Source organism: Poecilia mexicana, unplaced genomic scaffold, assembly GCF_051168715.1.
Source record: "Poecilia mexicana isolate PSO_F unplaced genomic scaffold, ASM5116871v1 scaffold_16, whole genome shotgun sequence".
NCBI lineage: Eukaryota > Metazoa > Chordata > Actinopteri > Cyprinodontiformes > Poeciliidae > Poecilia > Poecilia mexicana.
The window spans coordinates 30,877,968-30,999,863 of NW_028263385.1; the positions used below are offsets into that span (position 1 = coordinate 30,877,968).

General features: G+C 39.5%; 3 protein-coding genes and 1 long non-coding RNA gene across 6 annotated transcripts; all 4 read left to right on the plus strand.

Moving 5' to 3' along the window:
- Positions 1-18,102: 18,102 nt before the first annotated feature.
- Positions 18,103-30,810, plus strand: LOC106908980 (dysbindin-A-like). 2 transcript variants are annotated; one of them, XM_014975267.2, is made up of 10 exons: positions 18,103-18,256; positions 19,091-19,144; positions 21,175-21,225; positions 21,429-21,489; positions 22,650-22,782; positions 23,263-23,395; positions 26,331-26,353; positions 29,246-29,392; positions 29,573-29,701; positions 29,848-30,810. In XM_014975267.2, exons 1-10 carry the CDS (start codon positions 18,201-18,203, stop codon positions 30,075-30,077), a joined length of 1,017 nt encoding a protein of 338 aa, XP_014830753.2. In that variant the 5' UTR covers positions 18,103-18,200; the 3' UTR covers positions 30,078-30,810. The 2 variants fall into 2 exon arrangements, with proteins under 2 accessions (XP_014830753.2, XP_087869828.1); XM_088013702.1 differs by lacking the exon at positions 18,103-18,256 and adding an exon at positions 18,562-18,581.
- A 5,728-nt stretch (positions 30,811-36,538) lies between these two features.
- On the plus strand, positions 36,539-37,685 carry LOC148155193 (uncharacterized). Its single transcript, XR_015765683.1, has 2 exons — positions 36,539-36,916; positions 37,154-37,685. It is a non-coding gene; the product is annotated as an uncharacterized LOC148155193 (long non-coding RNA).
- Positions 37,686-39,669: 1,984 nt separating this feature from the next.
- On the plus strand, positions 39,670-104,834 carry LOC106913261 (aldehyde dehydrogenase, mitochondrial-like). 2 transcript variants are annotated; one of them, XM_088013806.1, is made up of 13 exons: positions 39,672-39,859; positions 69,591-69,695; positions 70,211-70,351; positions 71,086-71,165; positions 72,656-72,767; positions 73,987-74,115; positions 74,521-74,634; positions 87,564-87,666; positions 87,845-88,029; positions 94,587-94,751; positions 100,542-100,699; positions 102,468-102,582; positions 104,689-104,834. In XM_088013806.1, exons 1-13 carry the CDS (start codon positions 39,746-39,748, stop codon positions 104,719-104,721), a joined length of 1,554 nt encoding a protein of 517 aa, XP_087869932.1. In that variant the 5' UTR covers positions 39,672-39,745; the 3' UTR covers positions 104,722-104,834. The 2 variants fall into 2 exon arrangements, with proteins under 2 accessions (XP_087869933.1, XP_087869932.1); XM_088013807.1 differs by lacking the exon at positions 100,542-100,699 and having other exon boundaries at positions 39,670-39,859.
- Positions 104,835-108,578: 3,744 nt separating this feature from the next.
- Positions 108,579-119,133, plus strand: LOC106910992 (uncharacterized). Its single transcript, XM_088013805.1, has 8 exons — positions 108,579-109,166; positions 112,436-112,548; positions 112,879-112,982; positions 113,513-113,687; positions 113,760-113,868; positions 114,221-114,306; positions 117,347-117,417; positions 117,528-119,133. Exons 1-8 carry the CDS (start codon positions 108,714-108,716, stop codon positions 118,727-118,729), a joined length of 2,313 nt encoding a protein of 770 aa, XP_087869931.1. The 5' UTR covers positions 108,579-108,713; the 3' UTR covers positions 118,730-119,133.
- Positions 119,134-121,896: the final 2,763 nt, after the last annotated feature.

The window sequence follows — 121,896 nt, forward strand, 5'->3', positions numbered from 1 at the left end:
GAGTATCTTTGTTTACATTTTTGGTTGGTGGTATGCCTTGTGATTTTTTCAATTAAAACTGTACCTTGGCTCAAAATAGGTTGAAAAACACTTGTCTTAGAGACTCCCTGTCTCTAAGAACAAGGGGGGGAATCAACTTTTTGGGGGGCAAAATGAATGTACATAGCTGAACATAGACAACAACATCAGTAGCCTACAGGCTACTTGTTAAGCTTAAGGCGATGTATTGATATTAGCTAGTCATCTTTTAGCTAACATTACCTGCATCCAGCAGCTTCACTCAACTCAGTCGATTAGTTTGGGGGAAAAACTGTGAAAAGTTCTTTGTGTTTTGCTGGTTTGCTGCCGTGATTCTAACACACCTGTAGCTCCGCACAGCAGCAGCAGGTCTCCTTCACACCTGTAAACCCAGCGTCGTAGCGCTCATGTTGCGTTTAAAGGTGGCTCGGGAAAACAGGTTACCACATGTTAACAGATTAAACAGTTTTAGCTGCTGATAAAAGTGACAGAGGACACAGATATGGGAGGTGTGGAAGCCTCTACTGTATCAAATTGACATAGGAATAACAGAGAGTTGGCCATTCTAAGGTAAAAACCCAGCGCATACAGTGTTCATTTTTTGTTTTTGTTTTGCTTTTTTCTTTTTCATCCAGACGGCTTCCCGCGACCCCCCTGCAATGTCAAGACGCCCCCCCTATGGGACGCGCCCCACAGTTTGGGAACCTCTGGGTTAACCTGAGGTATCTCTGTAGTTATATTGCCATAGGCTAACACTGCTGGAGAACAAACTGACCGCTTTTTTCATTTTATTTTTCTACTACACTCCAGTTTGCATTATTTGCTGTTATTTCAATTGTTAACTTTTTTTTTCTGTTATTTTTCTCTCCATAGAAGCTACATCTGGTCTGGCATTCTGATTGGCTGTGATTTCTGGAGGAAACCAATTGCTAAGGTAATGCTGTCATCAAATTATTGCTCAGCTTCTCTTACTAATGTTTATGTTCATGAACATGAAAAATTAATCTAAACCAGTTCATCTGTTTCTTCCATGCTCAGTATAGGGAGTTACTGTAAAACAGGGGTCACCAACTCCAGTCCTCCAGGGCTACCATCCTGTAACTTTTAGATTCACCTCTGCTCCAAAATGTCTGAATTCCCTCACCAGCATTCATTCCTCTCTGCAATAGGCTGGAAACGAGCAGCTTGTTTGATCCAGGTGTGTTTGAGCAGAGACGCATCTAAAAGTTACAGGATGGTGGCCCTGGAGGACTGGAGTTGGTGACTTCTGCTATAAAATAATGCAAAGCGAGCAATTATCTGGGAAGAGGAGTGGAACCATCCATCCATGTCTATATGCAGCATTTACTGGGCGAGAAGTGGGCTACATCCTAGACAGGTCACTAGTCCATAAGTGTTGGAACTAATTTTTTTTAATGTTCTTTGTTTTCAGCAAGAAAATGTAACATTTTAAAAACACAAATTAATCGTAGAATTAAATATGTATGTTATGGTGTCATTTATACAGTTATTGAATCATTTAAATGTGTTTTATGGTAATAACTCATGATCAACATTTGACTAAGTAAAGCATGTGGACTGAAAATTATGGATAAGAAAGGCAGCAACATTAACATGCAAGCTTATATAAAAGAATCAAAGTTAATATAGTGTATGTATGGTAAATGTTATCTTAAAAGTATTTTTTATTGATTTATTGTCCTGCTAATTAAATCATAGAGCCTGAAAGATCATTTAGAATACTTGGTCAACATGTTGCAGGTTTTCTGTCAGATAAAAACCTAGAAAAGATGACAAACTGGCTCTTAAATAATTAGTACTGCTGCGTTCTGAAACGGCATATAAGTCAAGTTTATAGTGAAGGTCAGGTCAGGTCATTTTATTTATTATATAGCACATTTTCAGCAACAAGGCAATTCAAAGTGTTTGACTGTTCATGTAAATACATGTTACATGTATTTTCATTATTTGCCCTGGGCCTCTTTATGTGTGTGTGCAGTCTGTCTCTGTGTCTCATGAAAGTTCATCTCAGCAGATCAGTGCTCCATAATAATGTGGTTAAAAAAAATCTTATTTCAATTTAATCATAAAGTTCTCTTTTAAACAGTTTATAAATAATTCTATTTATGTTTTTATTGATCTCTGCCATGGACTGGCAACCTGTACAGGTGACCCTGCCTCTGGTCTGTTGACCTCTGGAGTTAGGCAGCAGCAGCCCTTCTGACCCCAATGGGATAGGTAGGTAGGTAGGTAGGTAGGTAGGTAGGTGGGTGAGTGAGTGAGTGAGTGAGTGAGTGAGTGAGTGAGTGAGTGAGTGAGTGAGTGAGTGAGTGAGTGAGTGAGTGAGTGAGTGAGTGAGTGAGTGAGTGAGAGAGAGAGAGATAGATAGATAGATAGATAGATAGATAGATAGATAGATAGATAGATAGATAGATAGATAGATAGATAGATAGATAGATAGATAGATAGATAGATAGATAGATAGATAGATAGATGGATTTTATTGATCTGATACTCCTCACAATATATTTTACATTTTTCCTTGTTGTCATTGCTGAATAGATCATTTAATTTAGTTGATAAATTGGTTTTTATATAAAGATCTGTTTCCTCATTACTTTCTCAATTTATTGGCTGTTTTTCTGTTTCAGTTAAAGTTTAGAGTAAAAAGCATCAGCTCTGATTTCCCTGTGTTATTTAAGCTCACTTCCTCTTATTGATTGTTCTGGAAAACAAATAGACCTTACACTCACTGACCTGCAGTGAACTTCTGGCTCACGGTCAACAAATATCTATCTTCCTTGTGGAAATTCTGAAGACTGACACCGAGTTTCTACTGACCATGTATTTTCTCTGTTTTGATTTATTCAAAATCTGGACATTTTATTAATGAATAAAGCTGAATTAGTTTAAAGCAGTTGTTTTTAGGTGTTGCTGGCATCACTTTGACATGTTTTTGGGAAAATGATTCAGCCAGACTAGAATAGAAACCGTGTGCACCTTGACAAGGTGACCTTGACTATTTGCTGGACTGGAGAACAGGATGTGGCTGATGTATTTGGGGCACTGATGAAGGACTGAACATCCCTGGGTGTATTTCACATCAGGCTAGGCACCAGAAACAGACTCAAAAACATTTCTACAAGGTCTGGCTTTTTTCTTTTTTTTTTTTTTTTTACATGAAGGGTCAGTGATGAGGAAGCAGGAGACTTGAAGAACTGATCAAATGGCCAACTAATGATCATGTTCTACAAAGAATGGTGAAACAGGACAGTGTTACAAATGTGTCTGGAGCATAATGTGGGGATCTTCTAAAATCTGCATCTATACATATCAAGAGAGGCAAAGAAACTATTTTTAGGTGAATGGTCAGCACGAGTGTGTTGGGTCGTGTGCAGAAGTTGGTGTGTATTAATGTATGCTTGCTCAAAAGTGTATGCAAAAGCAGGAGAGATCAGATATCCAACGACGGTACAGTGCCAGTTAGAATTAATGTCTGTGTGTATCAGTGAGTGTCTGCAGGAAAAGACTGTGTGGTAGCCAGCATGGGGAGCAGATGTGTTTATTCGCATGCCACTTCATCCCAAAACACTCTCCTGGGGGACGAAGAGAAATAATTAATCTTTCTCAGACGACAAGCTGAGGTGTTTTTTTTTTAGTGCTTGATTATTTTTAGCTGTCCTTGGACATAGAGCTACATGGTACATTTGCATTTTCCCCCCAGGGCAGCATATCTAATGCTGTTTTCTAGAGCATGTGGAAAATGCCCCCTTCTCACAAGAAGTGGTATTAGCTATTGAAGGAAATGCTGATTTAAGTGCAGGGACAGCTTCAAATATAACTAAAGATGATAGATCTTGAAGAATCTACTAGAAAATATTTTCAGAGCAAAATGAAAGAAGTCTTTGGACACAAAGGTGAGGTTAAATCTTTGATGAGAGTCATGAGCACAAAATGACTTTATACAAAGAAGGTTAATAGCAACTGGTAAAAAAAAAAGGTGTGCCATAATGTTCATTAAATACACTCATCAGCCACTTTATTAGGTACACCTCGCTAGTACCGGGTTGGACCCCCTTTCCCCTTCAGACCAGGAAAATATCCCCCACATCACTGCACCACCACCAGCCTGAACCATTGATACAGGATGGAGGCAGGATGGATCCATGCTTTCATGTTGTTGATGCCAAATTCTGACCCTACCATCTGAATGTCACAGCAGAAATCGAGACTCATCAGACCAGGCAACATTGTGATCAAACCATCACAACTGTCTGGATGAACATTCATCTGCCTGCTTATCAGGCAATAGAGCTCCTCCTGAGCTATTTTAGTATTAGCTTTTGGTAGAATATAGACAGCAATGATCAGAATGGAGCAGAACTCTCTTACCAGCTTGAAGGATCTGCAATTAATGACCAGATATTCCAGCTCAGGTAAATTCTATCAGTTTCAATGGCTGTGCACTAGGATTTATGCACATAGAGGACCAGATCTCCACCTTTACTCTTATCTGAGGCTGCAGTTCTCTGCCCAGAACAAATTGAGCTCCTGAAACTCCTCCGCAGCATTAAGGATGTTGTTATCCAACCATCCCTAGTGAAAAAAGTACCCTAGTAAAAAAAAGTATATTTTAGTATACTAAATTCTTACATACTTTAACATACTTTGATTGATGTACTTAAACTGTACTATTTTGGAACAACATTTTTTGTGCTTAGTATATTTTAATAGTATTTAAATAGTATTAAGTTACAATTTTTGGTAACTTTATTTGAAGGGGGTTGAATAAGACTGTCATGACACTGTCATAAACATGACATAACACCTGTCATGAACATCAATAAGCCTCCATGAATATTTATGACTGTTGTCATAAAGCATCATTTGGTAAATTATGACACTTTTAATACAAAGTTGACATTATTCAAAATGTCTTTGTTATGACAACTTGACATTAACCAGGAAATAATTACTGTTTAAACTTTACCTTTAATAACATAAAGTTACTTAATGTTTAAAGTGCAATCAATAATACTTTTATAACAAATTTATATCAGTTATGATTTCTTGGTTAATGTCAAGTTGTCATAACAAAGGCTTATGAAGGCTTATTCATGTTCATGACAGGTGTTATGTCATGTTTATGACAGTGTCATGACAGTCTTATTCAACCCCCTTCAAATAAAGTGTTACCCAATTTTTAGTATACTTTAATGTACTTTTTTGGAACAACTTCAAGTTGTACTTAGTATACTTTTTATGTAGTATTCAAGAGCTTGATTAGGATATTGTGAGTGTACTAATTCTGTCATAGAATATTAAAAATATACTTTTACTTTAAATATTAATATATTAGTAATGTATTTAAATTACACTTAATTTTTATTTTTGATTTACTGCTATTGCTAATAAAGTACAACTTTAGTTACGCATAAGTCTTTATTCCTATTTTGTACATTACATGCATCACCTACACTAAAGTACTTTCATTGTTTTATGCTACAATTATATGGAAAGATTAATTACACAATATGTTCAAGGTAATTCAAATATTTTGTTTAATTACAAACATTTTAAAATTGTCCAATTTTACTCACAACTTTGAGCCTTACATAAATTATCAGTTTACATGTCAAAAGTGAACACAATGAACATGAAAATTTAAGTGTGACAAAAAAGAAAAACACGAAAGTTATTACTTTAAAGAACAAAAATTATAATGACATTGTGCTTTCAATATATTACCATTTTGGTAACACTTTATTTGATGGGGTGTGCATAAGACCGAAATACCACAGTCATAAACATAAAACCTTTCATCCAACTTTTAAAGCAAATACTCATTAAAATTGTCATTATTTACTGAATTAACTATGAACTATGAAGCTGTTTTAAGTGTGGACTTAAGGAGACAAACTACTTTAAAATCTTTCCATCCATGATCTGAACAGGCTGATCCTTGCAGGGTGGTGAGGGGGGCTGGTGGTGTCCATCTCTAGCAGTCATCAGATGAGAGGCAGGGTTCACCATGGACAGGTCACCAGTCCATCACAGGGCCCTGAAAGCCAACAATGAATAAAATGTATGAAAGAGAAATGTTAGATTAACAAGGGGAAAAATTCTTTAAATCAAATCATCTTTATTAAGCCCTTGGTGTTGGTAACACACCAGTTTTTTTCTTGAAAATGTAGCGAGCTTCTTACTAAAAATATATATATATAAATAAAAATACTTACATCAGGAAGATGATGTGGAGGTTCATCCTCAGAGCTGGATGGTGATCTGGTGGAGTCGGAGCCTCTTCTGAGACAGAAAAGTCTTTAGGTTTCCAAACACCTGATTTCTCTGCTTCCTCTTTCATCTTCTTTGCTTAGACTGCAAAAATATCTTGAAGATAAAAACTGTCATGACGGAAGGCAACTTCTTGACCCACATGCAAAAAACCAGAGAACCAATAATCAGTAAAGATGTTTAATATAAAGCACAACAACAGTACAGATCAACTGTGTTCCTGGGGGAGCGGCAACTGGAGCGGGCTGGAAGAGAGAATGAGCAATGACTTTAAGGACTGTGAGATCTTTCAGTTCTCAACGAGCGGCAACGGTCTTACTAAGTCAGGCGGCAGGTAAGCGGGGGTGGATGCTGGGATTTCCCGGGGTGTTTTCGGGTGTGGGGTTCTGCTGCGGAACCAGCTGGTGTCTTGGAAAGATCCAGCGGACGGCGGTGGAGGGCGGACAGATACGGACCTCAGCTCACCGGGGCAGACCGAGCCAACGAGGGGTCAGTACGCCAGGTACAGCCAGGAGCTCAAAAGCCTCAAGTGGTCGGACCACGACGTCACAAGGAAGTTATCTGAAAAACGAAGAAACACAACTGGAGTCACTGGGAGGTTCACAAGGAGTCAACAAACGCTATGATGATGGCATGGATGTGTTGGCTGACTCCACTCTTAAGCCTCTGCGGAGATGAGAAAATCTCCGACAGGTGTGAGGATCCCAGCGTCGCCGGTCACGCCCACCAGAGATCATCCACCAGGCGGCCCCTGGTGGAAGGAGCGAGAAGCAGCAGCAAAACAACCCGAGCACCCAGGATCACCACAGAAACATTGATGAACAAGTTATAACAACAACCTTACAATCTCAAAGTCTCTCTGTCTTATGGAGCTTAATCAAAACCAGGTTAAGATTATGAATAAAAGTATAAGTCGCAATAAACAGCCTTCATGCAGTTATAACATGAAGCTGAATGATTGCAATAGTAATAATCACACAAGTCACAATAAAATTTATAAAATAATTATTTATGAAACCAACGTAAGTTATATATCTTTACTGCACTGTTTATAATTAAACGAAGATAATTAATAAGCAAACTTACCACCAGCTAGCAACACGTTAGCAGCCTTTTCCTTTTGTGACACACATTTAATTTCCATCGGTTGTTGTCCCGTTGTGTTGTCGTCTAACTCGGACTAGGACGTCACCAGCTTGAATTTACCAAAATTACTATTATCAAGGCCCTCTCTACTTTTAACCCTTGTGTTTACAAATGGGGTCCAACCCACCCCGCACACGGAAAACTTGTATCATTTGCCACAGTCCTCCACGTTTGCTTCAGTCCTCGCAGGCACAAGGGTTAAGGCGATATTATGAGAGTAAAAAGTAGCGAATTTTGAAGTCTGTTATTGGCTTTCAAGGTTTTCTTTCTTTTATGGCGTTTTTAAAATAAAAAAAAAATGAAAGTGTGCAATACCGCCACCATCTGGTCAGGAGTATGAACTGCAGCTAATGCCGTTGATTATAGATCTTACATCATACATCTGAAAATTATGGAAGCCCATTTCCGCCACTCTGTTAAAAAAAGATAAAATAAATCATCTCATTATTTTGAGATACTATCTCATTATAATGAGCTGCAGTCCATTTGTACCATATTTTTTCGACGGGTTGTTTTTGATCCAAAAAGGAATTTCTAGTGTCTTTTATGAGTAATCAAAGGCAACAGAAGCCTACGCTAACAGGCCAGCGTTTCAAACCTCGAAAAAAGAATTCTCAGTTATTGATGCCTGGCGCTTTCTTAACCCTACTCGTAAAGAATATACATTTTTCTCCCCAGTTCACCATACATACACTCGTATTGATTACATTCTTTTGGACAGCCGACTGATACCACATATCCGGTCTTGTTCTCACAATGCCATTGTAATTTCAGATCATGCTCCTGTGACATTGGACCTGGTGATGGGAGGTGGCTCTCCTTCTGTTGTTCCTTGGCGCTTGAACACACGTCTGTTGTCTGACGATAAGTTTGTGGCCTTTGTTACTTCAAAAATAGACTTCTTCATTGCCACAAATGATACTCCAGGTACATCACCCTCTCTCTTGTGGGAGACTTTTAAGGCTTTTATACGAGGACAGATTATATCCTACAGTAGTTTCGAAACTAAACAGAGAAAGGCAAAGTTGTCAGAACTTACAACTCGAATTCTGCAGTTGGACGAACTATACGCAGCTTCCCCCTCACCCGAGGCATACAATGTTAGGTTGTCTTTACAGGCAGAGTTTGACCGATTGGCATCAGTACAAGTGGAGGAGATGCTTTTGAAGTCGCAGCATGCCCAATATGAATATGGTGACAAGGCCAGTAAACTACTTTCTCACCAACTTCGTAACGCGTCAGCAACACATTTTATCCCACAGATCCAAACTCACAATGGCATTTCTTCGGATCCACAAATAATTAATAACCAGTTCCAAGAATTTTATTCGTCATTATACGTGTCTGAATGTCCATTTGATATTTTGTCTCTGGACTCTTTCTGTGATAACCTTGTTTTTCCTGTACTAGACCGAACTTATAGTCTTAAAATGGAAGAGCCCTTGGCTGTAGAAGAAGTTCTACGTGCTCTTAATAATATGCAAAATTCAAAATGCCCAGGACAGGATGGATTTCCTGTCGAATTTTATAAAAAGTTCAGTCTTAAATTGGCTCCCCTCCTACTGAACATGTTTAGGCACTCATTTGAAACTGGAACTCTCCCTACATCCTTGTTACAGGCTTCTATTTCTTTGATCCTGAAGAAGGATAAAGATCCTTTATCTTGTGGCTCCTATCGCCCAATTTCTCTCTTAAATGTAGACTATAAAATTCTCGCCAAACTTTTAGCCCTCCGTTTAGAAACTGTCTTGCCATCGTTGATCAGTCCTGACCAGACTGGATTTATTAAGGGGAGATATGCCTTCTCCAATGTTAAACGGTTATTTAATGTGCTCTATAACCCCACAGATTCTTGTGAAGCTGAATTTGTGATTAGTCTGGATGCGGAGAAGGCGTTTGACAGAGTGGAGTGGGGTTACCTTTTTTATGTACTTCATCGTTTTGGATTTGGTAATAAGTTTGTTTCATGGATAAAGCTCTTGTACACTTCCCCACTTGCCTCTGTCAAAACAAATTCCATCTACTCTAAATACTTTCCTCTCTTCAGAGGCACTAGACAGGGGTGCCCCATGTCCCCACTACTTTTTGCAATAGCTATAGAGCCATTGGCCATCTCACTTAGATCCAATACACATTTAAGTGGGGTCACAAGATCAGGCATCGAACAGCGGCTCTCCTTGTACGCCGACGACTTGCTTCTCTATATTTCTAAACCAGCCTCTTCAGTCCCTGTTGTACTTTCAACTCTTGATCAATTTAGCCGCATCTCTGGCTATAAACTTAACCTTGGCAAAAGTGAAATTTTTCCATTAAACTCGGTGGCTCGAAAATATTCACTTGCTTCTCTTCCATTTAGAGTTGCCCTTGATGGTTTTACATATTTAGGGGTTAAGGTCAAATGTAAATTTTGCGACCTTTTTAAATTTAACTTTGAGCCGTTGGTGGACAAGGTCAAACAAGACGTAGATAGATGGTCTTTGCTTCATTTATCCGTTGCTGGGAGAATTAATACGATTAAAATGAATGTGCTTCCCAAGTTTTCTTTTCTCTTTCAGTGTGTCCCTGTCTTTATCCCCGTTTCTTTTTTTAGCAAACTGGACCAAATCATCACTGGATTTATCTGGGATCATAAACCTTCTAGAATTCGTAAATCATATCTTAAGAGACCAAAAAGTGTGGGTGGAATGGCATGGCCGGACTTTATGTTTTATTATTGGGCATCCAATATTAGAATTCTTATTTATTGGCTAAAGGCAAATGATTTGGACGGTGCCCCGGCTTGGTTGGATTTGGAAGCCTCATCCTGTATACGATCGTCTTTGTCTGCTTTAGTTTATGCTCCCAAATTGCTATCAGGAGCTGAAATTCCGAACAACAAAATGGTGAGAGTGACTCTGAAAATTTGGTTTCAGTTCCGCCGCTATTTTAAATTAAACTTTTTTTCTTTACAATCTCCTATCTTCAAGAACCCTTTATTCCGGCCCTCTATGATCGATAGTGCTTTCTCCGTTTGGTTCTCTCATGGTATCAAAAGCTTTAGTGACCTCTATGAGGAGGGTACATTCGTCTCCTTTGATCAGCTTTCTGCAAAATTCGACCTCCCAAAGAGCCACTTTTTTCGTTACCTACAGGTCCGAAGTTATGTCAAGGCAAAAACTTCTCTCTTTCCCTTTAAACCTCCTGTTAATGATTTGGATAATCTTCTGTCACCTCCCCCACCGAAAAAGGGTCCTATTTCATGTTTATATGAGAGATTGTGCTGTTTTCGTGAGTCCCCAATTCTCTCAATCAAAGCGGCATGGGAGGAGGACCTTGGCTTTCTGTTTCCAGATGACTTGTGGGACAGAATTCTTTACCGTGTACATGGTTCGTCACTGTGTGCCAGACATGGACTACTTCAGTGTAAGGTCTTGCATCGTACTTACTGGACTAAGGCCAGGCTTTCAAAAATATACCCAGACGTTAGTCCGGAATGCGATCGTTGCCATCAAACACCGGCCTCACTGATCCATATGTTTTGGTCATGCCCATCACTAAAGCATTATTGGACAAACATTTTTGCAGCCTTGTCTGAAGTAGCTCATATGTCCATCCAGCCTGATCCACTAACTGCATTGTTTGGTGTACTTTCTGAGACGGTTTCTTTGTCAAGACTTGAGGCTGATCTGGTTTCATTTCTCACTTTGTTGGCGAGGCGTAGAATATTGCTGTGCTGGAAATCAGCTTTGCCTCCCTCATTTGAAATCTGGATTAAAGATGCTTTACACTTTAGTAAACTTGATAAGATTAAATTTACCCTACGAGGTTCCACAACCAAATTTTTAAAGATTTGGCAGCCGTTTTTTGATTTTGTTCAGACATTACCGTCCCGTATGGTGCCCAACTAAATTTTTGCTTTTGCCTGACCCTTTTTTATTTACATTATCATATTATTTATCAAATTATTTATTTTGTCATTAATACCCATTGATGTACCTTTTTCTTAAATCCTTCCCCCCCCCTTTTTTTTTTTTTTTTTTCCTTTCTTTCACTATTAAGACCTAGATTTATATCATTGTACTTTGCACACAAGACTAATGTATTTTTTATTTCTTCTTCTAACGTATCTACTTTCTGTTTTTTCTTGTTTTCTTTTCTTAGTCCTCTGGATTTTATTTGAGAAGGCTTATTCATGTGTTCTGTACGACTTTTGTTCGGTTCTGTTATGGAAAAAAAAAAGTCTTCATATCTTGTTCATATACTTTTGTACATTTTGTATTTTGTTGTTAAAACCTAATAAAAAAAAAAAAAAAAAAAAAAAAAAAAAATGAAAGTGTGCAATACCGCCACCATCTGGTCAGGAGTATGAACTGCAGCTAATGCCGTTGATTATAGATCTTACATCATACATCTGAAAATTATGGAAGCCCATTTCCGCCACTCTGTTAAAAAAAAGATAAAATAAATTATCTCATTATTTTGAGATAAATAATGAGATTATAATACTATCTCATTATAATGAGCTGCAGTCCATTTGTACCATATTTTTTCGACGGGTTGTTTTTGATCCAAAAAGGAATTTCTAGTGTCTTTTATGAGTAATCAAAGGCAACAGAAGCCTACGCTAACAGGCCAGCGTTTCAAACCTCGAAAAAGGTTTGAAACGCTATAATGAGATACTATCTCATTATAATGAGATAGTCTATATCGGCTCAGGACGTTTGGAGACTGTGGAGGTTGAACCCCCTTTCAAAGTGGTTCAGTCCACCTGTACCGGTTTGACTTTATTGTCGGTCACGCCTTCCGCCTGCACACACTAACATAGCTGTGTACAACGGTAAGAAATGTGGTTTTGTTAATTTAAGCTAAGTCTGTAATATAAGCTAACATAGTATAAAGTAATCAATTTGGCATACTGACAACGGTAGCTCATCTTGAAGATAGCTTAAGAAGATGCATTCATATCTTTGAAGCTAACGTTTTCTCTTTCTTTACTTCGTCAGTCCACAACTGACGGTTGCTTACCGCAGCCTCGGGTCGGAAGGGTCCTAAGTTTCGAAGAAGAAGAAAAGATAGCGAATAGTGTAACGCACGGATCGATGAATGTGTTTTGAATATTCAGAAAAAAAGAAGTATAGGAAATGTACAACCACCGCATTTCTCAACACCACTTTTGTTCGAGTGTGCAACACAATAAAGAGAGAGCGACCGTTAACAGGTGTGCTCTGTGAAGCTAGCTAGCTGCTCGATCTGGCGAATTCACAGGGTGAAAAAGGGTGGGACATCTGGATGGAGGTCGTCAGAAGCCAGGCTAGTCTTTCTCGCGCCCAGCTTAAACAGAATGCCCTCTATATTCTCATCTGTAGTAATACTCACGAGTTTAGAGGCTTCTCGGACCCGTTAGATGGAGAGCTGGAGAGCACATCTCCCTCCTCTCAGAAGGGGAAGTAGGGAGAGAGAGAGAAGGGGGAAGGAGGGTGTTGCACAACAACAATATGTAAAATGTTTTTTTCTTTGTTTAAGTTGCGTGCAGCAGTTTTACGCAGACGTTCGGTGTGACAGTCTGTGAAATGTAGCACTAAGCGGCAGTCCAACAGCTGGAGCAGAACCAGCGTCCTACTAGTTCGTTGAGTTAAATAATTTTTGGGGTTATTTGTTTAGCTTTCTCACCGTGATGCTATTCCGGGTGAGTATTGGTAGCTGTGCGCTGCTTTACCTGCTTTACCTGCTTTACCTGCTATCTTTTTTGCCAGCATTGAGCCTCGATGTAGCCAAACTCCGTCAAATGTTTGTTTTTTAAACGTCATATTAGATTCGTTGTGTTGATGCATTTTGACGTGCTTCACTCCCGAGGTATTTCTTCGGCGGAACACGCAAACTTTCCTATTCACTCTCTTATATTTCCTCGCCACATCGCTTAGGATTTGTTGCTGCGCGCCTGCGCAGTGTGAAGGAAAGAGGAGATAGCTGTACATGCAGGCTGCGAAGTGAGATCGGCAACAAGAGACCGTGATCCGCGATCACCGATCATACACTTTTTCACGGAAATCGGCCGATTAACTTTTAGCCAAACTAACTTTTAGCCACATAAGAGAGTATTTTTTTCACATAACAGCTGAATATGTAATTATGTCTCTAATTAGTCAAATGTCAGATTGTTAAATTAAATATTAGTACATTTTAATGTGCATGTGTTGTTTTTTTTGCCATTTATGACAATGTTCACAGAGCAAGCTGCATTTGTCGCCTAAGGGGGGAAAATCGCTTTTCAAATGTAAAGTTATTGAAAAGATTTTTATTTCACTCTACTGAGCATGTGTGATTACATAAATTTTTGCTCTGTATTCAACAAGTTATAACAAACTCCAGACATTTGAACAATTTAATATCTCCAGCGATGACTTTGGAAAGCAAAACTACCTTTACTGCACATTTAAAATCCATTGTTTTGTTGTTGTTTAGTTTTGTAGTACTTTTGAGCAGAATGAATCCCTAGACAGTGACCAGTTCCGCCATTTTAGATGTCAAAGTTACGACACAGGGGCATACTGTCCCAATTCTCAAATTTTTGCATGCTTGTAACCTGTGCACTTTGAGTCAACACTTCATAGAGGGACTTAGGGTGCATTTTGAGTATTAGGACTAGACTGTAGAAAGACTTCTCGTCTGTCCAGCCATGTTGATTCACAGCAGGGCATGGTGCTGCGGGCTGGGCAGTGAAACAGATGGACGCCTCCGTCCACATCTCTGTTTCTTAATCCTCCTGTTATGTTATGGGTCAAATTGACCCGTTTTAAAGTTTAAAGAAATTTTAAAAATAGTTGAAAGTATTTTTTCTGCATGAAACTTTTTCTATTTGTCTTAATGGGTACACTCTACATGTAAATTAAAAACGGTTCATGTTACGCATTTGCTCCCCCCTTCTCCCCTGTGTCTACATATCACATAGATACTGTTTGTATCAATTTGGAAGGGTAAAAAGGGTTAAAAAAAATCCAATTCTATTTGTTTCTTTGCAACTATGAGACATATTTCAACGTGTGCATACATGCGCACGCGCACACACAGGTGCACACGCACACACACAAGCCCACTTTCTCACTATTCTCTTTACTTCACTAGAAAACTGCGAGAAAGCAGGTGTTCATACAGCTTTTGACAGGAAGCTTTTCTGTTCCTGTGGGCAAACTCCACCCTCACTGAGTGGACACTGAGCAGAAGTTATATAAATACTGTACCTCAGAAACTAACCTAACACCTAACTAGCGGAGGTCCCTGCTCCCATGGAACATTCCTCACAGGAGGAACTGTTGTCTTCTCCACTTAAAAATCTCAAGGTTTAGGAGAGTGTTTTCATTATAAACATAAAGAAGGCTCATAAGCAGTTTTGGAAACCACTGGGCCTGTCTTCACTCCAAATGAGTGTGGGACATTTGGGAGCATTACTGGAGTGGAATGACCCTGGCAAAGGAAGTGGGGTGAAACATTATTTTACCTGATATTTCATCTTTGGTAACTTGATTTTATACAATAACAAGAACCAAACGATTTCCAAATACACTGGTATTTTATATTAACAGTAATAATTATGTTAAATTAGTAATTCTAAAACTATGATTAAACTATTTTCAGTCAGAGCATGCTATTATAACTGATGTGTAATTTCTTATAAAATTTGTAAGAAAAATGTCTTACAAATTAAATGTCAGTGGTTTTAAATATTCTATGTTGTATTCAGTTTTACACCGTCCCAGATGTTAGTTTTGGAAGACTTTTGATCTTCCGTGAACCGAGCAAACTTCTCTCCTGCTCATCCAAGTGATGCTGCCTTCCTGCAGATGCTAATTTTATGACCTCCTGTCCTCTGATAACAACAGGAGCCTCAGTCAGAGCTCCCTTTTGATCTCTATTTTCCTTCCCGTAAGTTGAATACTTACCCATCAATAGTTTTAGTTTTAAATCATTAACACAAACCTGTTCTAAATTAAGAAATTTGTTCAAAATGGCCATGGTCAATATACCTTTTTCACATGCCGTGAGATTAACTATATTAAACACTAAAAATATTCATTTTCCTCAACACTTTCTGGTAACTTTAGTTAATATCCAAGGATTACGTGGTTTTATTTGCTGTAATGACACATGTTCAGTTTACCACAAAGTCGTGGTGTAATAACTGGTGAGTAGTTCGTAGATGCTGCATCTCGCTCCCAAACCACTGCGACACCAAAACGATACTTCTGAGCCTATGTATTTTTTAAAAGTTAAACTAAAATATGTCATGGCATTTTATGTCATGTACTCTCTCTCTCTCTCTTATTATTATTAAATTCTAAATAATTTAAGAAACTAAACCCCAAGCAAAGAAATGTAAATATAAATATATATATTTTGTCTGTCTGCAAATCTATTTTATTGATTTAATCAGTAAGTTCAAATAACAACCACTACAACATGTTCTTGCTTTTGTACAGTGTGTGTTGTTGTGGACAGCGTGGAGCAGCTGGATTTTCACAGCCTTTTCTGATCACACAAGAGGTCGTAGGCCACACTTCTCGTGTTTCTCCCGTTCTCTATTGAATGACCTCTGTTCTCCACAGATGGCTTAATTTTCAGTGTTTCCTTTTCTACTGCTAAAGACAAGGTCATTATGGAATGATACAGTTCTTTATTACCAACAAATGTTTTCTTATCTTTTCTGTGAATTTAAAGAGGTTTCTCAAGATGAGTCCATTTTAAAAGTAAAACCACTGTATATGCATATATTTGTGTAATTACACTAATAAAATGACTGGTAAAAGAAATGCTAATTATTTGGTGACAGAATTTATTTGTAACATTGAAATAGCTCAAGTGTAGTCTTAGTAAAATCATTTGACAAAAAACATAGTGCTGAATGGCATTATGAATGACTACATTATGATTAGTTTTTCAGGTAAAATTATTATATTTTGTAGTATGACTTTTCATTATATTGGAAACATATGATGATGGTCTTGTGTATCTTCTCTTCCAGAATGGATGACCTGAGTGATTTCCTGAGACAAAGGAATATTCCTGAGGAAACTATGGAGACCATGCTGAGAGAGAAGGTACTAGCTGAAAAAAAAATCAGTATTTCAAAAACTACACATGCTTTTTAGAGCATGTGTCTAGCAATGTTATCTAATTTAATTCAAATCATTTGCATGCAATTCTAATTCCATTTTTGTTCCATTTTTAAACAAATTATATGTTATTGTCCTTATTTAGATTGATACCAACGTCATGTAGCTCATGACAGATGAAGACTTATTTGCCATCATATGGAGACCACATAGCCCTGTTAGGATACTGTAAAAAAAAAAAAAAAAGTCCCCCCAAACAGTCCCAAATCAAAGCTGTTTGAGCACCTGAAATCCAAGCTGGGTAAAAGAAGAACTGCTCATGAAGAAAGAGTAATCTGAAACAACTGTAAAGAAGAACGCTCTGAAGTCTAAGAGAAAAATAGAAATATGCTGGTTTGTGCAGAACAGCTGTGGGTTTGTTTAAAGGTAGGTCATCAAAACTCAACAAAGCTTCTTAGCACTACTCTTCTAAAAATATGTACTATCAATGATTTGGAATCTATTAAAGATTTTTGCTGCAAAAAGCTGTGTTGTTAATACTTATCGTTAGCATTAAGTACAAAATGTTTGTATTTAATGCAAACATTTTGCTCTTTCCCTGGTAATTTTTTTTGTTATGAAATATGCAGCATTTAATGTCAATTACTTTATTATTGTTGCCAAAGAAATGTCTTATCGTAAGGAGTAGAGATATTCTACCAGACATGCAGAAGTTCTGCATTTTCAGATCTGTTAACTTTCAGGGGAGCAGTCAAAAATTCTCTCTGGAGAGCCATGATGCCAAACAATAAAATGTAGTTGGCTTTTGTTTTGTCATAATTAATTGTTAGCTGACACAATAAATGATAAGAGGTAAAGTGAAAATGACTGTAGGAAATGTTTAGAAGTTCACAGGCAGAACAAACAAAAATAGGAACTGTTTATTGTAACTTTTTATGAGACAGAACTGTGTTGACTGTTGTATTTGTTACATTGCATTCATATTCATCAAATCATTTTCTGATTTTTTTTTCTTTTTTACACATTGGATTTCTTTTGTGGAAGGTTATAAAAAGGGTCTTTTTGTTTTACTGGACACAACTTGGTATATTCCTTTATCTTAAGTGGACTATGCAACAAGGAGAGTTTTTTAAAAGTTGCAGTATATAACTTTAATAAAAAATATGTTTTCTCTATATTTGTTAAAGCTGTCACCATGTTATGAGACAGATAATCTCTGAAAATATCAATCTCCTCCACCTCCTTCCTGAGTTGCTAATACTAGTTAAAGAAATGCAACATTTAATTTTTACTGCTAAAACAAGTTTTAAAAATGGAATATGATTAATATTGTATTTGATAGGGCCCCACATTTGTTCTATTTCTATAAACAAAAAAAATGTGGGGGCCTCTTGTTATGTAATCTTTATTTTTGTTTCATTTTGTTCATTTAACTAATTGCACTCAAAGCTTTTTACCTATAAATACATGAACGACAGTGATCCCAGAGAAGTACACAAGGCAGCAGCAGAGCTTGTTTTAGCATTGTTCCACTAGATGGCAGAAGCGTCCCTCCCTGGTTTGTAGGTTACAGAGCAGCTAAACGGAAAAGAAGAAGGTTCATAGCTTGGTGGAGCTTCCTCACAGGAACAAATCTGACCCTAAAATTCGGTAGAAATGTTTGAAAATTTTAGAGAAAGACTTCAGATGGTCCAACAGGACTTCTCAACCAGGTTTGTCGCTTTTTTTTTTAATCATGGACCACAACATGATGTTTTGGATATCCTAGATAATGTAGAAACAGCTGCAGTTATACTCTAGTAGTTTAAGTAGCAGATGTGCTAATATCCTGTGCTTGTGGTGCACTGTCAGCATTAAACTGATAGTTGGATTTCTTTTTGGTGACCTAATCTGCTAGACACCCGTGTTTTGATCGCAGTCTGTAGTTATTGGTCTCAGCTGACGGTCATGTGACGCGTATGAGCATGAAATGACGTCATCACCAACCCTGTATGAGTATAACATGGAGTCTAGCGGCTGAAACCCTGGTGCATTATGGTACATTTTTACTTTAATTCCGTCTCTCCAAATAACCTTGCTACCGAAGTCCCGGGGTTTATTCCCATGCGATTTAACAAAGCTGAGTCTTAATTTGTCATACTATTTTTAGAGATTGGGGAGTTTCTTTTATATCACAAACATTTTAGATTGTAACCGAAGGCTGGAGCTGTGTGGCATCAGGACATTTTGCATTTAGAAAGTTTACAGGGGACCGTTTGTTGCTGAAAACTGTTGTCAGTTGTTTTCTTTTACCTGCTCAGCAGTACATTAAATATGTAATATTTTAGTGAAACAAAGTAGAAAGCACAGTTTAACGTTGGTTTGTAAGAGGGTATTTCAGAGTGTAACTTTTAGGCTCGATTGTTGTTTTGTTGTTGTTGACTGGTCTAGAAAATGTTTTTAAAATTTTCTCAGTATCAAAAACCCTCCCTGAATTTATCCAAGTCCTACTTTTGCAGAATACTACATGACCCTGTACTGCTGTTCTGCATCTCACTCTGTTTCAGTTTCAAGACCCTGGGAGACATGTCAAAAGAGACCAAAATCAAGAGGAAATCCAGGTGACATGTAATCTGTGGGTTTGTGTTTGTGTGAATGCCACAAACACACTGTATTATATATACATAATATTACTGGTCCAGTTTTGTGATCTTCACAAATTGTCCCCTCAACTTGTATTAATGAAAATATTTAATAATAAAATCTTTTTTGCAGTTGCACAATCTCACACAGAATAAAACAGAACAATCCTCTCGTTAGTTTCAGTTCATCTGTTGGGAAAAATAATTGCATATTAAGAAGTTATATTACTTTACTGATGGGAGTCAGAGGGCACCGGTGGCGCCGGTTCATGGCAGCCTCGCTTCTGTCAGACTGCACTAGGGCAGTAGGTAGCCACCATCACTATGGGAGTGTGTGTGTGAATGACTGTAGTGTGAAGCACGTTTGGGTCCTCTGGACTTGATAAGGCACTATACAAGTATAAAGCCATTTTACTTAAAGTGGACATATCATGCTTTATTTTAACATGTAAATCATTCACTTATGGTCTGTAAAGTAGAACTGCAATGCTTTGGTCTAAATTCCTTGATACTGTTGCCCCTGTTCTGAAGTGTGTTTTGGAGCAACTTGTTTTGTTGCATTTTTCTTTTTCATGTGAATGAGACATTTCATGCCCCGACCCCTCCAGGTCTCAGAGCATTCCTCTACATCCCACTCAGCCATATTTGTAGGTTGATGGCAGTGATTTGATTATCTACTGGCAGAGAAACTATTTATTCTAAAGCTTATTAAAGATGTTAAGAACAGAAGACTAACCCATCCAACCTTACATGTTGGAACCGGAGTCTGACTCAGAACAGGAGAATGAAGAACCACACATTCAAATAAAAGCATCTCAATGGTGTCACTCTCTCCATCCATACTAACTACCTGCATTATGGAGTGTAGTTTAGCTCAACTGCAATCAAATATCATTTGATAGTTATACTGATATCAAATATCTTTTAAAATATTAATGCTACTACAAAATAAATGAAGTAAACAAAGCTTCACATAATCAAGGACTTCACTAATGCAAGCGTCAAGAACGTTACTGAATGGACTTGGGTTCTGTGTTCCCCAAGACAAAAACGGTAAAAACAAAACCAAATAATTATATCCAGAACATGCAGTACAGTATCAAACCAATGGCTAGGATGTAATTATCAACACACAAAATTAATGTCTAAAATAATCTTGTCATTTTACCGATATTTGGAGCTTTGCCGTTTCCCTCATTTCCATAGAGGAGGAACGGACCCGGAATCAGACAAAGACATAAAATCACTCTTGATACTGGCAGAGGTTGCTGAAGCACTCATCCTTAAATGCTCCAAAAACTGACTTTCCCCACAGACGTGGAGACATTCTTGAGAAAAATATAACTTAAGCCGACATTTCAAACAGGAACTTGTTGGACGATGTATGGAATCTTGTGCATTAATACAAGCTAAAACTGAACATTTTGACTTGACTACTTGTAACTTCAGCATGACTGACCTTGGACTACAAAATTGCCGTGAAGAAAAAAGTTGGCACAAAACTGATTAGTCATGACCTTGTTTAGCAGTTCCACAGCAAATGCAATGACATCATACACAAGAAAAACGTTATAGCAAATATAGAAAAATTAACAGACTGAAAAATGTAACCCAAAGAAAATATAAAGATATCTATACAGCACTGGGAGAGAATAAATTTAAATTTTTTGCACTCAGACATTCAAAGTACACAAAAATGCATTTTAGGACTAAAAAGTAGATCTTGTGTCATAATTGTTGGTTAAAACTAAATATTCCCTAGAATACATAAATGTAACTGGAGAATTTGTCACTTACCTCTGAATTTGTGTAAGTATACCAATGTCTCCAGAAACTTTTTAAGTAGTGATTCATAACTACAAACTTCCATGAGGCATGACTATGATTTGCAACACCATTTCTACCAGCCTACCTTGTGTGTTGAAGTGTGTGTTGGATGCAGCACCTAGTAGCTCCCTAGTGAGAAGTCACTAAACTTCTCACTAAAACATTGTCAATCTTTCTTTCAGGTTGGAAGAAGGTTTTCCATTTTTAGGTGCTGGACTTGACATTTTGAACAGGTCAGTAGAGATTCTATGCTTCTGTAATTCCCTGGTTGTCCCTCTCTGACATGCACAATGTGTTCACTGGGCTGTTTATTTTTGCGCTGATCTGATTGTCTGGGTGAAAGCGTTCTGACCCATTGAGACCTTGATTTGGTTGGTCTCTGTAAAGCAGACCCAGAATGTTTGGATGGAAAGAAACGGTTCTTATCTTTCTTTAGGTTTGAGAAGAGTTGGTTTCTGCTCCATAAAAGAACCAAAGCCTGTACCCAGATAGCGGAGGTACGGACTGTTTTTTGTTTTGTTTTTTTCAGGTGTGTCCTTGCTTGTCCTTGAGGGCTGATTAACAGGTGTTTGCTGAACTGCCATTAGCTGAATCAGGAGTATTAAAACAGGGAACCTTCTATATCAGTGCTCCTCAACCCTGGTCCTCACCCCCCCTGTCCTGCATGTTTTAGGTGTTTCCCTTCTGCTACACACCTGAATTGTATCTCTGGGTGATTAACAGGCGTCTGCAGTGCTTGATGGTCATGCAATCATTTGAATCAGCTGTTCTGGAGTAGAGGCACATCTAAAACATGCAGAGCAGCACGCCTTGAGAAACACTGATTTAATCAATAGGCTTTCAAATTCAGAGTTTTAGTTTCAAAAGTCTGTAGGAAGTGTGACACTTTAATTAAATCTTTCTCTGATATTACCCCTGACACAAACCTCAGACATCTGTTTGATGAGAATATAAGTCATCAAACGAATGTTATGAATGGTGATGAGCATTTCTCTGTTGCCTGAGCTGTAGTTGTGGTAAAATCTGATGTTTGGACTGGCCATGTTAATAATGCCATCCAGGACGGCAGGCACAGCACTCTCTGTGATATCCCACACCTATGGAGAACTTTGTAGAATTATGTTGTTCCTCAAACTGGTTCTAGAGAGTTAACCATTTGTTTTAACCCATTCAAACACCCGTCTGCTAATTTGCCTTGTAGGAGCCGATTGCCAGGAGCCCCAGAGTGTTTAACACCTGTAATTGGACAGGGATGGATTGGTTAAGGTGGCTCTGACCCAGTTTAACACATAGATCCAAGAGCAATGATCGGCTTATAAGCCAGTCATCATGGGCCAGAAGATTTTGGTGATTTCTGAAACTGGTTCCCCCCCAATCCTCCCATTTACAACATCTTTCATCAACCCCAATGCATTCATCACGCAGCATTTCACACAGGCATCACAACGGTATTTAGATGTTTACAGAAATTACATTGAGTGCTTCACATCTTGATATAATTTATTCGTTAGTCTGTTGTAAAAAAAATGAATAAATAAAACTGGTACGTCTAACTTTTACCTTTTCGCAGAAAGTGGCGTTTGCATATTTCAGGCCCTGTTTTGCATTTATGATTAGAAATGAAACCTCTGATCTTTAATCCTTCTTTATTTTTTAGTCTGTGGATGGTGACATAGTGATGCTGTCGGCACACTGGGAGAGGAGAAAAGCTGCTCTGACACACCTACAGGAACAACTGCAAAGCCTACCAGATTTCATCACCGAACTTGATGCCATCACTGCTAACATAGGTGTGTATGTGTTCCAGAATTGCTCTATTAATCATTCACTCTTGTATCCATTATAATGGATTTATCTGAAATGAATTTTGTGGTGCTTTGGTACAATAACAAAGCGTTCATTCATTCATTAACTTTTAAGATACCACACCAATTACGCCTAAACTGAGGAACTGTTGTTGCCTGTCGAGTACACACTTCCTCTAAGGGCAATGACCTCGTACTGCTGCACTGAAGGTTCACTGAACAGAATGAACTGTTGCCTGCTGAAGACGAAATACAATCTGTCTTCTGAATCTATTAAAACTATTTACATAATTTGGATTGTATATGACACAATATGAGTTATGTCTCATGAGAAGTACCTTCAGGAAATGTTTTGAATTTAGACTATTTGATTAAAATTAAGTCATTTTCTAAAACATATGAGAATATAACAGGTGTGTATATTCCATAAATGTGTTTTATTGTTTTATTTTGAATGTGTTTTAGCTCAACTAGAAGGTGAATTTGCAGAGATGGAGAGCAGACTGCTGCATCTGGAAACTCTGTGTTGTCAGTGTGAGCAACAGACTGTAAAAAACCATCATATGAGTCAACTTGAAGATTATAAAAAGAAGAAAAGGTAGGGGATTTGATTTTTTCTATTGTTAGTCATTTTCTTTTATCAGAAAAAAAAGAAAGATTATCAGGAAAATCACATACACTACATTACCATGGTATTCATCCATGTTAACAGACGGATGTACCCGAGTGCCATCCTGTTCTTCAGCCCCAAAGCTTATGACATCTGTTGATGCTTTGTAAATTCGACAGCTTTACCTCTTCTGGGAAGGCTTTGTTCAAGGTTTAAGTGTGTTTATGGGATTTTTCAAATAAATTTCCAGAAGTACACTTGTGAGGCCAGACACTGATGGTGGATGATAGTCTCCACTCTGATCTAATTCATTCTACAGGTTTTCTGTGGAGGTCAGAACTCTTTAGGGACCTTTGTGTAAGGCAAGGCAAAGCAATTTTATTTATATAGCACCTTTCAGTCAAAGACAATTCAAAGTGCTTTTACAGAGAAACAATACCAATCAGACAAGAAACACAAAAAAAAAAAAAAAAAATTCAAGAATAGGCAACTTCAAATAGAAATGTTTTTAACCTTGTTTTAAATAAACTCAAAGTTGGGGCAGACTTGCAGTGAGCCGGAAGCTTATTCCAGAGGGCTGGAGCATAAAAACTAAAAGCTGCTTCCCCGTATTTTGTTCTGACTCTCGGAATGACTAATAGGTTTGACTCAGTTGATCTTAAAGGTCTGGGAGGTATGTAGGGCTGAAGAAGATCCGTAATATAATCTGGGGTTTTGTTGTGTAGAGTGCAACGATCTCAGAACTGGACTGATATGTTGATCTCTTTTTGTTTTAGTCAGGACTCTTGCAGCTGCATTCTGAAGAAGCTGCAGCTGTTTTATTGCTTTTTTTGATAATCCAGTAAAAATGGCATTACAGTAATCGAGCCTGCTAAAGACAAAGGCATGAATTAGTTTTTCAGAATCTTGTAGGGACATCAGTCGTCTAATTTTGGAAATATTTTTTAAATGATCATATGCAGTTTTTATGATAGATTTGATGTGGCTGTCAAAGTTTAAATCTGGATCCATCATCACTCCCAAATTTTTGGCTTTATCAGAACATTTTAAGCCAATCGATTGAAGGTGGGTGATCATTTGTAATCTATGCTCTTTTGGTCCAAACACTAGCACTTCAGTTTTGTTTATATTTAATTGGAGGAAATTTTGGCACATCCAGACATTAATCTGCTCGATGCATTTAGTAAGTATATGTACCTGACTGTAGTCCCCTGGCGATAGACTAATATATAACTGTGTTTCATCTGCATAATTATGGTAATCTATATTATTTTGTTGTATAATTTGAAGTAGTGGAATCATGTAAATATTAAAGAGAAGTGGCCCCAAGATGGAACCTTGGGGAACTCCACAAATAATGTCAATAAGCTTAGATTTAAAATTGCCTATGGGCACATGAAAAGTTCTGTTGGACAGGTAAGATTTAAGCCAACTGAGCGCTGTGCCTGAAATGCCATTTTGTCATTTTAGTCATTTTGAAACAGGAGAAGTTAAATTTGTCCAAAATGTCTCTGTATGCTGATGCTTTAAGAATTCCTGACAGTAGAACCACGGAGCTGAAGGACAGACACACACCCTCAGTGTGTCTGAATTCAGGGGCTGCATCCTGTATTCGTGGCCTTTGAAGGACTCACCCTACGTACACCAGATCCTTCGAAGGCAGCAAATATATGGGGGCATTTTTCTGCCATAATCCAAGAGCTCACATTTTCAGTCTGAAAGCAGGATTTCATGTCTTTTGTTCTCAAAACTTTTAATACTTTTGCTCACATTTTCATTTTGAAAACAGGACTTCATGTCTTCTTCTCAAAACTTGTAATGCTTGTACTCAAAACTTCTTCACGCGGTCACACATAGGCTGCATTCAAACTGCAGCCTGAAATGACCCAATTCCGATTTTTTTTTTTTTTTTGACGTAATGCGACCTGTTTCTGATCTTTTTATGACAGTCTGAACAACACAGGTTGGATTCTTTTCGAATATGACCCAGGCCACTTGGGTATCTGATACATATCCGATTCAAATGTGACCTAACGTCCAGGTCGCATTCATCCGACCTGAGTGACCGAGTATCAGTGACCTGAACGTCACTGATGCTCAACAAATCTCACTATACTCCGTCCTCATGCACGCAAGTGGGAAGAAAAACAACAACCATGATGGATTATGTTGTTAATATGCTGCTCCGGTCAGACAACAACTTCAAATGTGTCAGCTATGCTCCACCGTTGGCGTCCATTGATATAAAGTTGTGTTTATTTGCCACAGTGTGTTTTGTATACCAAGTATTTGTGTTTTGTCCTGTTTCAGTTTCACACTTTTTTGCATTAAACCCTCTTCAAATACAACACCAGCCATTTTTGAAGGAAGTGATGCAACACACAGTTTAGCTGACGGTGAACATCAAAAAAGGATGTTGGTTCTCATTGGGTGGAAGAGTTCATTTATTTTCAGGTCTCCTGCATTTAAAACCTTTAAGGACAAAAAAAACCTCCTGAAAAATCCAGTTGACGTCTGCAGACCACCAGCAAAGCCAAGACCTTTATGCTAATATGTTAATAGCTTCATGTAAGATTTGAAATTCCTCTTGCATTTGTAACATTTTGTTTTACTGTCCTCACAGTTAGTTTGTGACTACGTTTCTATATTTCTTCTTTTTCTGCTCAGTTTATCAAATGAAACTATTTGGTTTAGCCTTCTTTCATAAAATGATATTCACATTTGGTCCTTTGTTAAAGGACATTAATATAGATAAACTGTGACTTAGTTTGGGTTATCAAAATATAATAAGGAGGGACATACTGATGAATAATAAGGAAATGGTTTGGTTATGTACAGAGCATTTCTTTCTGCATAAAAAGCAAATGAAAGAAAAAGACTGATATTACTTGAGTTTTAATAGAACCTGTCTGTTTTGGTGCAGGAAGGAGGCGGATTTACTGGAAGGTAAGCAGCAGTGTCTCTGACACATCTGTTCTCTCTTTTTGTGTAAAAATTAAAACCTGAAATGAAAATGAGTTGGCATTGTAAAGAAAACATTCCCCCAAAAAACACTGTATTAAGAGGTTTTTTTTGGGGCCTGCCCATAGCAATGCATAGGAAAGAGCAGTGACTGACTTGCAAAGCAAGTCAGTCACTGCCTCCATGCATTGCATGGCAGGCACCTATTGTTCTTCACCCAATGGAATGTCTCTTTATTATAACATCTTCTTCCATTACCGTTAATGCGGCTCGTACCGCTGCGTGCCCACCCACAAAAGTGGTATCAAAATGTGGGGCTCGATCCCGGCATTGGAGCTATTACTTTTATTGGGGATCAGAGTTACGACAGCGACGTAAAAAGCGAAAAACGAGCAAAATTTTCAACTGCCAAAATGCAGAGTCTAACTGACACCAACTGCCGCTTTTTTAGAGTGAGAAATGGAGTGGATTTTTGACCCAAAATTATTTTGAAATCGCTCTCATGAAAGTCGGTCATGAAATTGATACGTATGCCTCCTCCCATAAAATGTTTTCAAAATTTCCCTAGGGCTTACGGTTTTCAGTTCAGGTGCTTCAGAGCAAAGTGATGGGACAGGACTAACTGACGCTCCACCCCAGTGTTTTACACTACGGAAATACGGTGTCAGTGCACACCGTATTTCTCTCATCACTGCAATTACTGTGAATGAGCTACAGATATGAATCGGGGAAGGACCGGAGATGACAAATAGCCCTCTCATATGCTTCAAACGGTTTTTGGATCGGCCTTACGGATCCTGAACGGGAAGCAGTTGTTCGGACTTCTTTTTTCATCAAAACTGACTGGATGTCTCATAAAGATAGAAGTCCTTCTACACCTTTCTGTCTCACACACACAGCAGTTGGCTGAGGATTAATCACTATAGCAACAGAATACAGAGACAGGCAGAGCTGCTGGTTATATGAGACCTCTCGTATGGTTTGGATTACAAAGACTGTAGTTCTAAAACATGGCGGAACACTTTAATACAGAGGACTGAGCAGAAGGTCAGAACATGGTGGAACACTCAATTCTTACAGAGGAGGCTCAGCTGGCATTCAGAACTACTTGCTGTTTTGGGCATTATACAGGTGGATTAACCAAACCACTGTTACACATTGGATTAGTGTGGCCATTTAAAACGAAGCTTACCGAAAGTTTCAAAATAAAAGCCTGCATATTGTTCTCACGTCAGTGCACCGCCTATGGCGGTGCAATAATATTAAGCTTTTTTAATGTTCTTTTTTCTCAGGATCATTCATTAACTAACATTCATTAACATTAGCACAAACATTAGCATTTCCTGGGTGTCTCATAAAGATAGAAATCATTCTCCACCTTTCTGTCTCACACACAGGGCAGTTGGGTGAGGATTAATCGCTATAGCAACAGAATACAGACAAAGGCAGAGCTGCTGGTTTGGACTACAAACCAGCAGCCATAACTGTACTTCTATCTATGGCCAAGACTCAGTTAAAACAGAGGCCTGAGCAGCATGTCAGAACTACAACATGTTACTGTAGAGGAGGACTTGGCTGGTATTCTGAACTACTTGTGCTTTGAGCATTATATAACTGATTTAACCCAATCACTATTACACATGGAATTAGTGTTGCCATTTCAAATGTAGCCTACGGAAAATTTCAAAATAAAAGCCTCATTAATCCCCTACGCCTAGGGGAAGTGAACCGCCGCAGGCGGTGCAATTACATTAAGTTTAATTATCTTTTTCCCTTGAGTTAGTGCACCACCTATGGAGGTGCAAAAATATGACCCTTTCATAGTATTTCATCTCAAGCTATGGCACTGGCTTCCGCAAGCCAGTGCATTAGCATTAGCATTTCACCTAAAATAAGCTTTTAGCCAATTTTTTTTTACTTATTAGCCATGTTTAGTATACTGAATGGAGTAAGTGAGTGACAGACAACATGCTAGTGATACCCCACATGCTACTGATACCATTCATGCTATTAGCATTTTGGCTAAATTTACCTTATCCAACATACTGAATGGTACAGGTAAAGTTTAGTCCACATGCTTCTGACTCTCCACAGGTTATTGACTACATTGCAACTTTCTTTAGCATTAATGCTAATTTTTAGCATCAGAACGCTGGGTCCAAATCGACGGGCAAACTTTGGCAAAACTTTTGGCAAATTTGACGGTTAAATTTCTTCAGGAATTTTCTAGTTTATTATTATTATTGCTGACAATATAAACATATGATGTAGGTAATTATGTATTTTCAGCTCAATTTATTATTAATCATATAATTTATTATTAATACATTATTATTAATTGATTATGACCTCCAGGCTTACATCATGTTTTCAACACAATTGGCTAAGGTGAATTCAGGGCAAATAATCAGGTTAAAGGTTGTTTCAATGGCGAGAATAACAAATTCTCAACGTTGGCAACCATAGAAGCATTCTTCTGGGGGGGGTGGTGTGTGTGTGTGTGGGTGAGGGAGGTTATTAAAAAAGTTTTCAAGTGATATTGAAAGGGGGTTTGCATAATGGTGAACAAGCAACAAAGTAAACAATCCTAAACTGGATGGCTCCCTCATAATGATCTCTCACTTCACTATATCAACTTGAGCTTTGATTCATCAGTAACTGACAGAAACACATGGACACACTCTGTGTGGCCTTCAACAGACTGTTGATCTGCCTTTGTTTGAAGCATCAGTCTGCTATCTCAGTTAGACTGACCTTTATAAAGGTGAAGTACATTATGAAGACAACGGGTCTAAAAGTCAGGTTTTATGGCGGCATGGAGTGGTTTCAGTTTCCTTGAAAAAGCTTGCGTATTTAATAATTGTTTTTCTTTTGTAGCTGAATTGAAGTGTGAGCATGCTCAGAGAGTGGCAGAAATGGAGCTGGTTATGCAGCAGAAACTGCGAGAGCGACAGAAGGTTTACGAGGAAGCCTTCAACCAAGACGTAGAGAAGTATCTGTCCACTGGATGCCTACAGGGCAAAGGTGACTTCTTTTTCTTTAAACATATATTTTAAGCACCACTGAGGACAGGATCAATCTGAATGATCAGATAAACATAAACTGTACCAGGTTTCATCTTGCTACCTAAATAAAATTGAATGGACAGTTGAAATGAGTTTTGGTGCACCAGAATTCGAACTGTATGCTGATGTGTGTTGGCAGAGTCTGCAGGGGTCGATGTGGCTGTTCTGGATCAGATGACATTTATTAACTTATCAGACCTGGAGGCCCTGGATGATTTTCTTAATTCCACTGGTGAAGATTCCAGTTGTGGATCCTCTCTGACCTCAGGTTTGTTTAAATTTGAGAATTTAAAGGAATTCCTGTCTCTATATTCAGTCCTCTACAACATCAGATGTAATTGGCTAGAGTTAGCGCTGAGACACAGCAAAAACTATGAATGATACAAGTTAACCATTCTTACCTTCTTTCAATAGGTCCAGATCTTAATTCTTCCTCTTTGGAGTCCTTGAATCAAGTTCCTCCCATAAACAGCAGTCAGTCAGACCGGGCTGCAGAGTGGCAGCAGGAGGAGCCACTGGTTCAGTCAGATGAGGAGGATGTCCAAGCAGACATGTCCCTGGCTGCTGTGCAGGATGTTGGCACGGTGTGGGACTCTGATGAGAGCGATGGAGCAGATCCACTAATGGAAAAACCTCAGAATTAAAGAACTGCAGTTCAGTAATCAGTAAAAGAACTTTGTTCCTGTAAACCCAGGCATTCAACTCCAGTCTTCAACAGCTACAGCCCCTCATTTTTCTGTGTCCCTGCTCTAACACAGCTGATTCAGATAACGGGGTTAGCTCCTGTGGGAATGAGTGATCAGATGACTGTTAAAGAAAAGGAAAGATTAAAACTTGTATAATAATATTCTACTAATTTGAGAACAGACAGACTTGAAAGATGCTACAGCTTTTAAAGAAATGCTATGGAGGGGACCTTCACAGTGATTCACCTCATTGTGTACAAAGTTAGACTTTGAGTTGGTGTTTTTTTAAATGAGTTTTGTTCCAGTCAGAGCTAAGCAGAGTCTGCCAGACCAGCCCTCTGCAGCTTCACCAAGATGGAGGGAATTTTGGGTTCAACTGCGATCTGTGAATCAACTATTAGCTCTAATAATTTCACAGAACCTCACATTAAAAAATCCTTTAACAAGATTTGTTTTGCTAACAGTATGGTATGGCAGCATGTTGCTTCTCTTGATTCCTAATTAGACATTCCTCTATGTAAACAGGCATCTGAAGTAAAGCTGTCTTGGTGTTAAATATTTGTAATAAATTAACTTGAACCACAAAGGCATTTGGGATTTAACTTGTTTTCGAAATCAATCTTTAAAAGGCTCTGCTTTGAGTTGCGTTTAAACTTCACTTGTCCAATAAAACTGATTTTCCAAACTCAAATTGTGTTGACTGCTACTGACACTTTATGGATAGATAGAAATTTGCTGGAAAGGTGGAGCTATGTTCTGTAGTTATATTCTGTGTGGAAAATCTTGTGTATGATCTGTGTGAAAAGACATACAGCTGAGTGACAATGAAACCAGTCCAGTCATTATGCATCAATATAAACATGGGATCAACAGATGTTTCAGACATCTTGTTCTGACTTATAGTTGCTTTCCATTAAATACGGGTAAGGACTGCAATGAGAAGTTGGAGCAGTCCATGAAAACACCAGACTGGACATATAACACTTGACTGGGATAATCTCTAATTATCCAAAGCATTTTTAAATCTGACTTCCCTTTTCTATTCATAACGACATGCATTCGTTTTTGTTATTATTCTTGTCCAGCAGGTTACTTTTGTATCATATTCCATCACTTAATTTCCTTAAAAACTGTTAATGGGACCATTTAAGATATGTAACACCACCAGTGGATATGTTTTAAATGTGCAACTTTATTTTCTCTGTGGCAATCGGTGATTAAAATCCATAATAAAATTAGAATACATTTCTGAAAACGACACCCAAGACTTCCACATGCATATATACATCATTGATTCTTGAGAAGAGGGACAAAACCGGTCCTATGAATAAAGCACAAAATTTGAATAAAATATACACAAAATATAAATTTTTCAAATATCTGAGTAAACAATGTATGTTTTCCTGGTGTTTGCTGAATATTTTTGATTTTAAACTTTGTAGTAGGTGGATGGTGTCTGTAAATCAATCAATCAATCAAATTTTTTTTGTATAGCACATTTCAGCAGCAAGGCATTTCAAAGTGCTTTACATAATTAAAATAAAAACAGCATGTGACATTGAATAAACAGTAAGAAAGAGATTAAAACAAAACATCATTAAAAAGTAAACTGAGAAAGAGAAATAAAAAGCTGTAGAACTTTAGATGAGACGCCGTCAACTGGGACTCCAACCCTTTGGACTTTAGTCAAAACGGCGTTTGACAAGGACTCTAACCTCTAGATATAGATCTTTTAAAATTCACTTACGTTTCTGTTGTTATAATGTATATCATTAATGTAAACAGTGAGAAAGAGAAATAAAAAGAAGTTAATAACTAGATGAAAAGTAAAGATAAAAAACATTAAAAACATCGAAGACATCAAAACCCACACTCTAACCCTAATTTAGCCATAAGCAACTCTAAACAGGTTTTAAGTTTAGATTTAAAGGCACTCAGTGTTTCAGCTGTTTTACAGTTTTCTGGAAGTTTGTTCCAAATCTGTGGTGCATAGAAACTGAATGCTGCTTCTCCTCGTTTGGTTCTGGTTCTGGATGCAGAGCAGAACCAGAACCAGAAGATCTGAGGGGTCTAGACGGTTGGTACAGCAATAACAGATCTTTAAGGTATTGTGGTGCTAAACCGTTCAGTGATTTATAAACTAACAACAGTATTTTAAAGTCTATCCTCTGAGCTACAGGGAGCCAGTGTAGGGACTTTAAAACTGGTGTTATGTGCTCTATCATCCTGGTTTTAGTGAGAACACCAGCAGCAGCATCTGGATCAGCTGCAGCTGTTTGTTTGATTGATTTATTAGTCAGACCTGTGAAGACGCTGTTGCAGTAATCAATGCGGCTAAAGATAAACGCATGGATGAGTTTCTCTAGATCTCGCTGAGACATCAGTCCTCTAATCCTGGAGATGTTCTTCAGGTGATAGAAGGCCGACTTTGTGACTGTCTTAATGTGGCTCTGAAGGTTCAGGTCAGAGTCCATCACTACTCCCAGGTTTCGGGCTGATCGCTGGTTTTCAGTTGTAATAACTGAAGCTGAGCATTGATTCTAGTTCGCTCCTCTTTAGGTCCAAAGATAATAACTTCAGTTTTGTTTCTGTTCAGCTGGAGAAAGTTTTGGCACATCCACACATTTATCTGTTCTAAGCATCTATTCAGTGACTGGATGGGTTCAGAGTCACCTGGTGACGTCTTAGGATTGAACCTTGGGGTACCCCACATGTGACCTTTGACCTCTCTGATGAGAAGTTTCCGATTGAAACAAAGAAATCCCTGTTCTTTATGTAAGATTCAAACCAGTTGAGCACTGGACCGGAGAGTCCGACCCTCCAGTCGATTCAGTAAAATTTCATGGTCAACAGTGTCAAAAGCTGCACTGAGGTCCAACAGAACCAGCACTGTGGTTCTCCCACAGTCTGTATTTATATGGATATCATTGAACACTTTGACTAGGCCAGTCTCCGTGCTGTGGTGAGACCGGAAACCAGACTGGAAGGAGTCAAAGCGGTTGGTTATTGTTAGGAAGTTAGTTAATTGTTTAAAAACTGCTTTTTCAATAACTTTGCTGATGAATGGGAGGTCAGAGGTCAGAGGTCGGCCTGTAATTCTGCAGTAGTGATTTGTCCAGATTGTTCTTTTTTATCAGTGGTTTGATAACTGCTGTTTTCAAAGCCTGGGGGAAAACACCTGAAGAGAGCGATGAGTTACTATTTGGATCAGATCATTAGCAACGACAGGCAGGACTTTCTTAAAGAAATGTGTGGGTAGGACATCCAGACAGCAGGAACTGGAGCTTAATTGACTTATAATTTCTTCTAGGGTTTTATAATGAAGTAGTTGAAATTGGGTCATTTTTCCTGCATTTGTTTTGTTTGGGCATAGCATTGGTACTGGGTTTGGAGTGGATGTGCAGATTAATCCTCTGATCTTTTGAATTTTCTCTGAAAAGAAACTGGAAAACTTGTTGCAGGCGGCATTAGATTGAAGTTCAGGTGGAAATGTCATTGGAGGATTTGTGAGCCTGTCAACAGTAGCAAATAGAGCTCGAGCGTTGTTAATGTGTTGGTTTATGACATCTGCAAAGAAAGCCTCTCTTGCATGTTTTAGTGTTGAGTGATAGTTACGTAGTCTTTCTTTGTAGATGTCATAATAAACGTGCAGTTGAGTTTTACTCCATTTCCGTTCGGCCCTACGACAGAGTTGTCTTGCAGATTGAACTGCTTGTGCATTTCTCCATGGAGATTTCTTCCTACCAGTCACAACTTTCACTTTAATGGGGGCAATAAAATCAATGATATCTGAAAGTTTGCACTGAAAATCATCTACCAACTTATCTACGTTATTATAGCTTAAGGACGAGGAAGAAGAGTAGATTTGATTAAATGTTTCTGCTGTGTTTTCTGTGAAAGTTTTGTGATAGTAGCTGTTTGTCCAAGAGGGTTAATGGATAAAGAACATTCAAAGATAACAGCAAAGTGATCCGACAGGCGACATCAGTTACAGAATTGGAAATACTCACACCCTCACTGATAACCAGGTCCAGTGTGTGTCCTTGAGTGTGTGTTGCTTGTTTGACATGTTGTGTTAAACCAAAACTCTCTAATATATTAAACAGCTTTTTTGACCCTCGGTCTTCAGGTTGTCAACATGAATGTTGAAATCACCGACAATTATTAAACAATCGTAATCAATGCATATGAGAGATAGAAGCTCATTCAAGTCTGTAAAGAAATTTTCCTCATATGTTGGGGTTTTGTATAAAGTTAGTGTCAAAGTTCGTTTGTGGCCTTTTACCTCGATTCCAACATACTCAAAAGACATAAAATTACCCAAAAAGATTTTACTACAGTTTATGGTATTCTTAAATATTGAAGCCACGCCTCCTCCTTTTTTATGTTTTCTATTCTCACTTAAAATATTGTATGTAGGAGGCTCTGATCCAATTAGTACGATTGGTTCATTATTGTCATTCAGCCATGTTTCTGTCAGAAATAAAACCTCAATATTATGCTCGGTGATGAAATCATTAATTAATAGAGCTTTAGCACAGAGAGATCTGGTATTTAAAAGAGCCAGTTTAAGTGACGTGGGGGCTGAAAGTTCTTCAGTCTGAGGTTTGAATTAAGACCGCTGCTTTTTGTATTTCTATTTTTTGTAACTTTTCTTGTAGTGATCTGGACAGGTAATGTCCTGTTTTGCGGTGCCGGGGGGCCAGACACATTCCGGAGGAAGACGGGTGTAAAGATAATATCTGGACCCCGGTCTCAGACCTCAGAGACGCAAAGTGCTGGATCCTCAGGGAGGTCAGAGGCAGGTGGCTTAGATGAAGTGAGGTCTGCTATGTTAGCGCCAAGGAGAGTCGTGCCGAGGCGAACCTGTTGATCCATTCCATCCTGCTGGGAGGAGGAGGAGTCCGTCCGTCCTCCTCTCTGACCTGGATCCTCCACCAGCATCTTCAGGCGGTTCAGGTGCAGCCCGACTCTCTTTAGCGATGGACTTCCTGGGAAACTCTGATCTTGTGAGTGTAGGAGCAGAGAGGGAGGGGGGGGAGGAGGGGAACCAGTCATTCTGTCCCCAGCACTTTGTTTTGGTACACTTTGCTTCTGATAAGTGAAGGGCTCCATCCTAGTCAGACATCCTTGAGCCTGTTCTTCTGAAGCGACGGTCACATTGTTGTTCTTGTTGACAAAATGAAAAATGTTTGCAGTGAGCAGCCTTATTCCATGTTTGTTAAGATTGCGTCCTCCTCTTCCAAAGAGGTGAAGGCGCTGCCAGTAGATCCTGAGGTTATCGATGAAGGTCACTGAGCTGGTAGAGCAGGTTTTAATCAGCCATTTGTTTATCATGCCCAGCCTGGAGTGTTTTTCGTCTCCCCATTGAGGCGATGGAATTGGACCACTGAGAAATAACTTCATTTTTAATTTTCCCATAGTGTCCAGAAGAATATTAAAGTCCTTTTTCAGAATCTCCTATTTTTGCTTAGCCAGATCGTTGGCTCCAACATGCACAACTAAAGTCTCCATGTTTGGCTGATCAGCAGTTAGAGAGAGCACTTTGCGAGTCAAATCAGATACAGTGTCACCAAGAAAAGAAACCACTCTCGTTTTCTTGGGATTGCAAACATGACTGATTCCATTTACTGTCTCATCTCCAACAAGAAGCACTCTTTGCATACCTTTCGTTTTCCTGGTGGTCATTTTGTCCTTCGGAGCTTTGTGGGGTGGATGTGTTGGTTTAGCCTCATTGTTGATGTTTGAAGGTGGGTTTTCACTCAGAGGCTCAGGCTGGAGTGCAGAAAATCTGTTTTTCAGTGGGAGTCTGAATGTTTTGAGGCTTGGGCTGATCACGTTGTCCTTGGGAGCGGGGTCGGTGGAGCCGTTTTGGTTCCAGCTGCTTGTTTGCTATTCTTTGGCGGAGGAGGTGTTGAAGTTGAAGGTGGGTTTCGGCTCAGAGCCGGCCACGCTGTTTCGTCCAGGTGAGGGTTTCTCCCTGTTAGTCGTCTCATGGGATCTGCAGTGAGACTTTTGTTTCGGCTTGGTGCCCTGAACGTTCCAGGGTGAGCTGCTTGGTGCGGGGTGTACGACCTCTCCGCTGGTTTGAGGAAGAGTTGTTTCATTTCCACAGGTAGCCATTGTTAAATATCATATTTTATTTGGTTAAGAAGCCAATTGCACTGTGAACAAATTACTTCTTATAAATGTTCGTACCCTACAGGGACCCTGTAGCTCCTTCCTGAGCTCAGAGGTCTAAACTCATGGAAAAAGAGGATGGATGCTACCTACTAAAATATTCATTGTCATCTTAGTTAAGATAGAGCTTTTTGTGAGTTCACTGCATTTTTGCCTGTCATTGAAACAATTCTTAAAAGTTTGTCTTTTGGTCTGCAGCTCATGTGACTATCAGCCAGAGTGTAAGCAAGCTCTATAGAGCTTTGGAGCGTGACGTCACTGCTCTAGTCGGAGGGGTATCAGCGCCATCTTAGGGGTCCATAGACAACAGTCTCGCAGTATAAAAAAAAACAGTCTCGCAGATTTTTTCAATCCAAGTTACTTAAAATAATTTAGCTATGGTACGAACTTGCTACGTTATTGTCTGTAATGTCCGATCACACGACTGAAACGGTAAAAGGATATAAGACGGACTTTGGTTTCACTATTATCCTGCTTGGAAACAACGTGAGGAGGCTAAGCTATCGGTGCTAACGAAAAGAAGACGAATGTCCTGGTATCAGCGGTGACACGTCTTGATATCACGTTCTCCAAAATCCCCAGATACCTACAAGTTTCCTCCAGACATTTCCTTTCTGGTGAGTGTCTAAATTTGCTTTGTTGGTTTTGTGTCACAATGTTGTTCTATGATTTTGTCCGAGTGTTCTTACGTTCAGTTTCTGTTGTTTAGCTCGGGCTAATATTGTTTATGTAGCATAGTCCGAGTTTTGTCAGTGGACATCGAGGTTATTACATTATTGTGAAGTAAACTATTTTACTAGTGTTATCAAATTTACAGCTTTAATAGCGATGTGTTCTGATATGTCCTCTTAAAGGCAAACCGACGTATGAAATGGATGAGCTCAATCCTGACTGGGGTCCAGTGCAGAATGTGGGTCACTGAGGTAAACGCCACAACATCGGACCGACATGCGCGTCAATTAAAGAGGCGATACAGCAAAACCATCAACAGGTTACTGAGACTGATTTCATTATTTACCCCAGAAGAGGTAAATAATGAAAACACAGTAGCAGAGGCAACAGAAGAGGAGCAAGTTGGAGAGGCTGAGGAGGAAGGAACCCCAGCAGAGGAGCTCAGCAAGGCTGCAGACTCTGAAGAGGAACAGGAACCATTTGTGTTGAAATACAGTTGGAAGTGGCTGTTCTCTCATTTAATAATTTAATGTATTAAACATTCATGAATCGTTTGATTCAAGCACTTCAAGTTGCATGTAAACGTGAAGAAAAGAATCACATTTTAAGTAACAATTTGATATTTAAATATTCAGGTAATAAACATACATGTAATGAGATTATATTTTTAAATAAATATTTTATGTGATTAAAGTAAACAATTATATAATCAGACATCTGTCAAGACACTGGGTTTTTGGGTTTGTTTTGCTTTTCATTTTATTAACTTTGTGTTTCAATTCACTTAAGTGGTTCATGGTATTTAGTGTAGTTAGAATAATATTATTGCTTTTCCTTGTTTGTCTGAGTCCATGTCAAGCCTTCTTTAATGACTATTCTATTTTATCCTTCTAGTTATTTCTTATTTCAGCCTCCCTGCAGGGTTTCTAGTAATGTTTATTTCTTAATTTGATCACCATAGGTTCAGTTATTGTTCCATGTCTGAGTCTGTATCTTTCTGTGTCATTCTAGTTGGGTTATTTCTTTGTTTAGATCTTCTAGTTTCTCTTGCTCTGTTCCTTAGTTCTTATTGTTAGATCAGCCTTGTTTCTACATCCACATAAAGTAAGTCCACTGCCTGCTGCATTTGTGTCCACCGCCACATCATGACACAAACCAGATGAAAGAGCCCATCTTTAAACATTTAATGTGTAATTAAACAATAAAGGTGACAAATTTTATGAAATAGACCACACTTTGATAAATATTTGTTGTATTTAACATATTTCAGGTAAGTGAACATGTAATGACATAGATCCTGGCCTAGAATTTTATGCAATTGAACATTACGGGTAACAAGTGATGATCATCTGAGGTAATACATTTTATGAATTTTCTTTTTTTTTAAATATAATTCTGGTTAAAAAAGGGGTCAAAATGGAATAAAAATATGCCTAATCTATAGTTTAATAGAATAATTGTACACAGATTTTGAGTTAATAGGTTACATGGCCTACAAGCTAAGAAAAATAAAAAATTTTGACTGCAGAAATAGCTAAAAAATATATAAAAGGTGTTCAAATGTAATAAAGGTGAGTGTGCCTCATCTATACAATCTAGTAGAACAATTTCAAGCAGATTGAGTTAATGGGACACAATTTGGAAGCTACTGAAGAAAACATTTAATATTAAAATTATTGAATATGACTTAAAATTTTAATAGAAGATGGTGTGCCTCGTGTAATAGCATGAATGTCCACTTTTTGGTATCAGTTGGTCACAAGACAAAGCATTTATGCACAGGAGTGTTCGGAAATTGACAGCAGCAATGTGAAACTCCGAGCGCTTGTGGAGAGACTTAAGAACAGCTGGCCGAAATTAGCGTTCATAAATCGGATCAACCTTGAGCTGAACGTCTCTTACTCCGTGGAGCTCGGTTTATCCAGTATCCAACTTGAAAACAACTTTACTGCGGTTGGTAACACAATGAAAACACCGGTGTTCTGAATAGTTTGTTTTGGTCTGTGGACCCCAGACATGGCGCCGAGCGACGAAAACGTCATATCCTGTGACGTCAACTCCAAAGCTCTATTGGGCTAACCCCAAGACCACTAAATCTTCTTAAGAGATAGATACTTTGTGAGCATTTCTTAAAAATATAGTTTTTTCAGTAAAGTTGAGCTGACTGTCCAGGAATGACCCTTGATATTTAAAATTTGCCAGTTTAAACAGGTTGGCCATCGAGTGAAACTGGCTCCACTTTGAGGTTTGGTTTAGATTATTTAATTAGAAAATGAAGAAAGTATGGTGTTTTATTAGAACATTTTGCTTTTACGGTGCAAGTAATGCCGGAATTAATCATTAACAATAAAGATTTTGCGGTATTCTAATTTAGTTACGTATGTTAGTTGCGTTACCACCCCACGTCACTAGAGGCAGGAGACCCCCAAAAATGCAAGTAAGGAACTGATTTAGAAGTACTGAGAAAGCTACAAAATGTATTAAGAACTATGAGTTGTGCAGAAATAATATAGGAGAAGTTCAAACGTATGCTGAGAGTGGAACTCCTTCCAAAAGATCAATATGTCACAGATTTCAAAAGAAAATAAAACGGGAGACCACCGCAGATGATATAGGAAATAGCGCCCCCTTCATTTCCGGAACGCACTCTTCCCATTTCCAAATATGGTTTGGGTCTGTCGTGCAGCCCGTCCCCGCCCCTTTCTGTTTGCTGCAACCATGTACTTAGTCTGATCCGCATTCTCCGTGGGTTGATCCGTGCAGGAAGACTCATCATGCTCCGTACCGTGCTTTCCCGGGGTATTACTAGCCTGATCCGACCTTCAGTCTGCTACTATGGGACCGCTGTTCCGGTTCCGAGCGCTCAGCCTGAGGTCCATTTCAACAAGGTAACGTTAGCAGCTGCTGGACAGGAAACAAACTACAAACTGCAAAAATACTGCGTGGCTCCAAATTGGACTGAACCACAGTCTGGATAGTTGGTGCAGTAAGGAGTTAATGTTGCGGCAGCGAACTGCAATGTTTCTGATTTGAGTTAAGCAAATATTTCTGGAGAAACATGTTGAGGGTAGACGAGAGGTCAGAAGTTCAAATTCCAACCCGGTTGTTTGTGGAAACGCCCACTGCAGGTAAAGTTAGGTAGAGGAGTAGCGGTGCGCAGGAACTGCTCCCAGTTTTCAGGTTTACCCGCTCAGGTTAGAGCCACGATTATTCTTTCTTGTAAAGTAAAATTATTGACTGTGTGTCAGGATTGGCAAGAAGAAACAAATGTGGTTCCAATTATGAACAGCAGTAGTCGCAGTGGGAAAATTTTAGCTTGACCTATTTTTATTGTTTTAACAAAAAGTCTAATCCAGCCTGCAGAGTCACATTATGTTCGATTTTAATCCTTATTGTGGTGTAGATTTATTGAATTTATAAACAAAGTTTAATCTGAATTTACTTGTGCTTGTTTCTTTAATGATTCCTTGTTTTCAAAATAAAATCTCCGTCTGGTTAAAACCAAGGCCAGGTAACAGAACAGGTGTTCTAAGTGCTACCATCAAAACGCATATCGATGCTACGACACATACTGCTTACTCAGGAGATTTCTTGTCCATACATCCTACCTGTGGAAGTTTTTATTTTATTTTTTATTTTTATTGAAAATACAAGAACAACAATGACGAGCTCAAACAACATGTCAATAACAAGCATTACAAAACCTAAATATCACAACTTTTGGTTACAGAGACTAGAACAAAGTGCTAAAATTAGTGGAAAAACATAAAAAAAAGTTAAATAAAATTAATAAGAGACATGTTAGGGGGCTACTAACTGAAAATCTTCCATTAACTCATACAATTTTATTGTGTTTAAATTCTGCATCTTTCTCTGACATCTTTTAAAAAAGGAAAGTTCATTTTTGAGAGCAGTGATTGAGAGCATAGCGACATTTACCGTGTTTTTGTGTTAAAAGATGTTAAGTAGACAAGAAAAGTAAAAATACTACTGGGTAATTTACATGTTACGGGAAAACATCACCAGTGAAACAATGTTTAAACCCACAACTAGTCTTAAAAACAAGAAATCAAAAAACACAATTAAAATGAATATCAATTATTTGCACTTCTGTTTAATCCAAATTAAGTCAGCAGCTCCATCAGGCCCCCCAAGGGCTTCAGGGGCCCCATAAATGGTATTTTATCACAGACCACAGATGCATAAATGTAACATTTGTTTATTGAGATTATCAATGCTGCTAAATTTGATTTAATGGTTTCAGCATACATAAATTAAAAGATTTTAAATTTTTTTAACATTTATATGTAAGATTTTAAGGAGCTGGGAAGTTTACTTTGTAAGAGTTTAAAGAACAATATTCATAGTTAGATTGTTTTGTTGCCATAGCAACAATCTGATGCTGTGAGTTTAATCTTTAAGTTTGAGTTCTATTTGTTCACAAATACAAATTAGTAAACGGCAATTGTAACTGATTGCTTTTTAGGTTGGCCAATTAAACTACTCCTCCTCTCCCAGATATCACTAAATCTAACAGAAGCTGTAAGAGATGCTGATGTTTTTATCAGGAAGAGGGGCCCCTAAGTCAAATTCTGCTCAAGGCCTCAAACAGCCTTGAGTTAAACCCTTGAGCCCTGCATGAGTTAAACCTGCTGCACTACGCAGAGATGCGCAACAAAAGGGAGATTTAATTCAATGCTACTAATGTGGCTTTAGTAGCTCTTTCATTTCGTGTCTGTTGAGTTTTTAACAAGGGGACACAGAAACTATTTTCATTGGTCCAGTTTATGGGACAAGTTTCTCAGATCTCCGCACACATTAACTCTGACTAAATGGACAAAGCATTTGATATGGTTTGATGCTTCGTAACCGGAAAAAATAATACTAAAAAAAATAAAATAAAATATAAAACCATTGTGACTGCAAGGTGAGCGCGAAAGCTCCTCACCGGGCTGAACCTGCATGATGAGGTTGGCGTTGGGTTAACCACTAAAGCTCCGCCCAACCGGAAACCCCTACATAAACTTCATCAGCGCAGACAGAGCAGGGCGCTGGGCAGCGTGTTGAGATGGAAAAGTCACACAAAATTTTTTGTCTACAAATATAAATCATTCTTGCCTCTCGCTCAATGCACCTCTGAAAGAGACTACAAGTTATTCCTGCGGTTCACATAGAGATACCCAACCAGAACTAATGCAGCGGGGTTTTAAACTCCTACCTTGATCAAAACCTCTAGAAAGAAACATAATTCTTCATAGGGGGTTGTTGTAAATATCCATACAGGTCAGCCTGTGTCTAGTTTGAGTGAAAGGAGCCGCGCGCGATCCACGCTGAGGTAAACTTAATCCAGCAGCTGCAGCAGATCGAGGCAACCCGGAGAGGCGCCAGCAGTGTGATTGGTCCGACTTTAAATGCATAAACTATAAACCTATCTTTCAAACATTTGAATTCAAACATAATTCAAACATTTTTTCTTTGATGGATAAGAAAAAATCTATCAAATGTTCGGTTTATCTGAACATTCAGTTCAGATAAACCGAACTGAATGTTTTGTAAAGAAATAAAATCCACATTTATTGCTTTAGAAGACAGAAAGTTACGAAATTGATCCCATAAGTTTGATACTTCTTTACATTCTTAAAACAAATGTTTAGTTGTTTCCAACTGAGTTGTACAAAAACCACAATTCTCTACATTAAAATTAAACTTCTCTATTAAGAATTAATTTGAAGAATATATTTATTTATTATTTTAAAATGTAATTCTTTATATTTAGGAGAAATTGGGAATATCAAATAATTATTCCTAATCTTGACCATCATAGATTTGTTAAATTTTTGTAAGAGAACTGTGCTTTTTGTTCTTCCTGAGTAAATATTTATTGAATACTGATTCAAAAACCTGTTGCTGCATTTATTATCTCTAAGGTCCACAGTTTGAATCTTATGGAGTCTTGGAATGGTGAAATTAGATAAATTGTTTTTAACTGACAGAATGAGGACATCAGGGATTCCTACCTGTGGAAGTTTCTCTTTTATTTAGTCAAAAATGGCAGTAACCTTTATTTTATTTTATACCTGACTTTCATTAAGCTGCTGTATTACTTCATATTTTAAATTTACATGACAGGCAGCTTGTAAACATTTCTACATGGCTTTAGATTGCAGTGTCGTTACTACTGTAAACAAGTAATTGCTTGGAGTCAACCACTTTAATCAGGACAAAATAGGTCGTTTGTGGACTATGTTGTCCCTATACGTCAAGATGTTATGTATATGTTTAATTACACTTTTTTGTTAAACCGCGCTAAATGGAACATGTTGGTAGAGAGGTTCTGGTGCATCGACATCCTCTACCGACTTACCAGGTAGGATTTTATGATGAAGGGTCTTTAGTGCATCAATATGTGTTACTTCTGTATTTCACGAAACATAGGAAATTCAAATACAGGTAATTGGTTCTACAAAATGTGCTATCTAAGTATTTTATTAAAGTTGGGTATTCTCATGAAAGGATTAAGTGCACCAACAAATGCTACCGCTATGTTTTCTAAAGGTAGATGAAGGGATTTGATGCAACAGAAAGTGCTACTCTGTACAAGTGGGATATGCCAATTTACCGATTTAAGGTTTTAGTACATGTACAATACTGCTATATTTTATAAAGATAAGATATTCTAATAACAGTATTAGTGCATACATCTGCGATAGCTTTTCATTTTAAAGGATATTCTGATGAAGGATGTGATACTGTTGTGGTTTCGTCATGTTTATAACTTGTTAATTTAAGCATAACTCCTAAGTTACCTGATGATGATAGTTAACATTAACACAACCTGATATAGTTTTCGGTTTGTAAACATGACTGTAGCACTTTTAGACGCATAGCACCGTAAGATAGCCATAGCTACCTAGCCGCACTATGGCAGGAAAAGCTGACGATGTAGCACAAATGGTCAGAACAGATCGCACTTCCACTCTTGTTCCGCCCCTGTGTTCTTCTAATGCGCGTTCATGTTGAAGGGTTTGAGTGCGTAGTGTGTCCCAGGTTCTCCACATCCACCCTTTGCTCCGCCCATTTTGGGTACCATTTCTGCCCTTGTGCAAAGTCTGCATTTCTACAGCCTTGAGCGAAGTGTATTACCCACAATTCATTACTTTTGGGTTAAAAGGTGGAATTATGGCAATGTTTTGTTTTTTCCATCTTTATAGAAAATTAAAAGAAAATAGCATGACAAGGTCCACATTAGTAATGAAAAAAAAAGGTTTCAGACTAACTGAGCAGAAAAAAGAAGAAATAAAAAAGAATAGTCACAAACTGTGGGAAGTAAAACAAAATGTCACAAATGCAAGACAAATTTCAGATCTTAAATTAAGATATTAACATATTGACATAAAGATTGGGCTTTGTGATGTTGCAACATTGAAGCGCTCTCTTTAAAATAAAAAATTTTCACTTTAAAAATGGAGTTGATTTTTAGAAAGCAGTATCTGTGAATAAAACTTGACCAGAGGATTAAGTTAGTATCATAATTTAACTCTTCATCCCGTTAGAAGACCAGATTTTATTATATTAAAATTTAAATATAGAATAGATTTCTTGTGTAATATCCACTTTTGAAAATCTTTCTAAAAACATTAATGAAGTTCAAATTGAAAATAGGTGCATTGTCTTAAAATCTCAGTCACAAAACCCACAGGAATTATTTATTTTGAATTTCTTTTGCAGAAAGTCATTATAGGGAAATTTTTTAAACATAATTATGAAATTAACATTTTTTGTGGGGGTGGAATAAAAAGCTATCGTTTTCTTCAGAGATATGATTTTTAAACAGTTGTTTTCTTCTCACACTAGAGGAGAAGAAAACTGATGTCAGAGTTTTTGATGAATTTCTTGTTACATTTTTGGTCTATAAAGTCGCATTCATAGTTTCTTTTAAAAAGGACATTTCAGTTCCATTATTGTCTTTATTTTTCATATTAGCATCAGGACTTTATATGTATATAAAGGTCCTTCTCAAAAAATTAGCATATTTTGATAAAATTCATTATTTTCCATAATATAATGATAAAAATTAAATTGTCATATATTTTAGATTCATTGCACACCAACTGAAATATTTCAGGTCTTTTATTGTTTTAATTTTGATGATTTTGGCAAACAGCTCATGAAAACCCAAAATCCCTGTCTCAAAAAATTAGAATATTATGAAAAGGTTCTCTGAACGAGCAATAAAAATAATCATCTGAATCAACAAAGTAACTCTAAACACCTGAAAAAGATTCCTGAGGCCTTTAAAAACTCCCAGCCTGGTTCGTTACTCAAAACCGCAATCATGGGTCAGATTGCTGACCTGACTGCTGTCCAGAAGGCCATCACTGACATCCTCAAGCAAGAGGGTGAGAAACAGAAAGAAATTTCTGAACGAATCGGCTGTTTGCAGAGTGTTATATCAAGGCACCTCAGTGGGAAGTCAGTAGGAAGGAAAAAGTGTGGCAGAAAACGCTGCACAACGAGAAGAGGTGACCGGACCCTGAGGAAGATTGTGGAGAAGGGCCGATTCCAGACCTTGGGGGAAGCAGTGGACTGAGTCTGGAGTAGAAACATCCAGAGCCACTGTGCACAGGCGTGTGCAGGAAATGGGCTACAGGTGCCGCATTCCCCAGGTCAAAGGTCAAGCCACTTTTGAACCAGAAACAGCGGCAGAAGCGCCTGACCTGGGCTACAGAGAAGCAGCACTTTGGACCACTGTTGTTCAGTGGTCCAAAGTACTTTTTTCAGATGAAAGCAAACTTTGCATGTCATTCAGAAATCAAAGTGCCAGACTCTGGAGGAAGACTGGGGAGAAGGAAATGCCAAAATGCCAGAAGTCCAGTGTCAAGTACCCACAGTCAGTGATGGTCTGGGTGCCATGTCAGCTGCTGGTGTTGGTCCACTGGGTTTTATCAAGGGCAGGATCAATGCAGCAGCTATCAGAAGATTTTGGAGCACTTTATGCTTCCATCTGCTGAAAAGCTTTATGGAGATGAAGATTTAATTTTTCAGCACAACCTGGCACCTGCTCACAGTGCCAAACCACTGGTATTACTGACCATGGTGTTATTGTGCTCAGTTGGCCTGCCAACTCTCCTGACCTGAACCCCATAGAGAATCTGAGGGATATTGTGAAGAGAAAGTTGAGAGATGCAAGACCCAACACTCTGGATGAGCTTAAAGCCGCTATCGAAGCATCCTGGGCCTCCATAACACCTCAGCAGAGCCACAGGCTGATTGCCTCCATGCCACGCCGCATTGAAGCAGTCATTTCTGCAAAAGGATTCCCGACCAAGTATTGAGTGCATAACTGAACATAATTATTTGAAGGTTGACATTTTTGGTATTAAAACACTTTTCTTATATTGGTTGGATGAAATATGCTAATTTTTTGAGATAGGAATTTTGGGTTTTCATGAGCTATATGCCAAAATCATCAGTATTAAAACAACAAAAGACCTGAAATATTTCAGTTGGTGTGTAATGAATCTAAAATATATGACAGTTTAATTTCTATCTTTACATTATGGAAAATAATGAACTTTATCACAATATCCTAATTTTTTGAGAAGGACCTGTATATGTGTGTGTATGTTGTTGCATGAACACTGCTCCGATCAGGTTTGTTGCTTCCAATATCGATCCCCATGAGGCCGATCTTTGCCGATCACCTGGACTGGCTGTTAATTTTTTCCTTTAGGTATAATACTCCTATGTGATCTGGCAATAAATTCACCTAATGTAGACAAAATTACAAAATATTTGCAGGCACAGTACAGCAGCTACTTAATCAAAAGGACAACTGAAAAACCCACAATCAGTAAAATAATAACAGTAAGGTTGTGTTGAGAACGAGAGTCTCAATCGATGAATCATAATTTGTATTGACACACGGAGCATAAAATCAGCCAAGAAAAGCATTCAGACTTTACTTATTTTATTAACTTTCAGCGCTGAAAGGAGACGCTTTACCATTACATCCGAGAAGAGTTTCTAAAAAAGTCTGTGCAGCGTCTGAGGAGAAAGAGGAGGGTAGCTGATTATATGAACTGAAGACACTCCCTGAAATCACACCATGTCTCTGTGGCCTGATAAGTTTCTGTTTCTCGTGAGAAATGGACCTTGGTGTCTAACAGAATCAAAAATGTAACTCTTTACTATGGGCCCTTTGTCTAACAGCGTGTGACTCTTTCTCGGCCTTGGTAAAGCATCTCAACACATGATAGTAATCATAATGATTTAACTAATTTACTAATCTCAACACCCCCTGTTAGGCTCTAAAAGAGCCCAAAAAGGAGAAAACAAACCCTAGAGTAGACACTGTCCCTTCCGGAAAACATCCCCCGAGGCTTTTACAAATGTTGACATACATTTGATCATTTCAGTCATTGATGTTGTCTTTCATTCATGTCATTTCATCTCATTTCATTTCATTTCAATTTTGGGGGTAAAAACGGACAGGGCACCCCTATGCCTCTTAGGCGGTGGATCGAAACCACAATGTCCCTCTTACAGTCTAATGAAGAACACGTAAAGAAATAAAATTGTTAAAGGATGTTAGAGTGTTAAATTTGGAGGAACATAAGCCAACCCTCCATGGCATGACTGTTTTGTGTTTTGTTTTTTTGTAGAAGAAAATATTTTTTCAGTTTTGTCAGAGCTTCATCATCTGTAATTACACATTAATCATAAAGTCGGACCATTACATTTTCTGGAACCAAATATTATTATTACCTTTATGTTGCTTGTTATTTATTTATTATTTCTTTTTGTTACCTCAGGTCAACGTCATGCCATAGAAGGGCGATGAACTATTAAAGAACAAAGTCTGAAAATTTTTTTTAAAAAGAATAAATGTGAAATTTTATGAAAATATAAAATGGGTGAAGTGTTAGGAGGATATAATTTTCATCTTTAAAGTAAAAAAGTATTAAACTTATATTCACCAAGTTGTTAGAGTTAAATTGAATAGAATGTTAGGATGATATTTCAAACTTAATAAAATGCAAAAATGAATAAAGTGTTAGGTTAATATTTAAAATGAATAGAATGTAAAAGGTAGATATTACTTAAAACTTAAAAAAGTAAAATTAGAAATGTTAAGGTACTATCCTTTAAAGTCAATGAAGTGACAATGAGTAATGAGTAAAACAATGTGTTAGTTTCAATAAACCCAACTTGTTGAAAATTTCAATGTAATATTTAAAAGTTAATGAACTACAGAAAGGATGCAATGTTAAACAAAATGAAATGGTAAGAAAAGCTTAGAAGTTTCTGAGTATTGAAAGGCACAGAACAATGAACACATTCATAAAACATCAAATCAATAAAGTAAATCAGGATTAAAGGCAGTACACTCAAAATATACTGGCATGATTAAACTAGGATTAAAAGTAAGTAAAAATGTTTTCTGATTAAACTTTAATCATTGTAATGAAATCAAATCACTGCAGTCTCTCTATAACGAGACCTTTCAACGTCAAATCAGTTTCTGCGTGTGTCCAGATGTAGAGCCGGCGCAGCTCGATAGGAAACCCCGACAGTGCCTGGAAGGCTTCAGTGTGGCGTTTCGGCTTTAACTCGGTCCACCAATTGTGGAAGGCGCCCACAGTCTCACACCCCGGCACACCCAGAAAGGATTGGACTTCATTCTGCAACAGAAAAAACACAACAAAAGGCGAAATCAATGGATTATATAAAGAACATTAAAGTGAATGAAAAAATCTTGTTTTGTCACTAGATACTAGTACTGCCCTTATACTATAGAAAGCTGGAGTTCACGGTCATCTTTAGGTTCTGGGAAAACATCTGATAGGCAGGTGGGGTTCTATTGGTACCGCTGCCCTTCTCTATGTTGGAAGTGATGCACTGGACAGCCGAGGACCTCAGGCAGGGAACAGCAGCATCCACAGGTGATGAGGAGAGCAAGGAAGGTTCTTTAAGATTCTGCATCATCTGATTAGTAAATATAATGTTCTTTTTTTTTATTTAAAGGCTGCTCCTTGAAGCTGAAGATCAAGTTTTTTTTTGTTTTTTTTTCTTTTTCTCATACTAAGCCAATAGAGCATCAATATATCAGTAACATCTGTTATTTCAGTTCTCCTCTCAATAATAGCTAAAGAAATGCTTAAAGTCAGTAACACCTTGTACATTTCAACCTTCAAAAATAACTTTGCTTGTTTTAAGTGTTGGCATATTCATAGGATCAGACAAAATCAGAAACCAAACAAAAAAATCATGTAAAAGATCAGATTATGAAATAAATGTGCAAAACTGCCCACAGTCATGTTTTATCAAAGAAATATCATTTGAAATGTATATAAGATTATCCCTAATAGAAACGTTACCAGAAATCTTAAACCATACATAAATGTTTTGCTTTTGTTATTTTAATTAACTTCAGTCAAATAGTCCTCATTTAACAAGAAGTAACCCGCTACACTAAAGGCTTGTAAAGTATCAATAGTGTGAAAAGTTTATGATACGTGTTAAATTAAGATCCCTTGTACTCTATTGCATTCGTGTAATAAGAGACAACCTTATTTTGTCTCAGACCAAAAACTGTAAATTATGATTATGAAAAATGTTTAGGCATTATTACCTTGGATCAACAATTACACATAGAACTAGATTCTTTTTTATTCTGTCAATCCTTTTGACCTGCTTTAATCAGTTCCATAATTGCTCATTTGTAAATCCCAATTTAGACCAATTTTTATGTGAATCCTCATATTTTCTTCCCATTTTAAACCCTCAAAGAATGATTAGCCTGTTTTTTATACAAGAATAAAGTTAACCCTGTCACTCCATATTTAACTGACTTATTTTATTCTCATCATGGTTTTTAAATCCCATAAGTTCAACAATTTTAACCTTTGAACAATTTGTTCTCTTGAAACCCTTCTATAGAATGTTTACTTAACTGAATTACCCTCTTTTGTAGCGTTGATCATATTTATCAATGTTTTTGGCAGTTTTGGGGAGAAATTTGATACAACTAGATTTATTAAATGATATAATGTTCAGGTTAGACCTTTCTGCATGACTTGGTTAAACAAATAATTTTGAATTATAGCAAGAGAGAAGCAGCAATCAAACAATTTAAAATCTTGACATCATTGTTAATTTTCATGTATTCAATTCAGAATATTCAGTATTACTTGAGAAACTCATTCAAATAGTTAAAACATTTGTGAATTTTGATTTAACCTGTTTTATATTTTGCTGAGGCCCAAAACTGAAAAATTTCTCAATATATTAGATTAACTCAGAATTTGCTTGAATAGAGTGATTCCATGCATCGCATGAGAAACTGTCCATCTGTGTGAAAATTTCCACAGCGTAGGGAGGTGCCATCAGGAAATGCAACAGTTAGTCCATCAGCGGAACACAACACTGTAGCTCCCATTTTTATCAGTAAGTCTCTTCCTAATAGATTAACTGGAGTTGTGGGAGAATTCACGAAGGAGTGTTTCATGTGCTGATTACCCAATGTGAAGGACAAAGGCGTAGTGAATGGCAGACTCTGTTCAGTCCCTGAGAACCCTGTTAAAGATACTGTTCGTGATGCCAGACAAAGAGGGGGGCAGAGTTCAGTGTGGAATGTGTGGCGCCGGTGTCGACCAGGAAGTCTGTGTTCCTCCCCTCCACCGTGGCTAACTCAGAATTTGCTTGAATAGAGTAATTCCATGCATCTCCCCCTGTTTCTGTATCAGACACTGTTTAGTGTTTCGGTACAGAAACTCCTAAGAAACCTACGCAAATCATTTAGCCCAAATTTGCTTTCATTGCTAACTGGAACAGTTGGACGTAATTTAACCAGGGTGTTTACACCTCAGTGAAAGAATTTAATAGTTGATTGAAAATATGTGCAGTAAACCCATAATTTGGTTGAGCAATTTTCCAAAGATTAGATTTTCCTAAGATTTGAAATGGATTCCAAATAAATTTAAGTCATAACTTGAAATAATAGTCTTTATATTTGTAGCCACTGTAATTTGAACCAACTAGAACTTAGACTATCCTTTTTTGTATTTGAAGTGTGGTCGGATGTGCTTTTGTAAATCAGGAAATTAACAATTTTACCAACTTTTATCCTGTTTCAATCGTTGTCCTGCTGGAGGAGAGAAACATCTTAGCCCGATGTTGGACAATCAGAGTTATAATCATTCAGGCAAACAAAATATTTCTGTAAACTGCAGAGAGTTCTAACACCCTGCTGCACCGTTAACTTATTCTGGGGGTCAAGTAGCAGAGGTCAGAGTGCAAAGGCAGTAGATAATGAATTTGCTGTAAATAAACTTAAGGTGAGAAAAAGAGGCATCACAAAATTCAAAAATTCTAGAAAAATCATTAAGAGCTACAAAGTTTCGTTGGCAGCCATTTTGTCTCCAACCTGTAGACTGAGGGAAATCCCAGGACCAACCATGGCAACAGACAGGACCGCCTCCGAGTCTCAGTCTGACTTTACATGTGATGTTCCATTTGCCCCATCAGAATCTGTCCAGGGCAGCATTCAGTCCCGCTGTGCAGAAAAATCTGGACCAAGTATGTGGCCCCCCTTGTGTGGGAGAGACGGAGAGATACAGCAGATGAATCATTGTTTTCAAACCTCCGTCTCACGTCGGGCAGAAGCTGTTGGTCTTCTGCCATAGGAGACCCTCAGAAATGACGCCTGGGTCTCATCCTTTAGCCAGGTGTTTCCTCAGAGATCACAGTCAGACATCCAATGCGAGATCCTGTAGGCTGCAATCCGCCTTCAGGTGACAACAGGAAAATTCAATCCAACCTCACTGACCTCTGTAGAAGGTGTAAGAATCGTCCAGTAGGTCTTTGCTCTCAGACAGCAGTTCAGCAGAAGATGGTGCAATTCATGTGTAGAAAGTGCAAATGTCCAAGTCAGCGTGGCTAAGAACAGCGGAGGCCCCTACAAAAACCCGGCCCCTACAGTCCGTCAGACCACAGGAAGCAGAACTGCTAGAGTAAAACACAAAGTAAATTAAGAAAATAAAAGTGTATGCCACCTTTTGCTCACATAATTATAAATTAAATGTCTTTTCTTTAGCTTGTGATGTAGATGAAGAGTTGGCTCTTTATTTTGTTTCCTTTTTTTTTGTTTCAGCCAGGCTCAGGGTCACTGGAGCTGCTCAGATAAGATCCACTGCCTCGGTCTCTGAGCTCCAAAGAGAGAGAGAAATAGAAATGCGTTAAGATGATTCACCCTCAGATGTTTCAGAATTAACCGATTATGGAATCAACTCCTCTCAAAATTAAACTCTCAAAGATCATTAAAAATGTAAACCAAATTTAGTATTTCAGCTACATACACTTTTCAGAAATTGGTTATTCAAATGCATATTTAAAATAATTAATTCAATAGTGTCCAGTTTTACACAAAAGCATCCTTGTGATAATGCCACGCTTAATGAAAATGTTACCATTATCCTGATATCTTTCAAAACAGCTGAGTGTTGTATTTATGTATTGTTAAAAAATTGTTCACATTTTATCTGAATTTTTCCCCGTGTCCCCTCAGGGGCTCCGTAAAAGTTTATAGTACTTTTAACCAAAGTTTTCTTACTGACAACAATTACATCCAACTGTAACTTTATAAAATTAAAATTAGAGGTGATGCAGGAAATTCATGAATATTTAAATAAACATGGCATAGATATTGATTGAAGCTATTCAGTTTTACATTACCAATTTTAATTTAGTAAGATCTTCTCTATGACTCTGTATTTCAGTCATGCAGGAAGGTACAGTATAAGAGCTCATTAAATAATGTCAAATGAATACATTCATAATTAACCATATCTATAAACCGACTAGGAATTAGAGTCTATTTCTTCTCTGCCCCCTGTTGATATAATTTAAAAATTTGAAAGCAATTTTGCATGTTACTATTCTCCAAAACTAAAATATTCCAGGGTGTCACAAGTTTTCCAAATCTTCTGTCTAAAATTCTAAATGTTCTAAATGTAAAGATTTATCAGAAATTTTTTATGTTTATAATTTATGTTTATAATTTATCATTTCCCCCTTTTGTTTTCTTATGTAAATAGAAAACAAACAAAATATTGTTCAGATTCTCTTTTTTTTTTTACATATGTCTAAAATGTCCAACTGAAACTGAACTGCAAAGGCCAAAAGTTTCATTATTTTAAAGAGTTCAGATCAGAATTTGGATTGCTTTCCTAGAAAGCAGTGTCAATGTTCTGTGTGAACCGACAAAAGACAAATTGATCAATTTAGGCAGAGGAGCAAAAGATGTAGACAAAAATTATGCAGTACTGTAAGATGTCTTTGCGTTTCAAATCAAATGTTTTGTTGGACTTGGATTCGTGTATTAATTCAATTAAAATTTAAGGCACACAGATGTTGTGAGCCATTTGTTGTCCAATCAGTTTGTTTTTACATAATCAATTATCATATCCACTTTAAAAGTTTCATCATGTCCAATTTGTGCCTTTCTACCAAGACACGCATGTGTTTCGAAATCAACAGTTAGTTCAGTTAGTAAATTAGTTAGTTGTTAGAAAAAATAAAAACAATAATATTAATAAAAATGAAAAGAAAAAGAAAAATGTCAAACTAAATGAAGCAGTCTTGTAATAAATGCTATCTGGTTTTAAATCTAAGCTGAAATGTGATTATTCCTTTTCCAACATATCATTTCCCATTTTGAAGTAAGGTAACCGAATTATCTGGATTTAGAATCATACATTGTCTTTGAGACAAGAATGTTTTGTAATGAACCTTAATTGAATCTGGAGCTGTTTCATAATCACCTTTTAATTCATACAAATATTCATATTTATTTACCAATTCTGTTCCCTCTTTAGACATTTTAAGGTGACCAAGTTTCACATAAAAAGAAATCCTGTTTTTGATAAGATAATAAAGAGAGACAAATTTTGATTAATCCATGATAAAGTTCAACTCTGCTATAAACCTCATTTTTAAAGTTTCATTAAGTTCAAATTTAAACCCATCAACAGCTAAGCAAAAATTTCTAGAATTTCAACACATTAGATGTCACTTTATTTTGTTTACAATTTTACCTGTTATGTAATTTCGTTCATCCTTCATACAGTTAATTTTACCACATGTGAATTTTAGTGATTTGTGCAGGATTAGTTTAGTTTCAATAAGTTTTCCCTTTGTGTCATTTATTGCTTCCAGCCAATATTTCCCCAAAGGCTGTCTAACAGGTCGCCTCCTTTCTTCTGCACCAGGTATTCTACCCCCTTTTCTTGTTTTTCTCTTTCCCCCTTATTTTGATATTCATCACCCTCTGTCAAATAAGTTATTAATGCTTCTATTTGCTCACCGAGCGCAATCCATGGCCCGATGCCCCACTTTGGATCATATTTTTCCTTTTCAAGTTCACCCTCCATTTGTTTAGGTTCAAAATTTAGGTTCAAAAAAATCACCTCTTCTCTCTTTTCTCCTTTTTTTTTTTTTTTTTTTTTTTAGTTTTGCTCGCACGGCGGCGAGGAAATCAAACACAGTAGAAAATCAAACCCAGCAAACAAAATCAAAAACCTCTCACAGATTATAATTTCCCAATCTTGACCATGGTTTTAAAACACATTGCAATAAACATAACATTTAAACACATAACGTCTGCTCAGCGGCAGAAGCTTACACACACAGCTGACAGACACACACACAGCTGACAGACACACACACAGCTGACAGACACACACACAGCTGACAGACACACACACAGCTGACAGACACACACACAGCTGACAGACACACAGAAATGGATCCACGCTTTTCAGCTCCTATTTTTGTCCTCTTTTTAACACTTATTACACTACAGAGGATCAGATTGCGATCAACCTTTATCTTATTCTCTTATCTTTTTTCCTATGGTGGACCCCTCTCAACACTTTTGTGTTTCTTGAGCAAGTCACAGATTGGCTAACGCGTTATTTTTAGAGGGCAGCACTCCCCAAGGATAAAACCGACAAAACCTAGTCTTTCCCTTCCCCGCGTCCGGGGGAGGTCGGAGACGACCAGTTCTCACTATAGCGCCAATCGACCTTTAAACCTAATTTCTTTAAACCTAAAAGCTACTTTTTCTTTAAACCTAAAAGCTACTTAGTTTCTCCACACCTAAATTTACTTTGTCTTGTCTATACTCCTATGAACAGTTAAACATGTAGACAGGCCAGTGGAACACAATTTGAACAGAAATGTAAAAGCAATATGAAATTTAGACAAACCTGGGAAACAGTACAGACAACGGCTGATAACTGAAATTTATACAGACCTGAGAAACAGTACAGTGGTGTATATTAAGGAACAAGTGTCCTTACCTTTTATTTGGGCCCTACACCAGAGTACTGTTCCGGAAAGTCTGCGCCTAAACGGCCAGTCCAATAATTGTGTCAACACAAAACCATCCTCTGCTACCAACTGTTGAGAACGAGAGTCTCAATCGATGAATCATAATTTGTATTGACACACGGAGCATAAAATCAGCCAAGAAAAGCATTCAGACTTTACTTATTTTATTAACTTTCAGCGCTGAAAGGAGACGCTTTACCATTACATCCGAGAAGAGTTTCTAAAAAAGTCTGTGCAGCGTCTGAGGAGAAGGAGGAGGGTAGCTGATTATATGAACTGAAGACACTGCCTGAAATCACACCATGCCTCTGTGGTCTGATAAGTTTCTGTTTCCTGTGAGAAATTGACCTTGGTGTCTAACAGAATCAAAAATGTAACTCTTTACTATGGGCCCTTTGTCTAACAGCGTGTGACTCTTTCTCGGCCTTGGTAAAGCATCTCAACACATGATAGTAATCATAATGATTTAACTAATTTACTAATCTCAACAGTTGTCAGTACCATAAATTATGCATAAGTCAAATTTATCTCAACACTGCCGATATCAAATAATGTCAAGAAAAAAATAAATATCAGTCAAATGCAGGTTGCATCAAAATAATAATGCCAATACTGAGTTAATGAATCAAAACTTCCTGAGAGCTTGGCTAGCTGATTAATGCTGGTTCTGATTTGCTGGTTGTGACTGAGCTGAGTAAGGGTTAGGGCTAGAACAGAGATCAGGTCATGAGGTCTCCAAGATGATGGATATGAGATCATCGGTCCAAGTAGTCAGCTAATGAGACAGGCACAGCAACAAAGCTAGCCAATGCAAACACACCAAAAGGGTGGATAAAGCCTTTATAAGGTGGGTGCAACAGAGGAATCTTTGGTTGGATCCTTCAGGCAGCTTCGAGCCAAGATCGAGATGGACAAAGAACTCTGCAGCTGAAGAAGAGCCGGAGCCACAGAGCCGAAGACTGTTCTGCACATGGGGACCAACCCGTTAGCCCCGCAACATGTGGCTTCAAATTGCACTTCTCTCATCAGCTGGGTTCGAGACCCCAAAGACAAAGATAAAGAACAAAGGCAAAGAACAAAGGCAAAGATGAAGAACTGGTGTGTTCCTTCCATGAGACCAGCTCGTCTACATCTCGATGGACCAGAAAGATCATGAGACGAGGAGAAAGGAACTACAAGACAAGAAGCTGAGGACCGCTACGTGCATGAGGAAGTCACCCTGAGGCCCGAGATCTGCCGCTCTGACTCGGTACTCTTCCTGTACTGGGAGCCTCCTGCTGCTGCAACACCTTTTTCATCATCAGGCCAGTTCTGGGGTTCAAGATGCCAAACTCCGTTCCTCTCTCTCAAAGTTTCCCATTTTTAGTTCACAGTGTCAGCATTAGGGAAAGATAGACTAGATTATTGATTTTACTTAATTGATTATTTCTGTTACTGATTTAAACTGTACTGACCCTTGCAAAATTGCCTTACTAATAAAATAATTAGCATTAAGAAAATCTAAAAGATGTTGTGGACATTCAGTTAATGAGTCACCTTAAAGTTCTTTGATGGTTGTAAAATAGCTATGAAGTTTGATTCTGGGAGGAGAAGGTGGAAAATGTTTTATAGGTTGCTTTTAGCCAAAACAACACCTTTGGGACTCGCCTGAGTCACTAAAACCTACCTGGTTCAGTAACAAGTGCAAGTTGTAATAGTGAGGGATCAGTTGCTGAGGACTTTGGATCAAGGAACCCCCCCCCCACTTCCATTAAAATATGACTCTATTCTCTGTTCCTATGAATGTTTTGTTTTATTAAAAAGCACTGTTTCATTGTCCATGTTTAGCGGAATAAACACGTGTATGTGGGTAGCTATTCGGACTGAGAGTGACACAAGTTTGGACAGTGATCAGTTTCGAACAGGCGCTTAGGGCAGCCTCGGGTCGGAAGGGTCCTAAGTTTCGAAGAAGAAGAAAAGATAGCGAATAGTGTAACGCACGGATCGATGAATGTGTTTTGAATGTTCAGAAAAAAAGAAGTATAGGAAATTTACAACCACCGCATTTCTCAACACCACTTTTGTTCGAGTGTGCAACACAATATTGGAGGTTCCACCGAGATTTATTAACGCCTTGTCGCGGGACTCTCGTGGAGGGATGCTAACTGGAGCAAGTAGCGGCGGGAGCACGCTTTCACTGCGCGCGACCGACATGGAGGAGTTGGTAGAGACTGCCTCTCTCAACTTGCAGTTGGATCAGCTCAGAGAGGTGTGTGCAGAAGCTAAAATCCAAAGCGGACATTCTGTAACTAGGCGAGCGTTAATACGATTAATAACAGAGTCCATTGATGCTACGGTTAACGATGAAGAGGAGGAGCTGGCGCGGTGCTATCTGCAGAGAATGTGGAAATCAATTGAACAGATATCACAACATTCTGAAGTTTCTGCTGAGGAGGAGGCAACGTGCAACACACCACAAAGCACCCAGGCTGCAACGGAACAAATGGACTTGGCCGAAAAATACTCACAGCTCCACCTTAACAACCAAGTGTTGCAGGAGGAAATACGGAGGGTAAATGAACACATAAAGGGTAAGCCTCAGAGAACAGTGGGTGAAAATGTGATGTCAACCACAGCGAATAGGCTTTCAGAAGTGACCATACGGAGGGAATTTAAAATATGTGGTCAGATAGGGGAAAAAGGTCAGAAAGACAGGCTCTCATACACAAACTTAATGCATCAGATTGAAAGAGGCCTGAGTAAAGGACACAGTGATGTTGAAGTAATAGAAGCTGTAATCAAATCAGTCAGCCCTGGTTTGAGCATTCGTGACATGCTTGAAATAAACATGATCTGACTCTACCCTAGCTGAAAGCAATTCTAAAGGGACATTTTAAAGAGGATAGTTCCATGGATATCTACCAAAGACTGATAAATATCTCCCAGGACAGTCGGGAATCCTCCCAAAACTTCCTCTTCAGAGCAATCGAACTGAAAGAGAGGCTGCTGCTTCCTTCAAGAGAAGTAGATGCAGATGAGCAGTACAGCCCCCCCGACTTCATTCAGAGGAAATTCCTGAGATCAGTCAGTACTGGACTGTTGAGTGACAACATAAAGTTTCAGCTGAAGCCTTACCTTGATGATCAAGCTGTGACAGATGAGACTCTTATTGAAAAAGATGAATGAGGCTGCAAGTGTGGATTCAGAACAACAGTCCAAACAGAGGAAAAGCTACAACACTAAAACTCCAAAAGTCAACGAGCTACAAACAGAAATGCAGTTCAGACAGCAAAACCAGGCTGCATCTAATACCAGTTTGGCAATCCAAGAACAGTCAGCTGAAGTGGTGAAGCAAAAGAACCGTAAAACATCGGCACCCATCAGTTCAAGGGAGTCAGAGCTATGTGAAACAGTAAGGCTGCTCTGGGAAGAAATCGCTCAAATCAAGAAAAGCATAACCAGCTCTCAGTCTACTCACCAAGCAAGAAGGAATGTTAAAAGGGGATGCAAAGGATGTGAAGAGCACAACATGAGTGATCAATGTGAACATTGTTTTAAGTGTGGACAATTGGGACACTTCTCCAGGGGTTGCAGGGGACCCAAAAGGTTGACTGTGAAACCCGATGGCATGAATGTGAACATGCAGACCTCCTTACACTCACAACATCACACAGTGGTGCAAGGAGAAGCTGAGGAAAAGGTGTATGAGCGGCTCTGTGAACGAATTAAACAGCTGGAGGCGCAAGTGGAAATGGATGAGAAAGCGAAAAAAATCGTAGGTTCCACTTATGCCAGTCACCTCTCCATACATCATCACACCAAGCTGAGAGCTCTAATAGGAAATAAGTGTATGGTGGACTGTTTCTTTGAGGATGTTCCAACCAAGGCGTTGTGGGATACCGGCTCACAGGTCACCATCATAAATGAAAGCCTGAGGAGATCCCAGCTTCCCCACATCAAGTTACGCAGCACAGGTGAGCTCCTGGAGGAGGGAGAGACTTTGGTTGGGAAAGCAGCAAATCAGACCCCCATTCCCTTTGCAGGTTGGGTGGAAGTAAAATTCAAACTAGGATCAAAGGGAGGCCTGAATTCAGAACTGCTGGTGCCAGTACTCGTCTCTAATGAGCCTGGAGTGGCTGAGCCACCAATCATTGGATACAATGTTATTGAACATTTAGTAAAGAATGGCATGGAGCACCACCCTGGTGTCACATCTATAGCAGTAAAAGAGGCTTTCTCATTTGACTGCAAAAAGGCAGATGTGTTAATTCACCTAGTAAAACAGCTCACCAAAATAATGAGGAAGCTATAGTGAAAATTGGACGTCTAAAAACAGTGATTCCTGCGGGTCAGACCAAAGAAGTGAAGTGTAGTGTGAGGATGGGTCCCCTCTCAAAAAGACAGGAAGTACTGTTTGAGCCTGAGCTGGTCCCAAAATGGCCTGAGGGTTTGAACATCTTAAAAACAGTGGTCTGCCTGAAGACAGGAAACCGGTCAGCAGTATCAATTCCAGTCACAAACGACACTCATTCAGATATTGCGCTGATACCCCGCACTGTAGGGGGATACTTGCAGCAGATTAAAGCAGTTTATCCAGTAGCAGCCAGACCTATTGGTGCAAGTGAAAAGAAAACAGAGATAATCTCACCTGCCAGTGGCCGCAACTGTCCAGCTTCCGATGAACCACATGGAGAACACAGAGAGCCTGAGGCATCCAAACATGATCTGTGGGACCCGCCAGTGCCCATTGACCACCTGACTCCTGAGCAGCAAGAAGATGTAAGGAGGATCCTTCATGAGGAGTGTAATGCATTTTCTAAGGATGAGCATGATGTGTGGTGCATCCCATCCCTGCAGTTAAAAATCAGGCTGAGCGGCACAACCCCAGTAAGACGGACTTATACATCTGTCCCCAAACCGCTTCTTAAGGAGGTGAAGGAATATCTGGAAGACCTACTGAACAGAGGTTGGATTCAAAAATCTAGATCTCCACATTCATCACCCATAGTTTGTGTGGGCAAGAAAGATGGGAGCCTCCGCTTGTGCGTGGATTATCGTGAGCTGAACCGGAAATCTATTCCGGATCGTCATTCCATCCCTCGAGTGCAGGATATGCTTAATAACCTGAGTGGAAGTGCATGGTTCTCTGTCTTGGACCAGGGCAAGGCATACCATCAGGGTTTCCTGGAGGAGAGTAGCAGACCACTGACCGCATTCATAACACCTTGGGGGTTATATGAGTGGATCAGGATTCCCTTTGGCCTGTCCTCGGCTCCAGCAGAGTTCCAGCGCAGTATGGAGGAGTGCCTCGCAGGTCTTAGGGATGAAACATCTCAGCCATATTTGGATGAGAATCTGGTCCACAGCCAGTCGTTTGAGAATCATCTATGCGACATGAGAGAGGTGCTGCGTCGTTATCAGACTCATGGAGTGAAATTAACGCCAAGAAAATGTGAAATATTCAAAGATAAGGTGAAGTTTCTGGGAAAGATTGTGTCCAAGGATGGCTACTGCATGGATCCTGCTGAGATCACACCAGTACAAGCACTCAAAGACCGCATAACAAAAACAGTGGGTGATTTGAGGAAAATGTTGGGCTTCCTATCATACTATCGTCCATATATTCCCAACTTCTTGCGCACTGCTAAGTCCCTGTACAGCCTGTTGTGTACAGAAAAGAAACCTGGAAAGGTAGTGAAAGGAGGAGGGTCAAAAACAAACAAGGGAAGGCACAAAACCTCAGACCAGCTTCCCTCAAGCCATCCAATCGAATGAACAAAGCGTCATAAGGATGTTCTCTGCCAGCTGTTGGAGGATTTACTGTCTCCTCCACTATTAGGTTACCCTGACTTTGAGAAACCATTTGTATTGCACTGTGATGCCTCTCAAGAAGGCCTCGGTGCAGTGTTGTACCAGAAACAGCAAGGCAAACATGTGGTCATAGGTTATGGGTCAAGAACACTAACTTCACCAGAAAAGACTTACCACCTCCATTCTGGAAAGTTAGTTCTTAGCAATGAAGTGGGCGATCTGTGAACGATTTATTATGCACCCTCTTTTGTTATCTATACGGACAATAACCCTTTAACCTACGTTTTAACATCAGCCAAGCTAAATGCCACCACACACCGCTGGATAGCTGAACTAGCAGACTTTAACTTCTCCATCAAGTATCGACCGGGGAAAGTGAATGGGGATGCAGACGGGTTGTCAAGGATGCTCCTGGATATGGAGGAGTACATGCGGACATGCGTCCAGGAGATGGAGCCAGAGGTAATTTCCTCTGTCACACAATCAGTCCAGCTAACATCCCATGATCAAGAGCCGTGGTTGTGTCCTGAAGTCATGTCAGCCTGCAATGATGAAGAACAGGAACACATAACACCAACAGTGGCCAAAATACCACCAGAGGACCTCAGAAAAGCACAGGAAGAGGATTTGATGATTGGAAAGGTGCGTGAGTTTGTGATGAGAAAACAATGGCCCCGGCATGCCATAAGAAATTGGCATGACGGCATCTCTGTATTTGCTAGAGAAAGAAACAAACTGTGTGTCAATAAAGATGGGATCCTTCTTAGGAAGTCCTCCAATCGAGTTCAACTTGTGCTGCCCAAGGTGTTCCACCAGCTGATATATAAAGAACTGCATGAGGAAATGGGACACCTTGGTGTGGAGAGAACATTGAACTTAATCCGTGACTGATTTTACTGGCCATATATGAAAAGGGATGTGGAACACTATTTGACAAAGGTTTGTAGTTGCCTGAAGCGGAAGCATCCAAACAGGATAACAAGAGCACCACTGGTCAATATTGTTACCACTCACCCATTCGAGATGGTATCCATTGACTTCCTTCATTTGGAGCGTTGTAAAGGAGGATATGAATACATTCTTGTTGTCATAGACCACTTTACACACTTTGCTCAAGCGTATGCATGCACAAATAAGTCGGCAAAAACTGCTGAAGAAAAGATCTTCGGAGACTTTGCCCTAAAGTTCAGATTTCCAGCTAAACTTCATCATGATCAGGGCAAAGAATTCAAAAACAAGCTGTTTTCTAAGCTGGAAAAGTATTGTGGAATCCAAGGCTTCCGTACAACTCCCTACCATGCAGCTGGAAATGGGCAAGCAGAAAGATTTAATCGAACTCTTCTTTCAATGCTGAGAAACCTGACAGTAAAAGAAAAGTCAGATTGGAAGAGCTCCCTGCCCAAAGTGGTGCATGCGTATAATTGTACGCGTAGCGAAGCAACTGGATATGCACCTTATTACCTTCTGTATGGCAGGAGTCCTCGGCTGCCAGTGGACATGATGTTTGGGTTAACTCCAACTGATCAGAGCACCTCCCACAGTGATTATGCCAGTAAGTGGAGAAAAAGGATGCAAGAAGCTTATAAGTTGGCATCTGAGACAGCACATAAGGAGCGGAGCAGAGCAAAGATGGGGTACGACCGGAGAATTCATGGAGTGGAATTGCAGCCAGGATCTAGGGTCTTAGTGCAGAATTTCAGGGAGTGAGGGGGACCAGGAAAACTCAGGTCGTACTGGGAAGACAAGGTCTATGTAGTCACTGAAAGGAAACACAAGGACAGTCCTGTTTATGCAGTACATCCGGAGAAAGGCACAGGGAAGGTCAGAGTTTTGCACAGAAACTTACTATTGCCTTGTGATTTTCTGACACCTGAAACAGAGAAAGATGTGAAAAACATGATGGACAAGAAAAGTCAACAGCAGAGTAGAAACAGAAGACAGCAGAAAGAATGTGTTGACAAGAATGGTGATAGCAGCTCTGATGACGAAGATAACTGGAGGTTCATCACCCATCCAAAAGTACAACCCGAACACGTTGAAGATCAGCTGAGTAGAGGTGCAGAGGATGCTCAAGTGGGTGCAGAACCAGAGGTGGAGTGGGAAGGAGGAGTGTACAGAGAGGAAGAAGAAATGGCGGCAGAGGAGCACACGTCATCTGATAAAGCAGATAGACAAGATCCTGTGGAAGCAGCGTCATCTGATGAAGCAGACGAGCAAGACACCGCCGAGGCAGTGTCATCGGATGAAACGGACAAGAGAGGGCTGGAACCTGTTTCAAGACAGTATCCTTCTAAACAACGACATCCACCCAAAACACTCATACAACAAGTTAGGCCAGCCAACATTTATGGTTAGGCACAAGTAATGTTAAGTTCATAGTGTGGTTAGGTCACAATGTTCAGTTATATGTTCAGGTTAGGTAACTACACAGGACAGAGGGGATTAGAATCATAAGCTTTAAGTATATTGATAGCTGAGTAGTGCACATCTGGAATTTGGACCGCTATGTTAAGTTGATTTAGACTGATATATGTTAAGCACATGATAGCATAAGTGGGTCTAAATGAAGGGTTATGGAGCAGGAACTGAAAGTCAAACTTTACAGTCTGATACACACAACCTGCAGAGATGGCAGAGTGACTTTATAGATATTACCTGGCCAGTAATGTCTATTGTTCAACATGACATGAAGGGGGGATAGATGCCATGTTAAGAACTGTTTCATACAGGAAAGTGTACCAAGAGACTGTCTTCCAAACCTGTCTCCATACCGGCTGAAGACTCAGTTCTCCAGAAATGCCACTATGTCGGGACGACATTTATTTTGAGGGGGAGAGTGTTAGGGATCAGTTGCTGAGGACTTTGTATCAATGAGCCCCCTCCCCCCTTCCATTAAAATATGAGTCTATTCTCTATTCCTATGAATGTTTTGTTTTATTAAAAAGCACTGTTTCATTGTCCATGTTTAGCGGAATAAACACGTGTATGTGGGTAGCTATTCGGACTGAGAGTGACACAAGTTTGGACAGTGATCAGTTTCGAACAGGCGCTTAGGGCAGCCTCGGGTCGGAAGGGTCCTAAGTTTCGAAGAAGAAGAAAAGATAGCGAATAGTGTAACGCACGGATCGATGAATGTGTTTTGAATGTTCAGAAAAAAAGAAGTATAGGAAATTTACAACCACCGCATTTCTCAACACCACTTTTGTTCGAGTGTGCAACACAATAAAGAGAGAGCGACCGTTAACAGGTGTGCTCTGTGAAGCTAGCTAGCTGCTCGATCTGGCGAATTCACAGGGTGAAAAAGGGTGGGACATCTGGATGGAGGTCGTCAGAAGCCAGGCTAGTCTTTCTCGCGCCCAGCTTAAACAGAATGCCCTCTATATTCTCATCTGTAGTAATACTCACGAGTTTAGAGGCTTCTCGGACCCGTTAGATGGAGAGCTGGAGAGCACATCTCCCTCCTCTCAGAAGGGGAAGTAGGGAGAGAGAGAGAAGGGGGAAGGAGGGTGTTGCACAACAACAATATGTAAAATGTTTTTTTCTTTGTTTAAGTTGCGTGCAGCAGTTTTACGCAGACGTTCGGTGTGACAGTCTGTGAAATGTAGCACTAAGCGGCAGTCCAACAGCTGGAGCAGAACCAGCGTCCTACTAGTTCATTGAGTTAAATAATTTTTGGGGTTATTTGTTTAGCTTTCTCACCGTGATGCTATTCCGGGTGAGTATTGGTAGCTGTGCGCTGCTTTACCTGCTTTACCTGCTTTACCTGCTATCTTTTTTGCCAGCATTGAGCCTCGATGTAGCCAAACTCCGTCAAATGTTTGTTTTTTAAACGTCATATTAGATTCGTTGTGTTGATGCATTTTGACGTGCTTCACTCCCGAGGTATTTCTTCGGCGGAACACGCAAACTTTCCTATTCACTCTCTTATATTTCCTCGCCACATCGCTTAGGATTTGTTGCTGCGCGCCTGCGCAGTGTGAAGGAAAGAGGAGATAGCTGTACATGCAGGCTGCGAAGTGAGATCGGCAACAAGAGACCGTGATCCGCGATCACCGATCATACACTTTTTCACGGAAATCGGCCGATTAACTTTTAGCCAAACTAACTTTTAGCCACATAAGAGAGTATTTTTTTCACATAACAGCTGAATATGTAATTATGTCTCTAATTAGTCAAATGTCAGATTGTTAAATTAAATATTAGTACATTTTAATGTGCATGTGTTGTTTTTTTTGCCATTTATGACAATGTTCACAGAGCAAGCTGCATTTGTCGCCTAAGGGGGGAAAATCGCTTTTCAAATGTAAAGTTATTGAAAAGATTTTTATTTCACTCTACTGAGCATGTGTGATTACATAAATTTTTGCTCTGTATTCAACAAGTTATAACAAACTCCAGACATTTGAACAATTTAATATCTCCAGCGATGACTTTGGAAAGCAAAACTACCTTTACTGCACATTTAAAATCCATTGTTTTGTTGTTGTTTAGTTTTGTAGTACTTTTGAGCAGAATGAATCCCTAGACAGTGACCAGTTCCGCCATTTTAGATGTCAAAGTTACGACACAGGGGCATACTGTCCCAATTCTCAAATTTTTGCATGCTTGTAACCTGTGCACTTTGAGTCAACACTTCATAGAGGGACTTAGGGTGCATTTTGAGTATTAGGACTAGACTGTAGAAAGACTTCTCGTCTGTCCAGCCATGTTGATTCACAGCAGGGCATGGTGCTGCGGGCTGGGCAGTGAAACAGATGGACGCCTCCGTCCACATCTCTGTTTCTTAATCCTCCTGTTATGTTATGGGTCAAATTGACCCGTTTTAAAGTTTAAAGAAATTTTAAAAATAGTTGAAAGTATTTTTTCTGCATGAAACTTTTTCTATTTGTCTTAATGGGTACACTCTACATGTAAATTAAAAACGGTTCATGTTACGCATTTGCTCCCCCCTTCTCCCCTGTGTCTACATATCACATAGATACTGTTTGTATCAATTTGGAAGGGTAAAAAGGGTTAAAAAAAATCCAATTCTATTTGTTTCTTTGCAACTATGAGACATATTTCAACGTGTGCATACATGCGCACGCGCACACACAGGTGCACACGCACACACACAAGCCCACTTTCTCACTATTCTCTTTACTTCACTAGAAAACTGCGAGAAAGCAGGTGTTCATACAGCTTTTGACAGGAAGCTTTTCTGTTCCTGTGGGCAAACTCCACCCTCACTGAGTGGACACTGAGCAGAAGTTATATAAATACTGTACCTCAGAAACTAACCTAACACCTAACTAGCGGAGGTCCCTGCTCCCATGGAACATTCCTCACAGGAGGAACTGTTGTCTTCTCCACTTAAAAATCTCAAGGTTTAGGAGAGTGTTTTCATTATAAACATAAAGAAGGCTCATAAGCAGTTTTGGAAACCACTGGGCCTGTCTTCACTCCAAATGAGTGTGGGACATTTGGGAGCATTACTGGAGTGGAATGACCCTGGCAAAGGAAGTGGGGTGAAACATTATTTTACCTGATGTTTCATCTTTGGTAACTTGATTTTATACAATAACAAGAACCAAACGATTTCCAAATACACTGGTATTTTATATTAACAGTAATAATTATGTTTTTATGCAGATGTATGGTAGCAGGCTCTTTAATATAAGGAGATACTTTAATATAAAGTAGCAGGCATTGCTTTAATACAGGCCACTATTAAAGTAGCAGGTTATAATAATAATAATACTTTATTATTAACATCAAACGACTGCTACTTTGAGCCTGCAACTCTTAGCAGATTCTAAAAGCAGTTTTTCTGAAACAAAGAAAATCTATCAGGTAAGTAGAGCTGAAGACGACGGTCCTGGAAAGGCTTGACTGCTGCTGGAAACAAATCCATCATGAGCTGCTCTGAGTGCAACTACAGGCTCAACTCTCACTGAGAAAACGACTGCTGCTTAACACAGAATTAAAATATAAAAGCCTGCAAACAAAGTTAAACAAATCTACATTATTCACATCAAGGGAGAAAAATTGAAATCTGTTGCTTTGGATGGATTCAGTGACCTGCAGATTACTATACAAAAGAACATTGACCAACAGGCAGTGTTATGTTCAAGACCACCTAACCCGAGACCGAGACAAGACCAAGACTTTTGGGGTCCGAGACCGAGTAAAGACCAAGACCAGCGGCCCGCGCTACATGACACAATAAAATGTAAAATATGATCGAAATTGCTTCTCAAAATAATCTGAAAGATCCATATTACCATAAAACACCTAGATATTAAATACTTAATACATTTTACCAATATTAAATATTCCATTTATATGCTAAAAAGTGTGATGGTCTCGTGCCATCCCTAAAAACATAACGCCCTGGGCATTTGCCCATATTGCTCATGTCAGAAACCACCACTGTCTGCACCATTAAATATAGCAATTGAGGCAATGCCCTGATGGTAAATAACGCTCAACCATGAACACTGACCAAGGAGCAACAAGCAAGAAGTAACCAAACAGAAGGCGCTCACCGTGACTGTTTTCACTCTCTATCCCAGTACATGAAGCCAGGTAGTCTGACACCATGGCAGACATTACTGCTGCCACTTTGAACAAAAACAATCAAAGAGCAATGTGCATGCTCTGCGTGCTCTTTCGTTCTTGTGTTTTAGTTATTTGTTAATTTAAATATTGACGTACATAATAAAATTAAATAATGATGCAGTGTACACAGAGCATTACAAGAACAAAGAACGGGTGTTCTGTCAGGTCAGCATACGTTGTCAGATAGTTGTACGCTTAGCTCAGATATGCATACGCTGTCATTACCATATGATTTTATTTAATCAGCAACATAGAATCATAACGTAGATCATCATACACTTGGTTATTAACAGTTGTATGGCATCCAGCTGCAGCCAGACCTGCTTTAAACACACTTTGAAACCACGACAACGCATGTATATCCATCTAGTTATCACATTATGTCATATTATAAACAATTTAATTACTTATTTTCGTCATAACTTGTTGCGTATACTGACAACTACACTGACGGTCGGACTTAATGCGCATGCGCTGGCATGGTACTCACTGCATGTATGCTATTCTGACAGCGTATGGCTATCTGATAGAACACCGGCTATATCTGTCAGACACGTCATTACCATAAGATTTCATTTAATCAACAACATAGAATCATGACGTAGATCGTCATACACTTTATTATTAACAGTTGTATGACATCCTGACTTAGCGGTTAAGTGAGTTTTACACGGGCGTGTGTTGTAGCTGACTCCAGCTGCAGCCAGACCTTGCTTTAAATACACTTTGAAACCATGACAACACATGTATATCTATATAGTTATCATTGAAAACAATTTAATGACTTATGTTCATCATAACTTGCTGCGTATGGTGAACTGACAACTCCTCTGACGGTCGGATTTCTTAATGCTTAATGCATGTTATGGTATCCTGACAGCGTATGGCTATCTGATAGAACAACGGCTCTCAGTGAGCGACACTCCAGTCCTATCTAATAAGTAAAGAGCCGTGGAGAAGAATCGACTGTTTCTGAATGTCACCTCACTATATTACAGACTTTTGGACATAGCGTTGTCCCATATATGCGACAAGTCAGTCAACATCTCCGCACAATAATTCAGCACAGTGAGTGATAACATTTTTCATCACAATGCTTATGTGTCTCTGCAGCTAGCTTTGATAACATCACGTTAACGGAGCTTACCTTCTTTGAGCTACTTTTCTAAGTGACGAAAAAAGTTAGACGTTGTCCCCACCGTCTGTGAAAGTGAAGCGCTGCTGAGTTAGCTGTGGCCATCAGATGTCTTACTATTTATGCAGCGATATTCCATTACTGACGATTAGACAAACATTTTCTGCCGCTGAGAGAAAACCACTGCGCATGTCCTGGAGCGCCGCGCGCAAGTGAACGGTGGGGAGGGGAGGAGGAGGGAGAGTGAAAGGTGGGGAGGGAGGGGGGAGTAAAAGAAACACGTAGTTGCTTGGATTTTAATCGGTGCGTTTTGCATCCACTGAAAACAAAGATGTTAACAAATAAACTAGATAGTGTGCTGTACGTTTAGTGATATTTTCACAATTGCGGTCTTGACTGGTCTTGAAATAAAATACCGAGTCCTCAGAGCCCGAGACAAGACCGAGACCAAATGCGGTCGAGTCCGAGACGAGACCGAGACCATCAGAAAATGGTCTTAAGACCAGTCTTAAGACCAAGACCAACTTCGAGTACCACAACACTGCCAACAGGATATGTAATCAAGTAATATTTGAGAAAACTATTCCTATGGAAGATGTGAAAGCTTTAATTTTCTTGTTTTTGTAGACTTAGTTTGTATTTATTGAAATATTATCAGAGAATTAAGTTGAAATCTCTCTAAATGGTGTATTGTGTTTCAGCTGTTTATTAACAACGAATGGCAGGAAGCTGTGAGTGGGAAAACCTTTCCTACAATCAATCCATCCACTGGAGAAATCATCTGCCAGGTAGCAGAGGCTGATAAGGTAAATGACAGGAAGAAGATGCACTTAGCATGAGTTACAATGTTTGCTTTTCATTTGTCCTTTTGAATTAGATGCCGTTAAAAATGCAGAAAATATTAAGCCAGCTAGGATGAGCTTCCTCTGCAGGGTGACTGGACTCGGCCTCAGAGATGGGATGAGGAGCTTATAGCAGAGCTGCTGCTTCTCTGCATCCACAAGAGTCAGTTGAGGCTGGTGATCAGGATGCCCCCTTTGGAGGTTTCCCAAGCATGTCCAACTGGGAGAGGACCCAGAACTTGCTGAACAAACCATGTATCCCAAAAGCCTCAGATCTGCCAAGGCAGCAGGATCTGCAACTCGGGTTTCAGATCAGGGGAAGACCTTTAGAGAAAGTTTTCTGGGGTTCTTGTCATCCTGCTGTTTCCTGGCAGAAAGCAGAAAGTGTCACTGCACAAACTGTTTTTTGCCTTCTGTGTTTTATTGTTAAACAATACCTCAAGTCTTGTGGTAAAATTTAACTGCTTCTCCTTTTTCAGGCAGATGTAGATAAGGCAGTGAAGGCCGCACATAACGCCTTCAGGCTGGGCTCACCATGGCGCCGTATGGATGCATCTGATCGGGGCAGGCTTCTTTACAAATTAGCCGACGCTGTTGAAAGAGATTCTGCCTACCTCGCTGTGAGTTCATATTTAATGTTGCAACAGTCAAACAGCATTTGAACAAATGTCTGGCAAGTTCTTACTTTTAGTAGTCCAGTACAGTAAATAACATGCTTACATTTCTTTTCATTAATTTAGATTTTGAATATGTATGAAATTGGCATAAGGGTCTACAACAAACCGGCTCAGTCTCATAGATTGAAGTTGTTGTTCTACTAGTATAGAAATAATCTGATATGTCATATTACAGTTTCTCTGGATGTAATCTGTTTTTGCTAAGACTAAAGTCATAAATCCTAAAATCACAATGCCAACACAGTGATGCCAACGTCAGATCAGTTAGCAGCCTCTTTGTTTTGTTTTTACCAAATTAGTTTTAAGAAAATGTAATCTATACAGATGTGACTATTAGAAAATAGGCTCTCTAAAATGTCTTATGAAGGTGTTTTAAGCAGAAGGCAGAATTCAGTTTAGTGTTGAATTTTAATTGTGGGTAAATAGTTTTGATTTTTTTTTTCTCGCACTTGAACAAGAATTGGGTTCAATACTAAAATATCCACCATTTGCATTTGAAAATGGTTCCAGTTTCATTCTAAGAAAATGAGAGGACCATATTGAACACTAAGTCAGTATGTTGATCAGAAACTGACATTGTTGCCAACCAGTTACTTAAATTTTATTAAAGCATTTAGATAGTGAACTTCTACTCAACAAAAGCCACCTTTGTATGTGAAACTATGTTCTTGCCTCAGGAACTGGAAACCTTGGACAACGGGAAGCCGTATGTCATCGCCTATCTGGCTGATTTACCCTTGGTTGTGAAATGTCTCAGGTAAGAAGCCCCCAAACAATGAGTTGTTTTTTAAAATGTATTTATTTTTAAGACTGGACATTTTAAAGCTGCTTTGGTTTCATTGTAATCGTAACTTGATTGTTATTGTAACTTAGTTACTTGATCATAAAACCTTTAACATCTCAACTGCACTTTGGAGGTGCAGCTCCAAGCATCAGAGCTTCTGCCTCACAGAGCAGCTTTCCCCACGACCCGCCGATACAGCTCCTTCAGACTAGTCAGTTATGTAATAGAAAATTTAATTTTAAACTTACTTAACTTTATTTCTTTATTTCATTTTAACTTTACACAAATTTGAATTCATAGTGTTATGTGTATGAATGTTTTTTTTTTCATTGATCTGTTACTGTGCAAGTGTGAGAGACCCTGCAGCTATGAGTTACTGATAAAGAAGAACTAGAAGTTTCTGTAGGAATCCTCATCAGCTCTCATTTCCTGCCATACATGATGTTTGTTTCAAATGAAAAGTCTAACTGAAAAATCATTCCGTCCAATGAGGTGAGCGACGGCTGCATGAGGACAAAACCTCATGGAGATAAGTTCAGACTTTGGGTTTGCCTTTGTTTTGCTGTGACTATATAATAATGCATTGTGTTGTTCAGGGCTCTTCTGCTGACCGTGTTCAGTGAGACAGATCTTTGAACATTTTTTTCCCTTTTAAATAAAGAAACATAAACGCAAAGATTGATCTTTCTCTAATTATTGAAACAGACTCTCATTCTTTGATAACTGAAATTCCCACAGCAGTCTCCTAGTGGAACTGTGTGTCTGCTGATCTCATACCAGCTACATTTCAGTGCAAATCTGATAAAGTTGTTAGAGGGTTAATCGAGGAGCCATGTTGTGATGACTTCCTGATGGCCAGGTTTCAGGAAGAGCAGGAGCTTTTAAAGAGACAGAGGCCCAAATTCAAGGTGTTAAATTACAAAGTAAAATTTCATTTATGTTAGAGTTTATATATACAGCTTTTTTTTAAACTAACAACTGAAGCTAACATAGTTACTTGACAGCACCATTTTATAACAAAATGTGCCAGGGAAACTCATAACACTGCACCTTTAAGTCATCTTTTCTTTGTAATAAAGATCTGTTTCCTAATCCACTTGTGATTTCACTGAGAAGGCAAAGTCGGGCGCAGATGTGTGTTCCATGTAGGCTTTAGACTTTTTTAGTCAAAAGTTGGGCAGACTGTGTCACAGAGCATATAGACAGTCATCAAACAAAATCTCTGCTGAAGTTTGGACATGTCTGTTTGTGAAAAATCTATTTGGAACATAATTGCTCTGTGTAGTGTGTTCTATGAAGGATTCCATAGTACGAAAGCTGACATTTTGGGTCATTTTGAGTGTTTGTTTTAAATCGGATGTCAGCTGTGGAAGTAAAATTTGCACAAACACTCAAAAAAATCCTGACAAAATCTGTGTTGCACCATATGGTATATACTGCATTGGAGTATTTGCTGTGTTTAGGTACTATGCAGGTTGGGCAGACAAGTGGGAGGGGAAGACCATCCCTGTTGATGGAGATTACTTCACCTATACCAGACATGAACCTGTTGGAGTCTGTGGACAGATAATACCTGTATGTATGTTTTATATAATTTATTTATGTGTATTTAAAACTAGGGATGCATTGATATGAAAATTTGGGCCGATATTAATGTTATGGCTAATCACCAATATTTTCCAATATTATGTATATTTCACTACCCTTTTGACTTCTTGAAAAAACAAGTGGAAAGAACACTACTTATGTTGGGCACTATGGCGTCTATTGAACATCAAACAGGAAAAAGGGTAGAGAAACAAGAGGCCTGAAATGGCCTATGACCCACAATCCTTTCTGTGGCAGCCACTTTGAGGACTGTACACTGTACACCTGCTCTAACAACCAAGCGTTGTGGGTGTCTTTGGGCACAACATATTCAGAGGAAGATTGTTTCAATATCCTATAAATGCCATGTCAAAAATTAAGTTTATATGATTGAGCAAGACAATGTGGGTTGTTTTACAGCAGATGGAACTGGAAAACTACTTATGACAGAAATAAGGATGAATAGAGAAATTTTCCAGGACATTCTTGATAAGACTCGGGGAGGGGGGAACTTGTTCAAAATGCATAGTCAAGAAAACTCTGCAATGGTCTCAGAGAAAAACTGTTAGGATGGTAAAGCACCTGACTTGTATCCTAATGAAAAACTGAACTGAAGATCCCAGTACATAGAAAGAACCCTGAGAACTTTGAAGGTGTTTGGCGTGAAAGAGTCTATCAACATCACCCCTGAACAATGTATGTGACCAGTTTCTTCATTTAGAGATCCGCTGAAATGGTCAATACCAAGTCTTTTCCAATTATTTAATACATTTGTATTCAGTCGTGGTCCTTTTTTAACCTATAACTAAATGAACTCTGTCCTGTTAACAGAAATGTACTTGAAGGGTAAAATGTTGTCATGTGAATTCTTCCTGTAGTATACATCTGATACGACATGTTTTTTTCCTTCTGCCCTGTACCATCTTAACATCTTTCTGAAATGAACATCAAATCCTTTATTTTCCTCTCGCACACTAAGGAGATTCAGGTGGATAGTGGGTGATTTTAATGGAGTCATTTTCCAGTTGAGATGACATTTTGTTTCATTGAGCTGTAAAGGTACCAATAAGAATGTCAGTAAAGTAATTAGGTGCTGTCTGCAAAGACTCTTATGATTGCAGCATTGTGTTGGCAGCAGTGAAGTTCTGGCACGAGACAAAAGGTAACAATACTATAATGCACTCTGTATTTTTCTTCTTTGCTGCAGTGGAACTTCCCTCTGGTGATGCAGGCCTGGAAACTTGGGCCAGCCTTAGCAACTGGTAATACTGTCGTGATGAAAGTTGCTGAACAAACACCACTCACAGCACTCTATGTGGCCAGTCTTATTAAAGAGGTATTCCACGTTTTATTGTTTTACAGTCACCTCTACCTGAACACGACCTAAAGACTAAGGCTGCACAACATTGTGAATGGTGTCATTGCAATATTAATATCACAAAGGACTGTTTGGAGTGCCGTATTTGTTGGCTAATATATTCCAAGAGTTTTAAACTTACATTTTCAATACTAATGCAATATTTAGTCAGTTAGACAGAGTCTTACACCATGTAGAAATGACAAAACGCTAAAAGTTACTGAGTTTAGGAAGCACAAATTAGGAGAGGAAAGAACATGGGAACATGGCACCTCATGCAGACCTACTAAAGACCAAGACTTTTTTTTCTCTCTCTCTCCTGTGCTGGAAATAAAAATGCAAGTGGTTATTTGGATTTGTGTTATGTTGAACCTTTGTGTTCAGGTTGGATTTCCTGAAGGCGTGGTCAATATCTTGCCTGGAATGGGACCAACAGCTGGTGCAGCCATTGCCAGCCACATGGATGTTGACAAGGTGGCCTTTACTGGGTCCACAGAGGTAAATATGTCAGAAGGTTCTGTTCACATCTAGATCTAATGAAAGTCCAGTCCTATCCTCAGGTGCATAGCCTTAGGTAGAAAAGTTCACATCTGGCAGCTGACTTGAACAATTTTGCTTATAGACAGACTTTCCTCAATAAGGAGACCTCCACATAATGGCTGCTGCTTATGCATGGGCTAAGTCCTAATTTACTCTCCACCCCTGGCTTCTGTATTTGCACTTTTTTTCTTTTTAGATTATTTTGTTTCTTCTACTTAAGCTGAATTACACCAAAGGCATATGCTGTGACACCAGCCCAGCACATATAGGTTTTCTTTGTAGTATCTGACCTGACTAACCTACAGCATTGAGGATTTTCATTGGTGGCATGATGAAGCTGATTGAGTTGGTAGATCAACCCAGGTTTACTGACTGTTTATAAAACGGGTGAAGTTGGAACAAGTATATGCAATCGTAAATAAGGACACAATGCTGGGATAAACAAATTAAAGTGGAAATATAATGCTTTTAAATCCTTCCTTTTCACATTTCATGTTAGTCATTCACTTATTGTCCATATAAAGTAGTGTAGCGTCCCAGTCGAAAAGATGTTCTCTTTAACTGATGGTTCACTCCTCTTTATTTAACAGCCTTTATGTGTGAACACACCGTAAGAACTACAAATGCACAAACAAAACACCATTAGCAGTTCTTAGAGGTTCTAAACTTTTCTTTTAACTAAAAAAAAAACCTACTTTATGCAACATTAAATCTACATCACGTGTATTTAATTAACCTATATTTCTATACTACAAATTAACCAAAATGTATTTCAACTGTTTTAACAGTTTGACAGTTAATCAAACATTAACATCGTTTTATATCAAAATACAAAAATTATGTTCAATAAATACAATATTCTCGATAAAACACCCACCTTGTTCCCTCATCAACCGAGTGCTATTTAACTAATTGCTTGGACCTTAGTTGAACCACCCTTTAGTTGTCTTCACTGAACTGCGACTTGTATGTTTGCTCATTCTCTGCACTATATCTTAAACAGACAACAGTCAGATACTGTCAGATGTTTATATAGATTGCTTAGCAACTCTGACTTCCAAAAAAAAAAAAAAAAAACTCTTTTCAAATCAAAACGTCAGTTAAAAAACAACAAACAACTCCCAGCTAAATGAGGAAACACTAAAAGAAAATAACAAAACAAAAAAAATTCAATTACATATATATGAATCAGCAAAAGCTTTTACACTCCCACCAAATCATTAGAACTTAACAAGTGCAGTGATAATGATTTCTTAGAGTCAGTCTCTAATAGTAGAACCAGTTTCTGCACTGGACGTTCCACTATAGAAGCTTTGCTGGAACATTGTCCTTTCTCCATCTTCCATTCTCCAAAACGAATCTTCACCTTTCTTACAAGTCCGTCTTTATCAGTTACTGTGCTTATCACACATGCTAATCTCCATTCATGGTAAGTCATCCATCTTTTCCATGACAATATCTCCGACCTTCAAGTTTCTTCTTGGAGTGTGCCATTTCTGCCTTGTTGCGATGTTAGATAGATACTCCTTTTCCAACGTGACCAAAACTGCTCTGCTAGATATTGCACCCGCCGCCACCTTTTCCGTGCATAAATGTCTTCTTTGATGAATTTACCTGGAGGAGGCAGGGCTATCTTTGACTTCATAGTGAGCAAGTGATTTGGAGTCAATGGATCGGGACTGTTTGGGTCACTGAGGTTATCCACTGTAAGAGGTCTGCTGTTCACAATCAGCATTGCTTCATAAAAGAATGTCCTTAAAGATGCATCGTCCATCCTGTCTGAAGAAAGTGAAGCTGTTGAGCGTAGAATACTTCGAACAGTCCTCATTTGTCTTTCCCATACGCCTCCAGTGTGGCTTGAATGAGGAGTATGCATCTTGAAATCACACTGCTTCTCTGCCAGAAATGTGGTAATGCGGTTTGAGTCCAATTGTTTTAAAGCTTTCTGCAGTTCATTTTTAGCTCCAACAAAGTTGCTTCCTTGATCACACCTTATCTCACTGACTGTTCCTCTTATGGCTATAAAACAACGGAGCGCGTTGATAAACGCGTCTGTCGTTAAGTCGTCTAACATTTCTATGTGTATCGCTCTACAACATAGACAAGTAAGAAGTAATCCATAACGTTTATGCACCTTTCGAGCTTGTTTGGTTATAAAAGGGCCAAAACAATCCATTCCACAGAATGTAAACGGTGGGGATGGCTCTAAACGTGTTGTTGGTAGATCAGACATTTTCTATTGTTCTATTCCTCTTCTGAGTCTGCGACACTTTACACATTGGTGTTTAAACTGTGCTACAGCTTTGTTGATGCCAGGAATCCAAATTCCATTTGATCTGATCTCATTAATGGTCAGTCCTTTCCCTTGATGTTGCACTTTATCGTGGAAATGAGCAATTAGAAGCTGAGTGACATGGTGACCTTTTGGAACTATTATTGGATGTTTCAGTGAGGAAGAGAAAGAAGCATCCTTTAACCTTCCTCCCACCTTAAGGAGTCCATCACTATCGAGAAAAGTGTCCATTTGAAAGTTTGTTTTTATGAGGAAGAGCCTTTCCATGTTTCAGCATCCTTATTTCATTTGCGTATTCTTTTACTTGTACGTCCTTTAGAATAACACTTTGAGCGTTTTGCCTTTCTTGTATTGTGCTATGACTCGTTGTTTTATCTCCTTTGGCACAACGAATCAGTCTAGCAATGGCTTGGGTAGCTTTGTACCAAGAAGAAAACTTTAACTTGTCTGCCAAACTCTTTTTTTCTGTTTTGAAGGTGTTCAGTGCTTGTGCCCTTTTAACTTCTGGATCTCCAAGTGGCAAGTTTACGTCTATCTTCGCAGATGGAGGAATTTCTTTGTCCCACAGAAACTGTGGCCCTTTGAACCAGTTAGATGAAATGAGCTCACTTGCACTTGAGCCTCGGGAGGCAATATCTGCTGGGTTTTGTTCAGAAGAGACATATCTCCACTGCTGAGGTGTGCTGTTGAGCCTTATCCTTTGGACTCGATTTGAAACAAAGGTATGAAAACGGCGTGCCTCATTATTGATGTAGCCCAAAACTACTTTAGAGTCTGTCCAGAAATATTCATCAATCTGTATCAATCCCAGCTCATCCTTTATTACGTTGCTCGCAGTTATGGAGATCACAGCGGCTGTCAGTTAGAGTCTGGGTATTGTTGTTACTTTAATACACGTGTCAAACTCAAGGCCCGCGGGCCACATGTGGCCCGCCATGTCATTTTATGTGGCCCGCCTCAGCATTTTATAGGCCGATGATTGACTTAAAATAGGTTTTGAGCACGAATTGACTACAAACTACATCTCCCACAATGCATTCCGATTGTTACCAGCCAACATTATGGCTTCTCGCCACTAGAGAACAGCAGAGTCACCTCAAGCTGCTTATTGATTTTCCCAGCGAATAAAACTGAGACATCGACAAGCTAACATCAAAACTTCCAAGAAAAGAAAAATCGATTTACAAGTAAGACTGAATGAAGATGTGTGAGTTGGTGTCAGGGCGGCAGGTCGCGCTAGACTTTTTTTGTTATCCGTTATCTTAACCGACAACATAAAAAATCGATCATATACTATTTTTATCCTTGAAATTGCAATCATATTAACATCGGCTATTTAGTCGCATTTTATGCGGTTTAGTTAATATTCACCGTGAATCCAGATCCCATCACAAATTAAACCGATAAATGCATCTACATTTTTCTCATAGTGACAAAAACCACTGACTGAGGCCCCAGTAACTTTTAATAAATTAAATTCAGCGAATTTACTTAAATTAGCATCACTTCACCCGCTGGGGTCTGAACAACTTCCTCCTGGTTCCCATCTGCAGAAAAATCTGCACTAATTCATCAGTCAGTTGGATCTGTCTGATCCAAACAGACCAACTGAACTCTGTGAGTGTTTTACCCTGCGCGGTCCGGTGTGCCCTTTTACCAGGATTTTATTTATTTATTTATTTGCGTGGTTTCGCTTCTCCGAAATGGACAGATGTTAAACTGCTCAGTTTAAAAATATTGTAATTTTTAAACTGAGCAGTAATTTTACATCCATGGAAACTCAAATGTAATATTTAAAACGCCAATACATTAAATCAGTTATTTAACTATATGAGGTGTTTAAATTATTTTTAACATTGTATTTTTATACATTAATGCTAGGGGTGCCCAAGTCTAATTTTCCAGAGCTACCATCTGCAACTTTAGATGCATTCTTTCTCTAACTCACCTGGATCATTGACTCATTATAAGCCTCTACAGAACTGAATGAGGGAAGTCAACCTTTTGTCTGGGGTGTGTTTTAGCAGGGATGCACTCCTGATTTGTACCGTCAATGTGGCCCGTTGAGTGTGGCCAATATGCTGAAGTGACCCTCGGTGAAATTGAGTTTGACACCCCTGCTTTAATAGGAGCAACTCTGGTCTTTGCTGTAACCAAAACACAATGTACCTTAGCATTTTCGTTTATATATCTTAAATACGAACACTGACCATAACCATATAAACTGGCATCAGAAAAGTGATGTAACTCAATTTTTACTATTTGGCCAAAGTCTTTAGGCACATAACAGCGTGGTATTGTTATTTTTTCCAAGTTTCTTAAGTCTTCCTTCCATTTATTCCACATTGGCTTTAATTCACTGGGAAGAAAATCGTCCCAGCTTGTACTTCGTTTGCATGTCTCTTGAAGCACTCTTTTACCTGTGAGCACAAAGGGGGAGATGAATCCTAACGGGTCGTACAAAGATGCAACTATAGATAGAATGCCACGCCTTGTATCAGGTTGATTGTTGGGGCGAAAGCGAAACCGTAAAGTGTCTGAGTCGATGTGCCAGTTAATACCTAGCGCTTTTTCAAGCTTAGAGTCATTAAACGCTAGGTCACATGCTTGCTGTGGAGAGGCCCGTTCAGATGGTGGAATGCTTTCTAACACTGTTTTGTCATTACTCACAAACTTGTGGAGTCTGAGGCCACCTGAAGCACAAAGTGTCCGAGTTTCCTGGATGAGCTTAATAGCTTCCTTGATGCTTGTAGTACTTGTTACACCATCATCCACATAGAAATCTTTCATTATGAACTGAGATGCAAGGGGAAACTGAGTCTTGTTTTCATTTGCAAGATGTTTTAGTCCATAATTTGCACATCCTGGTGAAGATGTGGCTCCGAAGAGATGTACCTTCATTCGAAACTCTTGGGGTTCCGTGTCTAAGTTGCCATTTTTCCACCATAAAAATCTTAAATAGTCTCTGTCTGCTTCGTGTACATAAAACTGATGGAACATTTTTTCAATGTCGCATAGTAATGCAACTCGATGTCGTCGAAATCTCATTAGAACACCAATTAGATTGTTCAGCAAATCTGGGCCTGACATTAAATGATCATTGAGACTGTTTCCTTTGTATTTAGACGAGGCGTCAAAGACTACTCTGAGTTTGTCTGGTTTTTGAGTATGATATATTCCGTGGTGAGGAATATACCACCTTTCTCCTTCTTTCGCTTCATTGTGAACTTCCTCTGCCTCACCCTTCTCTATGACTTCGTCCATAAACTTTACATAATGTTCCTTGTATCTTTGGTCTTTTGACAGTTTGTTTTTGAGGCTTTGAAGTCGTACCATGGCCATTTTTTTATTGTCTGGCAACAGAGGTCTTTCCTTAAACGGAAGTGGCATTTCATAATGTCCTTCATAGTTTTTATAAATGTTTTGCTCTAGCATATTCAGAAAGAGAATGTCATCTTGAGACACTGATTTGTTATCCTTGTTATCATCTTTAAAGTCAGACTCGAGAACCTTGAGTGCGTTAGCAGGAGTTATTAAAGGAAGCTCCTTGATTGTGGCTCTGTGGCACACAGCAGATATGCTAAAAGAGTTACTGTGAGATGAAGTGGGGCCTACAATACTCCAGCCCAATGCTGTGCGGACAGCATAGGATTCACTTTCATTTCCTAAGATGACCTGCTTTGGAGCTAATGCCTTGGAACAGTTGTAGCCAATTAGCAGCCCAACTTCACATTCTAGCTGTGGGGGGGATCTTATTTACTATTACCTTGAGATGATCCCATTGCCTTGCCATTTCACAGGAAGGAATGTGAGAGCGGTTAACTGGTATACAGTCTTTAGTGTAAGCAGGAGGGAGTTCAATTATGTCTGAAGAGTTGTATCCTCTCACCTTTAGACCTGAGACACGCTCGCTTGGCACAACTGCGTCCTTACCAAGCATTGTAGTAAGTTTTAACCTTATTGGGGTTGCTTTAGCTTTGAAATCGTTAGACACATCACGGTCAATGAACACTGTATCGCTTTGAGTATCCAAGAGTGCATAAACAAGCTTTTCTTCACTTGGTTGATGCTCTGAAGAAACCCATACTGGTACGATCATAGAGGTGCTTATACATTGTTCATTGGTTCTTGCATTGAGAGACAGAGTTGTTGCAGTCTGTTCCGTGCTCATTTGAAATTGGCTTGTCTGTGATTTGTCGTTGTCATAGTCAAAGTCATGTAGACAGGTAGGATGTTTTTTCTTGCATATTTCACATACATGTCTGTAACGACAGTCCTTTGCACCGTGTCTGGGTTTAAGACACCCATAGTAAAGTCTTTTGTCTTTTACGTATTTCCTTCGTTCCTCGAGTGGTTTGTCTTTGAACTGCGGGCAACTGTGAAGTTTGTGTCCATTGTCTTGACAGAGCATGCATGTTGGTTTAACATTTGACCTTTGTTTTGTGCTTTCTGTCTTTGTTACCACTTGCGTATGGAGAACACTGGATGTGGGCCTTTTTTCTTTCTGGATAACTTTGCTGGTTATTTTATTGAGTCTGTTGAGTGAAGAGCCTGAAATGACGTAATTGGGTTGCACACAACCTCAGCTTCGGTGGACATGAACTCAGTGAAGTGCTTTAAACTTGGAAACTTCCCATTTTCTTTCATGTACAGAGTAGCCTGACGATTCCACCTTGCAGCTGCCCAGTTCGGTAATTTTTGAACAAGTTTTTGGTTTTCTTCACAATCGTTGAGAATGCTTAAACCTTCTATGTGTGGTATAGCTTCATAACATGTTTGAATGAAATCAGCAAATGCTCTAAATCCTATTGAGTCATTTATTTGTATCTTTGGCCATTTTGTTAGTCTTTCTCTGTACGCTCTCTGTACAATAAAAGGATGTCCATACCTTTGATTGAGGCGTTCCCACACATCCTGATAGGCATCACTGTCGTTTCTGTAGAAGATGCCATCAAGCGTTTGTCGAGCTGAACCTCCTACATATTTCTTTAAGTAGTGTAACTTGTCTGTAGGTGATATGTTCTTTTTATCAATGAGTGCAGTAAATGAAGCTTTCCACTCGATGAAGTCTATTGGATCGCCTGTGAACGTGGAGGGTTCAGACATTGGCAGTCTGTTCATGGTGACACTGTCCTGTAATGCTTGGGCTAAATAAAGGACATCTGTTTGTAAAAGTGAGGTGGACACAACGTTGCTGTTAGGGACCTGAATGGGAACAGAAACTATAGAAGCCTTTTGAGTTGCTCTAGTACAGTCAACATGAACACTGCTCTCGCTCTTTATCTCCTGGTCATAGGTTATTAATCTAGCTCGTGCAGCCTTTAACTCCCTTTCAGACTTTAATCTCTCTAACTCACGTTTTTGAGATTCTAACTCCTTTCTCTGTCTTTCCTCCAAAAGTTGAATCTTTTCTCTTTGTTTTTCTTCTTCTAATAAAACTTCATACTCTGCCTCCTTGGCAGCTAACTCTGCAGCAGCTTCTGCTCTCTTTACATCTACTACTGACCTTGTAGAGTTTGAATTATTGGCAGCTGAATGTTTACTTGAGTGTGTGATGGAAGAACTATAAATGGATTGAGAATAGTCTGGATCAAGAAGTTCACGTAGACGTGTCTTCACTTTCTTACTGTCATAGTTATCTATGCCTGAGAGTCTTTCATATGCAATTCTGATAATGTCATTGGTGACTGCTTCGCATGCATCTATAAGTCGCCTTGTGTCACTACAGGGAGTAATGATTTCCCTTATTTCTGTGTATAACTTTATGACATTATCTCTTTCTCTTTCTAAGATGTCCATGAGTGAAGCAATTTGACTGTTTGTTATGTCTCCTTTCAATTGTTCTCTTGTTGTGTGTACTTGCCTCTTCCATTGATCATAAACTTTAAGAAGACGTTTTTCCTTTTTGTGAGTTTCTTCCTCCTGATACGCTCGCATTTTTTCTGTAGGCCTCCTTTGACGAACAGAACTTTGAGCATCCTCTTCATCGTTGACTTGTAGGTCTTTGATGTACTTTATTTCCTGATCAGATGCTTCCATGCTTGATGCTGAGAGTGGGTCGAACAACTTCTTAGTTCAGAGTGAAGCTCTTCTCAACTTGGGTCACGCTCTTACTTCTCCCGGAGGTGAAGCTGTTACTCCTGGAGGATCAAGTTCTTACTGTAGTGTCCCGGTCGAAAAGATGTTCTCTTTAACTGATGGTTCACTCCTCTTTATTTAACAGCCTTTATGTGTGAACACACCGTAAGAACTACAAATGCACAAACAAAACACCATTAGAAGTTCTTAGAGGTTCTAAACTTTTCTTTTAACTAAAAAAAAAACCTACTTTATGCAACATTACATCTACATCACGTGTATTTAATTAACCTATATTTCTATACTACAAATTAACCAAAATGTATTTCAACTGTTTTAACAGTTTGACAGTTAATCAAACATTAACATCGTTTTATATCAAAATACAAAAATTATGTTCAATAAATACAATATTCTCGATAAAACACCCACCTTGTTCCCTCATCAACCGAGTGCTATTTAACTAATTGCTTGGACCTTAGTTGAACCACCCTTTAGTTGTCTTCACTGAACTGCGACTTGTATGTTTGCTCATTCTCTGCACTATATCTTAAACAGACAACAGTCAGATACTGTCAGATGTTTATATAGATTGCTTAGCAACTCTGACTTCCAAAAAAAAAACTCTTTTCAAATCAAAACGTCAGTTAAAAAACAAACAACTCCCAGCTAAATGAGGAAACACTAAAAGAAAACTAGAAAATTCCGCAGAAATTTTGAGGGGCATGCCAAAGTGTGCCCGTCGCTTTTTAATCAAGCCTTCTGATGCAAAAAATTAGCATTAATGCTAAAGAAAGCTGCAATGTAGTCAATAACCTGTGGTGAGTCAGAAACATGTTGACTAAACTGTACCTGTACCATTCAGTATGTTGAAATTAATGCATAAGCCAAAATGCTAATATTAGCGTGAAGACTAATATTCATGTAGGATGTGTGGCATCACTAGCATGTTTTCTGTCATTGATTTACTCCATTCAGTATACTGAACATCGCTAATAAGTAAGAAAATTATCTAATAGCTACCTTTAGGGAAAAGGCTAATGCTAATGCTAATGCACTGCCTTGCTGCGCAAGGCAGTGCACTAGTGGGGGCAGTAAAATGCTAAACTTGTGCTAATGTTAATGAACTGCCTTGCTGCGCAAGGCAGTTCACTATCCTGAGGAAAAAAAATGCGAAAAAAGCTTAATATTATTGCAACGCCTACAGCGTTGCACTACCATGAGAGGAATATGCAGACTTTTATTTTGAAACTTTCAGTAGGCTTCATTTTAACCACCACACCAATTCAATGTGTAACAGTAGTTTGTTTAAACATTTCACATAAAGCCCAAAGCTGATGTGAAAAATATCAAGGCTTTTATTTTGAAATTTTCATTAAGCTTCATTTTAATTGACCACAGCAATAAAATGTGTAACAGTGGTTGGGTTAATCCAACTATATAATGCCCAAAACAGCAAGTAGTTCTAAATGCCAGTTCAGCCCTAATCTGTGGTATCTGAGAGTTCCGCCATGTTGTAGTTCTGACCTTCAGTCATTGTAGTTCTAAAGAGCAGCTCAACTATCATGTTAGTGAGACACACAGGGAGAGACAGAATTCTAACTGTTTGAAGCAGTTAGTTTTTCTGATCAAAGCGGCTTACTGTTCAGCATCCATAAGAGCAATCCGAAAACTTTTTGAAGCATATAAGAGGGCAATTTCTTGTCTCCGATGGAACCGCGATTTAAATCTGTAGTTCTCTCTGCACTAACCTGAGAGAAAAACATAATAAAGGCCTGAGAGGAATATTCAGGCTTTTATTTTGAAATTTTCAGTAAGCTTCATTTTAAATGGCCACACTAATCCCATATCTAACAGTGGTTGGGTTAAACAGTTTATATATAATGCCCAGAACATTCTGCCCTGTCTGTAGTTATAACATTCTGCTCACCTTCTTTCTGTAATAAGTCAGAGTTCCACCATTATTTACTTCTTAACTGCCAGCTCAGCCCTCCTTTGTAATGATTGAGGGTTCCACCATGTTGACCTTCCGACCTTCTGCTCAGGCCTCTGTAGTAAAGTGTTCCATCGTGTTTAGAACTACAAAGATGGCGTTTTTGTAGTCCTAAGGAGCAGTTTGGCTTTTGTCTGTGTTCTGTTGCTATAGTGACCAAGCCTCCCCCTGTGTTTCTCCAGACAGGGGGAGAAACAATTCTATGTGTTTGAGCCAGCCAGTTTCACTCCAAAAAGCTGTTCGAACAACTCCTTTCCATTCGGGAACCGTGATACGTATTCGAAAACCGTTTGAAGCGTATGAGAGGGCTATTTGTCGTCTCATTTAGTACCGCGATTCATATCTGTAGCTCATTCACAGTAATTGCAGTGATGAGAGAAAAATGGTGTGCGCTGAGCTCAGAACTTTTTCAGAAATGTATGTAAAAAGAGCAATTACATGATGTAAAAATTGTCAAGGCTTTTATTTTGAAAATCTTCAATAAGCTTCATTTGAAATTGCCACACTAATTTCATGTGTAATAGTGATCAGGTTAAATCAGTTATATAATGCTCAAAGCACAAGTAGTTTATAATACCAGCCAACTCCTCCTCTGTAATAACTGAGTGTTCCGCCATGTTGTAGTTCTGACATGCTGCTCAGGCCTCTGTTTTAACTGAGTCTTGGCCATAGATAGAACTACAGTTATGGCAGTTATGGCTGCTGGTTTGTAGTCCAAACCAGCAGATTTGCCTTTCTTTGGATTCTGTTGCTCTAGCGATTGGCCCTCAGCCAATTGCTGTGTGTGTGAGACAGAAAGCTGGGGAAGGATTTCAATCTTTGAGACAACCATGAAATGCTAATGTTAATGAACTGCCTTGCTGCGCAAGGCAGTTCACTATCCTGAGAAAAAAAACATAAAAAAAAGATTTTCATTTTTGCATCGCCTACGGCGATGCACTTTTGTCAGTGCAATTTTCAGAGTTTTATTTTGAAACTTTCAGTAAACTTAATTTTCATAACCACACTAATCCAATGTGTAACTGGTTTGGTTAATCCACCTGTATAATGCCCAAAACAGGAAGTAGTTCTAACTGCCAGCTCAGGCCTCCTCTGTAATAATTGAGTGTTCCGCCATGTTGTAGTTCTGACCTTCTGCTCTGCCCTCTGTATTAAAGTGTTCCGTCATATTTAGAACTACAGAGTCTTTGTAGTCCAAACCCCAGCAGTTCTCCCTCTCTGCATTCTGTTGCTATAGTGATGAAAGTGCCCTGTGTGTGTCAGACTTATCTATCTTTATGAGACACCCAGTCAGTTTTAATGGAAAAAGCAGTCCGAACGACTCGGCATCGAGCCGCACGATTTGATACCACTTTTGTGGGGGTACACGCAGCGGTACGAATTGCTAATGGCATGCCCCAATAACAAAACAAAAAAAAATCAATTACATATATATGAATCAGCAAAAGCTTTACAAGTAGAACTTCAATGCTTTGGACTGAATTCCTGGTTATTGTATCTCCTTAGACCCTCTTTAACCCCTGTTAAAGAGGGTCGCAGAACATTCCACTCCATCCCATTCAGCCATTTTGTAGTTTGGGATAAAAAGTTTCTCTGGAGGTAGACAATCATATTTCTGCTTATCAAAGCTTATGAAAGATGTCAACAACCATCCAGCATCCATACTTGTTGAAGGCAGAGCCTGACTTAGAGCAACAGAATGAAGAGCACGAAACTGCAGGAGGCAGCTAAAGCTAGCACACAGCACTGTGAGAAGGCTCAATGCTGCATAGCTGAAGTTGGAGTATAAAATCACTGCAAAGGAAAAAAAATGGCAGATTCACAAAACTGATTAGCTGGAAGTCAATGACCTTGTTTAGCAATTCCACACCAAATGTGGTGACATCATGGAAACAAAACATAATAGATGGCAAGTGAATTTTGCATGACATGTCCTCTTTAAAAGCTCTACAAATCACCTCCTCAACATTGAAAGCATGGATTGATCCAACACTTTCCAGTGTGTGTTTAAATAAATCCCTCTGCTGTGTAAGTGTTGTCTTTATTTGGATAAGAGATTTCACCCTAAACTAGTCACACAGCTGGTCTTAATGGCCAAAGATGAAATGACTCAGGTCAATGGGTGGAGCTCCTTTTGTCTTTCACTTTCTACAAAATCACAGTAAATGGGTCATAGGTGAGTTGTACTTTTATATTTTCAGCATGTATTTGAACACACATGGATATCCATGCAGAGGCAGAGTGGTGAGTAGGCCTGTAAAACAGGTTGCTGTTAATTTGTTTGGGAAGCAGAGAATATTTTCAGTAAAGGTATTTGAGGTTAGTCTTATTCTGCCTCCTAACAAGAATCAACTTGAATCAGTTTCTTTAGGAAGGTTTTGTACCCATCAGCTAAGATTTATTTTGGTGTAGAGTAAAGGAGAAGGGTTTAATGGGTTCACATGTTGCAGGTAAAAAATATTTTTTTCATTTAATGATTTTTTGTATAATCTTGTTTCATCTCCAAATTGATTTTTCTGTCAGGTGGGTCATCTGATCCAACAGGCAGCAGGCAGCAGTAACCTGAAGAAAGTCACATTGGAACTGGGAGGAAAGAGTCCAAATATCATTCTGTCTGATGCCAACTGTATGTATTCTTTTTACTCAGTGTTGTACTTAAGTTGTGTCTCCACAATGATCTTTTTAAACCATTCTGTGCTAAATTCAAACAAATTCACTGTTTTGTTTTTTGCCTAATATTTTTTCTGACGGCCTGTTATGATCACATTAAAGTTGCTGCCTATTCTGTTTGAATAATTTTTTAGTGGAAAATGCTGTGGAGCAGTCCCACATTGGCCTGTTTTTCAATCAAGGCCAGTGTTGCTGTGCTGGCTCTCGAGTTTTCGTCCAATCAGATGTCTACGATGAGTTTGTGGAGCGCAGTGTGGCACGTGCTGAAAGAAGAGTGGTGGGAGACCCGTTTGACTTCAAGACTGAGCAGGGCCCTCAGGTAACAAACTCTCACAATTCAATTCAGTTTATTTATATTGCCACATTTCACAACAAATGTCGTCTCTAGGCACTTTAGAAAGTCATTTCAGTTCAGTCACACATCAGCAGAGTAACACTAAGTAACTGAGCTTAATGTTACTCAGTTCATTAAGTTCAGTTTATATTTAAATTAGTTTAAACAGTTTGTGTCTAAGGAAACACAGCAGATTGCATTAAGTCATTGACTTGCAGAATATCAATGCTGCTAAATTTGATTTGGTTTAATGGTTTCAGCATAAGTAAGTTGAAAGATTTTTAATTGTTTAAAATTTAAATTTAAGATTTTAAGGAACTGGCAAATTTATTTTGTAAAAGTTAAAAGAACAATCTTCATATTTAGATTTTTTTGTTACCATAGCTAAAATCTGATTCTGTGAGTTTAATTTTTGAGTTTGTGCTCTGTTTGTTCACAAATATATTTCAGTAAACCACAATTATCACTGATTGCTTTTTAGGTTCCTCTCTCCTAAATTTCACTAAATTCATGTTGAAATGCTGTTAGAGGTGCTGATGCTCATAGCAGCAAGAGGGACCCCCTACACCTAGTGCCAAATGCTTCAAATCGTGCCGTGGCGGTCCCTCAACTTGCCCTCAATACACCTTCACAAGACTTTGAAATAGGTTGGCACCCGTCCCTTAAAATACAGAATCATCCCGTATTTGGCTGTTAAATGTAGCGTCCCATATTGAACCGATACGGGACGAGATCTGTTCTGTATTTCCATAAATGTCAGATAGACACGCCTATTACACACATATCAACACTACTAATAACAATAATGACCAAAATAAAACACAGGAAATATTAAGGTCAACTAAATGTTACGTGGCGGGATTATGGGTGGGATGTAAAAAGGACCCCAAAGAAAGCTATGGCCAACGCTGTTGTAGTTGCCTAAACACGGACACTACGCAGCCACGGTGAGCTGCGATTAGCCTGCGTCTTTTTAAAATGTCCTCAGCCCGATACGCAGTGGCATATCATCCTTAGAAGCAAAACCTCTCGTTAGAGGGAAGACGCAAATCCCAGGGTGAATAATGTCAGTGAAGATGAATACAGGTATTTAAAAAACAAAAAAAATATGTGCAGTGTGCTGCTGTATGACAGACAGAATGGATCAGGAGAGGAGAACTGCAGACCCATCAGAACCTAAAGAACCAGAAATCAGCATCTCTTCGTCCCTCAATCATCTCGAGCATGCGGCTCGGGTGGTTGCTGAGGCAAGAACTCGGGCGTGGGAGGAGTTTGGAGAGGCCATGGAGAAAGACTTGCGCACGACTTCGAGGCGATTCTGGTCCACCATCCGGCATCTCAGGAGGGGAAGCAGTACAGCACCAACTCTGTTTATAGTGGGGATGATGTGCTGCTGACCTCAACTCGGGATGTTGTAGGCCGGTGGGCGGAACACTTTGAAGACCTCCTCAATCCCACCAACATGCCTTCCATTGAGGAAGCTGAGCCTGGGGACTCTGGGTCGGGCTCTCTAATCTCTGGGGACAAGGTTGCCGAGGTGGTTAAAAAGCTCCTCGGTGGCAGAGCCCCGGGGGTGGATGAGATCCGCCTGGAGTTCCATAAGGGTAGGGTTGTGTTGGCTGACGTGACTCTGCAACATTGCATGGACATCGGAGGTAGTTCCCCTGGATTGGCAGACTGGGGTGGTGGTCTCCCTGTTCAAAAAGGGGGACCGGAGAGTGTGCTCCAATTACAGGGTTGTCGCACTCTTAAGCCTCCCTGGTAAGGTCTATTCAGGGCCCTGGAAATGAGGGTCCGTCAGATAGTCAAACCTCGGATTCTGGAAGAGCAGTGTGGTTTTCATCCTGGTCGTGGAACACTGGACCAGCTCTATACCCTCAGCCGGGTCCTGGAGGGTGTGTGGGAGTTTGCCCAACCAGTCTACATGTGTTTTGTGGACTTGGAGCTGGGCAGACAGAGGACACCCCACTGAATTATCTCTGTAATGCACAAACAGATGCTGAGAGTGACGCAGTGCAGAGGTGTGCACCACATAAGAGAGTGCGCGCACAGGGCAGAGAAGATGAGATGCAGCTTCTGTCTCAGATTTATGAGGAGGGGGATAAGAACCCTCCAAAGACATCTCCCTTGATCTGAACGAGCTTGTGATGCTTTGAGGAGTAAAGCAGGGTTGGGACGCAGCACAGCTGAGCTGCCATCGGCTCATATTCTGAGACAAGAAGGAGCAACAGAGAGAGCGGAAAAATCGCTCACTCTCTTTGCAGACATAAGGACCAACAGCAGAGCAGTTAGACTCCTCTTAAGACAGGAACTTCAGAGGAGCCTGGGCTAAAGGCTCAAATAGAGCTTCAACCAGAGCGTGTAGGACCAGTGTTAAATCCCACAGAGGAGCAAGTGGGCGTGACACTGGTTTGCTTATGCGCACACCTCTCAGAAACCGCTTCATCAGTGGGTGGTTGAAGACTGTTCTGTCACCAAAAACCCTCATGGCAGAAGGAAATAGCTGCAGCATGTTTTAATGGTGCTGAGAGCTAAATTTGTCCATAAGCTGCTGGAGAAATGACAGCACGCCGCCTACAAGACAGGAAATGGGCTCCACCCTCTTTCCCGCGCACCAGTGTTGAAAGATTGACCATTTCGAAGCAGTAGAAGCGGCTCGTGCGCCCTGAATGGTGCGCACCACACCCTGAGGGAGACCGAGCCTCCCTAGGTGCTCCTGTTCCCAGACGCTGGCCTATTTCTGGGTGACTCCTGATCGCTCCCCCGGCCTGGAGGAGCGCATCCTCTCTCCATGGCAGCTTCCACGGTCGACCTGACACCGGCTGCTGCAGACTGGGAAACCACATTGCGTTCTTGTGCTCGGGTGCCAGGATTAACAGCAGCTGTTCCTCCTGAACTTGGTCCAGGAGCCGTGGAATCAATGGAACTGGGGGAAAAGCATAAAGGAGCATTTTTGGCCACGGGCTGTGAGCGAAGGCGTCCACCCCTAGTGGTGGGTCCTCCTGTGGACTCAGTGAGAACCACAGCTGGCACTGTGCGTTTTCCCGCGTGGCGAACAGGTCCACTGTCGCTCTCCCAAATCTGCTCCATATTTGAGTGACTACATCGTGATGGAGACTCCAGTCCCCATAGTGAGGGCTGCCCCTGAACATGATGTCTGCTCCTCTGTTCAGGACGCCGGGGATGTACACCACTCTGATCGAGAGCAGGTTTACATGTGCCCAGCACAGCAGCTGTCTGGCGATGTTTAACAGCTGAGCAGAGCGTACGCCTCCCTGGCGATTTATGTAGGCTGCCACCACTCTGTTGTCCATGTGGATCAGAACATGTTGACCCTTCAGCAGAGGACCAAAGTGGTGAGTCACCTCCAGCACCGTGAGGAGCTCCAGCACATATATATGAAGAGTCATGTCATCTGGCCACTGTGCTCCAACCACCTGAGACAGACACAGGGATGCATCTGTGAACAGCGATACGTGGGTCTACTGAGGGGAACTCCCTCTGCCAGAATACTGGGGCTTCCCCAGTGAATGAAATTGGGTCCCACTGAAGGAAGAACAGAGATCATGCGCCTCTTCTGGCGTACAGGATCTATGCGAGAGCGAACCATCTCTGAAGGCATCTCATGTGTAACAAACCCAGCGGAATCACCACGTGAGCCGTTGACATCATCCCCAGCAGCCGCGTGACTGACAGAGCTGGCTCTACGCTGCGAGGGCTGACACAGCGGAGTTGCGCTGACAGAGCCTCGATTCTCGGCTGTGCTAATCGGGCTCTCATAACTGAGTTCAGCTCCACTCCCAGATAAACGATCATCTGGGATGAAATAGCCAAACTCTTTTCCCAGTTGATGGAAAATCCCAGCCTCAGCAGATGTGATTCCTCTCTGGACCAAGCCAGTAAAAGCAGGTCGTCCAGATAGAAGAGGACTCTCGTCCCTTCCATGTGCAGTGGCTGCAGGCTGTTTCCACACATTCAGAAAACGTGCGCAAGGCGAGAGAATAACTGAATGACAGACGGTTGTACTGATACTGGGGAACCGTGGAAATTACACCTTTCGCCACCAGTTCCTGCAGCTCTGACATGAGAGTGGTGTTCTGCACCGGAGGTGGTAGAAGCCTCTCTATGATCCCCTTGAAAGGCTGAGGCCTGCCTCCAAACTGCAGCATGTACTCCTGCTGATTAGCCGATCCATCCACCTGTCCAGGGGACATGCGCGCCGCCACTTTGAATAATGTTCTGAAAGCGGGTGTGCATTCATATGAGATTATTATGAGCCCGGGGTTCACTGAGCATTCGCTCAGCTGCCTACCTTCTGTCGCGTTGCTTCCCAGCTGGGACGTAACATCCAAAACGCTGCTGCTCCTGCTGTTGCCCTCGTCCTCTCTGCCGGCAAAATCATCCGATTCCCGCTCGGCGTAGCTAGCATCCCGCTCGGTGTAGCTAGCATGTCCCCACGAGCAGCGACCGAACTCAGTGGGCCTGCTGCCCCGCCAAGCGCCAGCCTTGAAAAAGGCTAGCCTCCGCCTCCTCTCCTCCAGCGGGAGGAGAGCATAGGAGCGGCAAGAAAGCTGAGGCATCAGAGCGAGGTTGGCGTCCTAGGGGCCCAGGCATCCCTCGCAGATTCAGCGTCCATCAAAATACATGATGTACCCCATCTGATAAGACTGGCACAAATGGATGGTACCGCTGGAAGACATCTTCGCTCTTAAGACGGTGCTTGTACGCTGAAGAAAAAGAGGGAGCCGTTTGTCCGGTCTGACCATTATTTATGCAGACTCGGGTGGGGTCCACCCAGTAGGTCGGCGTAGACTAAGTTTTTTTTTTTTTTTTTGTGCTGCGCTGCGTGCGAGGGATAAACTACCAATAGCCTTAAAGCAGGGGTCACCAACTCCAGCCCTCCAGGGCTACCATCCTGTAACTTTTAGATACGTTTCTGCTCAAACACACCTGGATCAAATAAACTGCTTGTTTCCAGCCTATTGCAGAGAGGAATGAATGCTGGTGAGGGAATTCAGACATTTTGGAGCAGAGGTGAATCTAAAAGTTACAGGATGGTAGCCCTGGAGGACTGGAGTTGGTGACCCCTGCCTTAAAGGGTGAAGCCTATCCGCCTTATTCCTACGCCCCATGATGCTTTGCGTGAATAATGGGCGTGACTTCCACCGCAAGCCGGAACTGCCATTTGTTTACATGTTACCCTAACGCTAACCGGCTTTCTCCAGAGCTTGTAGGCTATAAAATATGTGGGAACACCAGCGATCAAAGCTTAAATGTGACAATATCAGTTTACTGTAGGTTTACTCCCCGCAACCTACAGCTATTGCAGGGAGCGATGGCGACTTGAAGAAATGGCCGCATTTCTTCAAGTCGCTCTAGAATATGTAGCTACCTGCACTAGCATATGTAGCTACCCGCACTAGCATATGTAGCTACCCGCACTAGCATATGTAGCTACCCGCACTAGCATATGTAGCTACCCGCACTAGCATATGTAGCTACCTGCAATAGCATAGCTACTTCACTGACTCAGTTGCTTCGGATGCAGATGTGGGTTATCTTGAACTTGCTGCAGCCACAAACTAAATGTAGTCTGATTATTAGAGTATAGCCACGAACAGCACAACAGTTACCCGAGCTCCACAAGGGCATCTTACGACACTTTCCAGTGGCAAGTTGCTTTCAATAATAGGTTAATGTGTGATTCGGTTCGGTTCTAGTCCAGTGGGGAGATTCAGCTGTTGCGCAAGATCTGGAGCGCAGCAGCTGCGGTTATTTCTCTGCTGACTTGCAGCAACACTCAGCAACGGAGAGCCTCAAGGTTCTGTTTCTGATGGATTAAATAAATCCAGATATTTTATTTTGTCTTATAAATAAAATGTCCAGGCCCAATCATAAAGATGAATACTCAGATCATGAACTTTATTATTTTTTAAATTCAAACAAAAAATAAAATTCACATCACACCAAGCTAACATTGTGTAGTTCTGGTGTTTTACACTGTCGGCACAACTCAGATCTATGACAGATCTCAGATCTTCTCTGCTTTTCTCTTTATTACTGTCAGCTCTTCAGAGAAACGAGCTGCTTGCAGCGCTGCTAACTCACGGTCATTCCGTTACAAAACTTAACAATCCCACCCCATGAGAGTAGGGTGACACGTGCTGTGGTGGGCATCCCTTATTTTTATTTCTGAAAGGTGGCAACCCTACTTTAAAAGTAAACCAGATGCGCCTGACACTCAAAACGCGTTTGGTGTGAACGCACCCTTTGGTCGAGGCATGTAGTGGGAACACAAGGAGTACGTGTCAAATTGAATGCAGCAGCTTACCTCGCCCACTTTGTCCCATATAGAGGTATAGGGGGGGGTTTGGGGCAACATGAGCTACGACGCTCGCGCTGAGTTTATACCTGTGCATATCGGGTTTTCCCCAAAATGTTCACCAAGGTCACGGTGACCTTTTTCAGTACATTCAGGGTCTTTTGAAGTTGACTAACTTTAGTATGGACTTGACATGCTGTTCCTTCTGTGATGTTTCCAGGTAGATCAGGAGCAGTTCAACAAGATTCTGGGCTACATCAGCAGTGGGAAGAGAGAAGGTGCCAAGCTGATGTGTGGAGGAGGAGTGGCTGCAGATAGAGGCTACTTCATCCAGCCTACAGTGTTTGGAGATGTCCAGGACAACATGATCATTGCCAGGGAGGAGGTAGGGTGGTGTGGATGGTTGGCTAGACGGTGTACTATGCTTTGGGTTTTTCCTCCAGGCTTGTATGTTTTCTGAGATCTCCATGGTCTGCTTAGAAATGCATGAAGAGGCAAACAGTTGTAATTTCAAGCCCTGCCACTAGTGGTGAAAGTGTTACTCCACCCTCTACCCTCTTTCACCAGTTCTGCCTCCTTTAAAAGGAGAAGCATTTATTTATTTATTTCAAACATGATAGAAGTATAAGTTAACGCACGTGAACAAGGAATGCATAAGACACATATTTTTTCTACCACAATAATCTTAACATGCTCAAAAAGGAGCTGGAAGAAGTAAGAAACTTATGAACTCCTACCCCGCAAACTTGTACAATATGTTCAGAGGGACCCTCATTATTAAAATAAATAAAATGGAAAAAAAAAAACATAGGTCAATTAATGTTCCATTTTTATCTGGGTGTACATGTCTAAATATATACATCTATACCCACACACACTCGTATGCGTTAGCTTCAATACACATATACACATTTGTGCTAATGCTCGATATTTCTATGACCACCTTATATTTCCTTTTAGATTGTATTAGATTTTGACTTTGTTTTAACTCCTCATTTAACTTGTTCCATAATTTTACACCATGAATTGAAATACAAAAGCTCTTTCTTGTGTGTATACTGTTCGTTATTCTGCAATAGTCAGCCCCACCCTTATCTCACCACCGACTGACTACTGGCCAGTTCTCTGTCTAACACGTCCGGAAAATCCCTGAAATCCGGGTTTTACCCTAGAATAGGTTTATAAGAGATATTCTATTTAAACTGGAGGCGGAAAAAACACATCTAGCTCTAACTACCTTCAGATCCAGAAGTTATGGCCCTTTTCAGTTGGGAAACGGTCAGCTGAGTAGCCCTCGCTGCTGCGTAGCTTCAACAACCACTCCTGTTAACGGTAGCTTTTCTCCTAAAAATAACGTGCACTTGTTATCGGCTAGATTAAATTTAGTGACTTAGATTTAAGTCCCAGGGTCATTATTTTAACGCTCGCCAAAGGAAAGTACGAAGCCACCACTTCTCTGGAATCATGTATGTTAATTTTACTTAAAGTCAGGAGAACCCTCAGATCAAACGACTCAATTGATTTCAATGTCCACAAGATCTATTGGTATTTTTAGTATGTAATTTATTAAGCAAGCTTTAGCAGGGGTAAATGACAAGCAGATTCACTTACAGAGATTGTAAACTTGTAACAAGATAATAAATTCAAATTAAAATCAGTTACAACCTACTCTCATTTCTATCCCTAACCTGTGTCACCAGTTTCATTAAGCGAGGCTTTTGGGGCAGTACAACTCACACCCGATGGCAATTGATCTTGGCAGCTGAAATCTTCAGATGTCCTGGTCAGAGTCTCTGTCCTGGCGGAGCAAAGTCCTCTTTCAGAAAAGCAGCAAAGTCGAACTGTCCGTTGTCCTTTAAATGAACAGAATCGTCATCACTCAGTGACCTTTGTCTTTTCTCCAAGTCTGCTGCAGTAGAACGGGGATCTTTGGGTTGAGGCAGAGGGGTCGGTCGAATTCAGGAACCAGGGCTGGGGGCAGAGAAGAGAGTTTGAGTAACCCCTTAAGTTACTCGGTTTCTACACATTTTCAGCTTTTGATTGATTATAACATCAAATAACAATGCTTTTAGCTCAGTTTATTGAATTATTCTACTGCTTGTGTAAGCAGTAGAATAATTACAAAGAAAAAGAAACATTTTCTTTGTAAAAGAAAATGTTTCTTTTACAAAAAACATTTTCTGTATGAGCTCAGGTAGCGGTTTATTTGATGCCTTAAACCAGTGTTTCTCAACCTTTTTCAGGCCAGCGCCCCCCTAGCCTTTATCCAGGTCCCTCACTGCCCCCCACCAAAGAATTTGTAGGCTCATTTCCATTTAGTTTCCTTTGATTTGTATTATCCTCTCTTGGTTTATTGTATCACTTTAGTTTATTTCCTGTTGCTAGATTTATTTTATCGTTTATTGATGCTCACCATCATTAATCTTCACTCATCACCTGCTGCGCCGCCTAATCGTCATGTTTCACATCATGTGTTGATTTTTCACTGTTCAGAGTTGGATTCTCTGTTTTTTATGCCATAATTCACATCTAGTTTGTTGCTCTGTTTTATGTCCCGCTTCTCCTGTTTCAGAGTTTTGCGCAATGTGCGCGTCTTTGTTTTTTTTTTTTTGTTTTTTTTAATCCTCTAAGGTGCAGGGCGGTCAGGAAGCGTATCGATGGGGAAGAGGCAGACCGACATAAACCTTTTAAAATAGCGGTTCTCAACGTGGGCGATACCGCCCCCCGGGGGGCTTTCAGAGGACGGCAGGGGGCGCTGGGATTCCTTTGGGGGGCATTTGGTTGAAGAAGGTAAACTTTACACATTAAATGCACAACAATACCAGTTTAGACTTTGAGCAACTTGGTAAAACTGCATTGTGTAACATTAAAACATGTTGGGCTGCAACTGTATCGATGGCAGCTGCTCTTCTTTTCAGTGTTTGTAGCTTCTTGGCGCAGCTCCTCTCCTGCTACTAGTAGCTTCACCGCATCAGTTCAGCGTTACACCGACTGATGACGCTGCTGTGATTCACTTTGTCTGGTATTTTTGTACAAATGTTTTGTCAGTTCTGTGATCATGTTAAGCAGCAACTTATATTAAAAAGTGTTTTATTTCCGTTTGAAAGCTGCCCGCTTCCATGGAAGGACAACAGAAAATCGCTCTTATAAACATGTAATTACTAAAATCACGATACCCTCACTCAGTGGCGCAAAAAGTGGGTATGCAGCGCATGCAACGCATAGGGGCGCTGCACCAGAGGGGGCGTCAAAACCCCGTCTGGAGGGGGCGGCGCCCCGATGATGCCTTCGCATACACTTCACCGCGCCCTGACGCTCCTTCACCTCGCGCACATGTCAATGTAAATGTAGCGAGTTTTACCTTTCATGTGTCTTCGTCTCGGGGGGCAGGGGGGGTAAACATACGGTCGCTCATACGGATAGAGTGACCATATGTTTTCTACGCTCCTTCACTCTTACGTACCTTCCTTTGGGGGAGAAGGGGGGGGGTTGATTTATGTTTTCGCATCCACCTGAATAATATGTAGTTGCGCCCCTGCCCTCACTTTGTATCCCTCTGAAAAATGAACCCATTTAAATAAAGAAATCCCTCCATCCCTCCATGGGTGATACCACGATAGAGGGCGTTCATTTTATAGCGTTAACACCGGAGCTGTAAGTGGTCCGGTATGAAACGGGTGTGATAGAACAAAGGTACCACAGCACTTTTAAATTTCAATAATCAAAATAACGATATTGTTTCCGTTGTTTTAAAACAGTGTTTCTCAACCTTTTTCAGGCCAGCGCCCCCCCAGCCCTCACCACCTCCCACCAAAGAATTTGTAGGCTACTTTGCACTGACTATTACTTCATTATTATTACTATCACTATTGTAGATGTTTTGATTTTTATGCTTGTTTCTGTATTTATCATCAAAAATAATTTCCCAGAGAACAAAAAAGCCATGGGAATAGAAATTATTTTCACAGGCGTCTATGAAAAATGCAATGAACATTCAAGTTAAAATCGGTAGGCCTAACAGCATTATTCTTTGCATTTTGTTCTTCATTCATTTCCATTTAGTTTCCTTTGATTTGTATTATCCTCTCTTGGTTTATTGCATCACTTTAGTTTATTTCCTGTTGCTAGATTTATTTTATCATGTATTGACGCTCACCATCATTAATCTTCACTCATCACCTGCTGCGCCACCTAATCATGTTTCACATCATGTGTTGATTTTTCACTGTTCAGTGTCGGATTCTCTGTTTTTATGCCATAATTCACATCTAGTTTGTCGCTCCGTTTTATGGCCCGCTTCTCCTGTTTCAGAGTTTTGCGCAATGTGCGCGGCGTTTTGTTTTTTAACCCTCTATGGTGCAGGGCGGTCGGGAAGCATATCGATGGGGAAAAGGCAGACTGACATAAACTTTTTAAAACAACGGAAACAATTTCGATATTCTGATTATTGAAATTTAAAAGTGCTGTGGTACCTTTGTTCTATCACCCCCGTTTCATACCGGACCACTTTCAGCTCCGGTGTTAACGCTATAAAATGAACGCTCTATCGTGGTATCACTATGGAGGGATTTCTTTATTTAAATGGGTTCATTTTTTTTCAGAGGGATACAAAGTGAGGGCAGGGGCGCAACTACATATTATTCAGGTGGATGCAAAAACATAAATCAGCCCCCCCCCCCCCCTCCCAAAGGAAGGTACGTAAGAGTGAAGGAGCGTAGAAAACATATGGTCACTCTATCCATATGAGCGACCGTATGTTTAACCCCCCCCCTTCCCCCAGAGACGAAAACAAGTGAAAGGTAAAACTCGCTACATTTACATTTACATGTGCGCGAGGTGAAGGAGCGTCAGGGCGCGGTGAAGTGTATGCGAAGGCATCATCGGGGCGCCGCCCCCTCCAGACGGGGTTTTGACGCCCCCTCTGGTGCAGCATGCATTGCATGCGCTGCATACCCACTTTTTGCGCCACTGAGTGAGGGTATCGTGATTTTAGTAATTACATGTTTATAAGAGCGATTTTCTGTTGTCCTTCCATGGAAGCGGGCAGCTTTCAAACGGAAATAAAACACTTTTTAATATAAGTTGCTGCTTAACATGATCACAGAACTGACAAAACATTTGTACAAAAATACCAGACAAAGTGAATCACAGCAGCGTCATCAGTCGGTGTAACGCTGAACTGATGTGGTGAAGCTACTAGTAGCAGGAGAGGAGCTGCGCCAAGAAGCTACAAACACTGAAAAGAAGAAGAGCTGCCATCGATACAGTTGCAGCCCAACATGTTTTAATGTTACACAATACAGTTTTACCAAGTTGTTCAAAGTCTGAACTGGTATTGTTGTGCATATAAGGTGTAAAGTTTACCTTCGACCAAACGCCCCCCAAAGGAATCCCAGCGCCCCCTGCCGTCCTCTGAACGCCCCCCGGGGGGCGGTATCGCCCACGTTGAGAACCGCTATTTTAAACATAACTTGAGCTATTTTAAATTCCACCAGATCTTCAAATTTAAGAATTCTAGATGTAATAGCACTGAATAGGGAATTTGTAGCTTCTAATTTATGCTACAAACATTAGCTTCTCTACTGATTAACAGTCAATATTTCCATTATTTCCATTCTTTTTTTTTTTTTTTTTAAATGGCAGTTAACTAGGGCAGATCAAACATGACTGGCCACATTTTCCTTCCTCTGGGCTGTTAGGTGGAGGTGTGGGTTTTGTCTGGACTCCACCTCCACTTGGTTATAATCACATCCTCTCTGTGTCTCCCTACTCTCTTAATCGCTACACCACTTGTGATGAGAGCCACTGATCTTCAATGATTTAGGGAACTAGGGATGCATGATGTTTCTGCATCAAACTCTGTATTAGTCAACATATCTGTACCAGTTCACTAATTAAAACTTGGCCGACATTAACCAGTGTTTATTTCCATCTTGTTCCTGTTTGGATATACGTTTCAGGAGGGGGGAGTGGGTTGGTTGGGTTAGTTATGTGGTATAAGTTTGATGGGATCATAATACAGTGCAGGATTGTGGGATGTTTAACTGAAGTTTTTTTTCCCCACAATGTTAAGCATCATCCATTCACACCCATGCACCCACATAGCTCATTGAGGCTATGTTATGATGCCTGGGTGAACGTTCACTTCTATTTTTCTATTTTTTTCTTTTTCTAGATTTTTGGTCCAGTGATGCAGATATTTAAATTTAAAACACTGGAGGAGGTTATAACCAGAGCCAACGACACCAAATATGGACTTGCAGCTTCAGTTTTCACAACTGACATTGACAAAGCGAACTATGTGTCCAGTGGGCTCCGGGCTGGCACAGTCTGGTATGTGATGTGGCCTTTTCTTAAGACTTATCTAAGCCAACCTTAAATTATTAGTTTACTGGTGGGGGACATCAAGTTGTTGCCAATCAGATGGTGTTTAGAAAAAAATTGTATAAATCAAAAGGAAGGCCAGCTACAAAGTGTGATTTGTATGTAGACAAAGTTGTCGGTACCTCTGTGTTAATGAATGAAAAACCCACAAAGGTCACTGAAATAACTAAACTGACAAAAGGTAATGAAATAAAATATACTGAAAATGAACCAATGAAATTCAGACATTGCTTTTGAATTGTGGTTCAACAGAATCATTAAAAAACAAAAAACTAATGGAAAAAAATGATGGTACCTCTAGAAAAGATTGAGAATGATTAGACCACAGAGACATGTTAAACTAAGGCATGACCACTAAGCAGTCCAGATGTTTTCTAGGTTATAATCAGTCAGTTGGCCTATTTAAATGGTGATCAGTTGTCCCTGTGCTGTTTGGTGACTTGGTGTGTTCCACACTGAACATGGACCACAGGAAGTGAGGGAGAGGGTTGTCCTAGGAGATTAGAAAGATCATCATAGAGCAGCAAGTTAAAGGTAATGACTATCAGAGTGTCTCCAAGCAGCTTGATGCTCTTCTGACTACAGCTGCAGAGATTATCCAGAAGGTAGAGGGCCACTAGACTGCTGCTAACCTCCCTGGTTGTGAGAGGAAAACTGAAGAGAAGGATAAAATGAATGGTGTGGTGACCAAAGAGCCCAGAACAACCTTCAAAGAAATGAAAGCTGAACTCCAAGGTCAAGGTACGTTAGAGTAAGATCGGACACATCAGGGTTTTAATCATTGTTTGAGCCAAAGTAAAAGTCATGAGAGATGACCAAGGAGGAAAACCAACGCATAAAATAATGAGGGTGAAATTTTCCACAATACATGTTGACAAACCACAAAGCTTCTGGGAAAATGTCCATCAGACAGATCAGACAAAACTGGAGCTTCTTGGCAAGGCACATCAGCTCCATGTTCACAGACGTAAAAATGAGGCAGGTCAAGAGAAGAACATAGTTTACTCTCATCTGGAGAAGGCACTCTTCAAACATGAGATGACTGGAGCAGTTTGTTCACCAAGATTGGACCAGAATATCTGTGGACAGGTACAGAAGTGTCATTGACAGTTACGGAAATCCTTTAATCCAGGGATTACCTCCAAATATTGATCAACAAAATATTAAGTTACAGGCCTCACAACTTTTGTCCAGGTTGTTCATCAGGTTTTTCTTAATGATTCTGTTGTTGTTACAGTGCAAAGCAGGTGTTACTGTAAAATTTCATTTATGTTTTAATTTTTAGTGATGCGACATGAAAGGGAAACTGTATTAAATGTAGACAAATAGTTTCTATTGGTCATCAATTTGAAAGGGATGATGGTCCATTTATAGGTTCAGAGACTAACTATAAAACACCAACTGTTTTTGATAACTTGTCCAATGGGATCCGTCTGTCAGCCAGGTGAACTTGGTCATCAACAGAACAATGACACCAAACACAGCAAGTCTTTGATGTCAAACAAATCAATTTCAGTAGTCCAGTCAAAGTCCAGAGCTCAGTCTGAATGCACTGGCAACATATTTTGGCAAACAAAAATTACATTGTAAAATGGAACTCCTCAGAAATTCCTTCGACTTGCTGCTAAATGTAGGTGAAAAGGAGTGGAATTACTTTACTGCAGCTGTGTGTATAGTATGCATCTAAAATGACTTTTTTTTCCCTCTTTCTCTGCAGGATAAACTGTTACAACGTGTTTGCTTCCCAGGCTCCATTTGGAGGCTACAAAGCCTCAGGAAATGGCAGAGAGTTGGGAGAGTATGGACTGGAAGCCTACACAGAAGTTAAAACGGTAATTACCCAACATGCACATCACATCCTGAAAGCTAACAATGAGTGAGTCTGAATTGGCCTGGTGGTGGTTGGAGCAGAAAAGGGGAGGAATCTTAGAAATGAAGCAACGGTTTGACCAATTAGTAGAGAGTTAATAGACTTACAAATGGTGAACCATTAACTGTAGCAATTCATCAGCTACCTGAGAAATAAAAATCTTAGTCTTATTAATTAAAAAAATCTCTTGATCTCGATCTAACAGGTCTATCTGAGGGGTCATTCTTTCAGTCTTCATTCTTAGAGTCTCAATAAAAACTGATTATACAGGACATAGTCACTAAGAAAATATTAATAACCACACTGATATAGTTTTTGATGATTAAACAAGACAAGTAAGAACATAAACATGGAATCTACTTGAGGAGAAATTTCAAAGGAAAGTGAAACTAAATGTTCACATGAACCTGATTAAACATCCAACTTTACAACATCAGAATCAGTGATTCTTTCTGAGTTTACCTTTTTGAAAGGTAAACAGGGTTGTGGATATGATTTCAAATGTAACTAAGTAAATACTTTTATCAAAGCAAAAAGTAAAATGTTGAAGACGCATCCCATGGTCATGGAAATGATGTCAATCTGTTTGAGAAGAGTCAAATCATTGGCGTCTAAGGAGATTGCAAAAACTACTAAAATTAGGTTAAGAACTGTCCAACACATTATTAAAAACTGGAAGGATGGTGGGGACCAATCATCTTTGAGGAAGAAATGTGGCTGGAAAAGAAGAGCATTTTCACATGCACAATGTAAAGGGAACTCAAGGGATTGGAACTGAACAGCTGTGTGTCCTTAAGAAAACCACAAATCATTGAGGCTAACCTAACAAAAAGGCTTCAATTTGCTAGGGAGCATAAAGATTAAACTCTGGACTCAAACCACATGACTTTTTTCTATTGCTCCAGATTTATCTTGTTCCAGAGTGATGGGTGCATCAGAGTAAGCAGAGAGGCAGGTGAAGTGATTACCCATAATGCCTAGTGGCCACTGTACAAGCCTGTGGGGGCAGTGCTGTGGTCTTGGATTGCTGTAGTTAGTCATGTCTGGGGTCAGCAACAGTATGTGTTCACAGACTGAATTCAGATGGCTATCTGAATGACCAGGTTATTCCATCAATGGATTTCTTCTTCCTTGATGGCCCGGTGATATTCCAAGATGACAATGTATCAAGATGCCAGGATTCAACGGGCTTGGAATGAAAAAGTGGTTCAGACATCATTTTCACACATTGATTGGCCAGAGAATCTTTGGGATGTGCTGGGGAACTCTTTGCACAGTGGTCAAACTCTACCATCATCAATGTAAGGTCTTGGTGAAAAATGAATGCAACACTGGATGCAAATAAATCTTGTGACATTGCAAAAGCTTATCAAAACAATGTCACAGCTGGTGTGTGCCGTTATCAAAGCTAAAGGCAGTTCAACAAAATATTAGTGTGTGACCTTTTTCTTTGGTGGTAACTTTTTTTTTATAGCCAGTGTACATAATACTGCTCCTTCAGCTCCACTGACCATTGCTTGGCACTGGTTCTGCCCAGCTCTCTTTAGTCATAGGACTGTCCCAAGTCCGTATTGGAGATCACAGAAGTTGCCACATCATCAGGCCAAGGAGTTTAGACTTTGGTATTATAATATGCCACAAACAATATCTTACTGAAAAATTATTCCTTCAAACCCTTTTATTCGTGTTTACAGACTGACGGAGTCTGAGACTTGCTTTCTGCAGCAGCAGATCTCCACTTAAATGCAATAAAACAAGGATGCATTTAACTTTACTGAAGCAATGTAATATAACCAGAGAAATATTAATTTTATATAGCACCATTTGACATGCACTCAAACAACTTGTATAGCTCATAGATGAGCTGTCGCATTACATAAGTCACAGCCGATTGTTAGCAAATAAGATTGGGTAAAATCAGATCTAATGGTTTCACAGGTCACATCTCCAGCTGTCGGTCTTTCCTCGATAGCCGAGGGCCTGGAGCATGAAGCAAAGTGTAGAACAAGGGGCTGGTGTTTTCCAAGCTACAGGAAGAGTGAAAGATGAAATGTTCTGCTTGTTTCAGGTGACAATCAAGGTGCCACAGAAGACTTCTTAAACATTATCCTGGAAACCTGAGGCATGCTGAGAGGAAATGTTCAACTGTGATTTTTGAACTGCTTTGGATTATTCTGCTTTCTAATAAATAATTGCACAGCAATGAAATAAAAACAGTACAATGGATTTTTTTCCTTTTTTCTCATCTAGAAAAAATGCATATCCTATTGCTAAGCTTTACAATTCATTGCTGAAGCATTACAACAGATGAGTTGTGATGAAATGAAGCCTATAATCACAGAAACTGATTCAGATTTGGTAATGAATAACACTATGCTTCTCTTTGCTTGGTAAATGATTATCATGAAAGCAGTTCAGAGAAGTGCAACTTCCCCATGACGTACGTATGTATGTAATTTTCAGATTGCCTACAAAAGCTGCAACAAGTGGTTCCACCAGCATTGTGCCAAGAACCCCCAGCTGACACAGATTGTTGAATGTGTATTAAGAGTTAGATTTGAGTAAAGTGGGTTCTTTCTGAATAATTGTTGCTGTGTTACCCTTTGTTGTGACATAATGAATGCATAAGATCAAAATGTCCAGTGACACCAGGCGAGGAAGGTCATCAGCGGCCTCCAAATGTCTCTTCCCAGAAAATGCATGACCTGCAGTGTGAAAATATTGGATGATAATGTGTTACATCAAATTTTCTACATTATGACACATATCCTCTGAGCGATTGGTATACTTGTACGATACCTTTTGAACTGAAAAACAGGGCAGTTTTTCAGTTCAAAAGGTAAATTATTGGCAGGTTAATAGTTTGCTGTGCCAAAATATGCATCCCCTGCTAACTCAGACAAATAGAGAGTTAAGAAAGATGTAAGCTTTTCTACATAATCACACATGTTCTATGAGTCACTGGTATAAGTTTCATATCAATAGGACAATTGACTGGGGATGCAGATAATGGATATATGCAGTCTATATTAATAGACTGGACAGTTAAGGGTGATATTAAATGTTCTACATAATGGGCCTCTGTTTTGTTATGCGTCAAGTTATTATGGTGTTAAAAGAAAAAGCTGGGAATTTCAAACCATGAGCGGAGAAAATATTCATCAGAGACTGTAAAACGTTTGAGTCATAACTCAAAGTTGTCAAAATCGTATTTATTTCAATTCATCTGCGAAATAAAACCCACTGTTGTAGGACTTCCATGGCTAAGAAACATGATAATGTTATGAATATCTTTAAAAGTTGCCTCTTCGATCATATTTCAGTCTGTTTTCTCATCTATATGCGAGAGTTTAGAGCGATGCGGTTCAGGGCCTGCAGTTCTCGGCATAACGCCACAGAGCAATGGCCAGATGTCACAGGCATAAATCAATCAAAATATAACCTCATCGCAAGTTCTGAAGTTTTTTGTTTTTTTTACCGTTTACAGCAGGGGTCCCCAAGCTACCGCCTGTGGGCCGGATCCGGCCCGCCTCCTCATTTGGTCCGGCCCCCTGAACAATACCAGAGAGCATTCAGTGTTTATTTTTTCATATATATGTGGATTTTTCTTCAACCACCAGGGGGGCTCTTGAGCAGATATGAAACTTGGTTTCCCTCAATGGGATATATACTAGTCAGTACCAGTCACCGTTTCGCTCACGGTTTTTTTCCATTTGCATTCTGGGTAAAAATCTGTCTACAAACGCAAATATGTCGTCGGCAGTAATCCACCCCCCCATCCACAGTTTCACTCCCGCCCCCCTCAACAAAAGTTTTCTAAGGTTTCTTTCTCGAAAAACTAAGACCGGCCCCCGACCAGAAAAGGGAGCAGTTATGTGGCCCTCGCAGGAAAAAGTTTGGGGACGCCTGGTTTACAGCTTCAGATTTTTATATATATATATATATATATATCAGGAAACACCTATACCGTTGTTGCTGCAAATCTGCTGGGCTCAGGTTCCTTCTCGCGGACTTCGGCAAAGTATATTCCCCACAATTCATTGCTGCGTGTGTCATTTTAAACTAAAAGGCGGAAATATGTTTGTTTTTTTCTTTCTTGAAAATTCAAAGAAAATAGTATAAAACACACATCAGTACTAAAAAAGTTTGACATGAGCAGAAAAAAAATAGAACAGTCACATAAAAGTGAGGAAAGTAAAACAAATGTCACAAATGCAAGAGGAATTTCAAATCTTAAACTAAAACTCTTAAACTCTTTCTGTTTTGCTGGTTTGCTGCCGTGATTCCAACACACCTGTAGCTCCGCCCAGCAGCAGCAGGTCTCCTTCACAGGTGGAAACCCAGCGCAAGCGTCGTAGCGCTCATGTTGCGTTTAAAGGCGGCTCGGAAAAACAGGTTACAACATGTTAACAACGGATTAAACAGTTTTAACTGCTGATAAAAGTGACAGAGGACACAGATATGGGAAGTGTGGAAGCCTCTACTGTATCAAATTGACATAGGAATAACAGAGAGTTGGCCATTCTAAGGTAAAAACCCAGCGCATACAGTGTTCATGTTTTGTTTTTTTTTCATCCAGAGGCTTCCCGCGCCCCCCCTGCAATGACACGGCGCCCCCCCTAGGGGGCGCGCCCCACAGTTTGGGAACCTCTGAACTAAACTATTGGTATGAAGATCAGGCACTTTTGTTGTTGCAAGCACTTCCTTAAATCAAATGATTTCACTTAGAAAATGTTAAAAGTGGAGGTGAGTTTTAGAAAGCCGCATTTGTGAAGAAAAAAAAAACTTAGCCACTGGATTAAATGTTAAAATAATTTAACTATATATATATATATATATATATATATATATATATATATATATATATATATATATATATATATGACAATGTTCACAGAGGAAGAGGTCGTAAAAAAAAAACAACAAACGTAGAATTTGGATCTGTATTCAGCAAGTTATAAGAAAACACATTTGAGCAGCCAAATATCTCCAGCAATGACTTTGGAAAGCAAAGTCTTCTACATAATTGAACTCTTGTTCACCTTGAGTACACACTTCATAGAGGGGCGTAGGTTGCAGTGTGAATATCGGGACTAGGCCATAGATGGTCATTTGAAAATTACACATTTCTCTTAAATAAAATTAAAAAAAGTACAAATTAAAGGTTGTGTAAGAAAAGAAAAAGTCAGAGTGATTTGTCAAAATGTAAAATCACTGGAAAGGTTTTTCTTCTAACTGCCAGCAGCAGCAGAAATCTGCCCTACGTGTCAGCTGTCCCCCAGTCACAGTGTGGAGGTCAGGACCTGATGTGCATCCACAGCCTGCGGAGAGGAACACACCTCAGAGGGGATTTAACACGGACTGGAAAGAAAGAACATAGGTTGCATTTTTCATTTCTGTAGAAAGTTGAATCAACAGATGACCACATTTGCTTGTCACTTCTGTGGAGTTTATTTCAGAAGACAGCATAGTTTATGGATGACATGTAGCTGCTATTCTCATATCAAATGGGAAAATCTGTAAATTTGGCTACATATCAGTTTGAGGAGCTGTTTGTTTCTCATATGTTAAGTTTTTTATGTTCTTTGTAGCTCCACTGGCCACCGAAGGTATTTGTGTTTAGGGCTTTTTCCCAAACTTCAAGATGCGTTTTTTTTAATGACTTACTTTGAATACTTTACATTATTGTCAGACAGGATGTCACCATGACGACCCTATTAGTGGTTAATAATCAACATCTCTGTTCTGTGACTATTTTGAGACAATGCCTGATTTTATTTTTCATCCACTTCTGCTTTCAGGAAATAGCCTTTTGCATTCCTCCGCCTTCTAAATGATTATTTAGGTTATTTCTACTACAAATATTCATTTAAAGGGAACAAACGGATTGAAAATCAAATCCAATAGAATGCGAGAAGAAGAAGAAAATCAAATCTTCACAACAGTTAGGGGGGACAGCTATGTGTAGAGCAGAGCCAATCAGCCTGCAGCAGGTGTGATAATGAAGCTGGCAGGTGAGCTGTGACATCAGATCCACGGGTTTTCCTGCCGGGTTCCACTTTTCTCCGGTTTTGCTCTTCCTGTTGGCTGGTCATGTCGGCTTTTCTCTGGCTTCTCTGGAGGCTGTTTCATGTCACACTTGGAGGCCCGGTTCTGCATCCGACGTCGTCAGAGGAGATGATGCCTGCTATGAACAGCGTCCCCATCCCTTCCTCCTACCGCCTGCCAGTTTTCCTGCACGCATCGACGCCGCTGGTTCCACCGGAGCTGTTCCGACCAGTTCCGTACGGAGGGCCTCTGCCCGCCGGGCTGGCCGGGCTGCTCGTCCCCCCGCTGCGGCAACATAAGAGCATCCCGGATAAGGTGGCTCGCGCTGTGGAGGCTTGGTGCGGCACAGAGAAAGTTTCAGTCCGCGTGGACCGCTTCCTGCTGCCTGCCTGGAACGTGCCATCCCTGTTCCGGATAGGCTCGTGCACACCGAGCGAAGTGACATCCCGGTACTTGTACTTCCAGTACGGACTGCTGGAGTGTGGCGGAAAAGTTCAGGTTCGAACACTCATCTTACTGTGAACTGATTGTGAAAGAGGAAAAATACTAGAGAAAGTGATTAAACCAAACCCCACATGTCCTTATCTACACTCAAAGAAATTAATCTTTGACCTAACATAAGTTTATTTTTCCAACAGGTTATACATAATTGTATTTCACATGAAAGCAAACAAAGATATAGTAATCTCACATTATAACCATATGTTTATCTAAGCTCGAATTAACGAATTAACCCAACTATATCAAATCACTTGACAAGACAAATTAGTTGAACTAACTAGACTTTTAGTCTAACAAAGCAAACGCTCATTCAGTGAACTTATTTTGCATTTGTTCACTAAATATAAGCAAATTATGTAACTTTAACAACTAAAATTTGCTTTCCATCAACTGATGATTTTTAATTCAACAATTTTTCCACGTATATTAACTAAATTCAAGTTTGTCAACAGGTTCCACACACAATGACGAAATGAGTCTCATGTAATTTTGTTAATGTCTTTATTTAATACCAAAGACTTAAAACATAAGATAATTTTAACCATGTTAAAAAATACCAAAAATCTTTTTCTCAAAAACACAATATCAGTTTGGCACCTTTCCAATACGGGTTTAGATGAGGTGTCCAAGATCTGTCACCTATTTGGGGAAATAACAGATTCAAACCACAGGGTTTAGAATATGACTTAAGTAAAATAGGGGACCTTTATAGTGAAGGAGTCTTGATGTCCTTTGAACAACTGGTAAACAAATACAGTCTGACCCAAAAGCACCTGAAGTACTTAAAGAGTAGAAGCTTTGTTACTGCCTCACTGAAATCTACTGCTGAACCTCCACTCTCTACTATGGAGAATAAAGCCATTCACCAACAGAGTAGAGGCCTACTTTCCCAATTTTATATTTTTCTTTTAGCTTTGGAAGAAAATATTCTCATATTTACAAGCATGAAAAACTAATCTACAAACAGAAATCCCTGAGGATGGATGGAATAACTCATGTCTATCGACTCAAACGCAAAATATTAACACAAGGTTTAGATTACTACAATACAAATGGTTATTTAGAATGTATATCACTCCTGTAAAACTTTACCATTTCAATTCAAATATTCTTGATGTGTATGTTAAATGTAATATAGATGAGAGTACTCTTTTCCATTACATGTGGCAATGCATGGAGCTTCAAACTTAGAAGGTTATCATGTTCATGATTGAACAGGATGTTCCAGAGGACAGTAAACTTTCCTCTGCACATTTTTCCAGACGGATTTAAAGGACCTACAAAGAGAAAGAAGCTTGTGAGTTTTTGCTTCTTGCAGGCTAAACATTTGATTGCTCTGAAGTGAAGGAATACAGAAAGACCAAAGACAAATGAATAGATCAAACTAGTGAACAACATGGCAATGGAAAACTGACTTGTATAACAAAAGGAAAGCTTGACGACTTTAAAGATATTTGGTTTTCCTTCCTACATCTAGTCAAACACTGTGACATGTAAGCTTAATTTTTCTCTTTTTTTGTGCAGATAGTGAGCCCTGGGGTTGTTTTTTGGGGGATGGGGGAGGAATTGCACTTAATTTTTGTCTATTTTTTTTTTCATGTTTTTTTTTTTGTAAGAAAATTCTAATACAAATATTTCGGGGGGGAAAAAACTGTAAGGACATGCTCAAAAGTCATGGAAACAGAAAGCTCATACTACTTAAATATTTGTTGGTTCTCCCCCCTGGCACCAGGATTCTGTATTCAGTTACCTGGTCCTCAAAGCTGATGAACAGAAAATCCTGCAGCAACTTAAATATTAAGTTCGCCTTGAGCAGACTTGAGCCCATCACTACACCTACACTGGTGCAGCATTCTACCAAAATTAGCCTTCATAAAGGGGTTATATTAATTCTGGTACAGGCAACCCTCTTTAAAGTAACTTCCAAACAGACCATTTTAAGTGAAAGGTGAGATTAAGAAAAAGGAAAAAAGATTTTGGCTCAACACAGATCGTGAGTCGCTCTACCTCGATCCTGCAGACAGATTCATCCCTGCTGAGAGGAGACCAGCTGTGTCATCTGCAAATTTAACAAGATTGCTACTTTGGTGCACTGAGTCATGTGTGTACAGAGTGAAGAGGAGAGGGCTCAGCACACAAAGTACTTCATATAGCGAAGTAAATGGCATTACTTCATTGTTAAGTTGAAGCAAAAAGCAGCCAGCCAAAACATTAAGTAAGAAGGTGACTGAAATGCTGACTGGAACATCTGATTGTAGAGAAAATTCTCTCCATGGGCTTTGGGTTTGGCATGTTTGCTCATTAAATCAGCCACTGGTTCATTTGGCAGGTTCCAGGTCCTGCTTGAAAATAACATTTGTCAGCAGAGTGAAGCATAAACTGCACAGCGCTGAATTTGGAGTTGGTGAAATGACAGCCTGCGGGTCACATCGTTCTCCTAATATAGTGGACCTAAAGTAACCTCTCCACTCTGCTGCAGAGTCTGGGGCTTGTTAGCCGTTTCTTAGACACTATTGATGCTGTCTCTGGATTAAGAGTGGCTTTAAAAAACGAATGCAACAATTTTAGTTCATGTACTGGAAATGTTTCTAAGTAATTGAAACACCGACTGCAGCTGCAGTAGGCATCTTGTAAAACTTCATCAAACTCTTGAATAGGTTGTGTTTCACAAAGAAACTACATGTTCATTTTATGAACATGTTTGGATGGCTCTGAACAGACGGCTTCCTAAGCATTAACTTTTTCCATCTTCTGCTCACTGTTGTGGCCATCTTTGATTTTCTGCTAAAAAATTGATGACATTTCTTTCCATAATTACATAGACCAACTTACATGAAATCCTTTTCAGTTGGCCTAATAAATAGTTTTCAATTTAAAGCACAAAATTAACATGTCTGCATAATGAATGTGTCAGTTTCATGCTTTGAATTGATTTCTTAAAGATTACGTATTGATTACTTCAGTAATACCCAAGACACTAAAATGCAGTTAAATGAGCTACATGTTAGTTTTCAGTTCTATGGTTGCATTGATATGAATTATAATCCATTTCTAAACTGATTAATTTTTATTTAGTTTAGCATATTGTTCCAGTTTTCAACTCAAAGTAATATTGGAATATTACACACTTAAAAATTCTTCAAAACCAAAGACCCCACATGTCACAAACCTCTATTCTTCTGTGGCATTTTCTCCAGCTTGTTTTGTTGACTGGATACAAAATGTGTTGTGTAAAAATCTTAAGGTCTTTTTTTATTTCTTTCCAGGTTTCTGGTGGTCATCTGGTGTATTCTTACCTGTTGAACTACACTCCTCCCTCACAAGGCTATGTCATTAGAGTTTTTCCAATTAATCTTCCTATCCACTGCTATTATAACAGGTAATTATTGATAACTACAATTTTTGTTAAACTCTTAAAAAGCTACATTAAGGAAACAGAAGTGGAAAAACACTTTTCCAAACCACAAAGTAGTTCATGATTGATGATCAGTTCAATGAAGAACAAGTATCTTAATCCAGCTCAGTTTTATTTGTACAAAGAACCAAAACACTGTAGCAATCAGAAATATCCAGTTATAAGCAAGGACATGGCTCAAATCATGTTATGATGTGTTAAAGAGACTGTTGCATAATGAGCTGCTTTTAAACAACCTTCTTACTTATTTCCCATTTGTCATTCTGACATCATATGAATCTTCTTGTGCTTCAGGTTTCATTACTCTTACAAAGTTGGTTATAGACCACAAGTCCAACACACAACTTTTCTGAGGAGTATCAAGAGTAAACTAACTTTCAGCCTTACTGTCTGTAATGGTGGGTATCTTTTATCTTCAGAATTTTGCTTTCAGATTTTTTTTATTTCTGAGATTATTTTGAAAGGAATTTAAAGTAAGTTGCAGATTTCGTTAACTACTAAAATGCACATTTAAAGTCTGTCTCCAAAAGGTGTATCTCACTGGCCAAAAAGTGAAGCACTTATAGGAGAAAATATTTGCTTGGGAAGAGAATTCTTTACTCTTTACTCCCTGTGGGATCATGGGAACGGGCTAAAACTCTTCCTACTGGTTCCAGTATTGGGCCTCTGGTCCAGTCTAGCTCTGTTCTGGAGATGCCAGCTCTTTGTAAATATCATTTTGTTCCCTTTTGCTGGTTGGCATGTGTACAATTACATCTAAATTGAATAACTTCTTCTGTGTGCTTTCTTTTGGTGAATAGATGTCTAAGCTTTCAGATTCACATGTCTGTGCAAAAATCCTAATTTAATATGTTTACTTAAGCTGAAATATGTCTGTCAAATGATCTGAGATGCGTGTAAATTGAAAATTGTCTTCTGTTTGTATTAGCCCAGTGGGAGCCCCTTTCTCCAGGTCATACGTTCTATTTAGGAGAGCAAGTTTATTTTTTGGCTCAGGCGGGAACTCTGTTGGCTGGAGAGAGGCTTTATGTGGATTCCTGTCGAGCCACAAGTTCTGAAGATCCAAGCAGCTTGCCTAAAGTGGATATCATCACCAACTACGGGTATGCACCAGCCAACATGCACATACTGTGGCATTTGCTTGGCTATTTCCTGATTTTAGTTTATCGTTGCAGTTGCATGACAGACAGCAGGAGGGAGGGCAGCAGTTCTCAGTTCCTGTCAGGAGGTGGCAGTGTGGTGAAGTTCTCAGTGGATGCCTTTCTGTTTAGAGGAGTCTCACAAGTAAGGTTCACAGTTTGTTTAATGTATTGACTTCTCCAGGTCAATTCTCTGAGGAAATGAAAGGAGCAGGAGAAAATGTCACTAAGTACACAGAGGTGTGGAATTAAAAATAGACTTTTTCCTGATGAAACACCTTCTGAAATCAATGGTTGGAAACTTTAAAACTTGGATTTCTAAAGAGCATGCTTTTACACTTGTAAAGCTTTGAATGAGTACCATAGACTTCAGTTCTCGTCTGGAACATGTAGATGTTTGCATAGAATCTAGCAGCGTCATCGGCAGCCATCTTGGAGAATCCCATGCTTTCTGTCCTCCTGAGAAGGTTCATGGTTTCCACCCACATTGTCTGCAGGTGCAGCACCTCCACTGTACACTGTCAGTCGGTCTGAGCACTTCAAGCATCACAAAGTCCTGTAACTTCAACAAGGCTACTGGCAGGTTAGTGACTTTGAAGAAAATTACAATTAATCTAATTTTTATATATATATATATATATATATATATATATATATATATATATACTGACGGTGACAATTTTGCTAATAGTTAAAAATTGCTTTAGTATGTCTATTGATCTAATGTATGGCATGGGACCACAGTACTGTACTGAACATCAGACGTTCAATACCAGTGTTGTGTTCAAGACCATCTAACCCGAGACCAAGACAAGACCAAGACCGAGGAAAGTCGAGACCGAGTCAAGACCAAGACCAGCGGCCCGCGCTACATGACACAATAAAATGTAAAATATGATCGAAATTGCTTCTCAGAATAATCTGAAAGATCCATATTACCATAAAACACCTAGATATTAAATACTTAATACATTTTACCAATATTAAATATTCCATTTCTGTGTTACAATGTGTGATGATCTCGTGCCATCCCTAAAAACATAACACCCTGGGAATTTGCCCATATTGCTCATATAAGAATCCACCACTGTTGCACCATTAAACATAGCAATTGAGGCAATGCCCTGACGGTAAATAACACTCAACTATGAACACTGACCAAGGAGCAACAAGCAAGAAGTAACCAAACAGAAGGCGCTCATCGTGACTGTTTTCACTCTCTCTCCCAGTACATGAAGCCAGGTAGTCTGACACCATGGCAGATATTACAGCTGCCACTTTGAACAAAAACAATCAAAGAGCAATGTGCATGCTCTGCGTGCTCTTTCGTTCTTGTGTTTTAGTTATTTGTTAATTTAAATATCAACGTACATAATTAAATAATGATGCAGTGTATACAGAGCATTACTAGAACAAAGAACGGGTGTTCTGTCAGGTCAGATCGTCATACGCTTAGCACGAACTCACGGTGTTCTGTCAGGTCAGCATACGTTATCAGATAGTCGTACGCTTAGCTCAGACATGCATACACTGTCATTACCATATGATTTTATTTAATCAGCAACATAGAATCATGACGTAGATCTGTTATTAACAGTTGTATGGCATCCAGCTGCAGTCAGACCTGCTTTAAATACACTTTGAAACCACAACAACGCATGTATATCTATCTAGTTATCACATTATGTCATATTATAAACAATTTAATGACTTATTTTCGTCATAACTTGTTGCATATGCTGAACTGACAACTCCACTGACGGTCGGACTTCTTAAGGCGCATGCGCTGGCATGGTACTCACTGCATGTATGCTAGGAACATAGAATCATGACGTAGATCTGTTATTAACACTTGTATGGCATCCTGACTTAGCGGTTAAGTGAGTTTTACACGGGCGTGTGTTGTAGCTGACTCCAGCTGCAGCCAGACCTGCTTTAAATACACTTTGCAACCATGACAACACATGTATATCTATATAGTTATCATTGAAAACAATTTAATGACTTATTTTCGTCATACCTTGCTGCATATGGTGAACTGACAACTCCTCTGACGGTCGGACTTCTTAATGCGCATGCGCAGGCATGGTACTTACTGCACGTATGCTAGTCTGACAGCGTATAGTAATCTGAAAGAACAACGGCTCTCAGTGAGTGACACTCCAGTCCTATCTAATAAATAAAGAGCCGTGGAGAAGAATCGACTGTTTCTGAATGTCACATCACTATATTGCAGACTTTTGGACATAGCTTTGTCCCATATATGCGACAAGTCAGTCAACATCTCCGCACAATAATTCAGGCAGTGAGTGACTTTTTTTCATCACAAATTCTTATGTGTCTCTGTACAGCTAGCTTTGCTAACATCACGTTAACGGAGCTTACCTTCTTTGAGCTACTTTTCTAAGTGATGAAAATAGTTAGACGTTGTCCCCATCGTCTCTGAAAGCGAAGCGCTGCTGAGTTAGCTGTGGCCATCGGATTTCTTACTATTTATGCAGCGCTATTATATTACTGACGATTAGACAAACATTTTCTGCCGCTGAGAGAAAACCACTGCGCATGTCCTGGAGCGCGAGTGTAAGGTGGGGAGGGGAGAGGGAGGGGGAGAAACACGTAGTTGCTTGGATTTTAATTGGTGCGTTTTGCATCCACTGAAAACAAAGATGTTAACAAACTGGACAGTATGCTGTACGTTTAGTGATATTTTCACAGTTGCGGTCTCGACTGGTCTTGAAATAAAATGCCGAGTCCTCAGAGCCCGAGACAAGACCGAGACCAAATGCGGTCGAGTCCGAGACGAGACCGAGACCATCAGAAAATGGTCTTAAGACCGGACTCGAGACCAAGACCGATCTCGAGTACCACAACACTGTTCAATACTTATTCATTGGTGGTTTGATTTTCTTGGACTTGAGCCTTCTCTTGAACACTGAAGCTAGACAGAAAAAAAATATTGAACCCAATTATTTATAATATGTTGAAGTTGTGCCTTTCACTATCAATTCAATCTGGAGAGACTCGCACAGAAAAAGCTGCAGTTAGAAAGTTTTGATGATGCTAGTTAGTGTAAAGCGTCTACCGATTTGAATATAAGCCTAGGCTTTCATAATGTTTGGAAATTGGTAAGACGATGGTGGCTACAGTGGTAGCTTGGCCTGCAATCGGCAGGTTGCTGGTTCGAGCCCTGCTCCACCCTCTGTTGTGTATGCTGGGCCACTTCACCCAACTTGCCTGCTTGTCAGAGGGCACCGGTGCACGACAACCTCGCTTCCCAAGCACTGACTGTATGAGTGTGTGTGAAGGGTGTTGGGATAAATCACTATACATGTACAAACCATTCACCATTGGAGTAAACTGTCTTGGAGTCATGTTACTGTTTTAATTTTGTAAGTTGTATTGAAAGATTCATGTGAACCTCTGACTGTAGTGTTTCCAAGCAGAACATTTTTATTGTGACATGACCTGTTAAATCATCTGTCTGCTGCAACAACGTGGCAGCAGACATGTTGTCTGTTCATTGTTTCCACAATGAAATTCAGAAAAAGTATTTTGTCACCATATTTCACTGACTAAAATATACTTAACATACTAATGAACAGAATTTTCTGTTTGATATGTAGGTGGGAAGAAATGTTGACTTCCCCCACAGTGTGTTCCTGCTGTGATTCTGTGTGCACTGACACAGACATGTGTAAGTTTGCAAATTATGATTTATGATATTGCATCATTCCTCTACCATTTATTGAATGAGACCCATGACCCTATATCTTTGACTTTATTTGGTTGTCTTCTTTCCCACAGCTGTGAAGAACCACGTCAGAAGTTCAGGCTGGCTTGTTGATCAAAGGTTGGAGAAGCCTACTGCAAGACAGAGATCTTTTGAAGCTGAGGAAAGAGAATATTTGGATCAAAAAGTGACCAATAAAGACAAGGTGGAGGATAGTCGGGCTTTTCCACAGGACAGAAGTGGTTTTAAAGATGAAGAGTCTGTTGCTGGCAGAATAGAATGGAGACAGGTGGTGATCCTGGGACAGGAAAAGGCAGAAGAGCAGACTGAGAAAAAAGCCAGGAACCTGAAAAATGAAGACGGTGAGCTGAAAATGCTTCCAACACACATGTCAGATGAAGCTAGATCACACAATGAAACTGCTCAGGCTGGGGAGGAGGGGTTAGATTTTAGAAATTCTGTGTCTAGGTTAGCCATTGTCAATAAAAGCTCAGATGCTTCAGGTACACAAGAAAATGGTAGTTATGGCACAGAGTATAATCAAAGCACTCAAAGTTCTTCTGGTAATGTTTCTTCTTCTGAAGATGCCATCACTACTCGTTGTCCACATGGTCACAGTGTTAGTTGTACGAATGCTTATAGTGCCTCCCACAAGGAAAAACATAATTATGAGGGACATGGCGCAATATCTAGTGCTGTTGGTATTGAGGAGTTTAGCTCTGTTAATGTCAGAAATAGTTCTGTTAGATTGTCACCTCAGGTTATACCTGAGGTGGATTTAGACTTGTGGTCAAAATGGGTCAAATGTGTTGATAAATCGGCTCTGACCACAACTCGCCACACGCCAGTCCGAGCAACAGAATCCGTAAGCGGTAATGGATTGGATGGAGATGCTGATCTACTGGTCAAAGGGTTACCGACAGGACACACTCATCTACGTTTGCTCAGGAACCTGATTTGTAATGATGGGAAGTTGGACGTTACTTCTGGCTCTACAGACCAAACTCTTCCTCAGACTCTACTACCGGCTGAAGGAAAGCTAAAAGATTCTGGCACCAGAACAACACTTCCTAGTTTTGGTTCTCTTTCCATTAAATCAGAGCAAACTCATGATCTTGACCCCAAGCATTCTGCCATGGTAACAGTGACCACTTCCTTTCAGGACTCTAACAGCAGTCCTTTGATTGACAAAGGCTGGGCGGAGGTGGTGCCAGAATGGGTTGTGCAACATTTGGCTTTTCTTGTGCAAAAAACAACTCAGGTTGTAAAGAATTAGTCACAGACTTGTTCACCAGTCCTATCATTGCCACAGAGTTTTTAGGTATCATGTTGACAAATAAAACTTCTACACGAAAGGAAAAGTTAGGTTGTCATTTTAGGATAAATATTTAACTGTGTAGAAGCCTTGGTTTGAGAGAACCTTGTTACCAGTCAGTCTTATCTAGACTTTGGAATATTGCATTAAAGCAGTCTGATGAGTCCATAAATGTTTCTTCTTTCTGGAGCCCATATCTCAGTTAGTGAAATTCCTTAACTGAAATGCGAGACTATAAGGTAAAACTTGTAGCCTTTCATAAAAAACTTTCTTGGAACTGGACTCAACAGAGTAACTGGAGAAATAAGCCATTTACTAGCTGTATGACTGGACAAAATGTTGATTAAATTTCAAGCTGATCGGTCCCTACCAGAGTTTGACTGATTTATTTGTGTTTAAATGCTTTGTATTCATAAAGAAAGTTGACTCTGTCATGGTTCTGTTTGAAGAACTGTAATGCCAAACAGTTCTTCATCCAGACTGCATAATTCTGGCTTAAGCACTCTATAAGCCTCAGTGAGAGAGTTTTGGATATGCAAGGTATAAATATAGTTGGACATGAGCGTTTGAGGCTAAATCCCAAATGCAGTTTTATGACGACTAGTTTGTTAAAAAGAACCAAGACAGAAATCACAAGAGGTATGGTGGTTTCTTCTTAAGGGATTTTTTGTGCACTCTGAGTGACTAAGAGGGCAAAAAAAAAAAAAAATTAAGTAGTAAATTAAAGTAGTACGACTGTATTGGGCTGCAATATCTGTTGACCGGTGCCAGAAGTTGGTCAACTCCATGGATCACAGATGTGAAGTAGTTATCAGAAACCATGGTTATGCAACTAAATATTTTATGATTCTCAGGAAAGTTGAATCTTACAGCATTTCTAAGTTTATACAGTATCTTTTTGAGTTTGTAAAGATGTCAACACTGCAATTTTTTTGAACATTGCATTTGACTTCCTATAAAATAATATATAAGTACTTTTTTCAAGAAGAAAAATACTTTTTAGACCCAAAAAGAACAATCTTACTCTCATCAGTCCACAAAATATTACTCCATTTCCTTTTAGCCCAGTCAAATATGTTTTTCAAGTTGTAACCTCTTCAGCGCAGCAATTTTTTCCACAATGGGTTTCTTGCTGGTAGCTTGGCTTCACATGGATCTCTGATTATTAGTTTTCCTTTTTCTTCCTTGCCTTTCTGGTTTTGGCTGCCATTTTAAAGTGTTATTTTAGATGAACAGCATGTCATTTTCTGCACTTCTCTATAGGTTTTCCCCTCTTTTATTAGGGGGAATAATGGTTTGATCAAACAATGCTCTTCTTCTGAACAGTGTCTTCAGTGACCCTTTTACTCAGTTTTTCAAAGACAAATGCACATCCAGCATATGCAACGTCCGTTACCTTGATCCTTTAAGGGTCACCTGCTCAACACATTTTTTTCACATAATCAATGACCTCACTAACTGATCTTGGCACAATTTTTTTAACACACCCCTTTCAGTAAATGATTCAGTTTCAAAGAATCGGCACCATGCACATCATGCCTGTTGGTTTTCTATACCTCTGCTAAACCGCCTGAAAACATGTTTGTAATGTAGAAGAAATTCAAACAAAACCAGTGATTTATCTGGCTAGTGATGTGGGACTATTATTTTGAACACAACTGTAATGTATATAATCAGTGATTCTTGAGAAGAGGGACAAAATGGGTTTAAATTCCCCCCAAATTTTAATTATTCCTCAAGCTTATGTATTCAACTATGACAAATAATGTTTTGGAAATGTAAAGATGCTAAGGTGCAGGCTCCCAGTTGCAACATTTTTTTGAAAATTACATTTTTAATGGACCTGACCAAGAACTTTGTCATCACCATCTGACAAAAATAAATATAAAATAATTTTTATTGACCTTATTAGTGATATTTCTACTCGGTTTTAAAGACAAATGCTTCTCCAGAAACCAAAAGAAATATTTTAAACAAAAAACAACATAAAGTCCATCTGATGGAGTTGACGGTGCATGACGGGGTTGACTCAGAACTGAAGGTGGTGACAAACTAGAGAGTAAAAGGAAAAACTTGATACATGTGAAGTAATGCAACTTATGTAAAATACATAAAAATGAATTAACTGCACATTTAAGTGAGATTTGTCAACACTACCACTGAAAAAGTCACACTCGGTTAAAAACTCTGGAGTTGACAAAATGGCAAAAATTTGGGACAAATTTCAATGGAGTTGAAAATATATAAAAATTATTTTTTAATTCAATGTATTGATACTTTTATAATTTATTTGAATACTTATACTTAATTGTCATAATATACTATCTTAGTAATCCTTTATTTGTTTTTTTTATTTATTTTTATTTATTTATTACATGAACAAAGCATACAGTAGCACTTCTGTAAATAAGAATGCCAATTTTTCACCTGCAGTTCCTAGGCGATACATGTTTTCTGGAACAAAGAACAGATACAGAACACCTCCAATAGTAAAACATAGTGAAAGAGAATTAGTAGTGAAAAAAACCACATACACATGTATACATGCATACATACACGTACACACACATATACGCCTCCGGAGGAAAAATAAAAACTGGGAAAAGAAAAGAATTTTTTTTTAAATTAATTAAATTAGAAAAAAATTAATAAATAAAATAAGTAAATGCATAAATAAAAAGGGGGGATTGATGCGCAGGGGGGTTTACATTTCTACATTGAAGCAACAAACTCAATAAATGGTTCCCATTTAAAGTGGAATTTGTTCAAGTTTCCAGTTTTTGAATATCTAATTTTCTCCACCTTCAAAAAGGACATGACCTCATTTATCCACATTGTGCTGGAGGGGCTATGGTTGATTTCCAGTTAAGGAGAAGGTGACGCCTCACGATCACAGAGGTAAAAGCTATCACTTCCAACTCTCTTACGGAGTATTGACTGTAATGCTCCGGGAGACCAAAGATACCAGTATGAGCTGAAGTATCAATAGTTCTTGAAAGTACAACAGACATGGTGTGAAAGTAAACTTGCCAGAAATTTGTAAGAGCTGAGCAGGTAAAAAACATATGTGCAGGATTGCAGGGTGAACTTCCACATCGATCGCAAACATCCTCCATATTTCGGGAGAC

Excerpts from the sequence above, each read along its gene's own strand:
- LOC106908980 (XM_014975267.2), top strand. The coding sequence starts at position 18,201 with ATGTTTGAAAATTTTAGAGAAAGACTTCAGATGGTCCAACAGGACTTC. Across the intron at positions 22,783-23,262 it reads TGCCATCACTGCTAACATAG|CTCAACTAGAAGGTGAATTT; the intron begins GTGTGTATGTGT and ends AATGTGTTTTAG. Across the intron at positions 29,393-29,572 it reads TGGATGCCTACAGGGCAAAG|AGTCTGCAGGGGTCGATGTG; the intron begins GTGACTTCTTTT and ends GTGTGTTGGCAG.
- LOC106913261 (XM_088013806.1), top strand. The coding sequence starts at position 39,746 with ATGCTCCGTACCGTGCTTTCCCGGGGTATTACTAGCCTGATCCGACCT. Across the intron at positions 72,768-73,986 it reads TCTGTGGACAGATAATACCT|TGGAACTTCCCTCTGGTGAT; the intron begins GTATGTATGTTT and ends TCTTTGCTGCAG. Across the intron at positions 94,752-100,541 it reads TGATCATTGCCAGGGAGGAG|ATTTTTGGTCCAGTGATGCA; the intron begins GTAGGGTGGTGT and ends TTCTTTTTCTAG.
- LOC106910992 (XM_088013805.1), top strand. The coding sequence starts at position 108,714 with ATGTCGGCTTTTCTCTGGCTTCTCTGGAGGCTGTTTCATGTCACACTT. Across the intron at positions 112,549-112,878 it reads ATCCACTGCTATTATAACAG|GTTTCATTACTCTTACAAAG; the intron begins GTAATTATTGAT and ends CTTGTGCTTCAG. Across the intron at positions 112,983-113,512 it reads CAGCCTTACTGTCTGTAATG|CCCAGTGGGAGCCCCTTTCT; the intron begins GTGGGTATCTTT and ends TGTTTGTATTAG.